Source organism: Dermacentor variabilis, chromosome 10, assembly GCF_050947875.1.
Source record: "Dermacentor variabilis isolate Ectoservices chromosome 10, ASM5094787v1, whole genome shotgun sequence".
NCBI classification, from domain to species: domain Eukaryota; kingdom Metazoa; phylum Arthropoda; class Arachnida; order Ixodida; family Ixodidae; genus Dermacentor; species Dermacentor variabilis.
In genome coordinates this window covers 121,932,061-122,052,509 of record NC_134577.1, presented here as the reverse complement: position 1 = coordinate 122,052,509, position 120,449 = coordinate 121,932,061, and the positions used below count along the sequence as shown (strand labels likewise).

The 120,449-nt window shown below is 45.4% G+C and overlaps 2 protein-coding genes and 2 long non-coding RNA genes across 6 annotated transcripts; 3 read left to right on the top strand and 1 right to left on the bottom strand.

Moving 5' to 3' along the window:
• Positions 1–4,655: 4,655 nt before the first annotated feature.
• Positions 4,656–7,986, top strand: LOC142560938 (uncharacterized). Its single transcript, XR_012823480.1, has 2 exons — positions 4,656–4,799; positions 7,745–7,986. It is a non-coding gene; the product is annotated as an uncharacterized LOC142560938 (long non-coding RNA).
• A 2,002-nt stretch (positions 7,987–9,988) lies between these two features.
• On the top strand, positions 9,989–13,246 carry LOC142560937 (uncharacterized). The gene is made up of 2 exons (XR_012823479.1): positions 9,989–10,122; positions 13,080–13,246. It is a non-coding gene; the product is annotated as an uncharacterized LOC142560937 (long non-coding RNA).
• Positions 13,247–29,432: 16,186 nt separating this feature from the next.
• On the top strand, positions 29,433–97,385 carry Dph2 (Diphthamide biosynthesis 2). 2 transcript variants are annotated; one of them, XM_075673361.1, is made up of 6 exons: positions 29,433–29,735; positions 40,869–40,981; positions 48,074–48,294; positions 63,367–64,020; positions 68,823–69,011; positions 97,022–97,385. In XM_075673361.1, exons 1-6 carry the CDS (start codon positions 29,577–29,579, stop codon positions 97,159–97,161), a joined length of 1,476 nt encoding a protein of 491 aa, XP_075529476.1. In that variant the 5' UTR covers positions 29,433–29,576; the 3' UTR covers positions 97,162–97,385. The 2 variants fall into 2 exon arrangements, with proteins under 2 accessions (XP_075529476.1, XP_075529477.1); XM_075673362.1 differs by lacking the exon at positions 29,433–29,735 and adding an exon at positions 30,827–30,979.
• LOC142560935 (uncharacterized) lies at positions 84,273–118,960 on the bottom strand. Of its 2 annotated transcripts, none has more exons than XM_075673363.1 (3): positions 116,291–118,960; positions 86,119–86,255; positions 84,273–85,387 (listed from the first exon to the last, which is right to left on the bottom strand). In XM_075673363.1, the coding sequence occupies exons 2-3, from the start codon at positions 86,221–86,223 to the stop codon at positions 84,578–84,580; spliced, it is 915 nt and encodes a 304-aa protein (XP_075529478.1). In that variant the 5' UTR covers positions 86,224–86,255; positions 116,291–118,960; the 3' UTR covers positions 84,273–84,577. The 2 variants fall into 2 exon arrangements, with proteins under 2 accessions (XP_075529478.1, XP_075529479.1); XM_075673364.1 differs by having other exon boundaries at positions 84,273–85,384.
• Between the last annotated feature and the right edge of the window lie 1,489 nt (positions 118,961–120,449).

Sequence of the window (120,449 nt, the reverse complement as noted above, 5' to 3'; positions counted from 1 at the left end):
GGACTGCAGACGCCTCGCCCCGCTTAACACCGGCATCTCCCAGGACGCAAGTTTCGTTACGACTCGATCCACTGTGCTGTGAATTTTTCTCATGGTGACGAAGTTCTTCTTTGGACTCCTGTGCGCGTTCTTGGCTTATGCAAAAAATTTCTCACAAGTTTTATTCAACTTTCCACGGTCATTGAGCAGACATCACCTGTCAATTACCATGTCTCGCTCGTTACAACGCCATTCGATTCCCGTTGCTGTGGGACAAAGATAGTGCATGTCTCCCGCTTAAAACCAAATACTTGACGCATTTTATAGTACTTATGCGCAGCCAGGTGGCCGCTTCCACAGCGAGAGAGAATTAGTGTGGGCGCAACACATGCCTGACTTTCAACTTCATCATCTGCACATCTTTTCCATCTGCATATATCATCACCAGCAGCACAGTTCAATCCTCAAGGTAGTAGCCCGAGCTTGGCTAGAATAAAGCGGTTCCTTACGATACATATATATATATATTTCTTGTACTTCAAGAAACTTCATGTGACCTCGAAGACTTGAGCACTGAAGTGACAGTGCTAAGTATATACAAGACCTCGTAGTAGGAGACAGTTCAATTTCACAGCCTGAGTCCCCTTGCTGGTGTAATCTTCCTTCGTGTAATTGTCGCATACTTGGCTATCACTAACACTGCTTTGCCTTTTTGGCAAAACTGGCAAACTGCATGACTACTGCCGATTCTTATTTCGAGTGAATCTGGCTTGGCCTCATTTTGGTTACTGAGTGAATTATAAAGAGAGAGAGAAATAGAAGAGAGGAAAGGGAGAGAGGTTAACCAGACACATGTCCGATTTGCTACCCTGCACTGGGGAAAGGGGATGAAGAGAGAGTGTTCCACAGCTATCATGCACTAAGATTTAAAAGAACAGTACCGTTACTCGAAGAAAACCTAGTGCATATTGTTTCCAGTAAAGTGGAGTAGTAGCCAGTAATTCTTTCGTTACTGAGATTTAATTTGGTAATTACAATTATCTAACTCGAGAAGTACTCTCCTAATTTTCAAAGTGTCAATGAGGCATTTGTTGGCATCCCAAAATGGCATCTAACTGCAGTGTTTTCAGCAAAATACTAATTGCGTCCAATTTTTTTTTTCTGGCAAAAAAGAACTCATGAACTATGAAAAATACCATGTGAGTGAACTCTCACCCACATCATAAAGCAGTGCCCTCAAATAAGCTGATTGAAAGCAACTGCATTGCCTACCGCAAACCCGAAGAGACAGCGCACCACCTTGATAATGGTACGGAAGGAGCCCCAACAGCAGGTTTCGCAGCTTCGCAGCTACTCCTTTCTCTCTACGTCACACTTATTATCCCTCTTTCAAGGCCGACTGATCAATGATAACAAAAGCTTTGATAACGCAGCCAAAGTGCAGCTCTGACCACACACGAAATGCGAAGAGCAATGTAATAGGCACAGAATGTTTCAAAATCCAGACTTTGCTCGCACCGCATCGAAAGAGTGCGTACGAAGTTATATTTCGCACTAAAAACTTGTTTCGGACCAAAGCCAACATAAAGTGAGCGTCTTATTTTTCATGAAAGTGCATACGTGCTGCAAAAACAGGTTCGTGTCAACAAACAAAAGTGAAATAAACACACTGGAAAGCGACCAACTTGTAGAGAAAAGGCAAAACCAATGCGTTCACGAAATTAAATATACCACTTCTAAATGAGCCGAACTGGCAATCAGAATGTCGGCACACACACACACACAAAAAAAACTGTGCTCTTATTATCAATGAATTCGTAAGCTCAGTTGAACATCAGACTAGAGGATTTGTTCAAGTAGGTCTTCTTTTACAGCTACGCAGTACTGTGCCTATTTTATCCCACCTTTAGTGGCTTTCTTGATGACCAATGCTGGAATTCTACGGCAAACATCCGTTATCCTTACCTTGAACTAATCTGACGTCTCGATCATGTAAGCACAATCTTTCGCATAACCCCAAAGAAAGAAATCGAACGGACACAGGTCAGGTGACCTAGCCGGCCAATTTACAGGCTCGTGCCTTCCAATCTATTGCGCATGAAAAGTCGCACCCAACCAGTTTCGTGCTCGGCTGCTGCAGCATGCAGGTGGCCCATCTTGCTGATACCGCAGAAGTGGAAGACGTGACAGCGGGACTTTGCTGAGAAACTCATCCACCACTCCTTCAATGATTTCGTTCACGTAACGCTGTCCAGTCAGTGCATGATTGAAGATGGTACTGATTATTGCACTGGCGTAAATTCCAAACCACACATTGAGCGACCACTGGTACTGGCGCCGATTGCGCTTTACTTAATGTAGATTGGAGTCCCTCCAATAGTGTGCATTATGCAAATTTACCTAGGTGCTTCTGCGAAAACTGGCTTCATCTGTGCACATGATCTTGCTCAAAAAGTCCGGAGACTCATAGGCTTTTGTGAGGACCCAATTCGAGAAATCTAGACATCTCTACAGGTCCCTATCTTCTAAGCATTGGTGCTGGTTCAGGTGGTATGAGCGAAAGGCCGTCATTTACAATCCTCCAAACTGATGACTTGGAAATTGGTACCTCAGTGGCCACGTCTTGCACACTAGCATGAGGGTTTGAAGCCATAAATGCTAGAACACTTGTGCGTAGGTTAGGACTCAAAGATGGAGTCCTCCGCTGCTGTTTCTTGAAGCTGCCAATTTGGCTCAGGTATTCATAATTTCTGATGATAGTCGATGCATTTGGTCTACCACCACCGTTTCATGACTGATATATATATATATATATATATATATATATATATATATATATATATATATATATATATATATATATATATATATATATTTGCGGCCTTCCTCTTTCTGCCACTTGCAGATCCTAAGGCAAGGATCATGTTTACCTTCTTCTGCTCAATAGAGAAAGACATGGAGACTTGGACAAAAAAACACGCAAATTTAAACCTTCGGTCGGTCGGTCGGTCGGTCGGTCGGTCGGTCGGTCGGTCGGTCGGTCGGTCGGTGTGTGTGTGTGGGGGGGTCTTTTGGCATCACCTGGGGCTGAGCACCCCCTGAAAGCTCCAGAAGGGGCTCGGGCCCCAGAGCTTCCCCGTAATCGGCACCTATGCCTGCTCGTTTTGAAACGAATGATGGGGTTCAGAAGGCACCATTGCTGCACCACTAAAATTAATGGAAGAGTGCAGCACCTCATAAACTGTTTCAGATGGTGCAGGTGAGACAAACCTTTAGCTCGAGTTGGTCTGCATAAGCTTGAGAGGCAGAGTACAGTGCAATGACGGGTCCTGAACTCCAGATAAAAGTCTATGTCTTGAGCTCATTTGTCATAAAAATAGTGGAAAGCAATGTCCCATTTATACTGGAAGCAAAAAATAATGTAGAGAAATGAGTAAATGTTTGAAACGGTACGGTTAATTCTGCCAATGAGAGAAGTAGTTTAAATACATGCTATATGTTAATAAATATCAATTTTTTCGCTGCAGATGATCAGACAGCATTTTCTAAAAGCAAAGTGCACCGTGGAAGTGAACGTCAGTATCTTGGAATGAACTGGTCATGCCTTCGTTAACAAGAATGCAGACAATTGTTTTTCTGTATTAAATTTTAGAAGGCAATAAGAGCACAAGAAAACTATCAATGCAGATGTATTGACCGAGGCATATTTAATCTGAAGTAGCATTGAATTGATCAATGCAGACAGTTGATTCACAGCCTAATGGCAAATACAGAACATGCTAGTGTACATGCATGCAAAGCATGTACACTAGCATGGCGTAGATGCAGAAGATGTGTGTAAGTGGGGTTTCGATGGTGTCTTGTATACTGCATTGCTGATTAGCACCTGTACTTCTGCACCAAGGTAGCAATGCATGAAACATGCTGCACCGAAGGATGGCGCTGAAAAATTGTTAACCAACCAAGCACCTTTTGAAATGAATAGCAAGGTTTAGAAGGTACTATCAATAAAGCACTGAAATGAATGGTAGGGTTCAGCACCATGTGAACTGTTTGAAATGGTGCTGGTGAATCGAACAGCCATAAGATGACACACACAAAAACAATGACAGGGAAAATATGGTCAATGAAGAACAACGAAACTCCAAGTGAAATTCTGTTTTGAATCACTTTTGACAACATAGAAAGATTCAACAAAGCACTCTTAGAAACAATGGCACCCTGTGCTGATGCTGAGAGGTGATTGAGAAAGCTGTCAATGTAGACGTCACTATTGATGCGATAGATACTCGTGCGGTAAACAGAACAGGTGCTTAAAAGGGGCAGCAGTGCCGGTGCAGCAGATAAACACTGCCATGGATGCTGATGCAGCACGCTGCTCGCACTTTTGAATCAAGCGATGAGGTGTAGGCCGTGTTATTTACTTCATTGGATCACTCAGTGGCCCAGTGCATATGGCTGCTTTTTTTTAAATCAGGGCGAGCTTCTTATGCTTTCTGTAAAGTTCTAAAACACTTCCAGAAAGTTGTGCCATAAACGACATTGCCTGCTCGTCCTGGAGCATAGTCAAGCAAATCTGCCAAGAGCTTTAAAAATAAATAAATAATAATAATAATAAATACTACCATTGTACAGTAAAACCTTGTTATAGAATTGATATAGACCATCAGGGGTGACGAACGCGGTCTTCTCTTGGTCCTTTTCATCTACAGAAATTTGCCAATAACCAAGACCGAAGGTCTATTGATGAAAAGTATTTGGCACCGTGGAGACAACTGAGGGCATCGTCAATGCGAGGCAAGGGGTAGACATCTTTCTTGGTAATAATAATTTTCATAATTTTCATAATTTCATAATTTATTTATTAGTAAAAATACAGATAATTGCATGTGCGTAGTATACATAAGGAGGTCCCATAGTCAAAGACTGTATCGGGACCTCCTATGCGGTTTAGACGACGATAATCTACGCAGAAACACCATGTTCCATCTTTCCTTTTAAAAAGTACCATGGGCAACGCCGGAGGCCTCAACAAAGGTTCAACAATACCTTTTGCAAGCATCTTGTTCACTTCATCTTGAATAACCTTACGCTCTAAAGCAGAAACTCGATATGGCCGGTGATGAATAGGACTGGCATCACCAGTATTTATGTGATGCTTAACAATTGAAGTCTGGCCCAATTGGAGATTGTTGAGGTCGAAGATGTCATGGTAGGAAACCAAAAGGTGACACAGAGTTGCTGCTTGTTCAGGCAATAGGTCCGCAGCAATCATGGGACAAAATGTTGCTTCAGGGCAAATAGCATCCTGTAGACATGGTGAAGAATCTGAGCAGACGTTTACTGAAAACGTTGTGACATGGTCCTCTCCTATAGCACGCAGCGTTGTAAACGATATGCCTTGGGGTAGAACTTCCTTTGTCAGGCCAAAATTGACAACAGGGAGGCATGTCCGGTTATCGGCGAGGGTTAGACGGAGTGGGGCACAGCGATATTGCGCATCAAAAGGACATCAGGAACAGGTGTGGCAACGTAATCACCATCTGGCACAGGAAAAGATGATAGCAAATCGACGAAAGTCAAGGCTTTATGTGGCAGGCGAACAAAGGCAGTCGTACTAAAGTTGTTCGGCAGTTCGGCACGAATATGCACGAGTAGAGGAAGTTCGAGGCAAAGGGTATCGGCAGAACAGTTGATCAAAGCTGAATGCACCGTAAGAAAGTCGAGTCCAAGGATTAGGTCATGGGGACAATTGATCCGCACTGTAAAAAGAACAGGAACGTGGCGGTCAGCGATACTGATAGGGGAAGTACACATTCCTGCAACGTCAACAGTGCTACCATCGGCCATCGGCTCGAGTAGTAGGAGGCATGAGAACCTTCCTCAGTCGACTACGGAGCTTACAACTCATTGTGGACACCTGGGCTCCAGTATCTATTAACGCCGTCAAAGGGACACCGTCGACATGAACATCAAGTAAGTTCTGGTTCGTTGGGAGCGTCAGTGGAGGATTTCAACACGACGAAGATAATGCAGCACTAGCCCCAGGAGCTGCATGGTCTAGTTTTCTGTCTGGGAGGGTCCAAAATTGGTCGGTGATGAATAGCGGTGTGGCTTGTTCGACGGGGACCCACGGCGTTGAGGTGATGCCTGAGGTAGGAGGTATACGGTGAGGCGAGTAACGGCGTGGGTCGGCATATGGGCGAGAAGACAGGGTAAAGGAGCTCGAATATGGCGAAGTCCAGGAGGTGCGGCAGTGGCAAGCAACGTGGCTAATGTGGAGGCAATGGAAGCAAAAAGGCTTGTTGTTCAGAGTTCTCCACTGGGTAGGGTTGCTGTACCTGGGAGGGGAATACAGATCGCTGTGACGCATAGCTGTCAGCACCAGTCGGGCGTCAGGTTGGGAGACGGAGTAGGCAGCAGGAAAACCGAGGTTGGCAAATTCTTGCCGCACAACTGCCTGAATGAGATCGCTAGGCCTGGTTGATCAATGGTGGGGTCAAGTGGGTGTGGATGGAATGGCACAGGACTTGTAGCCTCGATTTCACGGTGAACAATAGTGTGACGTCCTCACTTAAGGGTAGTGAAGCGGTAAGGTCGACGCAAGGTGACCTCGCAGCTGTGTTAGGGAGCTGGGAGAACTGTGGAAAGATGCGGTGGCATACCTTGACAATGACGTCTGTGGACACATTTATGAAGACCAACAAGTTGAATGCGTCATCCGCGATCCCTTTGAGTATGTGGCCGACTTTCTCAACCTGAAACATTTTGTCATTGACTTTCCGGCAAAGAGTGAGCATTTCTTGTATGTATGAGACAAACGATTCAGTAGAAGACTGAACTCGGGTAGCAAGCTCTTTTCTAACAGCCAGCCCACCATTCCCACCGTTCGGCAGAACGGTGGGATTTGCAAAGAGGTCGCTGAGCTTCTCCTTGAAGCATCCCAGCTAGAGATCTCGTCTTCGTGTGCCTGGAACCAGACACAAGGAGTTCCACCCAAGTAGAATAGGACATTGGCTAGCATAAGGTAGGGTCCCAGCGGTTGTTTTGGCTAACACGCTCATACAGGTTGAGCCAGTCCTCAACGTCGACCTTATCTTGGCCGGAGCATATGCCAGGATTGCAGGGGTTAGTAACCGTAACGCAAGTTATTGGCAGGGTCGCAGGAGTAGAAGCAGATGAGGTGTCCGTCACCGGGAGCCATGGTGGAAAGCAGGACGGTGCAGCCGCTGCCGCACCGTCCTGGGCGAGGAACGGCACCCTCCACCAAAATGTTACACAAACGAAGGATTAAGAACTGAAGACTATTTACAAAAGATAATGCACTGCTGGCCAGTTCAGCCGACAGCTCGAGAGCCAGAGAGCGTTGGTCGTCTTTGTCAGGGCGCTTGTGTGCATCGCCCACAAGAAACACGCAATATGCATGTATCAATATGTACCCACTTAATAAGCAATTCCAATTTAAATGTAGCCATAATGAATCCCCTGCCCAAAAGGTTAATGTGTAGTATTTACTTCATTTTTCAGAGGGTACAAGCATGACACTGACGAATGACTGCTTAAACCGTAGTCACTTGATGCATGCCAAGTGGTTAATGTGTAGTATTTACTTCATTTTACAAGTGTACAAGTGTGACATTGACAAAATGTTGTGCTTGCAGATCATAGATAGCAAAATTGTGGCATACGGACCTTTCCCGTACTGCATTGCCACCAATAGTGACGTCAAAACATGGTAGCCATGATGTGTTTCCTGCTCCCATAGCTTCTAGCACTTCCACGTCATCGTCACGGATGACGACATGGATGATGGCCCTTCCGTATCTGACATGGCTAGTGTGTTGACCATCACCAGGGCATTTGCAGAGAAGTGGGGACTGATGGAGAAACTGGCTGGCAGACTTGCCGTGTTTTAGGATGCCGTCACCACTGCAAGGTCGCTACGGTGGCAAGTGAAAGTAACAAGTTTTTTGCTGCCTGCCCGCAAATAAAGCTTGTCTGCGTGTGTTTGAGTGACAATTAACATGTTTTTTTTAGCCAGTAAATCTATAGCCGCTCATCTGTGATTGCCGGCTAATTAATACATTGATTAGTGCATACCTGATCCACGTTACCCGCCAACTACATATTAACGAGGTTTTAAAGTAACAGTGCCCGCAACAAATATCAATGTGCTGGACACTTCTTTGACTGCATGTTGATACCTTCAAGCTCCTTCAAGCTTAAGAGGTTACGGAGCATATGCACACCCACTGGAGGTGCCCTCTGTCTCTGCAAACATCACCCCTGTGAGCATCGTTTGCATGGTGCTGCGAACCTCAGCAGCACCAGCTAATGAGCAGGTGCAGCGGTTCCCTGAAACCACACCATGCTACACCATGCTACAATTGAGAACTGTTGTGCAGCGGCATGCTTTTGCACCAAAGAATTGAGGGCTATGGGACAGCACAACATGACTGGAGGGCATGGTGCAGTAAACTGTGCATAAATCGGACACATCTTATTTAGTACATCTACGACCATGTCTGCAGCATGCCAAAGTACCACAGTCATTTCAGCCACAGCTGTGCACATCACTGAGTGACACTCCACGATAAGGCTATCAAAGCAGTCTGCGCAGTGGGCTTCAGGGAAGATTCTTCAGCAGATATTGAGTGTGCACCCAATGGCAAACAAGCCAAATTAAAGTTTGTTCTTGTTCAGGAACCTTGACTGCTGTTTCTCACTGATGGTAGCACAAAGGCATATGTACTACAATGTTTAGACATCAATTACCATAGACGCTTAACATTTTGACGAGATGGAAAAGATCTGACAGTGATGTTCAGGACTCAAAGCACAACAAGGTGAGGACAATGAACGTATATATGATGGCACCTGCACTGTTCTTTTGTGTAAACTCATCATGCCACAGGTTCTTAGTGTCAAGATGTAAAACTTACCAGACCCAGCTTCTCTTGTCAGTCAACAATATACACTATAGAATTAACGTCTAAAGTTATCACTAAAATGAGTGCTAAAACCCCTAAATGCTTACATTAGGACCAGAATTCACAAGTGGCTGTAATATCAACGTGTAAACGCTCAGAGGGTTCTTGAAGCACTGCTGAGCAGATGAACATGACTCCCAGCCGGGATAATACACGTGCGATGGGAGTCAATGTCACACTCTTAAAGTCACTTGTTACGAAGCAATACACAACACCCTTTCTCACAAAACCTTATAACACTAGTAAAATTGGTTGGCCAAGTTTCGATTTATCCTACTTTGAAGCAAGCACATAAAGAGAACATCCCAGTCTTTCATCCACGATTAAATCACCAGTATTAAATGGACCCACCTTAAGGTTTATTTGGCAACAGCACGTGTACGTCCATGCTTGTACGTTTATTGATTGTCCCGCTCTAGTAGAACCGACGACCACGCAGCCTGATCATGCACTTTGTAATGAAGCTTATTTCTAGAAAATCACAAATACCGACCGCACACACAACCTCTGTCACATCTGCACAGAGCACTTGAGCGGAGAAAGGTTACCAGAGAATGGCTGTTGACAGCGCAGCGATATTACTATGTAAAACGAACGTTGTTTCCCGCGCGTGCAATGACGCCGCAAAGCACTCATTTAGCGACTTCATTCACGACCGCTCTTATTCGGCGGACGGCAGACCTGAACCATGTGTCAGGAATGTGAGTTTACATTGCGAGATAAATGATGAATACTCTTTATTTTCTCTAAACAAGTGCGCGCACATGCCGCACTTCGGTCGTCTGCCATTTACACATTCTGCCGTGTAGCAGCACCGTAACCAGGTAATGTTACGTTTAAGTGATTGTGAAAAAGGCTCTTACAAGTTTGAAGGAACCTTAGATAAACAGTGCCGTCTAATATGCATTCTCGGCACTAGTGCACTGTAGCACTGGCTGATCGGTGCGGCGGTCCGTGGGATGCGTCACAAGGAAAATAGGCCGTGTCTGCTGTGCCCGGGGCACAGCAGACGAAAGGTGCCCGAAATGTCTACGTTCACCTATGACGTCACGTCCGCTATAACCCATGATGTCACATCCGCTCATTTCCATGGCGTCTGTCTACGGAGCCGGCTGCGCTGCGAAGCGGTCCGTATTCCGTGCCCACTTAGAGCGTGAGTAATTCATCTTTCCACGCTATATGCGTGTAATAAAGGATTGGGGCTGTGAGCTGTTTGATGCGTTACCATTAGGTACCTTGTGCGCATATTTTGCCTCATGGCCGCATCAAATTGCAGCCGGCATGTGGAATGGGCTGTGGCATCTTATATGGAGCTGCTCATGTGAGTGGTATTGCCTCCGTCAGGATCGTCTGTGCGTGCACAGAACCTTTCAGTAGTCTGATTCAGGGGAGGGTGCGCGTAAGAACGAGGACGTAAGAAAGCACTGGCATGACGAGCTGTTCCGTCAGATCGCGTTACATCGCGCTTTTTTTCTAAGACCATCTCGCTCTAGCGAGAGGATCTTAGAACAGCATTACTACTGCTTTTTTAGTTTTGCTGCGGCTCATTTAATCATCACCTGCATTCTTTTAATAATACAAATGGCATCGCTCCGCGGAAGAGCGTCTCTTGAAGTTTCCAAACAAGAGCCAATGCCGCCGTGCCTGCTGCATACACGCTTATACCTTTCCTAACGCAGCTAAGACGCGGCACTAGCTCTGCTACTGCGTGATACAGGGTCACTGTGATAATAAAATTAAAAAGAACAAACGAAATTAATGCAGAAAATGTCAAACGTTGCCAAGTGTGATAAACGGACCTGCCTCGCTAGATGAGTTGAAGAAATCGGCGTCGTGAAGTCAGCTTCGCCGCAGTATACTAGCGTTACGCGGTGAAGCATGTCAGAACTGAAGAGTGACCGCTTTCACCGACATATATAATATGTGTTCCTTAATGATGTACTTGTGGACCTGCCGTCTCCTATTAAATTACGCGCGCCGAGGCGCCTAAGTGTACTGGCCGGCCTTCAGCGCTATTTCGGACGTGGCTGTGATGCTTTGAACCGTTGGCTTGTCGACCTCGTAAGCCAGTTAATGTTTACACGGCCATTTTTTTCTGAACTGTTGATTTCTTCCATAATAGCTACGTAATTTCGTAGTTTCCTGTTCAACTGCTTTGTCATTGTCAATGTCATATTGTATGTCACTGGGAAACCGCCGAACGCAGGGAACTCACTCGCATGCGGGGAACTGCATAACTAGCCACTGGATTAGCGTGCCTCTTGGGAAGCTGCTTTGCATCAAAGGCGAGGTACCCTTGCTATGATTAACCGCAAAACATGTATGTCTATCTGCTTAACATATTTGTATTGCGATGAAGCTAACCTTACGGAACCGAATTTCGCAACGCTTTTTAGACTCCTGCATCTCTACCAGCCACTACCAAACGCTTGTCGGTACGTTTCTTGGCAAAGGTCCAGCTAAATCTCCCCTGTTGGGAGTGGGGGTGGGGGGGGGGGGGCTCACGTATATGAAAACTGCCAAGGAAAGCAGTTGCCCTGATGAAGGCACGCTCCCCTGTCGAAACATTAGCACCAGCCTGTTCGACCACCGTTATCACCGCAACATATTTGTGTGTTGCGGTGAAGCATGCCGATATTGGGAAAGATTTACGTGAATCTGGAATGTACGGTTTCTGTCAGCGACGAACCTAATGTTCTACTCTCAACAAAGCAGATTTTCGCGGCAGGATGCATGATGTCTTGAGAACTTTTGTTGGCTAAAGCCACACATGCCAGGTTAGCTCTTGTCACAATAATACGCTTTACCGCAATACACAAGAGGCCTCGCTGCGGGACACGCCCGCCGTAGTTAGCCAAAACCTTACGTGACCGTTCACTGCAAAACACCTCCTGTATTGCGGTGATTCGTAATAAAGCACATTTGTCAGTTTAGAATGTAAAGACCCTTGCCCTTCGCTTTTGTAATATTATGACTCAGTTTAATGAGAACATGTATTCACTGCTAAAAAACATCCACATTGAAATAGAGATATGAACACTGATGGCAGCCTGTGTGATGTTTTATCCCTTTACTTTTTTGTGTAGCTGTCACGCTGCCATTATTAAATTTTCCTGTACTTTGTAAGGTGCTGACGTACATAACATTACATCACAAGGAGCCACTGTGTAATTAGTGTTCAAAGACCAGTGTGATGGCTTTTCTCAAGAAAGGTTTGGGTTATGTTGTTGTGAAGGTTTTTTTTTTAGAGAGGTAGCTTTCTGAGAAGAAATCAGATGTCAGGAAATAGACCTCAATGGCACAGTAATCTTGGCTGCCTTTTGCTCAAACGTGCCCTAGACATAATTGAGTAATTTGCACTTGCAACTGGACAGCAGCCTTAGCTTGGGAGACCAGTGATATGGCATATTTTATCAAACTAGGTGACACATAGCATTACCAGTCCGAATAGAGACCTGTTTAAATGTTTGTCACCTTTAACACTTAGATTTTCGACCATGAATTCAGAAAAATCTGTAGCACATTTAGAACCTAGATTTTAAATGCTGTATAAGTTGGCTTCTTGTTCACTGCAGCTGTGCTCGGCTTCTGTCCAAACGGGAGAGCACTTCTGCACAGCTTATTAGGGAACATTCTTAATTACATACCTTCTTTTTATTTATCTCGCCTACAATAACAATCAAATGCTTATAGCACATGAATGTGCTGTGCATGAATCTTAACTTACAATGCCATGTTCAACAGCACAGTGCATGTAGCTTGTGTTCGTTCATTCAAGCTAAGCATTGCTACAGCCTTTAACTGTAGGTACCATAGTATGAGAGCAGAGAAATGGATATGCAAAGACAGTTGGGCACATTGAGACAACATCTTTGTTGTGTGTGAAAAGGTGACAGATACACAATATGGGGAGAATGCATGCACTTTCATATTTTCTCGCGCACAAAAAAAGCCGGAGGAATAAGGTTTCTTCACTGTGCCATAGAAACTATATGTTTGCTCTCAAAGGTAATTCTGATTCATTGAATATGTTCCTGTGCTGTGTTTATTTTCTTGAGTGTGCTTTAGTTTTTGCACGTTAATGTTTCAAACTCGTTTTTATTTTCACAGACTGAACATCCCACGTCTTGGTTTGACTTCCTGGTACAGGATACTTGCACTTAGCATGGAATGATGAAGCAGAGCAGTGTACTTTTATTAAATGTGCAGATTTTAGCAGTATAACAGCCGTTCATTAAAAAAACATGTGTGCTGAAAATAAAGTGTTCTTACCCACATTCCTCGTTGTCTATTTATTTATTTATTAATACTGTCAACCCTCATAGAGGGTCATAACAGCGAGGACAATACAATTACATAAATCAAATATGGACAATGTCAATGTACGTAAAGTTGCTTAACACTTGTCAATTCACAGTGAATAAGATGTTCACTTGAATGCTGTTCAGCACACTTCTGACATTTATCAAAATACGTACAATGAATATCAAGTCGCACATATCACTTGGCACTTCAAAACTAAATCGAAAACTCCCATAAATATGCTTCAGCAGCATTTTCAAAGTCGGTGACATCTTTTAGGCTAACAATAGCGTTTGGCAATTGGTTCCACATTTCTATCGCATCCAGGAAAAATGAGTATCGATATGTATCACTGTTGGTACAGTCCGGCTTTATGACGTAGTCGTGGTTAGTTCGCAGGTATCTTTTGCCTGGAGAATGTAGATATTTGAGCTTATCAATCTAAAGTTGATCCTGCATTATTTGATAAAGCACCTTCAGCCTATATTTTTTCCTACGTACCTCAAGGAGATAGAAGTTGCAACGCTGTAACATAAGCGTGACCGATTCCTTCCTTCGGTATGTCGAACAAATAAAACGTGCCGCCAGACTCTGTATCCTTTCTAACTTCCTCTTAAGCGTCACTTGATGGGGACTCCAAACAACGGCTGAATATTCTAGTATCATCCTAATGAAGGCGGCGCATGCAATAAGTTTTACATTACGCGATGCATGTTCCAGTTTTTTTTCTCAGAAAATATAACTTTTGATAGGCAGTCATGCAGACGTTATCTATATGTTGGTTCCATGTCAATTTTGCTCGTATTCCTGTATTCTCATCAGCAAAACCACTTATATGGGGAACTGATCATGATAAGTGCTCATGAGCATTTTGAAGAACAGCCTTGAACTCTACTCATGCACTGGTAAAATGTATAGATGCAGTGAAATTGAAACAGAAGGCAAAATAGCAAACATGATGCAGTATTTGTCAGACAATTATGTCAGCAATTCTTGCATAAAACAATTTACTTAGAGCATACTAGCACTACAATGTACCCATCTTTCTTGTTAGGCATACATTACCACAAGCTCTTTAAATGTGGTCACAAGAGAGATGCTGGCTTTAATGAGGAACTATAGAGGTTAAAGGCAGCCATGAAAATGTATTAAGAAATAATGCAATGCATAGTTTACTCAGTTCAGAGAGTTTCCAAAGTTGCCATAAGGCCTTGATAGCTGTGGATGAGGGAACAGTTGTAGTCCAATTGGAGTATGAGAAATGAACATTAAGATCGAAACAAGTAACAACTCGTAATGCAATTAAAAAATCTTGCTATACCTTTAAAAAGACAGTGAAATGAAATTAGTGTGACAATTTCCTTTTACTTCATTTAGGTTCAACATACTTATTTTAGTAACACAAAAAAGCAGAGGCGTGAAGCACATAAGATGCTAGTCTGTTTTTATATTCTGCCTTCTCTAAATTCAAAGTTCAGTAATGTTAACTTAGAAAGCTACAGTGAAGCCATTGCGTCTGCCTGTATGGTGCATAACAGCAGCAATCGCCAGCCTAACTGCTTGGGTTTACAGTGCCTTATTTGTATTGTATACCTTTTAAGTGCTGAGCTATTGGAAGATTGATTAAGGTGGCCAACATGCTGAACCAGTAGTTTACTGAGTATTCAGTAAACTACTGGTTGGAAAGAGGGTGGAACAAAGGGTGGAAAGATAGGACAGAGCACAGGGGATGTATTCCGTGTCCACCTAGTGGAAATGTCCATTTCATCCGCTGCTGAAGTTCTGATTGGCTGGGCTGGGGTATGCATGAGAAGGAGACATGCTCCCCCAGCTAATTCAGAAGAAGAGGATATGGAAATGTCCACAAGATGAATACTTACAAAGCTATTTAATAAAGTACTTCTGTAACCAACATGCCTGCTATGCCATCCTTGCTTTCAATGTCTGTCTTAGTAAAAGTGTGAAAGAACCAGGTTTGTGCATGAAAAGTCTTCCTGAGGGTGTGTGCCTTGAAGCCTGTAGTGGTAATCACAGGAAACAGGGGTGGATCCAGAGTAGCACCAAAGGGCAAGCCTTCATCGAAACAAATATGGAGGGAAGTGACTGCATGCTCAAACTTGTCAGCTCACAAGTTTGCCAAGACCGAGTGATGTCAGAAGTTGATGAAGCCTACATGGTTAATGTATAACCGCTTAGGCCAAAATTATTTAGATACCTTTTATGAGGACTACGTATTTACTGGAAATCTCAAAATAATTATGTTAGTGCAGAACACCTTCCACTAGTTGTGACGTCCTTGAAAGAATGAAAATGTTTGAGTTGTACTTGTGTGGTGCATGAAGTTACTTTAAAAAGAAAACTCAGCAATGGAAACAAAATGCAAAGAGTAGTATTCGAAATAAATTGCCACCTCTTTAGGGCTAGATGAATTCAAATAATAATAATAATAATAAGCAAATGAAGATCGGGCATACAAGATAGATGCTTCGGCTCCCACTTGAAAGCCTTGTTCGCAAAGATTGTGAACAAAGCTCCAGTTGAACCAGTTCTTATTCTTCATTTTTATGGTTAGCATCTAATTTTAAACTACTTACCGTGCCTCTTTTGACCAAACCAGACAGGCTGCCGTCAAACTCTTCACTGCTTCAATGCAAATAGTTGGAGGTTGGCAAACACATTTTTCTAATAGGAATAGTAGGTAATGAATAGTCAAACACTGATGCATACAGTTACAGCAGGCATATTTATCTTGGAATTAAGCACCATGCTTATACTGTCTAGTAAAAAAAGGACAGCTATCAAGGAAGATTAGGATTATTTTTAAGCAAAAGCAATGATACGTCATATACTTGAAGCAGATGTAGTGCTTCTCAAGAATCACGTCCAAACTGCAAACACTAAAACATTAAGCTGGTATATTCAAAAAGACAAGTACATGTTTTGCTCGCCAAGTGACTTATAATGTGCTCAATTATGTAAAGTGTGCTATTATATGATTAATGTAATTTGCTAATGTAAAGAAAGAACAAGCCAAGATCTCTTGCTTCATGTATATGCGCTGAATCAAGAAAGTAATTAAGGAAGAAGAACACCAGAAATAAACACAAATATTTGTGTGCTTTCTGGCATAAAATAATTCTCATGTAAGTCACATAACATGCTTTCCAAAGCATCCCCTACCTTAACTTACAGCTGCATCACATGAAGGCACTTTCTAAGAACACACATGCTTCATGATCATTCACTGTGTTAGTGACTCCCACTGAAGTAGACTGAGAACATATCTGGGCATTACATTCAATAGCTGATGTAAAGTGAAAAGACTGCTGCTTGTAGGTATGAATGAACCAAGTGAATAAGAAATATAAGTTCTCAAACTTCTAGTAGTAAGTGTGGCAGCACTTAAGAAGAACATATTGCAACTAAATATTGCAACACATGATGAAATAACTGAAATAGCTAGGGAGAGTTTACTAGACCAATAAACAGGAAACTGCAAATTCCCAACATTTCTGAATACTTTTCTTCACATGTACTCACCTCATAAGTATGACTTCCCTTAATGCTCGAACCTCTGCCTTAATTTCATAATTCCCCATTCTCGCTGCTTCGCTCATGCTGATTGACATCTAGGACAAAGGTTGGCAAAAGTAGCTGAGCATGTGCATATGTTGTGAGGCAAGCTGCCCACATCTGGTAGCCGCATGCCAATTTCTCAGAGTAGATGAAAGGGAAGCCTTGAGGGTAAACCATAGAGAAGACTGATATAACTGAAAACACCAACATGGAAAATTTGGACAGCCCACAGAATCAGCAGAATTGACATAGTTTGGAAAAACTGAAAAGATGCATTATGATATTTGTTACACAGGTTCCAGTCAAGTTGAAGATTTTCACTGTCTAATAAACTTATAAGACAATACATGACCATCAATACTGTATGGAACCTAAACAATTTTAATAATGTCATCTAGAAGTCAGGATGGAGAAGTGACTGAATTGAGGATGCTAAAATGGATAAGGTGGAGGCATATTGTGACATTCAACACACAACACACACATTCAACATTCAACACACACTTAAGTTGGCAAAGATTGGACTCAATGTTCAAGAAGAAATTGACTAAGATAATTGATTGGTATACATACATGAGAGAGCAGCAACAATACAGCAGAGATAACTGTCATGCAAGAGGAAAGGACGTCAGTCTAAAAATTAACATTTGATCAGAAGAATGGTTATGCATGGGCTCAGGCTCATGTACAATTCTGTATGGTACGCATGATGTCAGAGCTGCATCGCATAAGGAACTGTGGCCTCACATGCCTCGATTATGAAATGATGTGGGCCAAGAGTGGAACAAGGATAGCATCAAGAGGGGGCCTCCTCCAAAAGGAGAACGGTAGGGAAACGGGGCGAGAGAGATTTTCTACGCAACAGATACAGAGTTATATGAGTCATAGTCATAGAAACCATGACCCAAGGAGCTGAACAACAAGGTACATAAATTCAAATCTCTATACAGTTAAGCCTCAGTATAACGAAATTCTCGATATTTCTCGAAGTATTTAACTTTTCATAACCTCTTCTCCATAGCACACCATGCATTTAGAGCCTCAATATAAAGAAGTGTGCTTGTGTGCAATTTCAATATAACGAAATTTCGCTTCTGCCGCAGAGGAGTGCCAAGACAATCAGTGGTAACTTCCGCGGACGCAGATAGTCAAATGATTGAATTACAAGCGGCTGCTTGCAAACGCACCTCTCAAACTGCGTGCAGCGCGACAAGAACAACATCTTGGAGTCGCATCATGTTCCGTATAAATTAAGTCCAAGTGCGATCAGATCCTATCGCGCCCCGCGCACTGGTGCTTTAGGTGGGAGTGAAAGAGTGCGAGGGTGAGACAAGAAAGATGGTGGCTTCGTAAGTGCGGCCTTCCCACGCGAGCAATGGCAAAAAGTGGGGAAGGAAAGCGAGCTCGCGGAAACGCGATCAAGCGCGCGCGAGGGGGCGGAGTGGGGGGGTAAGTTGGCGCGCGTCTCGGCCATGACTGCGCGTGGCTGAGCGCATATGCACCCGCGCACCCTGCTCTAGAGGTATATCTGCTGCATGTGGAAAGAGCGGGCATGCCAAGACGGCGTGGCATCATGTAAGCTGTTTTCCAGCACGTTTAGTATTGAAGGAATGGCGCAATCTCGAGTTTTGATGACCCGTTGGAACGAGAAGCAGACGAAGCATTCGCTCCCAGCTGCTGGCGCTTTTCATGATAGCGTCGTCGCAGTGCGACCGGGCGACGCTTTGGGGGCGGAGTGCACGCGAAAGCATATGGCATCACTTAATTCGTACGTACCGCTGATGTGAAGATATCAACGTGGCATGAAACCGTATCATTCATCGCTGACTCCTATATTCGTCAAAATAAAATGTTTTCTCATTCAAACTTGCTTTTTTTTATTGCCCAATAATTCGGAAAATTGCATGGCCCCTTTTCGTGCAACAAAAATCGATCGGCGACTGTACTCATTTGCATAACAGATCGAATTTCAATACAAGGAAATTTCTATATAACGAAGCGAATTGCCGATTTTGCCTACCTTGTTACATCAAAGTTGAAGTGTATAACGAAATTACCTGTTCTCTACACGGGGGCGGCAATGTGGGCTTGTTCGTAGATCATCATGGAACAGCATGTAGTGTAGCGCAACAAAAACAAGAACACAAGAAGAAATGAAACACAGTCACAAGCGCCTAATTATGTCTGTGTTTTGCTTTTTCTTGTGTCCTTGTTTTCGTTGCATTACACTACATGACATTGAATACTTTCACTGTCACATTCACGAGCACTGAAAACCTAGAATCAACTAATATCTTGCCTGATTTGCCATAATTAAAAAAAAATGTGGGTATAGTAGGTCTAATTGAGTTCTGGTGATTTTAGTATCACTGACATATATAGCTTTTAAGAATGTTTAATCGTTTCTTCTGTTAAGGCAGAGTACATGCTCAACTTCTACAATAAGTGTGAATGTAGGCAAAAACGACATTTTTGGCTCTTGCATCAATTTTATGGCATGTTGCGTGATCTAATCAAGTGGTTTCAATTTGACGAAGTTCTCGATTTAACAAAATAAACCTCACATCCCAATAAAATTTATTAACTAGACTTACTGTACTTTATAACCAAAGTACTGTATAATTATAAGCAGCTACAGCCGCCATGAGTGGCGAGCAGAATTGAAATGAAATTGCTTTAGTCGAAACATGCCGAGCGCTGCTGCTAAAGTATGCGCCACATGCATTGGGCAACTGCGGGAACCGCGGTACCACACGCAGTTATTCAAAGCAGCACATAAAAGTGGCGCGGACTCAAATTGGTTAGTAAATGCATTCAGAACCAGTCTTTCGATTACTCAATTGATATATCAGCCACACACTCGCATAGCACGGCCACGTGGCAAACGCGGCCTTGCGGACGCTTCACTATGCACGGATCGGCTGGTTGCAATATTGGGGCACTCTATGGGTGCATGTTTAAAGCACAGCGTTTTTTGCCTATCGCGTGATCGTTGCAGGTGCTCCATGGCTGAGTGTATTGCATGGTACAGAATTGGCCCCAGTACCAAAAGTACACAGGTAGGGTGGTCCGTGTAGACGAAGCATGAACACGAGCTCAACATAACCTCGTCGTCATTATTCTGTAGCGATTATTTATGCAAAAGCGTCAAATGGCCCATTGAGCAAAAAAGCCGGCGTCTGTCGTCTCAGTGAAACAGCACCTCAAATCCCATTGGCTGCGACCACGTCACGAGCGCACCTCGACGAAACAGAGCGGGTGAAAGGGTACACCTGCTGTCGCTATAGTTCACCAGGTGTTGCGTGAGGGGAGAGGGCGTCGCCGCGACGCCACGTCATCCTTGCTCTCGCAAGCCGCCGCCGGGTCCGTATCTCCCCCCTCCACTGGGCTTAACTGCTGCGCGTGCCTGCCGGCCTTGGTGGCCACTGCTGTTTCCTGGTCTCTGGTCATGCAGCACGTCGGTGGCATGCGGTGTTGGCATCGCAGGCTGCTGCTGCTTGCTAGCTCGGGCCCAATGTAGCTCTAGGGTGCATCACTTGCAGCGTAAAACTCGAAGGGCTGCTCAGCGGCGTTCAATTGGGCATTAATGCTTTCGCAATCACAACTCAGATAAGACATGCTTAGCTGTCCTCATATGTTTTTCTTTACTTGCCAAGTGGACGCATCATTGTTCACCATTCACAGTCTTCAATCTGTCGTCATCATTGCATTGTCATTTCAAATCAGTTGTAATATCACGCCGTCTGATGCTGCCGCCTTCACACTGTGTAGTAAATACGCAGTCATTGCCATGCATGCACTCATCATCCCAAAGTCGTTATGCCTCAATCGTGATGACTCTAGAATTGTCATTCCATCGTCGATCATGCCATTGTTGTCACCGCATCAGCATCATACTGTTGTCGGCATTCGACAGATGCATTACACAGATTAGCATTACCTTTTCAGCTTCTAGAACAGAATGCACGTGGTGATCTACTGCAGTAATATTATGAGAGACACTTGGGCGGAACAATTGCTGGCCTCAATTGCCAAGCCTCCCTGTAACATCATTTATTTCAATCTCCATAATAATCCTAAATTGTGTCACAAAACTTCTACAACAAATGTCAACATGGTTTCCATAAGACCTTGTCTCTCATGAAAAACACAACTATATTGTCATGTTCACTAACTTGATCTCCTCCATTGAACTTAGTTCTTGCGTTGAATGGATGCTTTTAACGTTTTAAATTCTGCTACTTTGTGCCACAGCCTCCTCCTCCTGAATAAGCTAACTTAATATTGATCCACATGCAATTACTAAAATTCACTGAATGCTTTCTTCATGACTAAACACAATTTGTATGTTAACAACTCCAATTCACAAACCTGTCTTTTGTCACTTCTGGCATGCCACAATGCTGAGTGTTTAGGCCCTTGATTTTTCTCATTTTAGATCTCGCAAGGAACTTAACGTAGAAAACTAAACTTTCTGTTGATGACTGTGTGTTTTGTCGTGAAACAACCAAACTCTGGCAGGTCCGTTTCTGTTCAAACAGACTAAACAAATGGCCCACTGAGTAAAAAAGGCAGCGTCTGTCGTCTCAGCGAAATGGAACCTCAAATCCCATTGGTTGTGACCACATTGCGAGCGTGCCTCTACGGAGCAGAGCGGGTGAAAGGGTACATCTGCCGTTGCTCTAGCGCGCCAGGTGTTGCGTGAGGGGAGAGGGCGCTGCCGCAATGCCACGTCATCCTTGCTCTCGCAAGCCGGCGCCCAGTCCATATCACCCTCCCCCCGCCCTCTGGGCTTAGCTGCTGCACGTGCCCAGTGGGGCAATGTCTCCACTAATGTCTCTCCGGAGTGCCATCACTAGTTAAAAACCTAACATCAGTACCCTAGCAAAAAAAAACTGATAGAAATTTCTATAGTCTCTTAGGAATATGTATAGGTTGTACGGGTCCTTCTAAGAGTGACATACATTCCTACCTGACCCATAGAACTCTTTACCAGACTGGCAGGCAGCAGATAGACCTCACTGTGCTGCCTACAAGACCAAATAGCATGATGTACGTATCAGTCTTTTAAACCCAGATAGAGATCATCATATGACATACAGAAATCTGATTGAGGCACTGATAAAGCATGTTAGAAATAGCACACATGCAGGTGCCCACACGCCTGAAGAGACGTTTTTAAAATGAACTGAATATACAACCCTGAATGCATTGCCTGCCACGTGAACCGATTAACAAACACAGTTGGGATATTGGAGTATCAAATAAAAATGAAGTGTGTAAACTGTGCAATTATCAAAACTTTTTACAGCTTGTATGCCGATATATTATCCTAAACATGTTTCAACTTAAATTAAAGCACACATTTTCAAAGCACAGCAGCGTTACTTAGCCTGTGAAACTACATTGGGGAAGTTGCATGAGAAAAGTATCAGTCAATCTTTGTAGCAGGTGTGCTCCAGTTCTTTTAATACAAAATTACATTTACAAATTTCGCGAGACGGATGTGCAACATTTAATGCATATCCAAAACAGGATTACTGTCATCATCATCATCATTATATTTATGCCCACTGCAGGACGAAAGCCTCTCCCTGAAATCTCTAATTACCCCTGTCCTGCGCCAACCGATTCCAACTAGCACCAGCAAATTTCCTAATTTTGGCGCACCACCTAGTCTTCTGCCATCCTCTACTGCACTTCCCTTCTCTTGGTACCCATTCTGTCACCCTAATGGTCCAACGGTTATCTAATCTGCGCATTACATGACCTGCCCAGCGCCATTTTTTTCTCTTAAGGTCTATTAGAATATCATCTATACCTGTTTGCTATTTTGTCCAAACTGCTCTCTTTCTGTCTCTTAAAGTTATACTTAGCATTCTTCGTTCCATCCCTCTTTGCACAGCCCTTAACTTGTTCTCAAGCTTCTTTGTCAGTCTCCAAGTCTCTGCGCCATATGTCAGCACCCATAAAATGCACTGATTGTATACTTTCCTTTTCAATGATAATGGTAAGCTCCCAGTCAGGAGCTCACAATGTCTGCCGTATGCGATCCAGCCCATTTTTATTCTTCTGTGAATTTCCTTCTCATGGCCAGGGTTTCCTGTGATTAGTTGACCTGGGTAGACGTACACCTTCACAGGCTCTAGAGGCTGACTAGTGATCTTGAACTCTTTTTCCTTTGCCCGGTTATTTATCATTATCTTTGTCTTCTGCATATTAATCTTCAGCCCCACTCTTACGCTCTCCCTGTTAAGGTCCTCAATCATTTGTTGTAACTCATCCGCAGTGTTCCTGAATAGAACAATGTCATCGGCAAACCATTGCTGAGGTGTTCGCTGTCGATCCCTAGTCCTAAACCTTCCCAGTTTAATAGCTTGAATACTTCTTCCAAGCACGCAGTGAATAGCACTGCAGAGGTTGTGTCTACTTCTCTGACTCCTTTCTTCATAGGTATCTTCCTACTGTTGTAATAAAGTTTATTTACAAAAGCAAAACAAAGCACTTTCAAGACTGTGGATACTAGCTGTAGCTCTAACATGTTCGGCTGAGTTTGTGAATGCCATAAATTAGACACTACCAACGTGATTTCATTAAAGCTACTTTCTGGGCTAGTTTGTGCATACTTGATTTGAAAATTATAACAACCCTAATGCATCCATCCACAAAGGAACAAGGACAAGACACAAGCAACATGACTACAAACATGACTAGGGTTTATTTTACACTCCACTATCTAAAGAATAAGCAAGCAACTTTAGCCACATTTAAACAAACACATAAGAGGAAGAACACAGACTGAAGTACCAACTTCACCATGCCCATTTGTGCTCACAGATGCTGTATAGAACACCAGGTCTAATTGGCATATGCTTTTATAATATTACAACTTCATATGAAGCTATTTTCTCTAGACTATGCATTTTTGCATTCACCCCAAAAGTGTTGTGATATGTGACAGAACACAAGTGAGCTTGTCCAAAAAGAACAAACTGGCATGGCACACTGACAGGAAGCAAGGAAACAGGACAAGCATCGCTATTGGTACAAGATCTACAGCAGTATATCAGAACATGACAATACAGCAATATTATTTAAGCAAAAGTGAGTACAGATCTGAGAACTTATTCAAGTAAGAACATGGATTTACCATTTTTAAAACCACATAATCATGAACAAAAACAGCTAAACATCAGTGCACATATTGCAAAATTAGAAGACACAATTCTTCACTAGGTGCTAGTTCAACCACCACATGTCGAAATGTGTAAAAGTAGTTTAACCTGTGTAGCCTTCAGCATGCGAAAGCAAAGAAGACTATCAGAACAGGCTTCATATATAGTGTTTGGACTAGTCTTTGATTCAAACCGTAATACACTGTTAAAATAAAACTTCAGAGCTTGCTTGTTTCATTCAGAAAAAAGATAGTGTCTTAGTCATGCTGCCACAGTTAACGGATAAACTTGCACCAGCTACATTGAGTCATAGGAGTAAATAAAGTGAGGCAGACAGATGCATGGTGTGAAAATGATGCTGTTGTATCAAGTAGCATAACTGCTCACTAACATTCAGCTGCTTTCCATGCCTCTGCATACAGACTGAGAAGCTTTACCTCTTTACCGTCTGCTAGTGAAGCACTGTTTGTTCACTGTGATCACCCACTCAAGGCAGTCACGTGGTTAAGTAGGGCCCTTCACTACATGTAAGGACACCGACCCGAAACTGTGCATAAGTCCTGTAAAATATTGTCATTTTTTGGCTACTGCAGCTGTTCTTCAGCAGCTGCATCACTACTGCCAACATGCGGACCATGCAATTCCCCAAGCACTTAATCAACAAGAGTACAATAATGAAGAGTGGCAAATTGGTCTAGCTGGTTCATTAGGAAAACAAGAAGCTAACGCAAGAAAAAATAAACACTCTAGAATTTTGATGGCTCTGGCTTGGTTAATATATTCAAACATCAAAAAGCTGATTATTACAGAACGCCATAAAGTGTGGTGCACTGTTACCAACTGATTTTTTTAAAGCTATAACCTGTTATTACCAGACATTCATGTACCATGGCTGAAGACACTGTTCATTGTTGCCATGTCTTGAGCATGGGAATTAGTCTCTTTCATAAAGGTTTCATATTGTCTATTCAAAAATATTGTTGTCTATTTCTATAAACACATAAAGGCGCATAACTTCGCTGGGTGTTAAGTAAACTAGTGGCTCCTCTCTTCTGACGCAGACTGAAAGGTGCTTTGCATGGAGAATTTCAACAGGAAATAGTTTCTTGCATTTCAGAATTATACAAGAATTCGCTCCAGTAAGAATTCTACAAATGAGAGAAAACGCACCCGAGAAGCTGACAAATGCACTGTTTTTAGTCTTTATAGTTCAAGTGTACTGGAGAGAGTGGAATGTTTGTTGGTTGATGACCATTGGCTAATATTCAGTGACACTTGTTGAGTCACAGCCACGGTTGTGGACTACAGCCTGTTTTTCACTTTCATCCAAGTTCAGGCACAGCTTTCCAGTGCCTAACAAAACTGTCTGCTGACCAGCTCTCCTCTCCTGTACACCAAAAAAACTCACTGCTTCTGGTGAAAGATTTAAACTAGCTTTAGCTGCCTGTAACTTTCGAGCAAGTACATAACATTCCAATATTTATAAAGGAACATCATTAGCTCCGCTGACCAATTTCACAAGAAGTTCATTTCCGCCTTCAAATACAAATGAAGAATACGACCAATGAGGTCCTAGTTTAGCCGCACTTTTAGGAAGATGCAGGATTTGGTGTACATTGTATGTCATTGCACCCAATCCAAACAAAGACTGTGCTCTCACAACAAACTCCGAGAGAAGATCAGATGATCTCATTATGGTCATCTGAAGTGACGGTGTCTAGTAGAAGTATATAGACACCCTCCACAAGCAAACTGGAATGTCTGACATACTTATCTGGCAAAAAGCCATGAAGACATGGTAATGAATAATGAAGAACCCACCACTTCCATTCACTAGCTTTCCAGATTGTGAAGTCTAATAATCTTTGTGGTGTACGTGTGAACCAATTCGGTGGCTTGATTGCCAATAACCTCCTGTTTAAAGAGGCAAACTTTGTTGTGAACCAATCTAAACATCTTTTCTCTTTTAAATGTGATCACATTTTTATTCTTTTTAAGCTGTTTGTATGGTGTATATTTGTTCCAACAATCTTTCCTTTCTGAATCCTGGGCTTCGCACACAACTGGAAGTTGCACCACAATAATGTGCTGGCCCACAGTGCCTTCATCGTCACCAACTACCTGGTTAATGCAGTGGGGCCAATGATCCCCCAGCCCTCGTACAGCCCGGGCTTGGCTCCCACCCAACTTTTTTCTGTTTCCATGCCTCAAAACACCCCTGAAAGGCAATCATTTTGGGACAGCGGACGTGATTAAAGCAGCTAGCACCACAGCATTAAAGGCCAATCCGGAGGAGGACTACCACAACGCATTCAAGAGGTGGAAGTCTCGCTGGAGCCGATGTATTGACGCAAAAGGAGAGTATTTTGAAGGTTTTAAAACTTTTTGTAACAACAAATTCAATAAATGATTTTTAATCGCCTTACTGACATTACTCTCAGGACAGACCCTGTACATGCACCTTGAAGGTATGTATGTGGAAAGCATTTCAACCTCTGCTTGCTTTTCTGGCGTGGAATAAAACGGCCTTTTGTCTCTAAACCACGTACTTTTAAACTATTCCGTTTGGTTCATTTTTCTAACTTCTGCAGAGTTGCATTCACAACTTTCATAGTTAACCGGCTCCGTTTTCATTCTTGCTGCCTAAAATATGCCCTCCTGTCATGCATAATTTGGAAGGCCTTCTGTTAGCAATGGGTATTGTATTTCAAGACTATCAGTGCAATGTTGCATGAAGAAACCTATTCTTGGAGTGAATTATTGTTCAGCTTGATATCATGATACTGCTGCATGGTTGTTATTTAACTCTGCAAGAGAATGGTCCTGCCATCCTACCAAGAGTGCATTTCATGGGTATTACTCTCTTTCTTTTGACATTAGTTTATGAGGCTCACAGATATGTATCTGTGACAACAATAACACCTGACATCTAATTTTGTGCAACATGCACTACATTTAATCAGATAAAAGTTGCATGTTTTGTCTCTTGGACCAGTCTGCTCAGCGGTAGGAGGTCGAGACCACAAATGAGAATGGCTGGCCAAGATCTGTGGTGTATGTCCCGTGTTATGCATCTGACAAGATTTCATGGTGGCAAGAAGACATGTCAGACATGATGTGATCTTTCTAATTATTGTGCACAGAGTTATCAGCATGATAATATCCTTAATGCTATAAAGAGTACCTCCAGCAAGCAGTCTATATGCTTATGCCTTTTTGTTGCTTATGGCAACAAAATCCAACATCCTTTGAAACATGCTCACTTGCTGTCTGATGCACAAAATGAAGAACGCTGCCTTCTCTAAATTTATTAGCAACAAGAAAGCCACTCTGGAAGCAATTATATACATACACAGCAACACACACTAAAACCTACAAATGGGAGAAAAAACACAAACTAAGCTAACAATAAAAGAAACCAGACACCCAACAAGTGTTACATGTTACTCATGTAGGCACATTCAACCTGAGTTAGAGAGATAGATGGTCGACACCCGCACTCCTGTGCATGAATCTGGATATATTAAACCTCAGCTACTCTTTCTGTATCATAACTATCCCCATGTTTGTGAAATCTGGTGTACAACAAGAACAATGATGGCTCGACAGGTGGTTCACCTTTCAATGAGTTCTATAAGGAGGATGCATCAAGTCTTCCAGCCAATGTACACATTACCACATGAAAGCAGCAGCTTACAAAGAGCACAATACCATACAGCACAAATTATATATTTGCCACGTGTTATTAAACTTACATCATTAAAGTACATTAGAATTGGTGCTAAGGCTGGTGCACAATATAGGAATATACTTTAAACAATCATAAATAATGCAGGAGCTTGGAATATGATTGACTATTCTCGGAACTGCTTTGATAATACAAAAGTCAAGGCTTTGTTTTTGGCATCACCCACTCCAAGCATCGCCCACTCCAATTCGTTTTCTCTCTTTTTCCAATTGAAGCATTGGCAAGGTTTGTGCCATGCGCTTCGACCGTGATTTTTCCTTGTTCGCGCACGGCCATGACCATAATACAAGAAAATCGCCCCACTAACGCAGTGGTCCCTGCCTACGTTTTCATATACTTTACCGCAATACATTACGTATGCTTCACCGCATAACATGACTGTATTGCGGCAAAGCTGATTTTATGGAACTGACATTATGTAACGGTCCTTTTGTCCTTCTGCTGCTCGCATGAGCATAAGCTCGAAAAACCACAAAATAAAGACTTGGCTTGCTGCTGGTTGATTTCTAGCTAACATTTCGAGACGTCTACGTTGTTTACAAAAAATCGGTGAAGTTTCTCGCGCTCGGACGCGCTTCAAAAGGCAGCGTCACCACCTATAATTAAGGCAGTCATAAGCGGCAACGAAATCCACACAAGGTACATCAACTTCCACAAAGTTACTGGGCAACGCCATCAATAACTGGCACACGGGCCACCCAGGAGCTGGCAAACGCTGCGATGACATCCACACAAACCACGTCGCTTTCCACAAAGCTATTGGGCAACACGATCAGTCACAGGCACAGGTGAAGTCCGCAAAACACTACATGGGCAGAACTACTACGGACATTCCCAATCACTTCGCCACAAGCTCTCACATTTTACGACATCAAACAGCTACAATCACTTCTCCACAGCCACGGACACAGGCGAAGACCGCACGGGAAGAACGGAAGCACCGATTCAGGGCTCGATCGTCGCGTTCATCGCTTTAGCGCCACCTATTTAAAAATAATATACGGAGCCAAGCCAAACCATTATTCAGCGTCTATTTGGGTGAACCTAACGCTTTCGGGCCCTAAGCGTTCGTACGACCAGGGCACTATAACGCTTACCCCCCCTTTCCACTCCTGCGACCGGGTCGCAGGAACGGCGGCCAGGAAAATAAGCTGGTAAGGAATCTGGAAATGAAGTATCAGGCAGCCGAAAGCGTAGGTTTGCATAGTAGATGCACATCGAATGGAAAAAGGAAGTACTTACGATAGCTTACGATAGCACAAGCCCCAAAAAATAAACGATCCACGTCTTTGTGCAGTTGTTTGAGCGTAGCTTCTCTTTGAGCTTGCCATTCTGCCGCCAAAACCAAAGACGGATGTGACATCACGGACGCGAAAAACAAAGAAAGAATGCGTTATCCCGGACGTGACGTTTGGGTGAACTGCGTTCCGTCGACCGGGTGAACGCAGACACTTTCTTTCCCTCTAGGGTATTTGGTTAGAAACGCTATGTTTGTCGATATCATCAAAGATTTGGCTGCCTATAATTTTTTATCTTGTTATGCTTTTTTGTAAACTTTTAGTAGTTTAAACTGTAGCTGGCTTTTATTTTGGCCATATTTTGGCCCTTTATTTTTAGTGGTGACAACGCTAGTGGCGACGTTTAATGAACGTTCTGGCAACCCCTCAAACATGTGCCTTCCTCCATGTGTTTTTGTTTACAACATGGGTTACAACGTGCTCTAAAAATGTGGCACAGGACAGCTTAGGTTCGAGCCTTGAATCTCTGTGAAAGTTCAGTAATTTATCAAATTGATGCGCTGTTGCCATGGCATCAGCATTCAGCAGCAGTGATCAAGCTGCGATTGATCGCACCGCCGACGTGTCGGCCGACGATGTCAAACCTACGGTAGGCTGCTCGGAACTCGAGTTCAAGTACGAAGTCAAGCGCGCTATTACCTGGATCTGTGAAAATCGCTTCAAGAAGGTAGGACCTTGCCTCTCGTCAAGTGTTTGGCAACAGAGTATACGTAAGGTAGCGTGTGTTAAAAGCCGTGGAGATGCAATTTGTTCGTTCCCGTTCATTGCGACACTGTGTCGATTTAGGTATACTCTAGTTGAAACTGCTGCCTCTTAAAGCAGGCGCTTAAGCGTTACTGTAGAAGGCGCTGCTTCTCACACTTGCGGTGTGTGGCTTGAGCTTGAGCAAAGGGCTCCGTGGCCGCGACTAAATAAGTTTTTGTGCATGCTTTGAGATTGCTTCTGTTTTTAAATTGTTGAATTTTTTAGCCCTTAAATAATAATTGGGTAGTTTTCTTTTTTTTTTCTTTTTCATGCTTTTTTTTTTGTGTGCGCGGGTGTGTTTCGTGTACATTTGGTTTTGCAGGATAGTCGGAGCGTCCTTTCGCGCCACGTGCTTCAACCGGGTAGGACATTAAAGGGAAGCTGAATAGTCGAATTCAATAAGACGCTCATATACGGATGCGGAAACCTTATAAACCATGCACGTATTTGGAACGACGTAATCGCCGGTTAAAATTGCGCTGTCGTTCCGCCCCCCGTCGAGCGCCGCGCGCTGCTGCTGACGATGCGAGCAGAGACCGGCAACCGCGGCGTAGTGACGTCAGCACTGGGGTTCCGTTCCTTCGCAGTCTCCGCGACCGTGCCTGACCACGCTTGTTTCTGCGTGCGTGCCGTCATAATCTAAGGTGCGTTTCCTTACAGAAACACACCTTAGAGATTCGGAAGAGCCACCAGTGATTGACAACTATGTTTAGGGAGCGTGCAACAGAACTAAGTCGGAAAGAAAGCGAGAGGGAGTCGGAATGCTCATCCATCAGGGAGCCAAATGGAAAAGAGTAAATTCAAAATGTCAAGAGCATCATTGGTTATCAGGTACAATGAGTGGGAAAAAAAAAAACGTGGCTGGGCGTTACGTATTTGTGGACCAGAAATAATTGCAGAGAAAAATAAAGGATTAGTGGAGTGCACAAGTGCTGATATAAAGGGTTTCGGGAATCACGCTGAAATTATCCTATTAGGTTACATGAATGCCCACATACAGGATTTAGATGGCTATACCGACAACAACGGGAAGTCAATGCTAGACCTTTGTGAGCAACATCCTCGTTATCGTGAATACAGGGCCTAAGTGTGAAGGGCAGATCACTTGGCAAGTGGGAAACCAGCAATCAACCATTGATTACTCTCTGATGACATAAGGAACTCATGGTAAGTTGAGAGAAATGGTCATTGATGAGGAAGGGTATAGCAGCATAAGGAGGGACCATAAACACATCATTTTAAAAATAGTATATGTAGTTGGGAAAGAGAGCAAGGAGTGCAATATGGCCAGTCCAAATTTGAATGCTGAACAAATAATAAATGTAGTCACTAGAGTCGAGGAAGAACTTGGCAAATGGCCTAGTAAAGAGCGGGAATATAGTGAGCTTCTAAGTTTAATAATGACAGAAAAACGGAAAGAGAAACAGCATGTTTGTTGGAAAGGAAAAAAGAAACCGAAAAGCTGGTGGAACAGGGAGATACGAGACACAAATGACAGAAAGCATCCCAACAGCACAGGCAGGCAAAGAAGGCGCAGTTGCCACTGGATGAAGTAGCCAGTAAATGGGAAATATACCGGGAGAAAAAGTCTCAGGTTCAAATACTGGTGCAAGCAAAGATATAAGGTGAAAGTGAACGTTGTTTGTCAGAAATACATGTGAAAAAGAAGGCTGCACCTAGAATGTTTTGGAACCACATAAAATTATTAGGCAGGAAGTCAACAACAATACAACAACATATATTAGAAGAAGATGGAAACAAACTGGAAGGGGAAGCAGCAATAAATTACATCAGAAACATAACAGCTGACTCTTTCCAAGGCAATGACGAGGTTGTATTTGAAGAAAAAAAGAACATGAAAGAGACCCAGGTGGAAAAGGAGCTGGTGCTGACAAATTTCAACTGGAAGAAAACCGAAGAAAAATTTCTAAGCGCGCAGCCACAGGGCTAGACGAGGTTCCTGTTAGGCTGATTAATGAACTAGTACCAAAAAGTAAGGAAACTCTGGTGAAAGCAGTGCAAAAAACTTTAAAAGACAGACGAATACTAGACAGTTGGTGACAAAGTAGAATGAATTTAATTTATAAAGGGGGAGAAAGATATAATTCACTCATATAAACCGCTGACCATTACATCGGTAATATACAGGCTAGCAATGCAGGCAATCAAATTAAAGCTGCAAGCATGGGCAGAGAATAATGGCATTTTTGGAGAACTTCAGCATGGCTTCAGAATAGGTAGATGTTTGGATAACTTATTTGTTCTTGCTCAGTGTATTGAAATATGAAAAGTAAAAAGCAGACCGTTATAAGTGGCCTTTTTAGACATTACAGGAACCTATGGCAACGTAGACCGCAACATTTTGTGGGATATTCTGGAAGGGGAAGGATTAGGTGACTATTGTCTACAGCTTTTGAGAGAGGTTTACCTATAACATATTGCTTCCGATGAATTGGAAGGGATGAGGAGCGAGGAGAAAGTTGATATCAACAAGGGAATGAGGCAGGGGTGCCCTTTATCCCCACTGCTGTTTATCACATTAAAATTGATTATGAAGAACGACTGAGGAATATAGAAGAAAGTAAATTGGCTGGGTGTGTTAAAGTATTTGTGCAGGAAAAACACTGATTCACACCCTCCGCCAGTACGACATCAACGCCTAGTCGAGCTCCAACACCCGTTCCCACACAAGCGAATGGGGAAGCACCACCACACAAAAGGAGGGCGCAAGAAACGGTTGAAAAAAAGAGTCTTTGCAATCAGCGAGGTTATGGGAATGTTTAGAGAAATGTTCGATGGGTTACAGCAACAAATCACAAACATGTATGTAGAGATTAAACAATGATTCGATGGATTAGGGAATAGAGTAGCGACACAAGAAAGCACACCAAAGGATATTTGGCCGGCAGGTGCAGGACCAGTTAAAAGCAAACCATATAGCAGGCCGAATGTGGTAGAAAATAGCAAGGCCACCAGGGAAGAACAGATAAATCAACATGGCGTCGCGTAACCAATACGCAATTTGTCAATGGAAGTGCCACGGGTATCATCGCAAGCGAGGAAATCTGCAGCAGTTCATAACAAGTAAGGAGACTCCAGATGTCGTCATCGCCCTGTAGGAGACCGGGGGGGGATGGCAAAATTATTGGGGTAAAATCTTACAGTGCTTTCGGTGAGAAGGCAACTGTCACAACCCTGATACACAGAAACCTCTCGGCTGTCAAGCATGATACCGGTATGTGCAGCATACACCACGTCCTGATTGAAATAATCCCCTCCTGTAAAGAAAAGGGAAGTCTTTTTATTCTTAACATATACAGTCCAACCCAACACAAGCCCAAATTCGACCCACTCTTCCACAATGTGTTGAGCGTAGCACACAAGCAGGCGCTAGTCGTGGTCGGCGATTTTAGCGTGCCACACATGGCTTGGGGATACAGCATAGAGAACATTAAGGGCCGAAACCTATGGGCAGTCCTCAGCACGAAGGACTAACGCTCATAACTGACCCTCAGGCACCAACCAGAATAGGAAACAGCGTAACCAACGACGCAACACCAGATCTCACATTTACGAAGAATGTAGCAGATTCTCAATAGACAAACATGCAGGAAAGCTTAGGTAGTGACCACTACATCGTCGTCACAACGGTACAATCAGGCACAAGGAAAAAGAGGGTAGAGAACTGAAACTTGTAGAATGGGACTCTTTCCGCAAAATCTGACCAGAAGATGCGGAAGACACTATAACGGATATTGAGAAATCGGCAGAGAAACTACAAGAAAGCAGTAAACAAGCTACCAAAACTGTTCCAGAGGAGGCAGGGATAGAAGATACGGATAGCAGATTATTGCACGTGTGGAAAGCGAAAGGTAGTATGCTGAAAAGATGGAAAAAGCAAAAACGTAATCGGAAATTAAGGAAGAGAATTGTGGAATTAAACAAGGAAATCGAGATATATGCAAATAAGTTAACCCAACAAAAGTGGGAGGCCACATGCAACTTGATGGAAAGGCAGATAGGAATGTCCAAGACCTGAACGTTCTATGATGCCTCTTGGACCCCGGTAGTACAAATACCATACAAAGACACAATCTACAGAAGGTTATACACAGCTACGACGGTACAGAGGAAGAGCTCTTTCAAGAGCTCCAAAAAAATGTAAATTGGAGATGCGGATAGAGAACGACTCCCGGATTATCTAGGTAATGAAAATCCTGATCTGGATACCCCTATTACAGAGGCAAAAGTCATATATGAACTTGCCAGGCTCAACCCAAAATCTACACCAGGACCTGATGGGATAAGCAACAAAACACTCAGGAACCTCAACGATGTATCCATCCGAGCTCTCACGGACTACATGAATAACTGCTGGGAGCAAGGTGGCATTCCAAGTCAATGGAAATCAGCCCAAATCATTCTTATATTGAAGCCTGGAAAGAAACCACAACTGATGAACTTAAGGCCCATATCGCTAACATCCTGCGTCGGTAAACTCATGGAACATGTGGTTCTCACACGCCTCACGAGATACATGGATGATGGAGGACTTTACCCACATACCACAGTTGGATTTCGACCCACGTTATCGACGCAGGATATTATGCCCAAACTAAAACATGAGATCATAGATGCAGGTGAGAAAACTAGACACCAAGGCAATACCAGGTCTCGATATAACTAAGGTCTTTGACACCGTCATGCACAAGGCAATACTGCAAAATCTACAAAAGCTGGATGTAGGGCGTAAAACATACGCGTACATCAAAGACTTCTTGACGGATCATACCGCAAAGATTTCAATTGGAGAATCCAAATCGCAGGCGCTCAAACTAGGTAACAGGGCTACCCCGCAGGGTTCAGTCCTATCTCCCTTTCTATTCAACGTGGCAATGATCGGTCTTCCTTCGAGACTCGAAAAGATCGAAGGACTCGGACACAGCCTATACTCAGACGACATCACCCTTTGGGTGGCGGGTGGACGCGATGGGCATGTGGAAAAGATCCTAAAAACAGCAGTAAACACGGTCGAAGGCTACATCAGAGACAAGGGACTCAGATGCTCCTAGCAAAAATCAGAACTTCTGCTCTGTATACCCACATGCCGGGGTCGAAAAAGCATTAAGGAAAGGCCAGGCATTGTGGTCACAATAGAAGGCACCACAACACTGATAGTGGAGAGCCGGAGAATACTGGGACTCTGCATATCCGAAAATGGCCGTAACAGAGAAGCCATTAGACTACTTGACAATAGTGTTCAACAAACAATCAGACTAATAAAGGGGATATCCAACAGGCACTATTTTATGAAAAAGCACAATCTCATCTGATTAATAGAAACATTCGTAATTAGTCATATTGTATATGTGGTCCCTTACCTCAAGCTCTATGCTACGGAGAAAGCCAAGATAGAATGCATTATTAGGAGGGCGTATAAGCAAGCCTAGGAACTTCTGGCAAATACGTCAAACAAGAAATTCTTGACGCTCGGCGTGCACAACACATTAGACGAACTTATTGAGGCCCAGAGAGTAGCGCAGTATGAAAGGCTTACACAGAGTTTGACGGGGAGACACATCTTAGATGACATCGGAATAACCTACGAAGCACAGCACAGAGTGCGGAGAGACATCCCAAGGAAAATAAGGGAACATCTATCAATACCCCCAATCCCCAGAAACATGCACCCGGAGTTTCACCAAGATAGAAGAAACGCAAGAGCGAGATCTCTCCACAAAAGATTCCGTAGTTCCAAGGACGTGTTCTAGGTGGACACGGCGGAGTACGCAAATAGACAGAGTATGTCGATAGTTGTTACAAGTCTAGAGGGTGACTGCAGAGTTGGTGGCACGGTAAAAACAATAGGTGGAGGTGGCGGAGGAGGCTGCCTTAGCACTGGCAATAGCCTCCACAGAAGCTAACATCGTAGTAAGCAACTGCAAGACAACTATCAAGAACTATGCAAAAAGAAGAATCTCGCCGGATGCGCTTAGAATTTTAGACAACTTTCGTGAAGATCGCGACATTTGCATTATGTGGACACCCACACACTCCTCCCTTCCCGGGAACGAAATAGCGCACAACCTGGCTCGAGAGCTGACGGGCCAAGCAGGTGACACACAACAAATACTGGGAATGGAGAGAGACCGGATGACCAGCTTTAACGAGATCACCAAACACTATAAATTAGGAAGGGCCCATTTCCCCCCGGTACACTCCTCACTGAGTAGACGGCAAGTGACGGCATGGCGCCTCTTACAAACAGATACATATCCTAACCTGGTGGCCTACCACCGCTACTACCAGGACCTTTACACGGATAGATGTAGATTCTGTCAAGAAAGGGCGGGCCTACAACATATGGTTTGGGCTTGTCCTCAGACACCCACACAACAAAATAAGACCAGAGAGCAGTGGGAGACCGCGTTGCGCAGCTGTGCACCAGAAGGCCAACTCAAGGCAATCCAGCAGGCCGAAGGTGCCGCCAGGGCCCAAGGGCTGGAGGCTGTCATCTAGGTAGAGAGGCCTAGGTCTTGAATCTGCTGTGTACAAATAGAGTTTATTTCTCCTCCTCACAGTGGAGGAAAAGAACTAGAAAGCTTACCAGCAAGTCTGCGGCCTGTAAGGTGGGCAACACAGCAACAAAGAACGTCAAGCGGAAAGTCAGAGAGGCCGAAATAATCTCATGGGTGGTGACAATGGAAAAGAAACCTGCCATGAGTAACTACTTGAGAGGAAAAAATGAAATCAGGAAAGGAACAATTTATGATAACTCAAAGGGAAGCTCATTACTTTTCGGTGTGAGATTGGAATGCCTTAGAACACGGACCTATAAAGCGAGATATAAGAAGGAAGAATAAGCATGTGCTTGCTGCGGTAAAGCTAGGGAAACTATAGAGCATTTTTATTAGAATGTGAAGACAGACTGCCCAGTGGTCGACTTAGGCACCACTGGCCTCCTTGAAGCCCTTGGGTCCAGCGAGAGCAGTGGAAAAGTAAACATGTCTGCAATAGAGATTATTAAGAGGTGATTGGAAGATTGGTGGAAGAAAAGTAGGGAAAGGACAAAGAATGGTGACATACAAAAGCAAAGTTCGCAATAGGGGATCAGGAAATTTGGTTGTGGGAGTTCATGGGTTTTTTTTTTTTCTTTTTTAACCTAGGTAGGACATTAGGCAGCATAATATCAAGAGCTTGGTGGTGCATCCAACCGCCCCGTTTCAAAGGGGGCGCTAATAACATCCATTCATCCATCCGGTGGGCAGATTGCACGACCATGCATCGCTTGCTGTTTTGTGGTCAGAAGCACTTTCAGTTTTGTACCAGCTAGGCTCAGCATACTCATGGTGTACTTCACATTGTTATGTAACATTTAAAAAAAAAAGGGAATACGTTTTAAGGTTTTACATGCCAAAGTAACAATAACAGTCTAATTATGAGGCATGCCATCATGGGGGACTCGGGATTAATTGTGACCACCTGGAGTTCTTTAATGTGCCGTTATAGTACACGAGCGTTTCTGCATTATTTTGCCTCCATCGGAGTGCCACCGCAATGCCAGGCTCGAAGCTGTGACCTTGAGATAGCGCGGCGGGTGTATAACGTTTTATTCGAACTGCAGTGACGCTAACGAGTAACAATAGATCAAAATTATAACTAAGCAACTGGTTCTTTATTTGACTTGTATAATGCCAATCCTATGACAGCATAGCATGATCTCAGTATTCTCAGATGGCTCCTTTCGTTTATATCACTTTCAGTGCATGGTCACTCAACTCTTTCGCGTTTTCCACCACCCGCGATGGTGAGATGTGTTGATTTCGATGCGGCATGTGGCCAAAGATTCTGTAGCCTAGCCAGGGGAAAAAGGTACAGAAACTTATCTTTAATAGAGCATTGTGCATCCGCTTGCACTGATGTGCTGCCATGTCCCTGTTCAGTGCAGCATGGTCTTCCACAAGAATCAGAGGCAAGCATTTGTGGTTGACATTCTGAAATCATTTTCCTCCCCCTCCATTGCACAGCTGAGTAGTGTCTTTTGTTGGTTGGGGAGAAAGATGCATTCAAGTGTAGTGTGATCAGCAGTCTCATATCTGGCCTGCACAGCTGTAACATATGGCTTCAACTTGAGGAGCAGAATCAAAATGGCAGCAGTAGGTGAACTTACACCTTGCTCCTTGAGTTGAACTCACTTTGAACTTGAACTTACACTTTACCCCTTGAGTTGCAATGCATCACCTTTTCTGTTATCGTATAGGCTATCCCTGGCAATGACGGTCTTGTGCACTATATGTGTCTGCTGTGTGGATGTTTGTTTTACACAGTCACGACTGTGCCCTTACCGTCTCGCACATGTCTCCGCACAGACTGAGTTTTATGACATTCAATGGTACTGTTGGTTTCTTTGCCGAAGAAGCCAAATTTGCCTCACAGCAGTTACACAGTGTTGGATCACTGTGCCCCTGGCCTATCACGAGTCATCCAGGCAACGAAGGCAGGCCTCGAACAATATGTTGCTGCAGGCCTCCCAGGCCTCAAATGATGACCATCCGATGTCACGCTCACTGCCTGCTGTAGTGCCCACCTCCTGTTGGCTGCATTCCAGTCAAGAATGAGTACTCACTGTAGGCACGTAATGGCATTCACAAAAGTCAAGCTCAAGATCTGTACCACTTTGCATAGTGCACACCCCATCACATACCATTTGATGCCCCATAGACATCATCTCCATAGGGCATCACTCGGTTGATGTGACTATTGGTTCAGCTTCGCCCTGCGGGCCCCGTAACACACTCCTGCAGGAGATCGCTCCAAAGTAGCAGTATTACACAGTTTGCGGTGTGGCCTTGCCTCTCGTTAGCAGCAGGTCATGCTTGTCCATAAGCCCCGAGAAATGGAGAACTGCAAACTTTTTGACATTAAAGGTCAGGCTCCGTAATGCCAGGTAGTTAGCAGATAGCTGGACCAGGTTTTGCAGTTGCTCCATGTTTTGTGCCAGGAGCACCAGATCATCTGCAAAGACAAGCCCCTGCAACATCCGGGCATGTGACAATCCACCACAATGAAAGTTTACCAAGAAAACAAAGCCAGATACAATAAAGGCATGCTCAAGCATCACTTTACTTATACAACTTCTGTAGCTGGAGAGAGAAAGGGCATCCTTTTTTTCAGGCCTCCGCAAACAGTGACAGGCTCCATGCAGCCAAATCCAAAGCTGCCTACCACTGTTGTTGCTGTATAGATGAAAATCTCTGTAAGATGTCCTCGAGCACTTTCTCTCGGGCATTTCACGAGCCCTGCCAGGATTTCATCCAGACTATTTGCCATCCGTAATCCCATCAGGAGATGGCATGATCACATCACCAGTCACATCACCTCCCACTAGTTCTCCTTTGGACTGGTGGTCCCAGGGCTCTTGTGAGCTCCATCTTGCAATGTTCCTTAAAAAGTTCAGAGGCGATAACATAGTCTCCACACGCCGTATGCTGTAAGTGCAAGTGAAATCATGTGATGGTGAGCTGAATGGCACACAAGAGAAGAAAGTGGGACTGCAGCGCTGGGAGTGAGGGGGGGGGGTGGCTTGTACTCTGGTGGCAACTGCATAGTCTGCACAGTGGTGCGTGCCGTATCTTGAAACTAATCTGCAGATGTGACGACTTCGGAGTCTGTCGACTTGCGGTTGCCCTGCGACCGCTTGCGTTGCTCCTCCGCCCTTCTTGCATGGCGCTCGGCAACATGATCGCAAGAAGAACCCAGTACTTCCATAGCATGCACACAACCTGTAGCACACTTTGCGTGGCCATAGCATCCAATCTGATTTTTGTGGTAGTGTTTTCTGAAAAAAAAAGAAGTGTGCAAGTCACACCGTTCTATAAAACGCACCGATGAAAACTTCAGAAAAAGAATTTGACTCATACACCGGAAAATACGGTAGGTCAAATGACTCGCTGTCGTGAACGCCATGCTGACTGGAAAAATTGCAAAAATGGAGTTTAAGCACACAGCACAGACGCTCCTCCTGTCTGTCTCGCCTCTTCTTTTCATGCAGTTTTGACGCTCAGCGCAGCATTCACAATGTGCTAGCAACTAGCTTAACATTCAACCCTACCAAGACTCACTGTCATAGTATGTGCGTGTGTGTCAATTGTATGTGTGAATTAAGAAGGTTCACAATGTCCCTTGCCTTTTCTCATGTGTTGTCATTGCAAAAATTGCAGGCTGTTGCCTTGCAGTCGAAGAATGTTTTAATGTACCACAACTTGCTGGTATCATTGCATCTTCAAGGGGAGTATGGTAGCACGATTCAAAGATGGGACAAGAGAGGACACAAAGGGACACACACAGCACTCCACTGGTGCCAGCAACTGCAGTAGTTGGTCATCATTTGTGGCTATTTTGTGCATGCACAATTTGCTGCATTTGCCTCTTCTTGCCTAGATATTCCATCCAGCTCAATTTGCAGCCCGTCGCACTTCAAGAGCCACCCTCGCTTCATATCCCTTTGACTCTTGCATCTACGTGCCCCCTCATTTCTTGGAGCAGATTTCATGATAAAACATCATGCAGCACTGTTAAGATCTTCGAATATGTCAGCGGCCAGTGTCTTGTGGATGACTCGTTTCTCAAATTGCTGGGTAACTGACTTGTTTGCCACCTTGGACATGTCTGTTGGCCATGTCTGTCTGTCATGTATTGTGCAACTAGGCTCTTGGTAGGTGGATGCCAAAACACGTCAGGCGATTGTGGTTGCTTCCCAAGCAGAAGTCTCCAGCCTCTGCGACGTGGATCTGTGTAGTATGTGTGTCAGCAGTGCTTAATTGATAGCAGATCTAGTGTTTCACGCTAGAAACATTAGATAAAAGCAGCAACATAGTTGCCATGGATGCATTCTTCCTAAGCGTTCCACTTGATGCATTCGAAGTTCAAAAAACCATGCCCAAAAAAACAATCACCTTGATGTTCAGAAAGTGTGATCTGATAGAGCTGCTATTTTCTTTTGTACTAATAGTGTAGTTAACCTTTTCATTAATGTTGCTTTTTTTTTCATTTCCAGGTAGCTCTGCAGTTCCCAGACGAAATGTTGGTCGACTCCGTGAACGTAACATTAGCACTCCAGGCTAGTGTTCCGGCTGAACTCTTCATTCTAGGCGACACATCCTATGGAAGGTGTTCTCTGGACCTTCACTTGGTTTTCTTTTTTTAGACATGCAGAACATTAGGCAGAACATTTGGTTGATTTGGAAGTGTTACAAGCATATAGAGTAATATAGCAAGTAAATATTGCATGGCACGACATTATGGTTTTACAGACATACCCATTTGAAGTGCACACAGGATGTACTAAAAGCTGAGAGTACGGTGACTAGCACAACTAAAAAGCTAGCAAGACTTGCACATTCAACACCTTTTTCGGGACATGGAAAGTGTAGTGTACTTAATGTAAGAAGTCAAGAAAAAGGACAATGAAGTTTCACAAGTATAACTTGTGACACAACATAAAACTCGTCTTTTACTTGTCCCTAGATAGGCAGATAAGACATAGAACATAAGAGAAAAAAAATGACACGCCTAACAGGGCAGCAGCGCAAAAGCACTTGTGTGCCCAATATCTCATCACAGGAAAGCATGAGTTACATTTGTGTTCTTCCTGCACTTCCCTTTGTTACTACAGCCTAAATTGAACTGCTTTCATTTTTGAAGTGTGTTGCACTGTCATCACTGTTTTCCACAGCCTGGCCCCTGTGCTGTCATGCCTGATTTTCAGCACTAGCAGTTTCCATGGAAGGAAGGCAAATGCATTTCACACCCACAGCACCTATTGGTATTACAGCGTTTAAAGAATTAGCTGTTTCTTGCATGCACCTGCGTGTAAAGACAGAAAAGCTGTGGTGCAAGCCAGGCCTGCTGCTTGCACCCATCATCAGATGGCACTGCATGCATTGTCACTAGCAGCCAAAAATAAATTTCCACAAAGTCCAGGAGTTCTAAGCTTATCTGGTCTCAGTGAAACATATTATTACGCTATCGTTGAACGATGCTCAAGAGACGAGCCGCCGCGAGAACGACGAAGAAGTCGGTCGGTGCCCTTGGCACGAGCGAGTGTCAGCCTGGCTGCCTGGCTCCAGTGTAAATAGCGTGTAAATAGCATCTTTCGTCTGTGTCTTTCCACACGTAACATTTCTGGTGGAGGTGCCGGGGTATAAGGGGCCGCGTAAGTCCGAGGAGGTGGTGGCCATTGGTTGCAGCAGTGACGGGCGACATGGCCGATGCGACAGCAGTGGAAGCAGATCGGCCTGTCATCAGGGGTACGCCATTCGGATGGGTTGCGGCGAGATGTGGCAGAAAAGGACTGCCAGGGACGAGGAGGGCCGCTAGATAACTGGGGAATGCTGGGTCGAGACGTGGAACGCACGGTGTTCAGACCCATGTTTTCAAATTCCTGTCTGATGACGGCCTGAATCATCGCAATGATGGTTGCTGGCAGATCGGGAGGCGTCGTGGAGAAGGCTGGCGAACAGGCGGCCCCGAGTGCGCGGTGAACAATACGGGTGACGTCGTCACAGGTGGTGGTCTGACGAGGTTGACCCTCACATATCTACGTAGCAGCAGTATTGGGTAGCCGCGCAATGTGGTGTGAGATACTCTCTTGGCCTGTTCAAGGCGACGGCATTCTTTTATAATGGCGTCGATAGTCGAGACGTTGCTGAAAACAAGCAAACTGAAAGCGTCGTCGGCGATGCCTTTTAGCACATGTGCCACTTTATCTGCTTCGGACATATTATCGTCAGCTTTACGGCATAGAGCCGAGACGTCGAGGATGTAGAAAACGTATGGCTCTGCAGGTGACTGAACACGAGACGCAAGAGCCTTTCTCGCGGCAGCCTTGCGCCCAATGGGGTCGCCGAACAGTTCCCGTAGCTTTTCTTTGAAACTGTCCCAACTGGTTATTTTGTCATCATGCGTTTGGTGCCATGCGCGTGGGGTGCTGCCGAGATAAAAGGTGACATTGGCGAGCATAATCGTTGGGTCCCACCTGTTATTAGCGCTGGCGTGTTCATAGAGCTTGATCCAGTCATCGAAATCCTGTCCCTCCAGGCCAGAGAACACACCTGGGTCACGATGTGGGGCAACCATGACGATTGGAGCAGTTGGACAAGCCGAAGCCGTTGTAGAGGCGGGCTCGTCACCGGAAGGCATGGTGACAAGCTCAGTGTGTCGCCCACTTCGACCCTGATGCCCCTACAGAATTACTTACAGATGCCAGCGGTCATGGCGTAGGTGCCATCTTAGCCCAGCGTCAGTGTGGCGAGGATCGCGTTATTGCTTATGCGAGCCGCCTCCTAGCACCATCGGAGCGCAACTATTTCATTATGGAACGCGAATGCCTTGCTGTTGTCTGGGCGGTTGCGAAGGTCCGTCCTTACCTTTACGGTCGCCCTTTTTCTGTAGTCACTGACCATCATGCTTTCTGCTGGCTCTCATCGCTAAAAGATCCTACAGGCCGGCTTGGTCGATGGGCTTTGAGGCTACAGGAATTTTCATATTCCGTGGTGTACAAGTCTGGCCGTCTGCACCAAGACGCTGACAGTTTGTCGCGTTACCCTGTTGACGACTCTGACTCCTCCAATATTGCCAGTGCTTCTTGCGTATTCTCTGTATCCCAGCTGCTTCATTTCACCGACAAGCAACACAGTGACGCCTACATCAGAGCACTCATCGACCGTTTTGAACACTCTCCGGCCGATGCTGCTCTACGCCTCTTCGTCCTCCGTGACGGTACTCTGTACCATCGTAACCTTCATCCGGACGGCTCTGAGTTCCTGCTTGTAGTACCTAAACACCTCCGCTCCACCATTCTAGAAGAGCTTCACGACGCACCAACGGCAGGACACCTCAGCGTAGCTCGAATCTATGACCGTGTACGTCGCAGTTTTTTCTGGCCGGGCCTTGCCCGTTCCGTACAACATTATGTCGCCGCTTGTGAACTTTGCCAACAGCGCAAGAAGCCTTCCCAGCTCCTCGCTGGTTACCTGCAGCCGCTCGACATCCCTGTCGAGCCCTTCCATCATGTCGGCTTGGACCTTCTCGGCCCATTTCCAGAATCTACATCAGGAAACAAGTGGGTTGCAGTTTCGGCAGACTACGCGACCCGCTACGCCGTAACCTGTGCTCTTCCGACCAGTTGTGAAACTGATGTTGCAGACTTCCTCCTACATGATATCATTTTGATGCATGGTGCTTCGTGTCAATTGCTTACAGACCGCGGCCGCACCTTTTTGGCCAAAGTCATTGATGACATCATGCGTGCCTGCTCAATACAGCATAAATTTACCACCTCCTACCACCCCCAAACAAACGGCCTCACTGAGCATTTGAACCGCACCCTTACAGACATGCTATCCAAATACGTTTCAGACGACCACCGTGACTGGGACCTGGCTCTACCTTACATTACCTTTGCATACAACTCTTCCCATCTCGAAACTGCTGGCTTTTTCCCGTTTTACCTCTTGTATGGCTGCGAACCGATGCTACCACTGGACACTGTGCTTCCGTCCGGCACAGCTTCAACTAGCAATTATGTCCGTGATGCAATCGCCCATGCTGACCATGCTCGCCAACTTGCGCGCGCTCGTCTACAAGTGTCTCAAAACAAGCAGAAACAACGCTACGACCTCCGTCACCGTGATGTCCATTTTGTGCCCGGCGCCCTTGTGTTGCTTTGGTCACCATCACGTAAAGTTGGCCTTTGTGAAAAACTGCTTTCCTGTTACACAGGCCCATATCGTGTGATACGCAAAGTGACCGATGTCACCTATGAAATTGTTCTAGCCACGCCCACTATGTCCTCCGCTGTGACAACCAGTGACATTGTCCACGTTGCCCAACTCAAACCCTACAACTCTCCAAGCACCTTGGATATTTAACAGCACCGTGACGGTGCTTTTGCCGCCGGAGGTAATATTACGCTATCATTGAGCGATGCTCAAGAGACGAGCCGCTGTGAGAACGACGAAGAAGTCGATCGGTGCCCTTGGCACGAGCGAGTGTCAGCCTGGCTGCCTGGCTCCAGTGTAAATAGCGGGTAAATAGCATCTTTCGTCTGTGTCTTTCCACACGTAACAATATTAAAGGGTGAAAAATGCATGTTATGCTATTCAGGTATTTAACAAAAAGTCTGTTCATTAAAGTCGTCAAGTCAGAAAGTTTGATCGCCATAGCACGGATTTTTTACCCTTTAATATGTTTCATCCCAACCAGACAGGCTTCTTTAATACCTTGGACTTTATCAGCCTTCGTCAGGCACACACAATATAACAGTGGAATCAGCTACCACAGGAAATTGCTGATTGTCGCACTGAAGCATCATTCAGAGCATTTCTTTGAACTTATAGTGGCGTGAACTTTTCTATTGCTGTGTTATTTTTGGTCGATCAGTTCTGTATTTCATCGAGCTTATGTAACACTGTGTATTTCCCCCTGCAGTAATGCCTTCGGGCGCTGCAGGTACTTGAAATAAATAAATAAATAAATAAATACAACCAACCTGTCTTTCAGTGACCAAGACTCCATAAGAGTAGAACCGTTTTATTTCTTTAATAAAAACTGGACAACATTGCATTCATGTTTTGCCCATCAAAATTTAAAGAGTAAATTCTAATTTTGCTGTCACACAATCTAGTATTCTAGTATACACCTAGTAACAGAACATGTGGCCATTACCCACAGTGTCTGTCACGCAATTTTACATGCTGAAATAGATGCAGCGTTATAAGTGCAAGAATTTTTCAAGTAAAGGACTTTTACCATTCAGAATGCATTTTATCACAAGCAGACAAGAATAAGAGGGTGAGGTAGACATCACATCTTCCTCTTGTTCTTGTCTGCTTGCACCAGAATGCTTTCCAAGTACATCAGCCCGCAGGCTAAGAGATCAACCGATACCATCTCTGCTACAAAGCCAGAAGGCACTGCGTAAACCCAAGACCAAGTAGCAGAATCAGCAGCGAGTACACATCCGTGTAGTGACAGCAGCAGTCTAACTAGGGGCCAGTAGACCTCCTTGCCAGCTTGTGCTGGCTGGCTGTGACGGCACCAAGTGTGAGCTCGCCCAGGTCTGTGTCATTGTCCTCCTTACGCTCCAGTCCCACATACCACGGAGTTTCACTGCATGAGCTGAGGTTGTCCATCAACATGCAGATGGGTGTATCTTCACTTTGTGTACAAGGAAGCTTGAGTAACAGCATGGAGTGCCTTCTTCCAGAGCAGGTTTCAGTTTGTGACTCATCGGAACCCACTGGTGTAGGCACTGGCATAGGAATAAAAGAACATGGAGACATAGACATCCTGTCTCCTCTTGCTCTTGTCTGCTTGTACAGTTAAACATCAATATAATGAACTTCAGTATAATGAAATTCTCAATATATAACGAAGTACCTAACTTTTCATAACCTCTCGTCCATAAAACACCATGTATTTAGAACCTCAATATAATGAAGCATGTTTATGTGCCATTTAAATATAACAACATTTCACTGCCACCGCAAAGTAATGCCGAGACAATAAATAGAAACGTCCGTGAATGCATATGGTCGAATGATTGAATTACCAGCGACTGTTTTTCAAGCGCACTTCTCAAATCGCGCAACAAGAGTGACCACCGAAGTGGAGCTGCATCATGTTCCGTTAAAGTCCAAGAGCGATAAGATCCTATAACACCATGCGCACTGTGTGCTTTAGGTGCGAGTGAAAGTGTACGAAGGTGAGACAAGAAAGACGGTGGCTTCACAAGTGCTGTGCCTTCCGGCACGAGGAAAGAGGGGAGCAGGCTCGCAATAACGTGATCAAGCGCGCGCGCGCGCGAGGGGGCAGAGTGCGTCACATGGCTGTAAGCGTGGCTGAGCACATACGCAGCAGTGCACCATGCTTTAGAGGTAATATGCCGCATATGCAAAGAGTCGCCGTGTTGAGACGGTGTGGCACCGTGTAAACTGTCTTACCATGCATTTAGTATTGGAGATTGCGTAATCTCGAGTTTCGGTGACCCGTTAGAGCGAGAGGGAGACGGAGCATTCGCTCCCCTCTGTTGGCGCTTTTCCTGACAGTGTCTTCCCAGTGCAGGCGACGCTATCAGCCGCAGGAGCAGAGTGCACATGAAAGCGTGGCTGGCTTCACTTAATTCATGCTGCCAAGAAGATATCATCGAAATACTTTGCACAAAACCGTATCATTCGTTGCCAAATCCCAAATTTATCAAAATGAATTGTTTTCTTATTCAAATCTGCTTTTTTCGATTGCTTGATAATTTGAAAATTCTGCAGCCCTTTTCCGTGTAAGAAAAATCGATCGGCGACTGTATTATTTACATAAAAGGTTGAATTTCAATAGAACGAAATTTCAATCTAACGAAGCGAATTGCCGATTTTACCGACTTCGCTATATTGAGGTTTAACTGTACTAGAATGCTTTCCAAGCGCACCTAATTACACGTCCAACAGTTGTATGGTCTTACCATTGTTGGGGCACTGATGCAAGATATTGACACTTGCACATTATTAATTAAGGCACTCGAACCCACGACCTTTGGTGTTGATTAGATTAAGATTAAGATCATTAAGACACTCGAACCTGCAGCCTTTGGTGTTAACAATGGCAAAGCTAATGAAGGCACAGTTAATTAAGGTAGAGTTAATTCAGGCACTCTAACCCATGACCTTTGGTTAGAGAAAACAAGTAATAGGAAGTAACAACAAATGAGAATGTTGACTAATTTAACGAATGTCTCGTGAGCATGCAGGCTTTCACCTTCATCCCTTTAGTGTATGCTAAAGTGACTGTCAACTTTTTGTTTGGCACAGTACACCTACATGTAAAAGAAATTTTCAATGTTGTCACCGATTCTAAAGCAAAAAAGCCTTATCTAATCAAGTTGTGCACGCATCATTGAAATGTGCCATGAGTCATGTAAATAGCTGCTGTGCTTGACCCATGGGTCAAATTTCGGCAACTGTGCTTGCCACTATCGTGATTCGACTTTTGCTAGGCACAGGTTTGCCCAATAAAGAGTTAAATTTTTTACTAGTGCTTTTGGCGGTTCTGTTCTTCACCGTAATTACAACGTGGCAGTATACGCCTATCTAAGCATTGACCAAACAGACATATCTCAAGGAGGCTTGTTTGCCTCCAACATTACCGCTCACTGCTACATCCAGCCTTGGCCTTAATAGGCTCTAACTTTGCTCGGAAATGTAATTCCAGTTGCTGTGTCGACGAAGCTGCTGCGGAGCACATTCTGGCGGATGCCATCATCCATTTCGGCCACTCCTGCCTGAGCATGCCGTCAAGACTTCCGGTGCTGTTTGTGTTTGGAAGGTCACCATGCAGCATGGAGGGATTGCTGCAGGGACTGCAAAATGTCTTCCCTGACCCCGATGCCAGGATAGTGGTGCTTTTCGACACACAGTACGACCACTGCAGCTGTAAGTAACGCTTGTGCACAAGTTGGTGATAGCCTAAAAATGTGCTGGCAAAAAACTGTTAACTCAAAGATGATTTATATAGATGTGCCAGCGAATTACATTCACTCGTTTCCATGGCATCACAGAAGAGGCAAACTTCTTCCGGTGTTGGTGTTCCTTGAGAACTGAATTTCTGAGTTTGGAAGCAAAGAGGGCAATCATAATGCAGCTTTGTGGACAGAGCCTATACTACAATCTTAGTTGTCATAGAGCACAGCCTGGTTGGTTTGGCATCATCAAAGAGCAACCACAGTGAACTAGAAAAATCCATTCACATTCTCATAATTTTGCATGCTTCTTCATATCACTTATAGAGAAGTGATACGAAATTGCGGTGGCAAGGAGTGTTCATGTTTTTTATTCTAATCCCATACTACAATCAGAGTCCTTCCATGTTTTTTCGGGTCACGAAACTGCCGCCTCAGTTTCATATAGCGCCAGCGCCCGCCGCTAGAGGCGCAACCGTGCATGAGAGGGCATGCGAACGCCGCTGCCGCTGTGGTTGTGTGTGGGGCAGCCTCGGTATTCTAGCTTTCTCAACTTCCTCAACCATCGCTTTAGTTTCACGTAACTATTTTTAACATTGAATATAATTAAATACTGCCTGAGCGTGTCTTCTGCGATGATATGAGCGCACGGGACGAAAAAAAAAAGCCGCTCATAACATGGAGCTTGCGGTGGTCTCAGACCGAAAAAAAAGAAAGATCTGGAATTTTAAGAGCCAGAACCGCGATACGATTATGAGGCACGCCGTAGTGGGGGACTCGGGATTAGTTTTGATCACCTGGGATCCTTTAAAATGCGCCTAAATTTAAATAAACGGGTGTTTTGCATTTCGCCCCCGTCGAAGTGCGTCCGCTGTACACAGCCGGGCGGTCTCGGTCCGGATTTCTTCATCATCGCCGTTCGCCTCAACGCTTCGGTGGGCTCCGCTTTTTAATATTTGCCTTAAATTAAACACCGCGCATTCGCAACAAAACGCCAGTGGTCCCACTTATCACCAGATGAGTAAGCGCCAATTATCCGTTGCGCATAGCGCCAGATTGTTCGCCGAGCACAGCTGTTCAGTTTCTGTTAAACTGTGGCAGAGAAGGACTCTGTGGGCAGTATCTTATAACGAGATCAAAAGAATGAAATTGCTATTGCAAAGGGCTGCTACCGTAGAATACTTCATGACAAAGAAAAGCGCACTGAGCTGCTCCATGCGCTTAAGATTTCTTGCAAAGCGATGCCATTTCTGAATAAGATAATGCAAGACGAACTTCGCTACTAAATGTCTTCGGTGCGGCTTTTAACAACGGATTAAGGCGAACCTGAAGTGTTAGGTTCAGTTGAAACTAGCAGTAATTAGGCAATTGCCTTAGCAAGCAGTCGTTTAGAAGCGTCAGTAAGCCCAGCACTTATTCACGCTGCTCGTGGTTTCGACGCAGAAACGACGAGACTAGGTATTTTGGTTCTTAATTCGCAACTATTTACAATGTGTTAAAATGTTGCAATCACCGGTCCTGATATTCTTATCATGGTCGAAAAATGAAAAAAAAAACTTTATAATTCGATTAAGAAAAGAAATAAAACGTGTTGGTGCCAAAACAAAATACAAGCACAATCATTTATTTATCATGTAAAACAAGCGGAGCGAAATACAGATAGTACAGAGGCGTCCGGTTATAAATGGTCCACCATTCACAATGCAAGAAGTTTGTTAAAAGCATCTTTGAAACGGCGTTAGTCTTCAGCGTCGGCTTCTCACGCTCCAGGGACACGTCGTCGCCGTTGATGCTGAAATTGTACGCAGTGACGATGTCCGAGGCGTCAAAGTGTTTCGCGCACACACGTGTATACTTCGATTCGAAATTAAAACCGCCACTTTCCTGCCGCGGTATGGCCCGCTTCCATTTCTCGCGCTGCTCCTTGTTATTAGGTAAACAGAACAACGACACCTTTTCGGTCGTGCCCTTGTAGCCGGAACGACACCCAGGCACGCAACACGTGTTTGGCATCGTTGTCCCACCCCGCCACTTCAACCAAACAGCCCAGCACTCGAAAAATAGCGCAGCACATGCACATAACGCACCCGATCACTCAGCTTGCCTCGCACTGCGCGCGCGTTTCGGTACGCGAACGATGCCCTCTGTGGCACAGTGGCGCCGTGTTGCGGCACCTTTGGGCAGCATATGAACCTCTCCCATAGCGTGACGGCGGAGTTTCGTGACCAGAAAAACATGGAAGGACTCTGCTACAATCTTAGTTGTCATGGAGCACAGCGTGGTTGGTTTGGCATCATCGAAGAGCAGCCAGAGTGAACTGAAAAAATCCATTCACATCTCATAATTTTGTGTGTTTCTTCATATCACTTATAGAGAAATGATGTGAAATTGTGGTGGCATGGAGTGTTCATGCTTCTTTATTCTAATCCCCATCCAAGCAATTATATTTTTCAAGTTTGAAGTGGCATTTGATTCCACCACAATAATAAACTGCAGGGAGCCAGTGAGATTACACTAGTCCTGGGTTAACCACATTAGGAAGGTATACTTAGCTATGAAAAAATGTGCTCTCACCAGAGCAGGAGTTGGCCACTTGGTCCAGTACACTAACTGTATCCCATTTATAAATCTCACAAGAAGAGTCTCTCACGAACGTGACCTAGCACTACTTTTTGTTGGGATAGTTCGTTCATACTTATCAGGTAATCACAAAACGTGAACCAAGAACAGGACAGGAAATGTCGTGTTAGTTCTTACTTCACATTGTTTTGCATCCTATTACACCATAAGTGTCATACAAGGAGACAACAATCTCTGATGTGCTGAATCTTGTGAGACTGGCGCACTACTCGCTACATGCTGGAAAGAAGCATTCATGCTACTAGACTGGGAACAATGAGCTGTGAGGATCGACAGCGAATATCTCAGCAACCTGCAGTTTGCAGGGTGACATTGTCCTGTTCAGCAATGCCAAAGTTGACTCGCAACAAATGATTTAGCATTTGAGTGAGCTAAGTCTAAAGGTAGGTTTGAAGATTTCAGTCCAGAAGTTAACATAATTTTCACCAGCTCAACAAAGGAGCAAGAGTTTGTGATTGTTGGTCAGCCTCTTTAGACTGTCCCGGAGTATGTGCATGTCTAGGCCAATGTGACAATTGTTAGTGCACTGCTGTACCAGCTGTAGTGCCACCGGCTACTGGCACCACCTACTGCTGCGAGCAGAAGGGGACTCACGAGAGCAGGGCTTGAGCAGTTCGGATGTAGCAGTAAACCACTTATTATATCTCCACTGTTGAGCTTGGGTCTCAGCTCAATTCTTTTGGCCTCCACGTGTGACAGAACTGGCGACAAAGGTGCACCGAACTACATGAACAGCCACGTCTACCTTCGATAGGATCAAAGCATTCAAGGGGGAAGGCGACGCCTGGCTTGCTTACGTGGAGCGTGTCCAAGAGTTCTTCGAAGCCAACAACGTCGTGCCAGCAAAGAAAAGGTCAATTTTCTTTAGCTGCTGCAGACCTCGTACCTGTACACTACTTCGCAACCTTCTAAAGCCGGAAACACCCCAAGATAAAATGCTCGATGAGATACTGGCCGTACTTGGCAGGCACTATGCCCCCATGCCATCTGTCATAGTGCAATGGTTTCACTTGAATTTGAGGGGGCGTTGCGAAGGAGGAGCAGACAGCGACTTTGTTGCAACCTTGAGGTGTTTGTCTGAACACTGCAATTATGGAACCGAACTCACCAACATGCTGAGAAACTGAATAATATGTGACATAAACAATGCAGTGGTTCAGACACGGCTACTCGAGAGCTTATAGGGGTATTACTCAAGATCGCGCATGCGCACCTGACCCTTCTCTGGATCACACAGTGCCGGCGGAGCGGCAGTCACATGCTAGCGCTTTCATAGCAGCCCTAACAGTCAGAGCTGTGACCCCTAACCCGCAGTTCGCACTGAGTTGCGACCACGGCTGGTTCAGGCCAGGGGGACAGGGTGGGTCTCGGACTTAAGGTGTTTATTCACCTTATAGTACAATACCAACACGCAGCAACAGCAACCACAAACACAAATACAAAACCGCAGCGGCGGAGCGTTCCGCACGTCTGAGGCAACACAAACCGCACAATGTTGGAAACCACAAAAAGGACTGATAAGAGTTCAGCTCACCCAGAGTGGATCCGCACTCGGGCCCTAGGGCGGTCAGTCGCTCACGAAGGCCGAGCGCTGCAGGGGGACGGCATATGGCGGTCTCAGCGGCTGAATTGAGATAAGGCTAGTTGCAAGCTCCTCAGCCAAAAGACAAAGATGCATTGGGGGAATAGCACTTCTCCCCGAGCGGCGAAGAGGGAGTCTCCCCAGTTCCAAGAAAGGGAAAGAAGGGAACGGGGTGCCTTGGCTGCGGCGTCGCGGCCAGGCGCGAAGAGCAGCGGGAGCGGAGAACGTGCCCTCTCCCCGCAACCCTCCGCAAGCGAGCATGTGATTATCGCGTGATAACCGCGTGGCCGCTCCGGAGATATCGGGATGCGCTTGCGATCTCACAAGTTCCAACCTCGCATTCAAGGATGCAGCAAGAACTGTCCTGGCGATGGAAGCCACTAAATAGGATGCTGGTGAACTGTGTCAGGCAACTGCAACTAGTTTACCGGTTTGTGTATAAGGAAAACATAACCCCTGGGTGCCGAAGGGTCAGAGCTGCGTGCCTATTGGCTCTCGCCGCAGGCCACTTCCGCTAGCTGGGCTGCCACCGGGGTGAACGCGATGCAGCAGTGGACACTGATGTCCATTTGCTGATAAGAGCACGCATAACTTGCATTGGGGTGTCTCCGAGGCACGTGAAGCAAGCAACTTGAAATGCTTTAAAAAATGCCTGTGCAACATTGCACAAGGTTTGTGTGCAGGCCTTTGACAACGCCACACCTCGCTGCCAAAAGCCACGTCACTCTGTTTTCAACGATGCTGAAAAAGCATTCATGCAGAACGTGGACACGCGCCACATCAAGAAGGAAGAAGGTGGCGGCAGCATGATTATGGAGCCAGAGTGCATATTTCCGAGAACTTTAGTACAATGAGGTAAGACTTAAGGCCACATACGTTATGTGGAACGCACACTTGTCCAAAATGTTTTGACACCACACAGAGTGACTGAGTGCATATGCCACGCGGAATGAGAAGCGCGCATATATCTGCAGGTATGCGTCCATAAGCCTTTAAAGCATGCTTCAAACCATAAGCACTTTCCTGCAGCCATGCGTGCGGCTTAGCTTTGACACCCAGTTCTTCCAGGGATATGATTTTCTTATACAGTCGAACCCACTTATAATGATACTAACTATAACAATGAGAAGCTGCTGCACCATCAACTTTTGTATGTTTTGTATGCTGAAATAACCCGCATACTGCAATGCCCCGATGCCGCATTATCGGCTATAATGATGAAGTCTGGCTGCTCGGAATCCGAGCCGAAAGGTAGTCAAATGCGAAATCCTTGAAAAGAAAAAAAGGAAAGCAAGAAGTTCGAGCTGCTGCATGATGGTCTGCTGCTCGAATGGCCGCGGCGCGCTCATTTTCCAGCCTTCTTCACCCGCCTCTCTCCCGTCGCCCTTACACCCCTCCGAACACAAATGGGCTGCACCCATATCTCTACACTGTGCCACCCTACGAAACACAAATGGACTGCGCCAACTGCACTACTCACATCTTGCTCGCTGGCTCCTCATTTGGCGCAGTTCTACAAACAGCATAATCGCCTGTGTTCATCTCTGTTGGTTGCGTTGAAACCGTTCCTGGCCACATCGTTTCTCAGCCTCTTTTTGACTCGCCACCGAAACGGAAGGTGACTGACCCGTCCGGTGATAATCGGCAATGCATGACGTTGCCGGTGAAAAGAAAGCGCACGGTTCTAGATTTTTAAACTAAACCGATGAGGTGATCGCCACGAACGTGCTTGCTTAGGATGGCGACGGCGACGACAGCTGCGATGACGCGGTAGGGCAGGTTGCCTCAACGTTGTCCTCACAGGAGGCCTAGTAGATGATTCAATTGCTTCAGGGCTTCATTTTCGCGAGGAACTTTCAGCTGCACTACGTGGAGCACCCGGATAGCTTGGAGAAGAATGTTGGCAAGGCTGATGGGCATAAGGTTTTCTCGTGCAATGCAATGCGATGTATGTGACGAGACGCTTGCGGCGATCTTGCCTCAGTGTTTCTTCTGGATTTCTCAAGCTGACAGGCTGCCTCAGCAACCTCTTCGCATTTTTTAAAGGCCCCTTTTGGGCCCACCAAAGCGCTGCCTCGGCGGTGCTCGCATATCGCTTGTCATCCGTGACCCCTCTTTGCAATTATAGCAGTGTCATTCTTTAATGCCGACAGTCGTGGCTTGCTACACGTGATCAGAGCCCCTAGGAAGCAGTTAAACAAGTGAGCACAATCAGCAGCTGGATGGAGGGAGGTTGTGGGGAGGTGCCCTGGCCTCCCCGCCATTATAGTTTGCTAAGATCATCTCTGCCGTCCCGCTATTTTGATTTTTTCATGCAACCCAGTTTTAACAAATATCGGTTATAACGACGGAATTTTCGTGGCATTTAAATATTGTTATAAGTGGGTTCGACTGTACCCACTATGCGTGAAGGAAAAGTGCATGGCCAACACGTAATTGTCTCATCTCTTATTGGAATAAAGCATAGACCAAGGGGGAAACTCTACTAAAACACCGAGCATGCTACAATTCTTCGTTATGAAAAAAGAAAACGGTAATTTCTGATAGATTCAGCACGCGGCATCTGTGTGATGTGGCGAAGCATTCAGTGTATTGCAGTGAAGTTAGTGAGTATTTGTGCACAGGATGAGGCATGCCAATTTTCAACGCAGGAACAGGTGCCTAAGTACTGCACTCTAAAAAACACGCAATCAATGACAGACCGACTCGCGGCGAGGAGAGAGTGGTGGCGTAAGTGGACCGAAAGCTCCAATTGAAGCAAGGCAAGGCATGGTTCTCGGAGGCCGCGTACCCATTTGACTGTAGTTGCGACACTAGACTAGATAGCATGAGTGCAGTGAAGAGGCGCGGAGGAAGGCACAACAGCTGCAGCCATCAACACTCTGTTGGGCTGCTGACAGGCCAGTCACATTTACAGATGACGAGACGGCAAGATCCTTTGCCACTTGGTCATTTGCAGGCGAAGCCGGGCTGTACTGCAAATGCCTCCAAGCATGCTCCATGAGGCCATCAGCTGCCTTAGCTAACTCCGCGAGATTGGCAGACTGTTTGCTTTCTACAGTAGAACACCGCTGATTCGTTTTTCACGGAACCGTAAAAAAAAAAAAAGAAATATGTATGAGCCAGGAAATGCAAGAGCCAGGAAATGGGAAAAATCGAGGAGTAAGAGTTGTGGTGAACTTCCCACTTTATTTTTAACTCTTACATTTCAAAAAGTTGCAGTTTTGCCTGAAAGGCAAACCATCGATTGCGATAGCAAATTAGTATACAACTGCACAAAGTAAGGATAGTAGGTTTATTGAGCCATGTAAACTTGTTCACATTTGCTTATTAAGTAAATTAACAAGCATATTGGCAGTGCACTATGGCAAACTCGACGGCCGGGGACACTGTCAAAACACCGGCGTGAGGAAGCGTGACAGCAGCAGCGAGCGAAGTGAGCTTTGTGCTGTCTATCGCTTCCACGCAAACTGACTGGCGAGAACACAGCACGCATAAAGGCATGAGCCGTCAGCGCACCTAGACTCTGCCTCCAATGCAAATAGCTTCCAAAGTACAGCCAGCGCGACTGTGCTCATCCCCGCAGTACACAGTTGCTGCCAGAGTACAACGCCACCCCTCCTCCCGTCCTCGGTGCCTCGCATGCGACGGAAGACAGCGTGCTTCCTGCCCGCTTTCTTCCCTTGCATGCGCAAGATTGAGCTGCGATCGTTGGCTCCCCTCACGTGCTTTTGCTCGCACATATAGCATAAGCCATGCGGTGATGGTGTTATAACCCTTGGACCTTATATGAAACATGCTTTGGCGCATACTATGTGTGCGCCAAAAACGCCATTCTTTCTTGATTTCCGTAAAACTTCTGCCTCCTTTGCTGATAAAATAAATTTTTTAGAGCACTTCTACATGCTTTACAGTGATGATATTTCGGAATCAGGCAGAAAAAGGGTTACAGAAACTGAAAATGTGATTTTCAAAAAATCAGTTATCTTCTTCCATGTTTCGCGATGCGAAAGTCATGTTTCCCCGTAAAGGGAGACGTGGCAATTGAAGTGGTCGAATTGTCAAAATTTTCAATATTCTGATTTATTTATTTTTCGCGATCCACGAGCCTTTATTTACCTCATAGTGAAGTATTATAACTGTACTGAAGGCACTGGGCAGTGGGCATGGTGCTGGTGCAAGAGAAGAAGACGACGAGAAGTGCTTGCTTCCCCGTTTCGACATAACGCCGACCTGTTTAAGCCTAGAGCTACAACATAGAACTAGTGCTGCTAGGCGAACATCCCCATTGTATTTGGTGGAGCTGCTGGGTTTCTCTTCGACATCCTGGAACTCCACAGTTGGACGCTACCACCAGCTACTGCAATGGATGAACCGGCACCGTCCCAGGCTGCTGCTCCCGTGCCCCCGGCCATCGTCTGCTCTGGCGTCATCCCGCAGCACGATCCAGCTATATTTAGCGGCACAGACGACCATGACGTGGAAGACCGGCTCGCAGTTCATCTGTCAAGAAGTCGCACGCCAACCCCCTCTGGTGATCAGCACACCCAAGCCGTCAACAACCTCGGCTCCTTCGCTTCATCACATCATTCAGACGCAAGTTGCCACTGTGCTGCCATCTGCCCCTCCTCTGCAGCCTGCAGCTGGACCGCTAACTTAGGCTGACGTTGTCGCCTGGCCTTACGCTCCTCCAGCTCCTGATGCCTAACTGGGCCACTGGCACCTTCCATGTGCCGCCGCCACCTTCACGCCCAATTGTTGTCCCTTACTCGGCTGCTGGAGCCCCTGTCGTCAACCCATAGCGTACACCTGACAACCGGCCAATATGCTATTTCTGCATTTTCCGGGCCACGTAGCATAACTCTGCCGCCGTTGCAGCCGCCGCAGCCGCCGCTTACCCGACAGTGGGGGCACCTCAAGCTACAGGCCTGCTCGACTTCCACATCACAACCCATCTAACCTTCCTCCGGGCTCATCTTACAGTCACCTCCCCTTCGATTCACGCCGGTCACCTTCCCCACGTCGCCGATCCATGTCCCCGATGGTTCGACGACCCCAGCCCAGCCCGAGCAAAAATGAACAGTCGCAGTTCCAGATGCAAGAACTGCGTTTACATCGAACATTTCAAGGCCTCATTCTGCACCGGCGAACGAAATTGAACTGTCCGCAGACGGCATCACCGTACATGCACTTATCGACACCGGAGCCGCCGTTTCTATTATTAGTGAGAAACTCTGCCGCAATTTGAACAAAGTGATGATTCCCCTTACCTCTCTTTCTCTGCGTATGGCAACTTCGCATCGCATTCAGCCTTCAGCGTCGTGCACAGCCCGGGTCGTCAATTCAGAGTGTTATGTATGTTATCGAATTTGTCGTCCTATCTCGTTCCTCACACGACGTTATTCTTGGATGGAATTTCCTATCTGTCAATCAAGCTCTTATCGACTGCGCTCGCCAAACTTACGTTACCAGTGCCGTGCGTTGACCCTGATGACCATTCTTCTCCTAAAGTGTTGCCGCCTCTGACATCGATATCGCATCTTTTTCCGCTGCTCTGGTTCCTGTGTCATGTAACTCTGCTGCGAACTCATCTGTTCTGTTTACAACGTCGGCCACTTGTGCGCACCACTGGAACTTCCTGCTTCCATTTGCTGTCATCACTTTTTGCGAAGGTTCTGCTGCCCTTTACATGTGCCATCCGTCCGCCTGCCCATCATCCCTCCTCCGCGGCGAGTGCCTGGGTACCTCTGAAGCTTTCGATTGCATTCTCCCGGCCACCATGTTTGATGATACGGCATCACTTCCGATTTGTGCCGTTACTCCTCCTGCCGCGACCGCTGCCCCTGTAGACGTCTTCGCTCGTGCCATCGACGCAGAACTCACGCCTACATAGCACACAGAAATCATCAAACTTCTCCAATGTTTTTGTTCCTCATTTGACATTGACCAACTGTCCTTGGGCCGAGCGTCTGTAGTCGTTCACCTTGTCAACACCGGTCAACAAACACCATTGCGCCAGCGTCCCTATCGTGTGTCGGCTGCTGAACGCCATATCATCAACCAGCACATTGAGGACATGCTGGAGCGTGGCATCATCCAGCCCTCTAACAGTCCCTGGGCATCTCCGGTTGTCCTCGTTAAAAAAAAAGATGGCTCCATTTGGTTCTGCATCGACTATCGCCACCTTAACTGAATAACATGCGAAGATGTCTATCCTCTGCCGCGCATCGACGATGCCTTGGACTGTCTGCAAGGAGCGGAATTCTTTTCCTCGCTGGATCTGCACTCCAGGTACTGGCAAGTGCCAGTGGCAGAGGCCGATCGCCAAAAGACAGCCTTCGTAACACCTGATGGGCTATATGAATTTACCGTCATGCCGTTCGGCCTCTGTAACATGCCTGCCACTTTCGAGTGTGTCACATATAAGAGGGAAGATAAAATAAAATGGTAGACGAAGAAAGGTTTCAAGAAGACGATGAGGATGGCATTAAGAATGACGTGGATTAGCCGAAGACGAAAGAAGATAAAGAGGAAGTTCTCTGTGAGGTGACAAGAGATGATTGGTGGAGAAGTATCCGGTGAGATGGAAAGCGATGATTGGTGAAGAAGAGAAGAAGACGAAGAGAAGGATTACGTGGACTAACAAGAAGGCTATAAAAGGGCGAGGAAGGGCGAGACACAGGGGGAGAGAAGAAAGCAGCGGAGACTTGGCGGGTCAGGGACGGTTCGACCGGAAGAGAGCGACGCCGGCTACTGCTCCGGCGTGCTCGTGTTCTACGGCTTTGCACCGCAGACTTCCTGCCGTTCCTGAGCCCGTTCCAGGGAGTCCACGGAGGACGCCACCACCTGTTACAGCCAGGGGTGTCCCTACCGCTGCTGCCACCCTTCCGGGTGGTGCCCCAATGCCAACATCATCGGCCACACCTCCACGGGCGCTTGGACCGGGAGCGTGTACGACGCAACCAACGACGCCTCCAGCGATGCCAGCCCTCGAACGCCAAACGCCACTCCGACGCCGGCTACGGGACCCACACCACACCACATCCGCACCGAACCAGACGTGAGCACAAACGCCAACCACTCTCAATAGAACGCTAGTGGCAGTGTTACCGGTTCGTGTGTACTGATAGTTTTTGTATCTTGTGTGTTAGTTTTGTTAGGTTTGTGTGCTGTTGTTCGTGTCGCGTGGGTGGTATTAAATGTGCATCTGTGTGGGTACACCTGTCGCCTAGTCCATTCTTTCCGCCAGAGTGTTCTCCGGAGGAGATCCGTGACAGAGTGAATGATGGACACCAGTCTTCGATGCCTGAAGTGGAAAACGTGCCTCTGTTATTTAGATGACATTGTGGTTTTTTCCACCGACTTTGCGTCGCACCTCAGCCACCTCGAGCAAGGAGCAAGTACTTGCGTGCCTCTCCACTGCAGGACTGCAACTAAATTTGAAGAAATGCCACTTTGGTGCTCGCACGCTTACTATTCTCGGCCATGTAATTTCAAAAGGTGGTATCCTCCCGGACCCCACGAAACTTAGCGCCGTATCCAAGTTCCCTAAACCAACCACTATGAAAGAGCTTCGCAGCTTCATTGGCCTGTGCTCATATTTCCGATGCTTCGTCCGTAACTTTGCCTCTATCATCGTTCTCTTGACCCAGCTTCTCACTGGCAGTTCTGACCTATCAGCCTGGTCCCCGGCATGCGATGACGCATTCCAATAACTGCGATGCGTTCTCACCTCGCCTCCAGTACTGCAACACTTCGATCCCTCTGCTCCAACTGCGATACATACGGACGCTAGTGGTGTCGGACTCGGCGCAGTTCTTGCACAATGCAAGGATGGCTTCAAAGAGTACATCGTCGCGTATGCCAGCCGCTCCCTTACCAAAGCCGAGGCGAACTACTCGGTTACTGAGAAGGAATGTCTGGCCATCATTTGGGCTATCGGAAAATTTCGTCCTTATGTGTACGGGCGTCCATTTGACATCATGACCGACCATCATTCCCTATGCTGGTTATCTTCACTTAAAGATCGAACCGGTCGGCTTGCCCGTTAAGTGTTGCGCCTACAAAAGTACGACATCTGCATTGTTTATCGCTCAGGCCGAAAGCATTCAGACGCAGACGCTCTATCCTGGTCACCCCTGCCCTCTGGTCCTGTCTACTCGTCTATTTCAACCTGCGGTGCCTTCGCCCTCAACATTTCCGACATGCCATCAGAGCAGCGCAAAGACCCATGAATCTCTTTGCTTATTGACTTCCTGTCTAGCCAGTCGCTAGCACTGATCTCTTGGATGCTCCAACGTCAAGCCGCGGATTTCATTATTCGGGATAACCTGTTGTACCGCCGCAACTACAATTCGAGTGGCCGCAAGTGGTTGCTTGTTATACCCCGACACCTCCGCTCTGACACCTGCGCCACGTTCCACGACGACCCACAATGCAGCCACGCTGGTGTATTAAAGACATACGCTCGCCTCCAGCTTCGGTACTACTGGTGCGGTATGTACCGTTTCGTTCGCCAGTATGTCCGGTCATGCCACATATGCCAACGACGCAAGACGCCACCTCAACATGCCACTGGCCCCTTGCAACCTTTACCATGCCCCGCGTGCGCGTTCGACCGCGTCGGCATTGACCTATGCGGTCCGCTTCCCAACACTCCAAGCGGCAACCGCTAGGTTATATTTGTTGCTGTCGACCACCTCACGTGGTACGCTGAAACTTCAGCCCTAGCATCTGCCACAGCAAAAGACGTCGCTAGTTTTATCCTTCAAAACCTGATTTTACGCCGTGGAGCACCTTGAAAATTACTGAGCGACCACAGTCGCATTTTCCTCTCCGATGTCCTTTCAGCATTGCTAACGGAGCGTCGCATCATTCACTGCACTACCACAGCATATCATCCTCAGATTAATGGTATGACAGAACGTTTCAACCGCACCCTTGGCGACATGTTGGCCATGTGTGCTTCATCTGACCACTCGAATTGGGATTGCATTCTACCTTTCGTCACCTACGCTTACAATACCACCACGCAAACCACCACTGGGTTCTCCCCTTTCCTTTATGGACACGAACCTTCATGCACTATGGACAAAATTCTACCATACCGGCCAGATTCTTTGGAGTATATGACTGTTTCTAGAGCGGCAGCTTACGCCGAAGAATGTTGTCAGCTCGCTCGTTCCTTCACATCCCAGTAATTAACATGCCTCTCTACTTACATGAGTCAGACTGTGTTTCTTGTAAATGTGCGCCTATTCCATACGTGGATTGTGTGAAATATCTTGGAATCTCTTTCGATAGTACCTTGTCGTGGCAACATCACTTATCACTTATTTGTTCTAAAGTGAGGTCAGTAGCTTGGCTGTTGTTTAATATCAGAAGTTTTGCACCCTTGTCCATAAAAAATATTATTATACATGCACTGGGTTACAGTGGGTTGAGATACGGCATTAAAGTCTTCGGCTTCTGTTCGGATCATTGGAGATGCAGGGTAGACAGGATTATAAAAAATGCTTTTAAAAATGTTGCCTACAATTCCCCAATAGTAACAGCTGCAAATATCTTCTGTAAACTTGGTCTACTGAATTTTCATTCATTGCTTATAGAAACAGTTGTCATCAAACATTTTTAGAATTTCGCATTCAAACGTAAAAGTGCCACCACAGGAGAACTTAGGAAGCACGTCCGTTATGTAGTTCCCCATTCAGCCACAAGGTATGGTGAGGCCAGGTGCTGTGCATATGTGCCAGACATCTTTAACAAATTACCAGATGAAATTTTTAACGTGACATCGAAAAGCTCGCTGATAGAATTATTAAAGCAGCTATGGTGAAATTAACCACCAGAACATTTTTGCATCATAATATTTTCTTCAACTTCCTTTAAGTAGAATAACCAAATGTTACCTTGTTCTTTTCCATTTTTTTTGTCATTCATTTTATTTCTTTATTCTACATGTCTCATAAATTCGTGTAGTTTTTTTAATGTTTCTTTTATTGCCATGTGTATCATATTCATAAGCATGGTCCTACAAGCCAACTGAGGCTTAAAGCGGCCCATTTGTGTTTCGCATTTTTGGTGGCAATAAATATTATTATTATTATTAGTGCATCACACATGCAGACGTCCTCTTCAGGTGCGGTGTGCTTAATTGCGCACACCAAGATAGTGCAACAAAATCAAAGCGCTGATAAAAATAATAATACTTAAAACATGTTGCATGCATCTTGAAACGCTTCTGATTTGACCTGTGCTACAAGTTTAAGCAGTATGGGTAAATCATTTTAGCGACATGTGTTGGAGGTTAGGCAGTTGGGTGCTCACTCTCAGCATGTCATCACGTGGCGGGTCCACCTCATTCATTCTTTTTCACTGTGCTTCACAATGTTTTCACTATCAGGCATATTTTTGACATGGTAGTTTCCAAGTGTGCTAGACATGAAATAGTTGATGATCTCATATCTGATGCTCCTGTAGCAAGTTCTCTCATGGAGTCCACATTCTCTAAATGTGACAGAACTCACTGAAGAGTTCAAATTCTTAATTAGTTTTGCAGCTGTACACTTCTCATCGTTCTGAACATGCAAGAACTTTTGTGAAGATAAATTTTCAATGTACAGAAACAATTTGCACCTGAAGGAGACAGACATAGATTTGTGTCTCTTACTATGCTGGTCACACTCTTCCTAGATAGACAGAATTGCAGCCGCTACATTGAAACCTTTTGTTGTTTTATTCAGCTGAAAATTTGAATAACAGAGGCATCGTGCACACACTTGTTGTTCCTCCCTTTGCCAGCATGCCTTTTGTGCTTTACTGCAGGTGACATCTTTACCAAGATCTCGGCCCTGTTCAGAAATGCCATCTGCTCTGAACTGGTCATACCGTCTATGCAGCAGGAATTGAAGGACGACCGCAGAGGGATAAAGGGCATAACCAAATGCTCACGGAGAATTCATCTTGCAGAAGACACCAGCCTTTCCGACTACTCTGTACTGTTCATTGGACCCGAGAACCGGACACTGACAAACATTGTTTTCACGTTTAATAATTGTGCGTGCTACTCGTACAACCCAAGCACTCGGAAGACTCGTCAGGAGAGCCTGGCAGTCAACCAACAGCTCATGCGTCGTTACTACCTCATCGAGAAGGCGAAAGATGCCAACATTGTGGGAATTCTCGTGGGCACCCTGGGAGTTCAGAACTACCTCTCAGCAATAGGCCACCTGAAGAAGCTGATCCGGAATGCAGGAAAGAAGCCCTACACTCTCGTCACAGGCAAGCTGAATGTAGCCAAGCTCGCCAATTTTCAGGAGGTTGACGTGTATGTGCTAGTTGCTTGTCCCGAGAACACACTGCTCGACTCCAAAGAGTTCTTCCGGCCCATCATGACTCCCTTTGAGCTGGAACTAGCTCTGAACCCTTCGAGGGAGTGGAGCCAAGTGTTTTCAGCATCCTTCAATGACATCCTGCCAGGCAAGTAGTTGTTCAGGTTTTTTGGTGCTATGGTTGCACGGTCTTCTGCTTTAGGTTACTATCACAACATTAGGGCAGCGCCTGTGCAGCAGGCTACGCTGGTGAGTCTAGGAGGCCAGTACACCTAACATGACTTGTGCAGTTGGATAGCACAGCAGAACTAGCCAAAAAGTGGCCACCGTAACGTCACTGTCACACGGGCAGTCTTGGTACTCATAGAACCATGCAGATGTGGCCGCCATAAAGCATCATGCTATATTTACTAGAGTGAAATCTAGCACAGCGTCCATGGGAACTGCAGCTATGGTGATTCAGCCGCCATGGGAGTGAGGGGTACAATGCGGGGATTTGCCTAAACTTTTTCCTGGCTTCAAACAGCTTTGTTATTTTGCAGACTGATCATTTTCAATAAGATATTGCACTATAAATACAACAATTTGCATGTTTATGCATCTGCACAAAGATTTGCGATTAGAAAGTGATTAGAAAACTATGATTTCTTAGAAATTTACAAAGCTATAAATACCACAAGAATGTCTGAATCCACATGGGACAAACTTATCATTTTTATGGTAACTGAATGGTCACAAAAATTTAATTCTGGGGCTCTGCATGCCAAAACCATGATCTGATTGTGAGGTACACCGTAGTGGGAGACTGTGAATTAATTTTGACCACCTGGGGTTGTTTGGTTTTTATTAAACTTTTGTGCGCACAAAGACAGGACATTATTCGTTCGACATCCTGTCTTTGTGCACGCAAGAGTTTAATAAGAACCATGTTCAGCCAACTCGCCCAAAACGTAACGCTTTTCAAGTTATTTAACAGGCGCCCAATGCACAAGCATTTTTTGCATTGAAATTCAGCCACCACAAGCAGGAATCTAACCTGTTACCTCAAGCTCACCAGCGTAATGCCACAGCCACTGAGTTACCGCAATGTGTTGAATGATTGCAGCACCAAAGTTTCCGGGAGTAATTGTCAGGAAAGCATGAATCCCGAATGCATTAGCAAACAAAAGAAATTAAAAAGTGCAGTCTTTAGGGTATACTAGCCTGTCGATGAGCCTGTGTCAATTGCAAGGTAAATTTTTAAAGCTGTCAGTGAATCAGACATCTCTCTATAGAGGCCACAAAAGTGGATCCTGCTCCAGGTCCCTTCGGAAATGTTGGTTGTACACTGGAACTTGTAAAACCCTGTCTAGGGAGGCCTTCTCGATCATTGTCAGGGTGAGTTTAGTATGTCACCCAAACCACAGTGGTGCATTGCACAGAAGAACAAACTCAGTCATAACGGGCCATTTAATTCACACAAAAAATGTGAAGCCTGTTCAATCAAGATTTTCTCTGCGAATGAGATGTCTCATTGCATAAAACTGACATGAGGAGGACATGTTGTCAGGCTAGTTCATGCTTGTTTAACATAAAGCAGCATTACAACACAGCCAGTGAAAGACGTGTCACAGGCACTACTAACAGCTTCACTCAAAAAGCTAATCACAATATTTTTGGAAGGTCTCTAGGCGGTTAACCAGACACAACCTAAAAGGGTAACTCATGGTAAGTTGTTCTTGGGCAAGTTTGCTGGGGCTTGGTGAAGCCATTGTAGCACAAATAAAACAAGCACAAAGAACAGAAGACCGGTCCCCATGGGCAGTACATTGACAACTTATCTGTTACAGTCCCCTAGAAGACGAGAAAAGAAAATGTACAGAATAATACACATGGCGATCATGTTGGCGATTAACACACCATCTAATTTGACCTATGTAGGCCCACCCACGTTTGCTATAGACCCCCAACAGCACCAAAATCTTTCTGCGATGATTTACATGATGTTCTAAGCAATCTAACTGTTCAGTACCCTACGTCACCTTTGTTTATTCTGGGGGACTTTAATTTTCCTAGTATTTTGTGGAGAAGTGATTTTGTGTTCCGTGCCCTGGCAAAAAGCTCATCCGAGGATGCACAATTTCTGAATATCTGTTCAGACTTTAACTTGTCACAGTTAGTACATACATGAACCCACTCATACAACTTCTACATCATCTAACATCCTGGACCTTATTTGCACCACTGTGGCTTACTTTGTTTCTAAACTGATTTACTCCAGGGCGTAAGTGATCACTTGATAATTAATTTCACGTTGAAAATGCATGTATCTTCCAAGAGGCAATCTAAAATTATTGTTGACTATAACCGTGCTGACATACCCTCAATTACTGGTCAGCTGGAAATGTTTACCAGTGACTACCTTAATAAATTTGATGAACGCTCTCTCGAAGAAAACTGGTAGCTCTACAAAAATAAATTGCTCCACTTGATTAACCGGTATACACCTCAAAAGCAAATTTCTTATAACTCACACTCACCTTGATTCAACAATTTCCTTAAGCGACTATGCAAAAAAAAGAAACATATTTTCCGTCGTGCCAAACATACCAATATTGCCAATCGCTGGGATGCTTACCATCGTGTAGAAGCCTAGTGCATTTATGCTGCTAGCAATGCTAAAAAAACCTATTTTAATGTCACACTGCCATCCCTCTTACTAATGAACCCACGTAAATTCCGGAGCATTTTTCACAACAAGAAAGCTGACTCTATTCATTTATTTCATGTTGATGGCAGTGATGTTGACGAAAACCAGTGTTGCACTGTGTTAAATGAAGTGTCTACCTTATTTTTTTTTTTTTTTGTGATAATAACCTTGCCGATTTACCGAATATTCCTCATTCTTTGTTTTGTGCTATGGATCCCATATTACTTGATTGAGTTGGTATTAACCGTTTGATTGATAATCAGAAGATCTCATCTTCTGCAGGTCCTGAGCTTATTAATTCAAAAATGTTAAAATGTACGGCATTATTTTCATCCTGTTATTCTATCTAAACTGTTTACTCAGTCAGTACAGTACTCATCGCTTACGGACTGGAAAATGGCAAGGACGGTTCCAGTCCATAAATCAGGTAATGCAGATTGTCCCGAGAACTACCGACCCATCTCATTAACTAGCTTTCCATGCAAACTCTTAGAACACATAATATATTCTCACCTCATCGATTTTCTGGAAAGCAACTCGTTCTTCCATCCATCTCAACATGGTTTTAGAAAAACTTTTTCATGCGATACTGAACTGCTTTATTTAACTAACGATTTGTTCGCCGCTTTAGATCTGGGATTCAATATTGACTGTATTTTTTTAGATTTTGCCGAAGCTTTCGACACCGTATGTCATACCCTACTTATCCGTAAACTTAATAAGCTTAACATTGACCCAAATATGTTGTCTTGGATTAAGGAGTTTTTTTCTAATCAAACTCAATATGTCACAACCAATAACTATTCATTTGCTTTGTCAACAGTTACATCCGGAGTGCCACAAGGCTACGTCTTGGGGCCTTTACTTTTCTTGATTTATATTAATGATCTCCCTAACTGTGTAACGTCATCATCAATTAATCTGTGTGCAGACGATGGTGTAATATACTGAACGGTCACTAACCCTGATGATCAAGATAAACTGCAAGGAGATCTTTACAATGTATCACTCTGGTCTAATAAATGGCTCGTGAAACTTAATGCTAGCAAGTGCAAATCAATGCGCATATCACGTACAGCCAGCAATGGCAATCAGTGCAGATATGTACTTAATGACACTTTATTAGCATTCGTTACCTTCACAAATATCTTGGCTTTCACATAACTAATGATCTCTCATGGGATATGCATACTAATTATATTACTGCTAATGCTCATTGCATGTTAGGATACCTTCATTGTAACTTTTCTACCGTTCTACTTCGGTAAAATTGACACTCTACCAAACTCTAGTTCGCTAAAAACTAGAATACGCACCTGCCATTTGGGATAACAACCAAGCATCACTAACCATAAACCTTGAAGCAATACAAAATGAAGCAGTTCACTTTATTTTATCTAACTATTCCCGCCATTCCAGTGTAACATATATGAAAAGAACCCTCAATCTGCCAGATCTTTCATTACATCGCAAATGTGCTCGCCTTTGCCTATTCAACAAGGTTTATCACTCTAACCACGTGCTTAAGAATCAACTTATCACCCCACCTTTCTACGTTTCATCCCGTTCTGACCACAGATATAAAGTTGCCGTCCCATCCTGCTGAACGAACAAGTATCATGATTCTTTTTTATCCCGCACAAGTGTCAACTGGAGCCACCTGCCTGCTTCCATCATTCAGATCACAGATACATCTTCATTCAAAACAGCAGTCTACCACGCTATCGCTTAACGTTTTCCTTTATACCATTGTCTGTATATTACTTTGCTTTGTTATGTACCACTCCTTTTTGTAGTGCCTTAGAGCCTTGAAAGTATGTATAAATAAATGAATAAATAAATAAATAAGTAAATAAATAAGTAAGTAAACAATGGTATGAAGTAAACTATGCCTGGTGTGCATTTCCCATTTGACCTGGCTTGCTTCTTCTGGCATCCATGCTTTCTGTTTTCACATGACAGTGAGTTTTTATGGCACCTAAAAGAACCACAGCTATGTTGTGCCTGCCTGCCACCTTCCTGATGTTTTTGAATGGATAGCGGTCATTGTGTCTGGTCTTTTGCCCTTCGTGTTTGTCTTATTTGTGCTTCAGTGGCTTCACCCATTACCCAGCATGTGTCACTATTCAGTGTCTCTTTGCTGCTGTAAGACGATGCACAGTAGCAGAGCAGCTTTACGAATCCATATCAGAATCGTGTCACCAAATGTCCACTGTATATGCATGGCAACCACATCTCTTGTCTTTCCTTCCCATCGGCAGGTGGTGAGCTGTACTTGGAGCTCACCGAGCAATCCTCACAGCCAAAGCACGACGTCTCCCTGATCACTGGCAAGATAAGAAGCCTCGGCATTGAGGACAACGCAAAGGACGAGGGCAGCGCCGCCCACAGTGCACTCGCGGCTAAAGAGGCCAGGGTCGCCGTGCCCGGGCTCCACATTGCTGCTGCAGGTGTAGCTGTCTTTCCTTTCAATGTGTTTGTCACTGGTGGGTGGTTCTGAACAGGTTCGAGCATTTTTAGTGAACAAGTGGAGCGCGTAAAACACATAACTAAGTTGCATGTGCCAGATATTATGGTGCTGTGCGCATGGCAAGGAGACCACCTTTCCTCTAACCAGAGAGAGAGAAATGAGATGGGATAAGCAGGGAGATTAACTGGAAGAGGAGCTTCTGGTTTGCTATCATACACAGAGGGAAGGGTGAGGGGAATAAGTACAATGGAAAGAATACCAGAGAAATAAAGCAAACGCGCAAGAAAAAAAATATAGAGGAGGTCGGGAACACCTGGGAGAATCATAGTCCAATAGGCTACTCAAACTCAAAACTTCAATAGTGCCTTGGTTGTCTTCTGGAGTGACGACTATAGACCATGTCTACCATAGAGTTTTTCTTAAAGATTACTAGAGATAATCTATTGTAATATGCCTTTTATTGCGTTTTAGAATGCTGCAAGGCAGGCTGCATGGTCATCGACTAAGAGTCTTTGGTCGTGCCACTTCGCTCTCTTCGTCTTCGCTCGCTCATCCAAACGTTGATATGATAATAATAATGATAATGTTTCTTTTGCCATCTTTTACATGTTAGAAGGGAGGGCAGAGGGAAAAAAGCTGCTCGCAGGCAGCTTGATGAGCCCACAACCCCTGGTCTGTTTATTTTGGCAAGCACAGGGTAACAGTTGAACAGAAACAGATTCTAATTACAATACAAACCATAGAATAACATGAAGTCACTACGAAAGGAAGTATCCAGAATCAAGCATAAGGCGAAGATTCTGGTAAAAACAAAAAAATAAATCAAAGCTATCTAATTTGTAGGCGTTCAAAAGAGAGGGTAACCTGTAGGATAAATGCTGTTGTCCGGTAGTAAGACGAGGAGTATTTGCTAACCAGCTTTCTCCATATCTGGTTGGGTAGTATGCTATTTGTTTTGCAAATTTGCAAGAAATTGTAAACTATTGAGGCTATGTCTTATTTCTGTTTTAAACGTCACGCTCAGTCGGTACTTATATAAGCTGTGTATACTAATTATTCTGGAATTGTGAGAAAGTTGAGCTGCGTGGGATCGTTAAGGTGCACTATAAAGATGACGAAGGTATTTCTTCTGCAAAAGATGAATGTGTTGCAGGCTAGAGGGTGCTGAGGTTCCCCATATGAGTTGGCAGTAGTTGAGGTGAAAAAAAAAAGGAGTTATAAAGAAGTGAGAAAAAAGGGGGAGTTATAAAGAAGCAATTTAGTTCGTGGTTATCGCTGATGTTTTAATCGGCCTATCATACCGGTGATTGGGGCTATCTTTGTTGTTAGTTTATACGATCGTCCCAGAACATATGGCAAGAGAAAATTACGCCCAGACATTTGAAACTCTCTACAATATCTGTGTTGCGGAAGTTCAATACTATGGGTTGGTATGGCAGAATGATTTTGTTAATTGGTCGGAAAATGACTGCTTTAGTTTTCTGTTCATTTATATGCATAGAGTTTGATATTGCCCATTTTCCTAGTGCGGTCAAGGTTTTGCAACATGCGGATATCATTTCAGAGATATTCTTTCCTGAAAAGAACATAGTAGCGTCATCTGCATAAATAATAAATCTTACATCAGGATTTATGTTTACAATCTCGTTGAGGTACAAATTAAAGAGGAGAGGTCCTAGTATGCTACCTTGTGGCACACCAGTTTGGATAGATTTAATTGCAGAAAAGGAACTAGTTAGCTGAACCGCTTGCTTTCTCTGGGATAAATACAACCGTATTAGTTGCAAAGCCTTACCGCGAACTCCATATTCATGTAATTTTTGCAATAATATGTTACGATCCACGAAGTGGAAAGTCTTTGAAAAATCGACAAATACGCCAAGTGCCATACACTTTTTTTCAAACTGTTCAAGTATAAATTCTTTCTGTGCAAGAAGTGCCAGTTCAGTTGATTTATTTTTGGTGAAGCCATATTGATATGCAGTAAGCAGTTCATACTTGTTAATGAATTTGGATAAACGCAAGTGCAAAAGTTTTTCAAAGACCTTCGAAAACAGGTAGTCGCCCAAATCATTTCGGTTGCCAAATTTTGCCGATATATTACAGTTATAATACTTCCTTAATACTTCCCCCCTCTAGTGAACCCTTAACACATCTCAGTCAATTTTATGTTGACATCTTCAAATGTGTAATCACTCTGGTGCCTTCAGAACACGACCATAGTGACTGCATGGTATACAGTCTGAAGCGGATTGCGACTGTTCTGATTGCTGCTTTCTTTTGGGTGTCCCAGTTTCAGTGCGCAAATCTGCGTATGCTTTGGGAGACAAGTCAAAAGCCGTGGGTGCATCTTCTGTTGGACGCTCGGCACCTGTACTGAGTAGGGGTCTTGTAGTAGTGAAACGGATGTCTTCGAGCGAGTCATTCCCTAGACAAGAATAATAGGCTGATTCATGAACTGCATTTTCAATCAACGTATATATGATCCTTGTGGCGCCTGTGCCACCTACCATCCTGGGTCATCGTTACAAAAGACCTCTTGCCGCATTCTTCAACTGCAGTCGACTCTCGTTACAATGAACCCTGATGATCTGACGAAAAAACGTCCACTTTATCCAAAGTCTGTAATACAATAAAACCTTGTTAAACTGTATCCGCTTAAACAGTAGTTTCGTTTTAAAAGTAGTAAAGTGAAATTATCGACCCAGTGGCCATATAACATAATGCGTTTTGTATCCGCATAAACCATACCAGCTTATTGCATATGAATCGGCTAACACATAGTGTTTCCACTTTTCGTCACAAAATCATGGCGGTACTTCGGCCCGACAGAACAACGAGCCTCATAGATTTTAATGGCCTCCAAGCGTAAGCGCAGAGGGTGCTTGGAACGGTGAAGCCGTATCAACATCAACATCACTTTGGTGCCGTGCCCCAGAGTCGGAGCATTGTGGCCCTGTTGTGGTTTCGGGCAAGCTAGGACAGAAACCGGATGCTCAGCATAGAAGAAAAACTGGACATTGTTCGTGTTGTAGAACGTGGCACGAAGAAGTCTGTGCTGGCACGCGAGAGGGATCTACCATTGACTATGGTGTGTGGCATTGGGAAACGCAAAGAAGTTGGTAGGCAATGCTGCTACGACTGTGAAAATATGTCGGCTGTGAGGTTCAACTTTTCGCCATCGTTGGCTCTGTTATTGCCGAAGTGTTGCCTAACGACAGTGGTGAGGACGACACGGAAAGCAACAGCAGGGGTGATTCAGGCTCGGCAGTGGCACATGTTGTGCGTTACGTCAGCCTCATGCTAGTGTTTACCGAGAAGAGGGGGCTGGCGAAAAAGCTGGCTCGTAGCTTGAGTGAGTTTAAGGCCGTCGTCATCGCTGCTAGCCCACAAAAGCATCAGATGAAAATAACATGCTTTTGTCGTGTGAAGTGAATAAATACTGCATAATTTCTGCCTTTTCATCGCACTCTCTCGTAGTTCCGTTTTTGACAGGTAAGTGGGCGATCTTGCGCATCGGTTAAGCAGTACTACCATTTAGTACATAAGTAAAACCTCGTTAATTCAAACTCGCCTTATTCGAAATCCTGCGTAATTCGAAGGTTTTCGGCAGTCCCAACAGTTTGCATGCAAATTTTGCCGGATAATTTGAACAGCCAGCATGCCCATATCCGGATAATACGTCAGTTTAAACCATGGCCTCCGTGATTTTTCCGTGCCTCCCTGATCCGCGGCGGTAACAGTGAATTGCTGCGCACTGTAAGCAGACTGGAGGACGCAGCCAACGGTGCGGCTAACTACTGCGCCAAGCAGTCACGCATCAATGACTACCGTATTTACACGATTGTAAGTCGACCACTTTTTTAAAATTTGAAAATCTGAAGTGGAGGGGTCGACTTACAATCGAAACCAAAACATGGCACCGCCAAAAAAGCAAGACCAACGGGAGCTACAACGTAGTTTGAATTTTATGTTTGCTCTATGGCTTTACCCGTAGCTTTTCGCTATCCTGCGTGTTTGTTCGCTTTTCAGAAGGATTTTTCAACATTTTTGAGAGTTTTGCAGTGCACACAACACTCATGAGGGGGTGTCGATAGTTGATGGAAGTGCCGCTGTTCCATTCACGGCGGCACCCTCAGAATGGTGGCGCTTGATGTCGTGGTGCGGTCGTTTGCCAAATGTGAAATTTCGCGGGACGACGACACGCTGTGGGACCGTAGCAACGATGAGGATGGCAGCACTAGTGAAGCTGAGTAGTCCAGTGACCATGTCGGCTACTAAGAAATTTTCATTATCGAATGCGCTCTCAAGTATGCTCTCCCTTTTTTTTTTTTTTTTTTCCTGTCACATGATATGGGGGGGGGGGGGGAGGGGGCGGAGTGTCAACTTACATTCGAGTCACCTTACAATAGTGAAAATACGGTACTTCATGTGACCGTTTTTCAGGCGAAATAAAGTTGCAGTGTTAATACAGCCACATTTCGTACGTTTATTTCTCGTTTTTCGTCATATTTTTTATCATTCGAATTAAAGAGGTTCTACTGTGCTTTTTCTGAGCTCCAGCCAACTACGGTTTAATGAGGTTTCACTGTATCCTCACTTCCAAAACTTTCGTTGCGACGTCTAACAACTTTGTTGCAAAGAGTAAGTGATGAGCGTCCAAAGTAAAAAACAAACAAACAAGTCAGTTTCGCCTGAAAGGCGAAGCATCAATTGCGATAGCAAATTAAGCAAGATAAGCCTTACAGCAGCAGCGAGTAAATTGACCTTCATGCTGTCTCTCGCTTTTAATGCGAACAAAACATTGAAAGCATAGCGCATATGAAGCTACTATAACTGGATGCGCTTTGTCCACATCGCGGATTGCTTTGAATATGAGGCCCGCATGGGTGCGCACTTTATCCACATTGCAGATTGCTTCCAAGATACAGCACCCACGCGAGTGAGCACTTTGTCCACATTGCAGATCGGATCGCTTTCAAGGTATGGCGGCCACGCCGTAAGCAGTAGCCACCGTAGAACCCACCTCTCTCTCTCCCCCCCTCCCTCCCCCATGCTACGTGCGAAAGAAAACGGTGCATTTTCGCCCTGCCTTCCTCCCTCACACGCAATATTGAGCCATGATCTTTGGCTGACCCTCACGAGTCAGTTGTCAGCCTGTGTCGACACGGTAAAAGTATGTCTTATACGCCCGATTTTGAAAAGAATTGCTGCTAATTTCATCCGTTGGAGCCGATAGTCCGTTGTAGCGAGGTCTGTTAAGAGCAAACTTCGTTGCATTAATAAAATAGGCAAAACAAACTAAGGCTGAAATATGGTCCGTTATATCTAAAAGTTTGTTGTATGTAGATTTGTTGTAACGATGATAGACTGTACTACTGTCATGAGGCAATAAAGGAAGAAAGAAAGAAGAAAAAGCAGAAGATAAGAAAACAATAAGACACGAGGAGTTGGTGGCAGAAATAAAGAAACAATAAGATAGAAAATAGGAGCGTACGACTAAAAAGAATACAATATGAAAGCAGAAGAAGAAGCGCAAAAGTGCACGTGCAGCTATGTGGCCAATGGGAGAAGGGACACATAGTCGAAGAGAGCTGCCCAGCTAGGCTTTGGGATGAAGGCAAGGAGAAGGGGCTGGAGGCTGAACAGGACAGGTGGATCGCGGAGATGGCGGCAGCCCAGTGGAAGCAGTTCTTCAGCTGCCGTGGCCACAACCCGCGAGCTGAGTGGACCTCCCACCGGAAGCCGCAGCTACAGGCTGACGGTGTAGCTTCCTGGATTCCCTGCGGCTACGATCCGCAACTTGCAGAGTTGACCGGCCGATCTAGGCGCCTAGGTCACTCCACCCTCTTGACCCCCTGACCAGGCTAACCGTGGACTGAACGTCGGACACAGTGACGTCGAGTCTACAACGCATCGGCGGGCCCAACGATGTGTCGCTGGAAGCAGCGATGACGAGATGACGTGGCCATGTCGATAGATTTTATATAAATATTTTCAGCTTCATAATACGTCGTGCGCGAGGACTTAGGACAATATTTTCAATTAACTAGCTTTGTATATTGTTTGCCGTATGTTAGGGTTTTGCCATTGGGTTGAGAACGCATGCTTTACGGATTTTTTTTTTTTTTTTAAAGTCAGGAAAAGCCTTTATGGGACATGAGCATAAGAAAAATACATATATCCCGAAAGCACGTGTTGTCAACCCAATGGCTAGCTATTGTATAGCTCCCATTTCCATAATGGTGAATTTATATGAAACAAGCTTCCTTGCTCCTTTTCACTGCTTAATCTTGTTGTAACACCCTTCAAGCAATACTTCATTTTAGAGCCTGTGAGGATCTTGAACAAATAAACATCCTACTTCCAAGGGAAGCCTTGTACTCCCTGCTTGAGACTGTACTTCCGCCCAACGTATTAGGACCCACTGTCGCGGAGTCTATCTTGCAAAAGTTCGCAGAGCTGTCACATAGTCTTTGACGGATTCATTAGCAAGCTGATCTCATTTCTGAGAGCAATATCATCCAAGTAATTCGGAAAGCCAGGGATCGAAGTGCCTGTCTCATGAACTTGATGTCCACCAAATTCACCTCAGATGGTTTCCGTGGTGCAACCTGGCCCTCAGCATCTTCGAAGATTCAACGACGTGGTTGGCTTCATAGTAGAACTGCAGGCACTCTACCCATGACGACTAGCTGGTGCCGGGCACAAATTCTGGCATCTTGCCTTTAGGCATCGTCTTCAAGGGAAACTTGCTTCGCAGGGTCTCATTCCCTCGTGGCCAGTATTGCAAAATGTCTTTTATTGCATTTTAGAACACTGCAAGGCAGGTTGCGTGGTCACGAGCTCAGAGTCCTTGGTCGTGCACCACTTTGCTCTCTTCGTTTTTGCTTGCTCGTCCAAACGCTGATATACAGCATAACCCCAACATTGTGATTCTTCATCTGCCAAGGGAATGATGGGTAGCACATGCACACCTGCTAAATTTCACAAATTTATCATGAAATAGTATCTGATTTTTAGAGCTTGTTTATGCTTATTGTATTGACATCTAGAACTTTACGATACTACACTGTGGGGTGAAATTATTTCAAAAGGATACGAAACATTCCTTGACAGATTTCTCAGCCTGGTTTTTTGAACCTGCTGAATTATTTGGTCCCTACTTACAGCAACACCACACACGCATTCAACGAGCGTATAAAAGCTACCAAATTCTTAACCACTGTTGCGTTAAGGCTTAATGAATGCACTTCGTAACCTATGCCATTTGTCTGTGGCACAGATTGTTCTTGCTGCGAGTATAAAACAGCATGCTTGTTGACATTATTCCTGCAAAGTGCACTCTCCAAATTTTAAAAAATAAACAGTTATCATTACGAGTAACAACTATTTATTCCCACGGATTTTAGTAATCTTCGGTTTCTGTTGTAGTATTTTTCAACTTTTGAGGTTGGCATGTCTGTACATGGATATGTGTAATTCTTGTGCCTGTGACTTCAGATGCTCTAGTGGCATAATTTATTATACTCTATCTTTGTAAATTTCTGATCAGTTATGTTTATGATGAAGGCAATAAGTTTCCACGTGCATGCATGCATAATCACTCATTTCACTCTGATATTGAAGTCATGGCCGCTGTCTATCAGATGAACCTTCCAAATTTTACATGGATGGCATTCGTTGATTTTGTTTTGTTGTTTCTTGTGAAGAATATATAACTGCTGTGACATACTCATCGTGGATGCCTGCACATAGTGTATAAAGTGTGGTTGAATACACTTTATTGCTTTGCAGATAATTGTCTGCAGACTGGTTGGTAAACCCTCGTACTTGCAGCACCTGCAGGTGAACGGCAAGGAGACAGTACAGATCAGACAAGGAAGTACATTGGCTTCTAGTTCTTTAGTTATGAGTGCAGTTTGTTTGATTGCCGCCAGTCAAGTCAAGTTTATTGGAACAGTCATATTGGAGCTACATGGTAATAGTATTACAGCAGGACGTGCCAGGGGCCCTCCTATGATTACATAAATAGGGTTATTATACACAGGCAGCAAAGAAGTACAGTCAGTGAACAATAATAATAATAATTAGGCAAGTTGATTATCTATAACAGGAAATTGGATGCATAAGTTAAAATAATGCTAATTATTGAAAAAACAAGAAAAAATAATCGAAAGCGTGTGAAGAAGCAAAATAACAACGAATATTCACATGTTCCACAGGCGCTGATCTTCATAGGCGAACTCCCAGGTCCCCCCTCCTGGAGAACAAACATCAAATCAAATGAAGCAACAGCACGCTGCCCCACATGTTAGTGCAGGCCTTTGCCCTTGATCCCCCAGGCTCATACTAAATTCTTAAAGTCAACTTTCTCATTTCGAACGTTGACTGGAGAGGTTCAGCCACCCTTCCAAACAGCGTACGTTACCTCATCTAAGGCAGACAGAGCCACAGCTTGTTGGTGCAAACATTGAAAGCAAAATAAAAAAAAATTGTACTAGTACAAAACCAAGAAAATGAAAAAAAAAATTGAGGCTACAATGATTAGAGAAACTTCAAACTAACATGTCATGCACATTACTAACAAAGTAGTGCATGTTAAACCTCAGTTTATTAAAATAATCTACTCAACCCATCAGTGTTTCCATTCATCCTGCCTTTCTTGTTCTTAGTTTTAACCTGTCGGTGAAATTATATTCCTGGAGAACTAGGCCCTACCAGAGCAAGCATCGGTTCTTGTGAGACATTTCTTGGAGCCAGTGGTCTGTTTCGAAAGTGAACTTCGCTCTATACAAATAGAAAGGAAACTTCTGGGCTACCCAAACTGGGTAGGCGCATTCATTCTCTGAGGCGCTGTAGGCCTCTTCTCATTTGGTTAACTTGTGGCTAGCATAACATGCTAGGTGCTCCTCCCCGTCTCCACCTATATGACTAAGAACTACTCCCAATGTTTCGTTACCGGTGTCACACGGCACGACGAACTGTTTAGAATAGTTGGGGTTCGAAGCACGGGTCGTGTGATTAGAACACTTTTTAGGCCCTGAAACGCTCTTTCTTTCATCTTATCCCAGCAAACCTGTCCGGGCTCTCCTTTTCGGAGCACATCTGTTAGTGGGCTCGATATCAAAGTATCAAAGTAAAGTAACCCCACAATCTGAGGACATGTCCTGACACCTGTCCTTGTTTGCAGTTGAGGAAAGTTAGCGAGAGGTCCTAACTTTAGTTCGGAGGGCTGCCGCATTTACTGACCCATGACACACCCAAGATAGGTAACCTGCGAGCACCCAAAGGTGCACTTTTCAGCCTTTATCATGAGACCCTCGTCCCGCAAACGTGTTAGTACAGTGCTCATCCCAGCTGTTCGAGAAGATCACTGCATCATCGAAATACGGGATAGCATAGCCTTGGAGAACAATGTCCATGTGCTTCGACAAGCTAAACGGTGTGTTCTTAAAACCAAAATTTAGCATGAGTGGTCAAAAGGTACCAATCGAGGAAATAAAGACCACATCACGGCTGGCGCTTTCTGACATGGGTACCTGCCAGTAAAGCAAGTCAAGTGTGGAAATGTACTTTGTGCCGCTTGCATGTTCTACCTGCTCCTCTATGTTTTTTATGGAGTAAACTTAGTCCTTCGTGACCGCATTCAATTTCCTCTATTCTGCACATGGATGAGGTTCTTTCGCACTCGTTTCTATGAGAATCATGGTACAAGTGTAATCAGTGTCCATAGGCTCAGTTACCCCAAGTTCGAGCATTCATTTTATTTCTGCCTCCAATATTTCTCGCTGGTGAGGTGAGACTGAATACAGTTTTGACCTGATTGGCACATCTGATGCTGCTAGCACAACACCATGGGCGATGAGGTTTGACCTTCTTGGCTGGCCACTGAAACACTGGCGAAACTCATCAAGAAGCTCTCGAAGGTCTCTTACTTCATTGTGTTGTGAGCTTACCGGTTTACTGACAGATTCGATGTCATCTGCAGTGCACTCTGCACCTGTCTGGATGTCCGAAATTGAAATTTCGACTGCTACCCTCTCTGATGCATTGATTACTGCATTCATAATGTCCTCCCTTCTGACATAGGGCTCCATTAAATTGCAGTGGCAAATGCTCACGTTATTCATTCCTGGAATTTTTAAGGTGTAATTAGTCTCCAAGATCTTGTGCGTAATCTCGACAGGCCTTTCCCGCTGTACATTTAGTTTGTTTTTCCGCGAGGCCTGTAAGATCATGGCTGCCGCCTACCCTGAAATTTCAAATAGGTGCGTTCCTGACGTACTACACCTTCACACTTTCTTTGGAATCCTTTAGGTTTTTCTCCACCAGCTCATGCAAGACACTTATGTGGTCCAGCAACTTCAGTACATAGCTCACTACCGTGTGGCTGTCTTACATTTGTTCCCACATTTCTCACAGCATTCTGAGAGGCAAACAAAGGGTTTGGCTATACACCACCTCTGCTAGGATGAACCCTGTTGCTTTGTGTGGAACTGACCTCAATGCAAACAGTGTTGCAGGTAAACAAACCTCCCAGTCCTCTTTGTCCTCTTGGCACAATGCACGCAATGCTCTCTTAAGTAACGAGTGCAATTTCTCAACATTGTTTTACTGTGGATGATACATGGAGCTGTGCATCAGCCGCGCCCCACACCTCTTCAACATTGTTAAGGCATCTGTAAAGACTGTCCCCTGGTCAGCCTGAATTCCAGCCACAAAGCGAATCCTCACAGAAGTTGACAACAGAGCATCAACTATCTCGACAGAGCTTGGATCCTTCAAAGGGATAGCCTCAGGTAACTTTGTCACGCGACAAACATGGTCAAAAGGTATTTGCACCCTGCTGTGCTCTGCGGCAAAGGCCCCACTGTGTCGATTACCAGCCATCGGACATGATCAAGGGAACCAGCTTTAAAGGTACTTTGCCTTTATCTCCTAGTTTCCAAACTTGCTGCCACACATCACACAATCTTACATAGTTCTCAATGTCCTTAAAGCATCCGACCCGGTAGTATTCTAACAAAAGCCTCTCTTTTGTTTTTCTAATTCCTAGATGACCTGACTAGCCATTTCTGTGACACAAACTCAGAAGATCAGCTCGATACCTCTCGGGCATAATTAGCTGATCGAAAATCCGGCCTCTACAATCTCTGTAGTGTCTGTACAGGACTCGTCTTTTTTTTACATTGTGTATATAGCGATGCCCTCTTTCTTGCTGATGTGCAAACGTGCTAGACTCGTGTCTTTCTACCTACAATAGCCTGTCAATGCTCCTAGAGGCAGGTGACAGCACTACCCTTTTTCGCGTCTGTGATTTCTACTTATATCATTTCTGCGTTACGCAACTTTTCTTCGAGTATTATCTCGACTGGCACCTCCACAACTGCACTGTTTGCTTTTCCCTCAATTACCCCTATTTTATGAAGCACTCCGTCTTTTTCTGCTACATCTGATCTTGAATTCTCCGTTAGCTGAGCAGCAATCTGGCGTGCTTGTGAAGGGGTTAACGCATGTACCCTTCCTTTTTCGAACTCCTGACCACGCTTGCGCAACAAACGAGCCGAACAGTCTGAAATAAGGAACAGATAGTCCATGGGTAGCGCTTTCGAGATGCCCGCTTCTATCCTTAATTCTCCAAAGGGACCAGAAATTGTCACTCGTGCTACCAGCAGGTACACAGTGTGCTCGTCTAATAGTTCCCCTGTATTATTATACAGGGTGTCTACCAACCGGGAAAACCGGGAATTCTCAGGGAACTTGAATAGTCTGGAAATACTCAGGGAAAACTCAGGGAATTTGTGCTTCTACCAGAGAAAATTAACTGTAATTTTATTGAAAGGGAATGAAAGTCGTGTTAATGCTGGATCCAGTAACAGAGGAATCGCAACGAATCGTCATTGACGCCATGTCATCGGCACGAGGTATTGTCAGAGTAGTTAACGACCGATTTTTCGGACCTGCCCGATAATTCGCGCGGCTTCGTGACACCACCACGTACTCCATGAAGTCAATGTGTATTACCCTGGCTGCAGTTCTGAAATGGCATTAATAAGCCACCACCGCCGCCATTTTGATTATCTCGCCGCCTCAAACCGGTGCTCTCGCACGCAGATCCGCTGGTAGCCGTAGCAACCACCACGCAAAGTTAGGCCTAGCTGCTTCTACGTTCGCTAGTTTCTTGCCGTGCGGTGCCGTGTTTTTGATTGAAAGAATTCGCCGCTGTCAGCAATGGCACCGACTCCGCCTTCGTAATTCTCGCGATTGGCTTCGAATCTCGCGAAGCACAGCGCGTTGTGTAATGCCAGTCTTCGAAAGTTATCTTCGCCTTAATACAGGAATGTTACGCGGTGAAACATAACATGCATGGGAAGGGGAAATTGTTACGGGACACAGTATGTATTCCCTAATTATACATGCGGGCACCCCCATCTCCTGTCACAGTATGAGCAACAATATGCCTAATAAGTGTAGTAGCGGCAGGCCTTAAGAGCCTTTTCAGATGTGCCTGTGGCAATTTGAGCCCTTACCTCTTTCGTTACCATGAGAAAATGGTAGTTGTTTATAGGTCTCGGAAAAAAAAATATTTACCACTACAAATAATATTCCAGCACACATTGCAGCATAGCATGTTATGCATAATGAAATTCTCGTTCCAAGAACATACATTCCCAAACAAAAAAATGTTTAGGTACAACATAAAAATTCTAGAAAGCGCCATTTTTGCTGCCAGTTGATAAAAACAACAATAATAAAACGATATCTGCTAAAACATTAATATCAAAGGAAATTCCAAATATATATTTCAAAGATAAATAACCCAGGATTAGTGTCTGAACAATAAATGCTCAGTACACAGCCGTTCTTCGCGTACAAAAAAGAAACTAAGACCAGTTCATCGTTCATGCCATGCGGTTAAGCAGTTCCTGGATTTTGTGGAGCATAGGTGCACTCTGCACTTTTCCCACAAAATGTCTGGTATTTACTCATCTTTGTGGTCCTCGTAGCACATTTCGCAGTTCTGTCTTTTTGGCATCTTCTGACGATGATCCAATGAGAAGACCAGGAAACGTACTTCACCAGTTCGTCTAGAGTCGATCATGCACCTCTTCCAGGGCCAGTTGCTCTCAGCGTAGCTGGGCAACTACAAGATTATGCATCCAAACATATCTGTTTGCATTATTGCAGATTATCTTTATCACTTCTTCAGAGAAGAAGAGTTGGAAGAAATCCCACACCCTTGCAAACTGTCTTGCGCTGATCCGCAGTGCTGGGCTGAGATGCGCTATGGGTGGCCTTTTTGGCGTGAACAGAAGTTTCTTGGCTGCCGATGGCAGCACATCATAACCAAGCAAAGTATACACCCTGAAGATAATCAGGAGAGCTCTCAGGTTGTGCAAAAAGTTCAGCAGTTAAGTGCGCACAAGGAAGGAGACCGCTCAAGGCTGTAACCTAAACTCGCCAGTGAACAGTTCCGGATGTCCCATGGTGACTCAAAACATTGTAGCTGTCAGAGCTTGCATCTGCTTTGCTGTCATCTTCGGAATCATAACTCGAGTCCTCATTACTAAATTGAAGTGCGAGTGCAGCATAGCTTCAAGCGCGACACTTTTCTCACGATCCAGCCGCGCGGGATGACAACTTGGGAGCCACTTTTAATAACTGTGCAGTGACACCGGCAGCGCCCCTTACCTGGATTTTACGAGAGAAGCGAAACCGATACTCTTGGAAACTGGTTGAAAATGCCACGTTCACTTGCTAGGCGTGCAGTAGACCTTCAGAAATACACTTTGGTGGAATAAAACGACTCGGACTCCAAACCAAAGCTCACTAGTGAACAGCTGGCGTCATTTTCAGTTATCACCTCTCAGCATTGTCGGACTTCAAAACCGGCGATATAATTTATTTCTTGACTTACTGGGAGTCATTTGATTGCAATATTTTGATGCTAGTGCAGTGTAATCGTGAGCGACGTGATTTTTTTCTCAAGCGCAGCAGAAGGGGACAGCCACACCCCTTTTCGCTACAACATACACGCATTCGTTCACAAAAAAGTTCATCAAAAATCACAACTGGTTCTGACAGTTCAGTGCCTGTACTAACTACTGGATGGCATTAAGTGGATATGAAATGGCTCCAACATGTCGAAATTGGTGATCTAAACTATCAATCCCCAGTGATCGATTTTAATATGCGTGGTAACAAAAGAGTTAAGGGCAGTTTAAAGACATGCATTCATTTTTTTCGGACTGCCTGATTTTTCTTGTTTTCGCAGCCCCTAGGGAGTCCGAAAAATCGGACGTTGACTGTACAATTAAGCAAGAAGATGCTTCAAATGATCCATGGGGCGAACGCGTGGAGAAGGAGGATGAGAACAGAGAGGACGGACGCACTGAGGAATTAACAAGAAAGGAAGTGTGCCACTGCTTCTTTGAAGGAGCTTGAGCTCAAAAAAACAGTGTTGGCTGACGCTGAGATGCAGGTGTCCCTCATCCAAACCAAAATAAACTCTTTAAAACAGTGAAACCCAGCACTGAGATATTGTGTATGGGCTGCGAGTATGTCAGGACAGTTGAGGTTGACTTCCCATCTGCTGAGAGAGAATCTTAGTTGTGACAAAGTTCAAGCCTCATACCGATGAACTTGCTATCAGCGGATAGAAATAGCTCATATTCGAAAATATTTACTTCTGTATGCATCTCCTCTTCATTCGTATTTGAAAACGTTCGACTCCATTTGGAATGGGTTTTACCATTTTTTTCGCTGTGCATTTTACTATCACCTTCTTTCTATCTTCTTTTTGAATAAAACAAATATTACTCATTACTATTCAAACTGGATTAAATCATTTTGTTGTTTTGACATGCTTGCTAGAGAGTGACAGCATTGGGCAACATGGTGTCAGCCTGTCTTGACATAAAACAAAGTTCTGGCTCATTCAGGGAATTTTGCAAAGGTGCTCAGGGAATTTGGAAATGTCAACTTGGTAGACACTTTGGTATAGCCTCTGGCTCTCACAAAAGCGGGTGAACTAGGTACATGGTCACGCCGCTGTCCCTTAATACCCTACAGGTCATTCCGTTTACTTGCAGCTCTAGAAGTTATGGATGGAGAAGCTGCAAACTTTCAAAACTTCTGCTAACATAGAAGAGTACCACTGCCTTTTTCTTACATTGCGAGGCATAGTGCCGTAGCCCGTGACAGATGTAATATCGTACCTGTCACGATCCGCCCAGGTTCCTGAACGAGGGAGGGCTCGAGGCACCCTCCGTTAGACAGACGCTCTGCTGCGTAGTGGTGATAAACGATGACTGACCGGTGTTTCACCAGTGTTTATTGGTGCGGTGACCAATGTTGCCTACCAAGCCTGGCAGGCCAACGAAGATTATACCCGAGAGGGCGTCACATGCTCGTTACACTCCCTTAGCCCCGGTTTGTTTGTCGACAACAAAAAGACTTCAAAGTTTAATGTACGAGACTCTGCCTCCGTTCCAGCCGGGTCGACGGTGCCTGCTACCCAGGCGAGTAGTGGTCCGGTGGCCTCTACCGTCGAGTAGTCCGCCTAGGCACCACTGTTGATGGCCCTGGTGTGGCAACGCTGGGTGCTGCCTGAGCCAGCCTCACTCCGTCTGGAGGGCCTGCACTGGTCGGCCTTGTGAGTGGTGCCGTACTTGACACTGGCTCAACGAGCGCCGCATCACTCGCAATGCTTGCCACCTCCAAGGTGGGCGGTGCTCCGCTGGAAGTGACTGGTAATGCCACTAGTCCTCGTGCAGGCTGTAACTCTGAAGTGGCAGTTGAGGGTGCTGGCCAGATCACGAGGCGAGGTCTAACATGGTCAGCATGTATGTGCCACGTGGCCCCATCTGGCATGCGGACGAGCAGCAATGAAGCGCTGGCAGGAGACACCACCTGTCCAGCGGACCAGGGTGAGCCAGGACGGAATTTCCTGGCGAAAATTGGAACTCCCAACTCCGGCAAAGGCCCGGGATGGCACCCTTGGTCAGCAGCCAGCTTCTGCTTCAGCAGCTTCAAGAGCACTGTGGATTGGACATGTGGATGCAAGACGTCCAAGGGTGTCTTGACCATCCGACCCAGCAGGAGCTCACAGGGGGCACGGCCAGTGACATCGTGGAGCGTGGTCCGGTACTGAAATAGTATCCGGGCAATCTGCGTCCGGAAATCCCCAGTCTGGCTCTTCTTGAGCTTGTCTTTGATGGTTTGCACCACCCGCTCGGCTGCACCATTTGAAGCAGGGTGGTATGCTGGAACCATCATCCAGCACATCCAGAAGATCATATGGCTTGCACACTCTGGAGAGCTCGCTTCAATTTCCCAATAAAGATGAGCCTGCTGAAACAAAAATGTTTAAAGGTTTATAGATTTTTAATTATCACCTAATTATTCCATATCACCCATCACCCCATGGTTGCCATCACTGATGGCATGTCTCAAAAAAAGCCATTCTTTTATTTCGGAATGGCTATTTTTAAATATTACTTAAAGTCCTCATAGAAACACCTGGTATATGTGCAAGTTTTCAGCACCCATACGTCTAAGAATAAAGCTTTTTTTTTGTTTGTTTGTTTGTCAGAGACCCATGTCTTTCCTTAAGAAAACAAAGGCACTTTAACAGTACACTAAGATGAAAAATAAATTGGGCCATACTAATAAATTAGCCTTTCTACAATATGAAAAAGGCCACGCATACCATGAAAAGACTCTTGGTATGCTAGAAAAAGCCCAAAAGCGAAAGACAAGTGACGATGCCACTTTGAAGCTCCTGTACCAGTTCGTCATGAGATCATGGATTTTTACATTTACTCGGGCCGAGTTAATTTGTTAACAATAAAGATGGGTTACATTTTATTCTAAAAGAGTCAAATGCTGACGTTTGCAAGTTTCAGCAGCTTTTACTGAACCGCAAGGGCCCAAATATGAGAAAACCCTTTGAAATCCGTGACGTCACGCAGTTGTGCAAGCACAAGATTCAATGGAACTTCTATTTTATAACACTCTACGTATTACTGTGAAATTGATGTGACTTGAGTTTTGAAATGATAGTGTTAAAAGGACAAGTGTACCCGCCATGGTAGCTTAGTTGCTGTGGCATTGCCCTCCTGATAGCCAAAATTCGTCGTGTCGCAGTTCCGCAGGTATCCGTATTTATTCCAGATCCAGAAGATCATATGGCTTGCACACGCTGGAGAGCTCGCTTCAACTGGGTGAGGGAACAAACGCGGGTAAATGACATCTTAGTTGAAATCAAGAAAAAGAAATGGGCATGGGCTGGACATGTAATGAGGAGGGAAGATAACCAATGGTCATTAAGGGTTACGGACTGGATCCCAAGGGAAGGGAAGCATAGCAGGGGGCGGCAGAAAGTTAGGTGGGCGGATGAGATTAAGAAGTTTGCAGGGACGGCATGGCCACAATTAGTACATGACCGGGGTTGTTGGAGAAGTATGGGAGAGGCCTTTGCCCTGCAGTGGGCGTAACCAGGCTGCTGCTGCTGCTGCTGCTGCTGCTGCTGCCGCCGTTGCCGCCGCCGCAACTGCGGTTGCCACATTTCAATAGGGGCAAAATGCAAGATGGGCCATGTGCTTTTATTTAGCAAGTTAAAGAACACCAGGTGGTCAAAATTCATCTGTAGTTTCCCCACTACAATAGCAACAACTTGATTTGGGCGAATTGGTTCATCTTGAAGGTATATTGCAGCAGTGCTATGGGACCAGGACGAAAAACACACAAGTCCTGCTGTGTGCGGTCTTCATCCCCATCCCATCCCACTGCCTTCCACATACCCCCACTACAGCACACCTCTTAATCATACTGTGGTTCTGGCACATGAAATGCAAGAAGTAAATTCGAAGAGATCAAGTGTTTCTCTTAAAAGGAGGCTTTAGCTTGGGCGTGGTATATGGCATGGTATATGAATTTCCCTTATCGTGTAGTTCCAGCTATATCGGTCAGACTGGAAGGTGTCTGAATGAAAGACTTCTAGAACACAGGAGGAAAGTGGGGAATTATCGCGATGAGAATCTTTCTGTACATTGCCATGACTGTGGAATACAGAACAAGCCTTTCCTTTTTTTGAGCCTTTCCGCCAATACTGTAAACCATCCCCGCAAAAATGTCGTGTTAAACTTTGCTAGAGCTGATGATGTTGGGGTTCTAGAATTGCTAGAGGACTCTTATGAGAGATTCTCTGAACTTTATATGCATAATCAGGGTCCTGATTGTCTCTGGGAGTACTTTGCTAATTTGGTCATGTCTTCTATAAAACTGTATATACCTAAGCGTTTAAAGAAAACTAACAATAGAAGCCCTTGGATAACTAGAGAAATAATACACTTAAAGAGGCTAATAAAACGAAAATGTAAGAATTGTAAAAAGAATCCTAGCACTCAGACTCGTTCCACCATTCAATGTCTTGGAAGGAATCTTAAGATACTTGTGAAAGAATCCAAGCAAAAGTTCTTTGGCATCACAATCCCAAAATTTCTAAAAGAAGCACCGGGTAAATTTTGGAGATATATTAATCCATCATCGAATGTTCGCTCAACGACACAATCTAATGAGCATCCTTCTTCCAAGAGTTTCAATGATTATTTTGCATCTGTGTTCACAGAAGACAACGGGATTATGCAGAGTATTGAAACTCCATCTGACAGGCCGCCTATTGCTGACGTTGAAATTTCTGAACAAGGTTTGCTCAACCTTTTGCTTCGTTTGAACATAAAGAAAAACCCTGGGCCCAATTGCATCCCTAATGAGTTTCTTTTTGATATGCCGAATGGAATTCTAAATATCTTGCATTAATTTTTCGGTCTTCACTTCATAGCGGTTTTTTACCAAAGGTATGGAAGCAAGCTAAAGTGATTCCTGTCCTCAAAAGCGGCGGTGCTGATAATTTAGCAAATTATCACCCTATATCAATTACTAGTACCTGTTCAAAGATGCTTGAACATATCGTCTCGAAACATCTGTTAACCTATATTAATTAATATAATTTGTTATCTATCCACCAACATGGCTTTCGTCAAGGCCTATCCACAACATCTCAGCTCATTGAATTAGCCCATGATCTTTCAGAAACTATTAACTCTCGGGGACAGACGGATATGATCTTCATGGACTTTGCCAAGGCATTTGATAAAGTGTCTCACTGTAAACTACTAAGAAAAATTGATGTTATGTTCAAAAATGCTGCTGTTACTCAATGGTTCTCATCCTATTTTCTTTCTCGCGAGCAATATGTCGAAATTAGTGGTACAAGGTCTCAGATTTCATGTGTTAAGTCAAGAGTTCCCCAAGGCAGTGTTTTGGGCCCCTGTTTATTCCTCTTATTTATAAATGACCCCCCGAATGAAATAGACGTTTCCATAAGGCTCTTTGCAGATGACTGCATTATATACAATAAAATTGATGCAGTAGGAGACCAGGCTAAATTACAAGCAAATTTACAGAAAATAAAGAAATGGTGTGATGAATAGCAAATGGTGCTAAATCCGTTAAAAACTGTAGTTATGACAGTCTCTAGAAAGTTAAATTTCTTAAACTACTCTTATTTTATTAATAACCATGAACTTATAAGAGTTGATCAGCATAAGTATCTTGGCATGATTTTAACAAGTGATCTTTGCTGGAACCACCATATAGAATATGTGTGTGCCAAGGCTAACAAGTCACTCTGGTGTCTGAGGCGCAATTTACCATTCGCAACTCAAGAAACAAAACTTCTAGCTTATAAAACATTAATTAGACCTATAATTGAATATGCTAAGGTTGTCTGGGACCCTTACACTGCTATAAATATATCAAAAATCGAATGAATACAGCGTCTGGCAGTCAGATTCATATTCAATAAATATCGGCGGACGAACTCCCCTCCTCAACTTTGTGTACAGGCAGATCTACCGACACTACAGGCCAGATCTAAATATGAAAGACTTAAATATATTTACCTAATAATTCATCATCATGTTCATATTAGGCATACAGACTTTTTTGAAATTCTTTCTGGTGAAACCGCTAGACATCGTCATTCAATGTTTATTCGTCCCCCTGTTATACATACCGATTGTTTCAAGTATAGCTTTTTTCCAAGAGCTATCAAAGAATGGAACTCCCTGTCGGAAGAAGCCGTTTCATCCTCATCAATTGATTTCTTCGCAAAACACATTGGAAATATTCTACTTTGCAAATAATATACTTAACTTTGTGTCCTTGTTATCTTCAGCGGTTTACGCTGTTACCTCTTGGTGTTCTTAATTTTAATTTATTGCCCCTTCTTGTGTTTCAATGTACAATTCTCCATGTACAAAATATGTGATATATAATTGTTCGTATTCCTCTCCTGCTATATCCCTGTGTAAGGGCTGGCAGTATCTGTAAATAAATAAATAAATAAACAAGAAGCCATGTAAACCCTTGTTCAACATGTGTAGGATAGTAGCCAAAGATAAGAATCAGGATGTTAGGAAGATAATTGAAGCGGATTGCATTCGAAAGGCAGATGTGTTGTGTCTCGGTGTACCTTCTGTTTTTCTGTCATCCAAAGAAACTAAGTTTCTAAGCATGGTGTTGCATCTGGGTCGCAAGCCTTAAGGGTAGCACTGGCCTGGCGGCCTGGGGCACAGCTGGAAGCATCCGAAGGTCCTGGCAAAGCATGAGTCGACTGCTAACAGAACAACTTGTTTATTCTAGCGTCGCAAAAGAGCAGCCGGTCAGGCCGACCGAAGTGGAGAGACGGGAGAGCACGTTACTCGACGGAAGAATTCGAAGCCTCTCTCTTGGCGTCCGGGGGCAGCTGCTTTTATACTCTCGGAGTCGAGGGCAAGAAGGAACGGCTTGCGAGAGGCGCCCGTGGCGGCGGCGCCCGGACATGTTGAGACAAAAAGTGACGCATCGGCCGGGCCGGCGCCGGTCAGACCTCCTCGCTTCACAGTTGGGGAGCTCCTCTTCCTGGCTGCCGCGCTTTGACAAGCGTGGGCAACAAAATGCACACACACGAAGACACGTGGCATTGAAACATGCCTGGACGCGCTTGGCAGGAAGCGTTGCGGCAGCGCTGAACGGGCCAAAATGTCCGCCGCATTGAACAAAGCCCCGGCGTCCGTTGCATCGGCGCCGGCTATACCGCGCGTCGTAGTCAAAACGTAACAGACCGCCCTGCCGGGAGAAGGAGATCCCGATGGTCAGGGGACTGCATCCGCTGTCCGGAGGAATGTCGCTCGATAATGCTCATAACCGAAGTCGGTCGTCCCTCGGCGTTTCTTGAACACAGCGCACAGAGAAGGCCTTGTTCTCACGTTCAGGTTCACACAGGACACTGCAAAGTGACTTCGGGAGAGTTGCCATTTTTTCTCTTGTTCCCAGCAAGCGTTAGAACTACGCCGAAACTCAACCGCTCAGTCAGCAAGCACGACACAACCCTCACTAAGCCATGCCAGGCTCTTTCCCCTTTTATACTACTGCCTAGTTCCTTACAGTAGTCTAGCAGCACTCAGAACGCGTCCACAAATTGGAAAATTGCACTAGAAAGCACGTCATCACTTTGAAACACTAAACAAAAGCAATATGTTAAAAATCCTGCCTCGGGAAGAAAAACATCAGTAACAAATAACTTTGAGGCTGATTCCTACGTTAGTGGCCTCGACTTAAGCCATCGGCGTTACCGTTGAGACTCCCCTTTTTGTAATGCACCTCAAAGGAATATTGTTGCAAAGTGAGGCTCCAGCGCAGGAGGCGACCATTTTTGGAAGATATGGTCTGCAGCCATTGGAGAGGGCAGTGATCCGTCTCAATGATAAACCTCGAGCCGGCTAGGCAGCATGACAATTTCTGAACGGCCCACACGAGACACGCGCACTCTTTCTCGGTGGCGCTGTACGCCTGCCCACGACTGGTCAGCTTACGACTAGCATACAGGACGGGGTGTTCCACTTCTCCATTTTCCCATTGGCACAGTACAACGCCCATGCCTCGCTCACTAGCATCGCACTGAACAACGAACCCTTTTGTGTAGCCTGGTGATCGTAGCACAGGCTGGCTTGTTAGGGCGCTCTTTAGGGCGCTAAAAGCTCTTTCCCTTGTCTCATCCCAGACGACTGTTTGGGGCTCTGTTTTTCTTAGAGCATCCGTCAGGGGAGCCACGATATCAGAGTACCTGGGGATGTACCTCTGATAGTAGCTGGTGACACCTAAGAACGACTGAATATCGGTGTTCGTGTGCGGTTGCGGGAAGTCTCGCAGAGCGGCCACCTTTATTTCAGAGGGGCGACGACGACCCTGTCCAATCACGTGACCGAGGCAGACAACCTCGACCTGTGCTAACTGGCACTTGGGAGCCTTGACTGTCAAGCCCGCTTCACGCAGGCGGGTTAGCACTGCCCGCAAGTGTGCCATATGCTCAGACCAGGATGCGGAGAATATCGCTACGTCGTCTAGATACGGTAAAGCGAATTCTTGCTGTCCCCGCAACACTTTATCCATGAGGCTTGAAAAACAGTATGGCGCGTTCTTCAAACCAAAACTCAACACTTTAGGACGGAATGTTCCCATTGGTGAAATGAACGCCGCATACCTACTAGCCTCTTCTGTAAGTGGAACCTGCCAATAACCCCTGACAAGATCTAGGGTGGAAATAAACTGAGCGCTACTAACTTTCTCAAGGCGCTCCTCGATGTTAGCGATCGGATAAATTTGATCCTTAGTGATGGAATTAAGCCTGCGGTAGTCGACGCAAGGACGAGGTTCCTTGCCCGGTACCTCAACTAAAATCAAAGGTGAGGTATAATCACTCTCACCCGCCTCAATAACACCGAGCTGTAGCATTTTCTTTACCTCAGCCTCCATAATATCGCGCTGGCGGGGTGACACCCGTTACGCCTTGGATCGTACTGGCTCTGGGGAGGTGAGTTCTATTTCATGAGTAAAGACAGAAGTCCTACCAGGCCTCTCAGAGAACTGACCTTGAAACTCTTGTAAGAGCTGGTGTAGTTCGGTTTTCTGCTCAGGCGACAGCGGTGCTTTACTGATTAAGTCACTAATGACTTGATCGGTGTCTTCCCTGTTCGTCATTGAGCCTAGTCCCGGAAGCTCGACCGGAAGCTCTTCGGGAATGTTTACCATCATGCACACCACTGCTTCCCGTTGTCTATAGGGTTTGAGCAGATTACAGTGGTAAACTTGCTGTGCTTTCCGCTTTCCTGGCAGACTCACCACGTAGTTAACGTCCGACAGTTTTTAAACAACCCGTGCTGGGCCCTCCCACTGCATGTCGAGTTTGTTTTTTAGCGATGTGCGCAATATCATTACCTGATCGCCCACCTCAAAACGATGGGCCCTGGCTGTCCGATCATAATAAACCTTGGCCCTCTGCTGGGCCTTTGCCATTGCTTCACCTGACAACTCCTGTGCCCTTCTTAAGCATTCGAGGAGCCTAAGCACGTACTCCACCACGACTGGGTCGTCGAACCTGCCTTCCGATGAGTCTCGAAGCATGCGAAGCGGAGACCGCAGCGAGCGACCATACACCAGCTCAGCTGGCGAAAACCCCGTAGCCGCATGCGGCGCGGTCCTTAATGCAAACATCAGCCCCGGCAGACACAGCTCCCAGTCAGTTTGTTGTTCAAAACACAATGCTGTCAACACGCGCTTCATGACGGAGTGGAGCTTCTCAACGGAATTCGACTGTGGGTGGTACACTGGGCTTTGTAACAGCTTTACCCCACACCTTTCGAGAAAGGCTGTCGTCAAAGCGCTAGTAAACACTGTGCCCTGATCTGACTGGATTTCCGCAGGAAAACCAACTCGCGCAAATATGGACAGTAGTGCATTGAATATCTCAACTGAGCTGAGTTCTTTAAGCGGCACTGCTTCAGGGAAATTTGTCGCTGGGCAGATCACAGTCAATATGTGTCTGTACCCCGTGGCTGTTACCGGCAGAGGTCCCACTGTATGAATAACGAGCCATCTAAAAGGCTCCGTAATGATAGGTACCAACTTTAACGGCGCCCTCGATTTGTCCCTTGGTTTGCCCACCTGCTGACAGGTGTCACATGTCCTCACAAAGTGTTCTGCGTCACGAAAACACCCTGGCCAATAGTACTCTTGCAAGAGACGGTCCTTAGTCTTCTTAACTCCTAGGTGTCCGGACCACGAACCTCCATGCGACAAGCGCAACAGATCCTGACGGTAGCACTGAGGCACAACCAGCTGATCGAACTCCACTCCCCTGCGGTCTAGATACTTCCGGTACAGGACCCCACTTCTTTCCACAAAACAAGCATTTTTCTTGGCGTTACCTTCCTTGACATTGCAGCGCATGTTTTATAGGCTGCCATCCTTTTTTTGCTCGGCTATCAAAGCCGACCGGCTGACTTTTAGCAACCTATTAAGTCCATCTGACGTAGGCGCGATGAGCAAATCTGCAGATAGCTTTTCTAACTTTCCCGTGTCGGGCATTTCCTCTCCAGTATCTGGTGCCTTCAACGCTACAGGCTCAATTTTATTCAGTTCGGACATACTCTGAATATCACCTTGCTGCGCCTCCGACCCTTTCTCATTGTTCGACAACGTCGGCCCCGCAACTACCACCTTTGTAGCGAGCTCCCGAGCTCTAGATCTGGTTAAGGCCTGAACACTAGCCTCACTAAACAAAAGCCCCTTCTCGCGCAGGAGGTGATCAGACCTGTACATGTACATGTCAGACCTGTAAATATGTACGGGTATTGGGCGGGCAGCATAGATGACACTGCGGCCTCCGTCTCAAGTGCTCCGAAAGGTCCTTCAATAAGCACTTTTGCTACGGGCAGGCACACGCTATGAGCTTCCACAGCTTGCTTGATCCATGCGCACTCGCCCGTGAACATATCGGGTTCTACGTGAGAGGGGTGAACTACATCCATTGTAGCTGCGGAATCACGAAGCACTCGGCACTCTTTCCCGTTCACGAGGAGGTCTCGCATGTAAGGCTCGAGAAGCTTCATGTTCTCGTCAGTGCTGCATAATGACAAAAACACTTTTGTTTTTGTTTCTGGACACTGCGCCGAAAAGTGACCCGGCTTCTGGCACGTATAACACACGCGCGCTTGCCTCGTCTCGAACCGCTTTCTGCGTTCGGCTTCGGCTGCCGCCGTATCCTTACGTTCGGTCGGACTGCTTTCACTCGCATCCGCACTATGTGTGTCCCCCCTTGCTCTCATGGGTGTGAACTTCGGCCTCTCAAACTTGGAGCCAAATTCACCCTTTTGACCGTCCTTAGCTCCGTGAGCCCGACGCGTCACAAACTCCTCGGCTAGCTCGGCGGCTTTAGCCACCGTACTAATGTCTGGCCTATCCAAGACCCAGTACTGCACGTTCTCAGGTAACCGACTATAAAACTGTTCCAGCTCGAAACACTGCAGAACTTTCTCGTGGTCACCAAACGCTTTCTCTTCTTTGAGCCACTCCTGCATGTTTGACATAAGCCTGTAGGCAAACTCTGTATATGACTCACTTCTGCCTTTATCATTTTCCCGAAACTTCCGACGGAACGCCTCCGCTGACAGCCTGTACTTTTTTAGCAGACTCGATTTCACTTTGTCGAAATCCTCTGCCTCCTCTCTCTTCAAGCGAGCGACTACGTCGGCCGCCTCGCCAGGTAACAAAGTGAGCAAGCGCTGCGGCCACGTTTCCCGAGAGAACCCCTGCTTCTCGCATGTTCGCTCAAAGTTAACCAGGAACAAACCAATGTCCTCTCTAAGCTTAATCGGCCACATCAGGTCAGTCATTTTGAACGATACTCGTTCTCTGGCACCGTGTGCCTGACTTCCATTACGAGCGCGTTCCATCTCTACCTCGAGACGCTTCATTTCCAAAGCGTGTTGACAGTCGCGCTCTTCTTTCTATTTTTGCTCTTTATGTTGGCGCTCCTCTTTTTCTTTCTCTTTTTGCTCTTTACGTTAGCGCTCCCGTCTTTTTGCCGTCTCCCTCTCCTCAATGGTCTCAAGGCATTCCGACAGCTCGTCATCCTCAGCTTCTAACTCAAGAATAGCCCTTAGCAGTTCTGGTTTTCTGAGTTTGTCTGAGACATCCAGACCCAACTCTCTTGCAAGCTCCAGTAATTTCGGTGTGCACAATGACTTCCAATCCATGGCTGCTCTGAATGCTGCTTTCTCTACTGCCTACTATTGCCTTGCCGCAAACTAACCCGGCAGCAATGACAACCACAATTACCAGCTCTGTTTCTGACACTAACAAAAGCCTGGCAAAACTCAGAAGAAGAAAGTCCCGCACTCACCAAACCTCGCAGCCAAAAATTCAGCGCAGTCGTTCCGCTGCAGGCAACCAGTCATCACACAGGGCTCGTTGCACTGCTCCCGGATGGTCGTTGTGCTGCTCAGCATACAGTCAACCGCATATCTTCGCTGCTGGCCTCCATTGTCGCGATCCCACCACTGGCAAACAGTTGTTGCATCTGGGTCGCAAGCCCCAACGGTAGCGTTGGCCTGGCAACCTGGGGCACAGCTGGAAGCATCCGAAGGTCCTGGCAAAGCGTGAGTAGACTGCTAACAGAACAACTTGTTTATTCTAGCATCGCAAAAGAGCGGCCGGTCAGGTCGACCGAAGTGGAGAGACGGGAGAGCACGTTACTCGACGGAAGAATTCGAAGCCTCTCTCTTGGCGTCCAGGGGTAGCTGCTTTTATACTCTTGGAGTCGAGGGCAAGAAGGAACGGCTTGCGAGAGGCGCCCGTGACGGCGGCGCCCGGACACGTTGAGACAAGAAGTGACGCATCCGCCGGGCCGGCGCCGGTCAGACCTCCTCGCTTCACAGTTGGGGAGCTCCTCTCCCCGGCTGCCGCGCTTTGACAAGCGTGGGCACCAACATGCACATACACTCACACACACATGAAGACACGTGGCATTGAAACATGCCTTGACACGCTTGGCAGGAAGCGTTGCGGCAGCGCTGAATGGGCCAAAATGTCCGCCGCTTTGAATGAAGCCCTGGCGTCCGTTGCATCGGCGCCGGCTATACCGCCGGCGCCGATGTAACAATGGTCATAACAATGGTCGTAACGTAACGTAACGTAACCTGATGTCGGCATTTCGGTCTTGTGACGTCATGAAGGAAAGTGTTGAAATGATGCAATTTTGTAAACGCACCATCAGTTGGAAGTAAGTGCTTGTGTTGTCTACTCCTCACTTTGTCCTTGTTTGTGCGCGCTTGACTGTGATCTGCTATTTAGCTTGGGGTTTCCTATCTGAATATGTGGAGGAGAAATCATTTTTTTTTCAGCAACCACTGCAGCAAATTTGATAAGGTTTGTTGCATTTAAAATAAACATATCTAGTGACTGTTGGTTGCAAATTTTTTATTTATGCCATCAATATTTTATAAAAGTGGTTGAAAATAGAAAATTTTCAGAAAACGAAACAATAAAGTTTACAACTCTGGAATTCAGCAATGAAAAATGATATCGCGATTCTGTAAATTTTGTCTAATAGTACATCCAAAGTGGACAAAATTGATTCCTTATATATGGCTCTCATATAGACCACTAATATATAAGTAGGGCTTTTGCAAAACCCTTGCAAACACTAACAAATTCATGTACGATATAAACTGATAAATCAAATTTGTCCGCTTTGAATATTCTAATGGATGCAGTTTATAGAACTGCAATATCTGTTAGTGCAGAGCTATGAATTTGTAAACTTAGTGCTTCCATTTTTTTTCACACACCAATTTTTGAAACCTTCTTTTAAACAATTTGGGCCCTAAATGAAAATCCCGCTTGCAACAGTCACTAGAATTTAACATTCTCTCTCAAATACAACATATTTCATTAAAATCAGCCTAGTGGTTATCTCAGAAAAGCGTTTCTGCCTTTTACATGTATCTGAATAGGCAGCATCAGAGCTGGGCCTGAACTAAAGCTTCCGCTTAGGTGATGCAGCTAGAAACTAACCTCCCGCATGGCCTCTCTGCTTTGCAGGCGAGTACCTTATGAACAGGACATGGCAAGGGCTGGAGACACACCTAGGCCAATCGCCAGCTGCCACCATCAGCAAAGGGCAGATGGGGCTGGCTGCCGGCTATGTAGGAGAAGGCACCGGGGGACAAGCACAAATGTAACCAGGCTAACTTGCTCCAAAATGAAGCAACCTGCTAGCACAAAAGTCTCAGCTCTGACCACCACTGAAAAATCAGCTGCAAGCAGTGCTGCTGTTGCAGCTGGCTTTGAAAAATCTTGCTAAACATCACGTGAAAGCCATCCACATCTGCAAAGGTCCCATGAATACCGTATTTGCACGATTCTAATACACACCTTTCTTCAATAAAAGGTACATTCAAATTTGTATGCGCGTTACTATCATAAATAATCCTACTTAAAATAAAAAACAAAACAAATTCTTACTTTGAAAAAAAACTACATGCAAGGTAGCTAGCCACCTGGACATCTGAAGTGAGCGACACTCGAAGAAGGAGGCTCGGAAACATCGCAAGATGAGTCCATGGTGTGTGGAATGCCCTGCCACAAACAGTGGCTGTGCAAGCCTTCTAGAAATAGGGCATTGCTAATGCATCAATAAAACTGAAGATGAATTTCTGCGGTCAGTAGACGGCGAAAAGGAGGCGTCATTCAATTCATAACAACTAGCTGCTAAGATTCAGCTGTGTGGGTGTATGTGTGCCTTTGTATGTTCCATAATATTGTTTCAACATGGTATGCGTCAACTCAGGTTTCATTACCCAATGTGTGCAATTGTACTGGCACCAAGTTATTTTTTTTTATATCTAGGTGGTAATATAACTACGTGTTACAATCAGTGGCACGGTAGAATCATGAAATCAAATATCAAATATGGTACTGTTGTGCTATTTGATCGCTTAACAGGACAGAGGACTGCAGGAAGATGGAAAGTTGAAGTGCTCAACTGTGGTCGAATGAGAGATGTCGAGACCTGCCGACATTATGATATGAAAAAAACTGCAGTTGTAGCCCCAAAATAGTAAATTTTGGTTAAAAATACTAAAATTGCTTTAGTGCTCAAGATATGGACTGTTTATTATTAATCACAGCATTTATTCTCTAGGAACAAACAGGCAATAAAGGAGGAAGGGAAAGGAAGAGTGTTGTAGACAGTCACTCTTCATCTATAGATAGATAGAACAACATTATTGAAGAATAAAACGCTCAATGGTTCACAGTTCACAGTTAAAATGACCTGCATCTCGGAAAGAAATATTCATGTAGTTTATTCCTGAAATATTCATGTAACACTGTCCTGAAATACAGTTGCCGTTGTACATGTATGGGTTCAGTGAAGTGGGTGGTGTTGCTGTAGGTATCTGTTCGAATAATGAAACGGGTCCTAAATATCCAGCTCTGTAAATTGGTTGACAACTGCATATGTATATATTTTTTTAATTATTGCCGCCTGGTGTTTTGAGCCAGCAGACGGTCAGCATTGCGTGCCCAGCAGAAATGGCGAAGAAGACGACGAAGTCAAAGATCCTTCGCCAGCTGGAGAACCATCACTTCGTGTCTGGCTGCTGTTACTGTTGCTTACTTTTGCCTTAGCACGTGACAAACTGGTGGAGGTGCTTGGTAATCTAATCTATGCACGAAAACCCTCCGAGCAGCAGGAGCTCCAGCCCCGTACTGGTGGTTACGCCTGTACACCACGCCAGCAGAAGGATCCGTGGACAAGCCCCTGAGTTTGGACTCCTCCCAGAGAAAATGGCAGCTCTGACCACCCCAACCGGTAGGGAAGGCCAATTCATTGTGAGCTACTCAAGCCGCGAGTGCCGAATCCCTTCCACGGCGCCATACATGAGGATGTTGAAGATTGGCTGGTGCACTATGAACGTGTTGCCGCGTTCAACAAGTGGGATGACGCAGAGAAACTGAAAAACATATATTTCAGCCTTAATGATGGCGCACATGTTTGGTATGAGAACCGTGCAAATGCCCTAACTTCATGGGCAGAATTCAAACGCCGGCTTCTTGAGACGTTATGTGAGCCCCAATCGCCGAGAGCGAGCCGAGCCTGATCTCCAGTCCCGTATACAAATACCGAACGAAGGTGTTGCAATGTATATTGAGAACATGACGCATCTCTTTCGACAAGCCAACCCCAGCATGTCGCAAGAAAAAAAGGTGCGGTACCTGATGCGCAGAGTGAAAGAGCAGCTGTTCGGCAGTCTCATGTGCAGTCCTGCCAAGACTGTGTCAGAATTTCTTTCCGAGGCTGTCACCATGGAACAGACACTTCGGCAGCGGGCACCATCAAACGAACGCCAAGTGAACGCTACCTCACCTACAAACTTCTTCGGAGCTCTCGAGGGCCACGTTGATTTCTTTCAAGAGCTTATTCGTTCCGTACGAACATTCCGTAAGAACTCCAGAAACTGTTGGTATCCTCACAGCCATCGCTCAGCTCCTTGTGCACTGTTTTCGATGACGAAGTTCAGCATGCACTAAGAGAACCACCCTTCAACACAGAAGCTCGACTGCTAAGAACTGACAGCCCCCGTATGTCATATTCGCAAGCCTTGAGGCAACCTGCCCCACCTCCCTCCTCGCTTCGCACTGTGTGTCCAGCCATGCTACAGCCCGTCCAAGGGGCCTCGTATTACTAGGACCACTGACAGGCCCCAAGGAAATAAGACGTGTGGCGGGCACCTGATCACCGTCCCCTTTGCTTTCGCTGTGGCGAAGCTGGGCATGTCTATCGGCAGTGCTCATATCGAGAGCTCGGACTACGCGGATTCTCAGAAACCTCACCGCAACCTAGGTTCGGCCAGCATCCTCCTAAAATTGAAGAATATGTTGCCCAGCAGCGTGGATCCCCATCAGCTCAACACCAGTCACGCTCCCCTTCGCTGCAGCGGTTTTCTCCGACTCGCCGTACATATTCAAGCGTGGTGCAGGGTCGGTTGCCCAGCCCGTGCCGGGCAAACTAACCACAGCGGCCTTCGGGGGTGAGGCCACTCAGTCTGGACGTGCTCAAGGACCCCTACTGATGCGTACATAGACCGACGACACATAGACGACGACAGTACCTGCTGAATCAGCGAAAAAAACTGGCCACCATTCTGAAGAAAGTGGCGATACCTTGCAATCAAACACCCGTTCGTACGGCTGGCGGGCACATCATCGCACCACTCGGCATGTGCACGGCACGAATACAGATTCGCGGATCTGCGTTTGTTGCCAGCTTGAGCATTCTCCCTCAGTGTTCTCGAGACCTAATCATCGGCAGGGACTTTCTCAGGGAGATCATCATCGATATTCCACAACGCCTCGTCACTTTCTCGACAAAGAGCGCCGCAGCAACGACCAACACCATCCACCCTCCAGCACCTCTTCCTGTCATCGACAACGTTGTCATATTACCACCGCGTGCAAGTGTCATGGTTCAAGTGACATGTGACAGACTCTTACACGGTGAAGTGGTCGCAGAAAGCAATCGCTTTCTCCTGCTTTCTCAGGATGTTTGCATAGCAAAAAGCCTTATTGATCTCCATGATGGCCACTGTGAGGTTCTTGTCACGAACTTCAGCTACGAACACCGGCACCTTTTCCCCGGTACTGTCATCGCCTACGCCGACCTGATCGCCGGTGTCACTGAGTGTTTTGTTTGAGGCAATCGGCACTGCTGAAACACCTCTACGCAATGTCGACATTAGTCCAAAGCTTCCCGAAGAGAACAAACAACCCCTGCGCGAGCTGTTGCTCAAGTTCCACTGTTGCTTTGCACGGTCATCGAAGATATGTCAAACATCGATTACGAAATGCTGTATCATCACCTATGACAGCGTGCCCCCTATACGGCAACAGCCTTATCGTGTTCTCCCGACCGAACGACATGCAATTCAAACGCAGGTGTATGAAATGCTTCAAGATGGCGTAATACAGCTTTCATGCAGTCCTTGGTCATCGCCAGTCGTTCTTAAAAAGAAAGATGGCATGCTTCAGTTTTGTGTTGACTACTGGAAGCTAAACAATGTCACAAAGAAAGGTGTGTACCCGTTGCCTCGTGTCGACGATTCTATGGACAGGCTAAGGCGCACAAAGTATTTCTCCTCTATCCATCTGAAAAGTGGCTATTGGCAAATTGAAGTAGATGAGCGGGACCACGAGAAGACTGCTTTTGTGACTCCGAACGGCCTTTACGAATTTATAGTACTCTCTTTTGGCCTCTGTTCAGCTCCAGCCACATTCCAGCGAATGATGGATACTGTTCTCGCTGACCTGAGGGGAGGATACAGGGAATTAGCAAAAAGAAAGGAGTACTAAGAAATTATACATTGTTATCGAGTAAACATGAAAGAACAAATGTCTAACAATATAAATAATATGATAAATGAAACAAAATGACTGTGTGCAGTAGCAAAAGAAGGTGTACCAAGAAATTATACAAATGGTAGCTGATGAAGGTTAAAGAACAAGTCTCTAACAATGTTAACGCAATACAAAACAAACATCTAAACAAACAACCAAAAAACTATACAACTTCGCAAAAGGTAACTACTTAGGTGCGCAGTAAGGTTAGTTGTGATGAATTATGGAAGTAATGTACATAAGCATGCTTTGAAGGACACAGGGTCAAGAAAGTCAACTATGTCGTTTGGTAGGTTATTCCAATGCTGAATGGCACATGGTAACGCGGAGGAATTGAAAGCATTGGTTCGGCCAAAGGTATGCTGGAAACTGAGATGATTATGCAGACGCCGAGATGGACGAGTGAGCGGCAGGGTGGACGGGCGCGTGTTATGGACTATCTTGCGAAACAGATAAAGCAATGCTATGGTTCTTTGCAATTCAAAAGATGAGAGGGATAAAGATGACTTAATGCTAGTCACGCTAGAGTCGCGGTGGTTATCCCTGGCAATGAAGCGGGCAGCACGGTTTTGGACTGACTCGATAGTCCGATTAGGTAAGCCTGATGAAGTGACCACATAAAGGCTGCGAATTCCAGTTGTGGCCTTACGAATGTCTGATAGGCAATTTGTCTGGTGAGGGCAGGAGCATTATGCAGGTTACGTTTAAGATAACCGAGCGTACGTGAGGCTTTAGCAGTTATTTTTTCGATGTGCGCAGACCATGACAGGTTAGATGTAAGAAGAATGCCAAGGTACTTGTATGAGTTGGTGTATATGACGGGATTCTTATCCAGTGAGTAATCAAAAGCGAAAAATGTCTTTTTGTGGGTGAATGTTATTAGTAGTTTATTAGTAGTAGTAGCGAAGTCTATGAAAATGGAATCTGTCTGTGGGCCCGTATCCATGTTTAGGAAAATATCCGTAGTCAATTCGAATAGTTGCGTTTCACATGATAGTCCTTTTCTAAAACCATGCTGATATTTAAAGAACTTGTTAGTTTCCAAGTGATATGCTACGTTTGAAAAGATTATGTGTTCTAGTAACTTACCGGGAATGCTTGTTAGTGATATTGGGCGGTAATTGTTAACAGCGCTTTTATCGCCAGACTTAGAAAAAGGGATAACTTTACCTTCCAGTCGTACGGAACTTCCCCTGTTGAAAGGGACCGTTTTAGAAAAAGGGATAACTTTACCAACCTTCCAGTCGTACGGAACTTCCCCTGTTGAAAGGGACCGTTGACACCAGCAGGAAAGGACTGTGCTAGAGGGTATTACTGTATATTTTAAGATTTTTTAGTTTATACCGTCCACGCCGGAAGAATTTGACATCTGGAGGTTGTTGATCAGCTCAGCAACACCAGTGGTTGTTATATTGATGGGGGCCATGTATAGATAATTGAGTTCTATAGGTTACTACTACAAAGTTTAGGCTGTATCTCTACGGACGGCCATTTAAAGTGACGCTTTGTGCTGGTCGACCAACCTTCGAGACCCTTTTGGACGATTGGCATGTTGGAGTCACCAGGAATTCAACATCGTCGTATACAAGTCAGGCAGAAAATTTGAAGATGCTGACACGCTATCATGAACACCTGTTGAATCTCAGAATCCTGATGAGGAAGATGACGGCGTCTTCCTGGGAGCCCTCAGCGAGCCGGATCTGCTCGCTAAACAGCGATCAGACGCTGAGTTAAGGCCCATCATCGATCACTTAGAAGGCGGCATTGCGTCCATTCCTCGCCCTATTTTGTGATGGTTGTTGTAATTTTGCCTACGAGAGCGCATCTTATACAAAAGAAACACAGGTGCCGGCGACAGACCACATCTTCTAGTAGTGCCTCAAGCCCTTCGCGACAACATCCTATTAGCCTGCCACGAGGAGCTGACATCTGGTCACTTGGGCTACTTAAGGACTCTGGACAGAGTACGGCAACTGTACTACTGGCCTAGACTGACTGCTTGTGTCAAACGCTACACGAAAGGATGCTGTGAATGCCAGCACCGCAAGTCGCTACCCTTCAAGCCTGCAGGCCTTCTACAACCCATCAACCCTCCGAGTACGCCATTTGATCAAGTTTGATGATTCTGTATGAAGACATCGATCAGATTGACCAGTTAGCTCCTGACGTCGAGGAGTACATTTAGCACGCTGAGGAAACACGTCAACTTGCCTTAGCGTGTGACAACATGTTCTGTCCAAAGTTGCGCTCAAATGAAAAAATTGTCAATCCATTACTGTTTCTATGGCAATTGTAAACAAGCTCTCTCAAATCTGGGCATCTTACAATACAGCCATAAATGTGAGCATCTATGGATGTTGCTAGAGCCAATGTTCCAACAAGTGGACTTGTCTTCATCCTAAGAAACACAAGTCCACTTGTCGGCAGGTTGCTTCCACCGACGACATCTCTTGTTCGACCAGTGCTGATTATTTGAGAGCCTACATTAAAATTTGAATCTACGCAAACTAATTTGTGTGCACCATTTCAGGTGTTCTTTGAGGCTACTACCCACAAGCTGAACATCATGCTTACAGCTTAGGCAGAGAAGAGGAAAGTCTGTGGCATATACCCCATGCATGCTGCCCCAGGTTCAAGGATTGATACACCACACCTTGATGCAAAAGGTCCATGAGATTTTGCAGTAAAAAAGAAATGCAGTTTATAGGCACAGACTTGTTTAAGTATAACGCCTTTATCAGGTACCAATTAATTCCGCTCTTTAGTAACCCATTTTCTAAAGCAAAGCTTTCTTTGCCTCTTCCTTCAACTTTCTCACTGCTGCTGCTTTCTGGCACGGGGGGTGGTTCAGAGCGTATGTACATGTCAGGAGCACAGCAGAGAGTAAAAGCGGCGCGAGAAACTCGTTTGAGCCTTTGCATTGAATGTGCAGCGGTGGTGTAGAGGCAGAGCATCTGCATCGCATGCAAGAGGACTGTGGTTCAAATCCCAGTGCTGCGCAATTTTCCACCGGATAAAAAAAAATCCGCGTGTTGATAAAAATTGCATAAACAGGCCTGGAGTGCGGCCTGATCCCAGTGACCAGAACTGGTAACGCCCTCCCTCACCAGAGCAGGATTGGCCACCCTGGTGAAGTACTTGGCCACAACTTCCTATATGAATACTACAACCAAACCCCAGCCCCCAGTCCCCAGCAGCTGCGAAGCAACTGACCATGGCGGTGGTCAGACCTGCGACGCAATAGAAGGTGCTGAGAATCCCTGGTTCCGGACAGGCCGCCATTGGAATCTGAACCTGGCAACGTTTAACGTTATCTAGTGAGGCGAGTCTAGCAGTGCTATTGGAGGAATTAGAGGGCAGTAAATGAGATATAATAGGGCTCAGTGAAGTTAGGAGGACAAAAGAAGCATCAGCCTGGTTACGGCCACTACAGGGCAAAGGCCTCTCCCATACTTTTCCAACTACCCGGTCATGTACTAATTGTGGCCATGTTGTCCCTGCAAACTTCTTAATCTCATCCGCCGACCTAACTTTCTGCCATCCCTTGCTACGCTTCCCTTCCCTTGGAATCCAGTTTGTAACCCTTAATGACCATCGGTTACCTTCCCTCCTCATTACATGTCCTGCCCATGCCCATTTCTTTTTCTTGATTTCAACTAAGATATCATTAACTCGCGTTTGTTCCCTCACCCAATCTTCTCTTTTCTTATCCCTTAATGTTACACCTATCATTCTTCTTTCCATAGCTTGTTGCGTCGTCCTCAATTTAAGTAGAACCCATTTGTAAGCCTCCAGGTTTCTGCCCCGTACGTGAGTACTGGTAAGACACAGCTGGTCATACACTTTTCTCTTGAGGGATAATGGCAACCTGCTGTTGATGATCTGAAAATGCCTGCCAAATGCACCCCAGCTCGTTCTTATTCTTCCGATTATTTCAGTCTCATGATCCGGATCTGCGGTCACTAACTGTCCTAAATATTCCCTTACCACTTCCAGTGCCTTGCTACCTATCGTAAACTGCTGTTCTTTTCCGAGACTGTTAAACATTACTTTGTTTTCTGCAGATGGATTTTTAGACCCACCCTTCTGCTTTGCCTCGGTGAGCATGCATTGCAGTTGGTCCCCTGAGTTACTAAGCAAGGCAATATATCATGAGCAAATCGCAAGTTACGAAGGTATTTTCCATTAACTCTTATCCCAAATTCTTCCCAATCCAGGTCTCTGAATACCTCCTGTAAACACGCTGTGAATAGTATTGGAGAGATCGTACCTCCCTGCCTGACGCCTTTCTTTATTGGGATTTTGTTGCTTCCTTTATGGAGGACTACGGTGGCTGTGGAGCCGCTATAGATATCTTTCAGTATTTTTACATACGGCTCGTCTACACCCTGATTCTGTAATGCCTCCATGACTGCTGAGGTTTCGACTGAATCAAACGCTTTCTCGTAATCAATGAAAGCCATATATAAGGGTTGGTTATATTCCGCACATTTCTCTATGACCTGATTGATAGTGTGAATATGGTCTATCGTTGAGTAGCCTTTACGGAATCCTGCCTGGTCTTTTGGTTGACAGAAGTCTAAGGTGTTCCTGATTCTATTTGCGATTACCTTAGTAAATAATTTGTACGCAACGCACAGTAAGCTGATCGGTGCACAATTTTTCAAGTCTTTGGCGTCCCCTTTCTTATGGATTAGGATTATGTTAGTGTTCTTCCAAGATTCCGGTACGCTCGAAGTCATGAGGCATTGCGTATAGAGGGTGGCCAGTTTTTCTAGAACAATCTGACCACCATCCTTCAACAAATCTGCTGTTACCTGATCCTCCCCAGCTGCCTTGCTCCTTTGCATAGCTCCCAAGGCTTTCTTTACTTCTTCCGGCGTTAATTGTGGGATTTCAAATTCCTCTAGACTATTCTCTCTTCCATTGTCATCGTGGGTACCACTGGTACTGTACAAATCTCTATAGAACTCCTCATCCACTTGAACTATATCTCATTCATATTAGCAATGATATTACAGGCTTTGTCTCTTAACGCATACATCTGATTCTTGCCTATTCCTAGTTCCTTCTTCACTGCTTTTAGGCTTTCTCCGTTCCTCAGAGCATGTTCAATTCTATCCATATTATACTTCCTTATGTCAGCTGTCTTACGCTTGTTGATTAACTTGGAAAGTTCTGCCAGTTCTATTCTAGCTGTAGGGTTAGAGGCTGTCATATATTGGCGTTTCTTAATCAGATCTTTCGTCTCCTGCAATAGCTTACTGGCATCCTGTCTAACGGAGTTACCACCGACTTCTATTGCACATTCCTTAATGAAGCCCTTAAGATTGTCTTTCATATCTTCAACACTAAGGTCCTCTTCCTGAGTTAAGGCCGAATACCTGTTCTGTAGCTTGATCCTGAATTCCTATATTTATTGAGGAATTCAGGAATTCAAACAGAGGAAAGAAAACGAAGCATATACAGTGCTAAAAAGTGGGCACGTCCTGTGCTACCGGGGCTTAGAGGAGAGACGAGAACTAAGAGTTGGATTCCTGATTAATAAGGATATAGCTGGTAACATACAGGAATTATATAGCATTAATGAGAGGGTGGCAGGTCTTGTTATGAAACTTAATAAACAGTACAAATTGAAGGTCGAACAGGTCTACACCCCTACATCCAGTCATGATGACCAGGAAATCGAAAGCTTCTATGAAGATATGGAATCGGTGATGGGTAAAGTCAAAACAAGATACACTACACTGATGGGCGACTTCAGTGCCAGGCTAAGCAAGCAGGCTGGAGACAAGTCAGTGGGGGAATATGCCATAGGCTCTAGGAATAGCAGAGGAGAGTTATTAGTAGAGTTTGCAGAGCAGAATAATATGCTAATAATGAATACCTTCTTCCGCAAGCGGGATAGCCGAAATTGTACGTAGAGGAGCCCAAATGGCGAGTCTAGAAATGAAACAGACTTTATACTCTACGCTAACCCTGGAATTGTACAAGATGTGGACGTGCTCGGCAAAGTGCGCTGCAGTGACCATAGTATGACGAGAACTCGAATTAACCTAGACTTGAGGAGGGAATGGAAGAAACTGGTACATAAGAAGCTGATCAATGAGTTAGCGTTAAGAGGGAAAATAGAGGAATTCCGGGTCAAGCTACAGAACAGGTATTCGGTTTTAATTCAGGAACAGGACCTTAGTGTTGAAGATATGAACGACAATCTTATGGGCATCATTAAGGAGTCTGCAATAGAAGTCGGTGGTAACTCCGTTAGACAGGATGCCAGTAAGCTATCGCAGGATATGCAAGATCTGATCAAGAAATGCCAATGTATGACAGCTGACATAAGGAAGTATAATATGGATAGAATTGAACATGCTCTCAGGAACGAAGGAAGCCTAAAAGTAGTGAAGAAGGAACTAGGAATAGGCAAGAATCAGATGTGTGCGTTAAGAGACAAAGCCTGCAATATCATTACTAATATGGATGAGATAGTTCAAGTGGCTGAGGAGTTCTGTAGAGATTTGTACACTACCAGTGGCACCCACGATGATAATGGAAGAGAGAATAGTCTAGAGGAATTTGAAATCCCACAACTAACACCGGAAGAAGTAAAGAAAGCCTTGGGAGCTATGCAAAGGGGCAAGGCAGCTGGGGAGGATCAGGTAACAGCAGATTTGTTGAAGGATGGTGGTCAGATTGTTCTAGAAAAACTGGCCACCCTCTATACGCAATGCCTCATGACTTCGAGCATACCGGAATCTTGGAAGAACACTAACATAATCCTAATCCATAAGAAAGGGGACGCCAAAGACTTGAAAAATTGTGCACCGATCAGCTTACTGTGCGTTGCGTACAAATTATTTACTAAGGTAATCGCAAATAGAATCAGGAACACCTTAGACTTCTGTCAACCAAAAGACCATGCAGGATTCCGTAAAGGCTACTCAACGATAGACCATATTCACACTATCAATCAGGTCATAGAGAAATGTGCGGAATATAACCAACCCTTATATATGGCTTTCATTGATTACGAGAAAGCGTTTGATTCAACCAAAACTTCAGCAGTCATGGAGGCATTACAGAATCAGGGTGTAGACGAGCCGTATGTAAAAATACTGAAAGATGTCTATAGCGGCGCCACAGCCACCGTAGTCCTCCATAAAGGAAGCAACAAAATCCCAATAAAGAAAGGCGTCAGGCAGGGAGGTACGATCTCTCCAATACTATTCACAGCGTGTTTACAGGAGGTATTCAGAGACCTGGATTGGGAAGAATTTGGGATAAGAGTTAATGGAAAATACCTTCGTAACTTGCGATTTGCTCATGATATATTGCCTTGCTTAGTAACTCAGGGGACCAACTGCAATGCATGCTCACTGACCTGGAGAGGCAAAGCAGAAGGGTGGGTCTAAAAAGGTCTGTTCGATACAGCCAAGTTTCTCTGCACCTTCTGCACCTATTCGCGGTGCACTGCACCTAGACCCTCGATTCTCCGAGGTGCAGCAGTTCACCCTGCACCCCCGTGCTTTATTGAACGGGGTGTAAGGCAAGGTGCCGCCGCGGTGCACTGCACCCTTGAACCTTGCAGCGAGTGGGTGCAGCCCGGCACCCCCTGCACTTTTTCATTTGAGGTGCCGTGCACCTTTTTCTGAATCGAACAAACCTAAAATTAATCTGCACAAAACTAAAGTAATGTTTAACAGTCTCGGAAGAGAACAGCAGTTTACGATAGGTAGCGAGGCACTGGAAGTGGTAAGGGAATACATCTACTTAGGTCAGGTAGTGACGGCAGATCCGGATCATGAGACTGAAACAATCAGAAGAATAAGAATGCGTTGGGGCGTGTTTGTGCGTGCGTGTATTTGTCATACAAAAATCCCTCACATGACCTGATCCTAGGTGCCTAGGGACAGCATCGTTTAGGGATTTTTGAGAAGGCGAGATGCTGGCGCCGAGCGACGCCGTGGCGTGTTCGTCCTCGGCGTGATCGTTCTCTGGCCCGCGCGTTGCTCAACATTGCTCATGTGATTGTACGTGCGTTGCTTGTGTGTTGGTTGTAGGTTCTGTGTTACTTGGCGGAAGGCCGTGAGTAGTGGTAGTGCAGCAGTGCGGCTTTGGCCTCGGTGAACTCTGGCAGTACAGAATCTGCGTTGTGTGACCCGTGCTTTCTAGAGAACCCGGCGGTGGTGACGATTGAAATATCGAAGTGGCCTAGCGCCTCGGCAGCGAAGTTCAGCGAACCACCATTGGAACCACGATGTGGCGTCGCCGTGTCCGACTTTGCTTAACGGACATCGAGGGATGTGCTGCTCGCTGCAAGTTATGTAAATGCAACTGCGTCGACAGCCCACTGTTCAGCGCTGAATGTGTGTTTGGTGTGCTGTGCTTGAAACGAGTGGTGCAGCCGTGCAGCGGGGGTGGCTGAGGAGCAGAGTGGCTTAGGGGCTCCGTTTGCGCGTTCACAGACATGTGCTTCCGTCTTGGTCTCATTAGCGGCTGTCGCGGGACTGTGGTGTGCTAGCTCCTTGCTTAGTATAAAGTTTACGACGCTAACACACAGCACGTTCACGTTTTTCCGCGCTATATGTCATTTGCATGACGGCCGAGTTGAAAACGAGACATATAGTGTTCTTTGCGTTTGTGTGTTGTAAATTACTTTCTATTGTGGAAGTTCTGGGAGTCTTATTACGCAAGGAGTGCGAACGTAAACATAAACGCATATGTGTGTCTGAAATTTTGAATGACCCATAATACCCTTTACTACTAATAAGTTGGCTACACGGCCTGTGTGAATCAGCTACCGTATGTTGCGACGTTCTTCCATGTGGTATACTGATGCATGGTGCGCGTTTATTTCCGTTCTGTTGTAAAAACCATTTGTTTATTCACTCAATACAAATGTACGGCTTCTTCGCCGCGGTACATTTTAGTTACGTGGTGAAGCATACTAAAAGTGGGAGGGGGCCGCTATGGGCCAGCATAGTATGTCCACTTAGGTGACCTGAGAGGCGGCGGGTGCGCGAGTGTATAATTAAAGGACTCTTATTACGTCCAGTGACAGTGGCCCCTTTTCACTTTTAGTATGCTTCACCGCAGTACATTGCTTAGGCTTCACCGCGAAATATTAGTGTACTGCGAGAAAGATAATCGTAAAACGCCTAATTATGCAACGCTTATTTTGTAGCTTGCTACACCGCAATACAGGGGTGTAAATAAGCATGGTGCAATAAAGCATACTAAGAGTGGAAAGAGCACATAGGTGTACACTGTGCTCATTATTTACATTTGTGACATAATTTGCAAGTGCATCTGTGCTCATGGTAAGCTTCATTGACAATTATTCGTACATTACAAATTCATATTGCAGGGAAGCTTACTAAAGCACATTTGCCATTATGGTACGTGTTATTCACGTTCAATGCAGGAGCACAATGCGGATTCTTGCCCCTGCTTGTGGCTGGACTGCACATGCTCTTTGAGAATTGATTCATTGTTCATAAGTGCACTGGTACTTTACTCTAAACTGGAGGGCTCAAGTTGATATGAAAGGACAATTTTTATTAAGGGGACAAGATGTTGCTGAGATGGTTGCAGCACAGCTTTTTTTTTCTTCCAGGCACCTTTTCTACTTGAAGCTTCCATTGCAGTGTTTCGAGCCTCTTTGAACCAGCACATAGTGTATATAAAAATTGGACACTGATTGGGAACATCACCTAAGTTCATGCCTATCTGTAGTAAAAAGGTGTAGCATGACCAGACAAAAATAAAAGAAGGGGGTGGGCTGCAGCAATACTAAGTGTTAAATGGTGCTTTATCCTTTCCCTCGAGTTTTCTGTTTTTGTACTTTTTATGGATCCTCCGCAGTAACCACGGAAGTGCCGAACTTGAGCTTGTTGGTTTCAAGTCTCGTGGTTGTTACTAACAGAACAGTGTGATAAACGAACAAGGGCTTGGAGGCATCAGTTCACCTTGCTTGCCTCATGGTGCTGCTTCCTAAGCACGGTGAGCATCCAGGCCAACTAGGAAGGGAGGTTTGTTGCAATTGCTTCTGAACTTTATTGCCACCAAACCAACAGTGCTCTCAATGACAGCTTTTGGACAGTAGAATGCTTGCACCCAGCAGAGCCTTAAGAAGGAAGCATTCAAGATGTGGAAAATGGGCTTTTGAAGCTGGCAGCATTACTGAAGGGGCTTTGCCCATCTGCCCTCTTTATGAATACACAAAGATGATTTCCTCTTTAAGAGGGATTGTTTCAGAGGTCGTTACATGGCAACAGTGTTGGGTGTTTAGTAGCTTGTCTTTGCCCACTGTTAATAATCTGTTCCTTCTCCAGTGCCCCTGTGAAGTGCCTACTCTTTGGACACAATGTGCTCTCCATGCATGCATGCATTTTTAGCTTGTAAAGACATGTATTACCCCTTGCCTCAAGCTGGTCCTTGCTGATGTCGTCCAAGAAGGCATTGGGGAGTATGCCAATGTACACTTACAAAACACTGTTGATACCAGTGAAACCAAATTAATGGAGCTGCTGTTCTTTTTTTGTCCACTCCATCCTTGTTAGTTACAATGAGCAATGTCCGAACAGAAGGCATATGTAGTTGGTCATGCATAGCCTGCGCACTAAGACTTGTTGGCATGTTATGACCTTAGCACAGTGTTTATATGTAAAAACCTCCTGATGTGTTGATGACTTCCATCTCTTTATCACACTTTGCCTGATGAAGCCAGCAAGTGGGTCAACCAGATGTTCAACAGGCTTCCCACAAGTTTTCCCAGAGTCTCCTTTACCAGGGTGCTGCTCATAGATATCTGTTTTCTTGACCTTGCACTGCACTTCAACCATGGCCACACCTGCTAAACCTATAGCATGCGATCAAAAAAGTGCTATACATCATGTTGCTCCAAACTCGTGACGTGCTACAAGGCCTTGAGGAACACCCTCATTTATTTATGCCCTCATCATACTGTATGAAGCTTCGCATGATAAGTGCGACAATTAACATCTGCTGGTTTTTCAGTGTTATTCCTGTCCAGCTTGCTGAAAGCTGTCCTGAGTGTTTCAAAAGCAAATGACTGCTGCTGGACAAGAAGTGCTTAAAACAAGGGTCGCTATAACCACATATGTCACACGAAATGAAAAAGGCTACTGAGTATACAGGCGGTTTACTTCATATCCAACAAGCTTAGTTCTCCCTTTGCCAGTGTGTAAACTCAACTTGCCACGAACACTTGGTCTCGACAAACTATGTGCCAGATGCTGTGTCCCCTGCAAAGCTGAAGATGTGCATGAGATCCTGACACCCTGCAGTGGCTTCTACACTGGGCAAACAGGCTACTATAAAAAGGACTGCCTTTACTAATATGCTAATAACATGAAAACGGGCAAATATTTGGCTATTCATTGGACCCAACTGCAGGTGCAAGCCACTCTTCCACCAGATGTGTGTTTTTCACAGAAACTGGAGCTATACAAATGTAGATAAAAACAATGATGTTTGAAAGTAGTAGAGTTGAACTATATTTTGCACAAGCAGTGCTACCTGCAGCGCTGGTACCTTAGAGCCACAATTCATGGCTGCACCACCATGAAAAGGCACTATTCTTGAATTATTAACATCTATTATATTTATGGCGGCCATACATTGCAATTACATATCCACATTGTGTGCAATATGGTTAAATGTCAATTATGATAGCCATTCCTAATCTGAAATGCAACAAAAGAGCAAATATAGGGAACAAATTGCAATTCAAAGAGACAAAAGACAACCAGTGCACAGGATAAGTGACAGACTTCCTTTTATTGAAAAAGAAATGTCACATGGTGTCATGCCACCAGCAGTGGGTAGCAATCTTTCAAGCTCGGGTGACAGAGGCAGAACTTGGGAAAATACTACAATCACGCGGTAAAACGGCCTTGGACACAAAAAACCGACATCATATTGTACAGAATGAAAGGGCAAGACTCCATCTAAGAACAGTCTGTAGCACCACATACTTGACATGGTGTAAGAAAGGTTGACATGCCCTACCCATAAAGAAAAAGCAACAAACGCAGAAAACACGCCTTAAAATGCAATGAGCAGAGTCTGAAACCAAGAAAAAACAACCCGAAAAAGGTTTCGCTAAGTGTTTCAACGATTAAAATTGTCAAACTGTCTCATCACCTCTTAATGAACCTGCACCGCTGGAAAGGAAGAAAGGAAAGGCCAATAGCAGGGCTGTAGAAAATGTCACGAAATAAATATACTTTACTTGCCAATAATACCTGTGGTTTAGTTGTGGTCTGTGTATAAACTAATTGTGTATGAACTTTTCTTGTTTAGAATAGTTTAGCAGATAGAGAAAAAATGACCATAAGAGCACCAGGTGCATGCTTAGTCTACGCACGAAAAGCCACTGCTTTCTTACTTTCTTTTTTTCCCTCTACTACTACTCATGCGTATTTAAGTGTCTTAATAGCACTGCTAACATCCTACAGCAAACCACAAAATTGGGCAAGTTGTGGCATAAAGAAAATTGCAGTTTCACTCATAATGTGAAACAATGATGCAGTAGCTGGTGAAATATGCACAAGAAGCTTACTTCATGCAGTGTTTGTTGAAGTGAACATTTGCCAATGCAAGTCGGTAATCTCCTTAAAAAAGTTAAATAACTAAGAGTCTTATTTATTTGTGGGAGTTGTGCCTCCCAGTGTTGATGATGTCCTTGATGAGTTTGGTGCTTTCCCACTCATGGGGATTGGCCAAGAGTCGGGCAGACTTTGCATGACTCTTGTGTTGAAGTGGAAAGACTCAGCTTTTCTTCCTCCTCTTTCATATACGGACTTGGCCACTGGTCTACACCAAAACAACCCTTTAGCTTCTTACTGCTGAATTCGTTTTGGTTTTCTCAAATCTATATTTTGGCTACCCATTGCTAGGTCTCGTGCTTAATCAAAGAATGAATCAATGAAATGAATCAATTCTCAAAGAGCATGTGCAGTCCAGCCAAAAGCAGGGGCAAGAATCCGCATTGTGCTCCTGCATTGAAGGTGAATAACACGTACCATAATGGCGAATTTGCTTTAGTAAGCTTCCCTGCAATATGAATTTGTAATGTACGAAGAATTTTCAATTAAGCTTACCATGAGCACAGATGCACTTGCAAATTATGTCACAATTGTAAATAATGAGCACAGTGTGAACCTATGTGCCCTTTCCACTCTTAGTATGCTTTACTGCACAATGCTTATTTACACCCCTGTATTGCGGTGTAGCAAGCTACAAAATAAACGTTTCATAATTAGGCTTTTTACTATTATCTTTCTCGCAATCACTAATATTTCGCGGTGAAGCCTAAGCAATGTACTGCGGTGAAGCATACTAAAAGTGAAAAGGGGCCACTGTCACTGGACATAATAATGGCAGAGTTCTGACTGGTGTGGTTTAAACCTGTTGCCAGCTTTGCGGGTCAATGTTGCCAGACTGCCTGCCAAATTTGACTGGGAAAAACGTTGTCAAATGTAGTGAATGCAACGACGCCATTTTCAAAGCGCACAGAGTTACCAGATCACACGCGCGCAGGCTCCCAGCTCCCGACAGTACTGGAAAGGTGCTGTATAACCCGTGCGCTTTCGAATCGCTTGCTTGTTGTGGGCCCTCTTCTCCGACGGTACGAAGCGCTTTCTTTCACTGCACATGCTGTGGCTGGTCAGCGCGGGACAAGGCTTTCGCTGGATCTGAAACTGAAACGCGTCGCATAACACTTGGGGCGTGATATATCGCTGCGCACTCACGCTACAACGTTAGAAAAGGGTTGCATCGCCTTGATTTGCACAGGCAGTCTCCTGATGATTACACTGCTAGCAATACACTTTTCGGAAACGGAGACGCGTCGCATAACACTTGGTGCGCGATATATTGCTGCGCGCTCTCGCTACAACGTTAGAAAAGGGTTGCATCGCCTTTCTTTGCACAAGTATAGTCTGCTGGGGATTACGCTGCTCGCAATAAAGACTTTTCTGAAACTGACACGCGTCGCATAACACTTGGGGCGCGATATATTGCTGTGCGCTCTCGCTGCAGCGCTAGAAAAGGGTTGCATCGCCTTTCTTTGCACAAGTATAGTCTCCTGGGGATTTCACTGCTCGCAATAAAGACTTTTCTGAAACTGACACGAGTCGCATAACACTTCGTGCGCGATATATCGCTGCAGCGCTAGAAAAGGGTTGCATCGCCTTTCTTTGCACAAGTATAGTCTCCTGGTGATTACACTGCTCGCAATAAAGACTTTTCTGAAACTGACACGTGTTGCATAACACTTGGGGCACGATATATCGCTGCGCGCTCTCGCTGCAGCGCTAGAAAAGGGTTGCATCACCTTTCTTTGCACAAGTATGGTCTCCTGGGCATTACGCTGCCCGCAATAAAGACTTTTCTGAAACTGACACGCGTCGCATAACACTTCGTGCGCGATATATCGCTGCGCGCTCTTGCTGCAGCGCTAGAAAAGGGTTGCATCGCCTTTCTTTGTACAAGTATAGTCTCCTGGGGATTACGCTGCTCGCAATAAAGACTTTTCTGAAACTTACACGCGTCGCATAACACTTGGGGCGCGATATATCGCTGTGCGCTCTTGCTGCAGCGCTAGAAAAGGGTTGCATCGCTTTGATTTGCACGAGCAGTCTCCTGGCGATTATGCTGCTCGCAATACACTTTTAGGAAACGAAGACGCGTCGCATAACACTTGGGGTGCTTTAATTCGCTGCGCACGATCGCTGCAACGGGGCGAATTAAGTGTTTGCTGTGCCTTTATCTGCGTAAAGAATTTTCCTGAAACGCAACACAAAACCCCCGGGGCTTTTTTTCTGGCTACGCGCGCGGTGTCCGCCGAAGTGCGTCGTGCGCCGGCGCGGATCTATCGCTACGTACTTGCAAGTTATTTTTACCTGCTTGCTTCTGCTTCTTGTCTGTCACCATGCAAGGGCTGCAGCCAATGCGCTTTCAGAACTTTCAGTCGTCACAGCTGCGTAATGTTTTTAAATATTCTGTGAATCCGGTTGAATGCTGCAGTGAATGCAAATATTGCAGCTCGAGGTATTTCTCGGTTGGAGAGGGTTACGGCCGGAGCAGCGTGAGGTTTCTCAGCCCTGCCGATGCACCATTGGAGTGGCTCTGAAAAGAGCCATTTGTGAAGAGAAAAACATTCAGACGAAGGAGGGTTGGTGACAGCAGGGCCATCCAAGCAGCTGCGCACGAGGTTGTCTTAGAAGGGGTTGCGGCGGGCGATTGCCTCCATCAGCCGAAGGAAGCAGTCTGTGATCCCTGGTCGCCCGTTCACCGACATCCACCAGGCCCAGGCAAGGTGCGAGCGCAGCAGAGCCGGCGAGGTTTTGTTACCGTTTCGAACAAGTCGGCGCTTCGGCTTCTGCCACTCACTCTCTATGCGTTGAGTGTTTGCCCCTGTTACAGGGCCCACAAAGTTTACGCTGTGATTTACGGTGTGCAAGTCCAAGTTCAATGGCGCTCCATTGGCATCTGCAAGAGTGGGTATACATTGATACGCAGCCCATTCATCGCTGTGAACTGTGGTGCCTGGGAGGACATTTTGGCGATTAGGGGGTCGAGGGTAGCGGCGTCCCTCTTGTCAACTTCGAAGAGCCTCAGCTCTTTTGTCTTAACGCAGAGCATTCCAAAAATCCATGGACCCCAGTCCGCTACACTGCCGTAGTTGTTATAGCACCTGGGAGGAACGTTGTCTTCAGTGAGGAGGCGACCTCGGTTTGATTTGCGTCTGCCTTTCATTCGGCACTCGTCGATCTGAACAACCTGGCCTACACCTCCCATCGGCAGCTTTTCTAAAAGCTCGGCCAGCGCCACCTCCCTAACATAATTTCTCCAGTCCCTGCGGGTGCTATTGCTCATTTTAAATACATTCTGCACCAGCTTTTTAGTGCTCCTGGAGGAGAGCCCATTAGCCAAGGCGTACGTCAACCAGATTATTTCCCTTCGGGAGAGTTTCGCATTGGGGCGTCCCAGTATGTCGGTACAAGCAAAAAATGAGCCCTGCCCTGGCTGCCCGTGCAATGCATCGGAACCGCGGAGCTGTGAAACCTGCTTCCTGTAGCGGTTGCATTTGAAGCTAGGTCTGGTACCTTTTCTGTACCGGCGATGGTATGTGACGACTTCTCCCTCGCATCTCGGCTCGCTGGTATTGAACCCTAGATCCTTGCAGACGCCCCAGTAGTCAGACGTCGGTGGACAGCCTTGACGGGTTCCGGTCCTCTGAGGTCGAACTGTCAGCGTCGGCACCAGCCCGACTCCACGCAGAAAGGCCTCTTCCGCGGCAGGGTCCCTGAGGATGTCCGAAATCTCCAACACACTTGGGTCCATCCGTCGCGTCGTCATTGCGAAATCAAATGATGAGACGAAATTGTTGCAGTATTTATAAGCCCCTAAGTGGATGCGGGGGAGGGCGATTCGGATGAAACGTGGCTTTCCGTACAACGCGTGGCTTTCCGTACAGCCAGGACAGTTTAGCGGCGGCACCGAGAAGCAGTGCGCATGCGCGGTGGGTCTGGCGTGTGAGAATTCTACCATCGCGCGCATTGCGTCACGCAAGCGCGCGCGTGTCGTCTGCTACACGCGCACCGCAACGAGCCGTACGCTTCAACAGGGGTAACAATGGGAGTTTTAGAATAGGGGCCCCAATAGTTTGGGGCCCCAAAGAGCTTTGCGGGTGTTAGCGTTGGGGCACGTAGGAGTGTAGAGTTTTAGAATGGCAGTGACTACAGTGACGGGGCCCGGTACTTTAACATCTGCACTACAGTGACGGGGCCCGGTACTTTAATATCTGCACTACAGTGACGGGGCCCGGTACTTTAACATCCGCACTACACTGACGGGGCCCGGTACTTTAACATATGTACTACAGTGACGGAGCCCGGCACTTTAACGTCTACACTACAGTGACGGGGCCCGGCCCCTTTACCACAGTGACGCTGTAGCGACGTCAGTGGCCGCACTTCTTTCAAACATTTTGTGCAAACAATTTCGAGCACTTCACGGCAGGCACTGAACTTTATTAAGGTCCTGAGGAGCGACTCCGAAACGCGTGCGTCTATTTGTCGTACAAAAATCCCTCACGTGACCTGATCCTAGGTGCCTAGGGACAGCATCGTTTAGGGATTTTTGAGAAGGCGCGATGCTGGCGCCGACCGACGCCGTGTCGTGTTCGTCCTCGGCGTGATCGTTCTCTGGACCGCGCATTGTTCATCATTGCTCATGTGATCGTGCGTGCTTGCTTGTGTGGTGGTTGTAGGTTCTGTGTTACTTGGCGGAAAGCCATGAGTAGTGGCGGTGCGGCAGTGCGTCTTTGGCCTCGGTGAGCTCTGGAACTACAGAATCTGCGTTGTGTGACCCGTGCTTTCTTGAGAACCCGGCGGTGGTGACAATTGAAATATCGAAGTGGCCTAGCGCCTCGGCAGCGAAGTTCAGCGAACCACGATGTGGCGTCGCCGTGTCCGACTTTGCTTAACGGACATCGAGGGATGTGCTGCTCGTTGCAAGTCATGTAAATGCAACTGCGTCGACCGCCCACTGTTCAGCGCTGAATGTGTGTTTGGTGCGCTGTGCTTGAAACGAGTGGTGCAGCCGTGCAGCGGGGGTGGCTGAGGAGCAGAGTGGCTTAGGGGCTCCGTTTGCGCGTTCACAGACATGTGCTTCCGTCTTGGTCTCATTAGCGGCTGTCGCGGGACTGCGGTGTGCTAGCTCCTTGCCTAGTATAAAGTTTACGACGCTAAAACACAGCATGTTCACGTTTTTCCGCGCTTCATTTGCATGACGGCCGAGTTGAAAACGAGACATATAGTGTTCTTTGCGTTTGTGTGTTGTAAATTACTTTCTATTGTGGAAGTTCTGGGAGTCTTATTACGCAAGGAGTGCGAACGTAAACATAAACACATATGTGTCTCTGAAATTTTGAATTACCCATAATACCTTTTACGACTGATAAGTGGCCTACACGGCCTGTGTGAATCAGCTACCGTATGTAGCGACGCTCTTTCGTGTGGTAGAATGATGCATGGTGCGCGTTTATTTCTGTACTGTTGTAAAAACCATTTGTTTATTCACTCAATACAAATGTACGGCTTATTCGCCGCAGTACATTTTAGTTACGCGGTGAAGCATACTAAAAGTGGGAGGGGGCCGCTGTCAGCCAGCATAGTATGTCAACTTAGGCGATCTGAGAGGCGGCGGGTGCGCGAGTGTATAATTAAAGAACTCTTATGTCCAATAACAGTGGAGATCATTAACTGTAGCACCAAAGTAGTGGACCACTACCAGAACAAAGGCATGTAGTATGCCATCTCAATTCTTGTGCTTATGCCAGTCTTCTTTTTTACAGCAATAGCTGCTATGGGCGAACTCCTCTGGTTGTTCTGATGTTACTGGTGTTGTCACTGGAATTCCCGAATTTCTTGCTGGAATATTGCAAATAATGTTCTCATTGTGCTGCGAGGATTCAAACATATGATCAAAAGAGTAGCAGTCCACAATTCTACATTTTAGCCACTCTGCTGAAGGTTCAGTCGCGGTGAATACCAATCCCGGAGAGCGTGATCTAGCCAACAGGTGCCATGATTGGCTAACACCTGCTCAATGTCTGTGTACTGTATATAGAGCTGGCATCCACACCTTCAAGTTCTTACACATCACCTTCCCACTTGTGAAGGCAGTCTTATGTTAACTTTTCTTCTTACATGTGATGACAATGATTGGGTGCACCTGCTTCATTAATCTTCTTCTAGTGCTTGGCTTCTCAGATTTACTGGATGGAGCTGTTGGTGTCTTGTTTTCCTCAAGCAAAGCGCAAGACCTAGCAATGGCTAGACCAAATAGAGATTTGAGAAAACCAAAACGAATTCAGCAGTAAGAAGCTAAAGGGTTGTTTTGGTGTAGATCAGTGGCTAAGTCCGGATATGAAAGAGGAGGAAGAAAAGCCGAGTCTTTCCACGTTAACACTGTGAGGCACAACTCCCACAAATAAATACGACTCTTACTTATTTTACTTTTTTAAGGAGATTACCGA

Bases quoted from the DNA above. Each gene is read 5' to 3' on its own strand.
- Dph2 (XM_075673361.1), top strand. From the start codon at position 29,577: ATGGCATCAGCATTCAGCAGCAGTGATCAAGCTGCGATTGATCGCACC. The intron at 29,736-40,868 runs GTAGGACCTTGC...TTTCATTTCCAG, and splicing joins GTGAAAATCGCTTCAAGAAG to GTAGCTCTGCAGTTCCCAGA. The intron at 64,021-68,822 runs GCAAGTAGTTGT...TCCCATCGGCAG, and splicing joins CTTCAATGACATCCTGCCAG to GTGGTGAGCTGTACTTGGAG.
- LOC142560935 (XM_075673363.1), bottom strand. From the start codon at position 86,223: ATGATCTTCTGGATCTGGAATAAATACGGATACCTGCGGAACTGCGAC. The intron at 85,388-86,118 runs GTACACTTGTCC...TTTTTGTTTCAG, and splicing joins CAACTAAGCTACCATGGCGG to CAGGCTCATCTTTATTGGGA.